Genomic DNA, 127,744 nt, shown 5'->3' with positions numbered 1-127,744 from the left:
TTTCATGGCCCATTTTCATTGTTCAAAAATTCTGTGGCCCAGTAAATGTTTACAAAAAAGAAAGCAGACATACAAAAAAAACTGCAGAACATATTTCAAACAGATTATAAGTTTAAAATAACTTTCATACAAAAAAATCATAAAACAGCACTTTCCCTTCTTTTAATCATGCACTTTCAGTTATGACCGAGTAATTAAACAATGGATATGCTGCTATTATCTGGCTTTATTGTAATCACAAAGTAGTTTATTACATCATAAACACAAGGTGTTGCAGAACTCAAAGTAACTTTATACCGTAAACAGATCAATTCAAATATATTTACATTCCTAAAATTCCTCCCCAAGCCATTATTCTTGTAAAATTGAGTGTAGTGACACAAATGAAAGTAAATCCCTAAAAAAGCTTTCTATTTGATTGGTCTGTGGCCCAATGAAAATGCTTCCATGGCCCACTGGTTGAGAACCGCTGGGTTAGTACCTTGTTTATGACATTAAATACATAATTGTCTGCCAGTGAATGTTTGGCCATTGTTGTCAACTAAAGTTTATTTCAAACATATCGTTTTTTTCGAACATGGGAAGTTTGTTGGGCTTTAAGTTTGGATTTCAGTTCGTGTGGTTGCACGCATAAGTGACGTCATATTTTACGACCGCCACTTTGCATTTGTGTAAAACTCGGCGCTTATGAGTTTTTAAACGCACAAAAAATGGCAGTTGGCACCTCGATATTGATACCTTGTTAGCAATTATACGCTCTCGTTTTTTTTGTCCTAAAATGTCCGATTTTCGGACAAATACTGTCCGAATCCAGCCGACAGTACCTGGCAACCCTGACAAAGTGTGGCAGTTAGAGAGAGAGAGGTGTTGCAGTGTCACTGTTATGACTGTTTTTAAACCTTGTCATCAACTTTTAAGATAGCTTAAATGGAGTCGTCGTTTGCTATACAACAATGGCGAAGAGTGTAGTCTGTAATATTAATGGAATTATTTAGAATCTTCAATCAAAAAACGTATCAGCATAGGTTTGGGAAAGCGTGATGTACATCGTCGTTATAAGTGGTAAGTTCTTGGTTTGTATGTTCAAGTTCCTTTAACTAACTGTGTTGAAACAAAATAGACTCAAATAGTTTTATGTGTGTAATAAGTTGCAGAATTACGGCGTCTACTTTTCAGCAAATCGGTTTAGTCTTTTATTTTTCTCATCACATGTGTAAGTTTCAGAAGTCTGAACTAACTATGCAGTCATTCTCTTTACAGATGTTTTATCACACGGTGAACAAGAGCTGGAGAATAGAATATGGACGTGCACTACGGGCATCACTGGCAGCATTGATTGAAAGCGAAATGTTCTTTTTAATACAAAGTGTACGAAATAAATATGTTGTGTCATTTTTGCGATGCGCCGAGGTAAAGAAGTATGTACTTTTGTCGTGTTTAGGCTTGGGACATGTAAGGGTTATCTTAATTTTAACATATTTATGTTTGGAACACCCAAGTGTTATCGTACTTGCGCAGTGCATAATGCACGTGTGGGCCATCAAACCGCCGATGTCAAATTTCAGGGGTATAAACAAGTGTTTCATACCGGAACGGAACGTTATACCGGAACGAAATAAATGATTTGCTCAGAACGAATAACGTTATTTGGTTTCGTTCCGTTCCGGTATGAAACACTGGTATAAACAAGTGTCTATCCCATTTTTATCCATGGACTATAACAACTGCCCATGTATGACTTATCGATAATTTATGGATAAATCAAACTTGGGGTAGCGATAAATTTCTGATTGGGCTTGTTTGCAAAATACTTAAGCTTAACACAGCTTGTGCATTGAGAAAGGGAATTTGGGGTGTCATATACCATCAGTTCCAATATATCAGTATATCCTTATATCAACCGCAGGGCCGTATCCCAACTAGTTATTTTGCGGCTCGCACCAGACCTCAGAAAACGACAAAGATTGCTATTCTAGTTTTCAAGGTAATAATCTGCAGTGATTTTTCTGAGGTCTCGAGTTTTTTGCGGCTCCCTATGCACTTAAAAAAACTACCATTTGGCCCGGACAATAAAAAAAAAGATAAGAACCACTGCTTTATATCAACAATGCAGGGTTTTAGTTAAAAACACCAATCAGAAAGGGGATTTTAGATTCGGCCTAGTTCGGTCGAAATAATTTGGCCTGATGGCCGAATACTCGGTTTCGGCCCGAACCTTTTGGGGCGGGTTCGGTGCATCACTGGTTCAAAGCACACAGTTTTAGGCATATTTATGTCCAGCCTTGACTTAAACAACTTATTTACTTACTTCCAAACTTTTTGTGCAGGTCACAGCAGCACGCGTTTTTTCTACAAATGCATTTACTCGTATTGCAGTAGGGAATGGATTGAAACTGGTTGGAATTGTCAATACGCAAGTCGTAAGTTTTTGTACAAAAACACGAACTATACCTCACACGGCAGGTTATATCCCATCGATTACTACTGTTAATTTAAGTTGAGAAAACAATACGTTTTGTTTTGGGTGACCATTAAACAAAATGGTTGCAATTGATACATTTTTTGTGACCCTATGCCTCACACTAAATTATCATCGCTATACAATATCACTTAAAAATAGCACTGTAGCTGATAAGTTGTATTATCTGTTGCATACACCTAGCATTCGCACACTAGTTTTTCCGATCAGGAAAAAATAGAAATACTGTAGTTATATTGTTTTATTGATTTTTATAAAACATTAAATGTATTTTTTTTCTTCAAAAGATTTTTACTTTATTTTTGATTTTTATTGACTTATCTAAAAACAACAACAACTGTGAATTGCGTCAATGAAAAATGTGAAAACAACATAAAAGTAAAAAAATGCATACAATTTCCCACGCCACTGGAGTTAATTGATGCTTGCAATACGAATGGAATCCTCCATTTTGGTAGAAAACATAATCTGTGGTTTATTCTATAGGCCAATAAAAGCCAAATGTTTAAAACCTGTCCACGAACTTAACCGTATATTATGTTTTTGAAAATTCTGAAGTGGTGAATCATTAAGTGCACACATGCGGCAATTAGAAAGACTATCCATTCCTTTGTGGGAATATCTATCACCTGTTGTTTTATACGCTTGTCGAATGCGATAAACCACTTAAGTTTGTTTTACAGATTTCATTCCCTGTCTGCGTTGTCAAATGCACGTATGTCGCCACACAAGCACCTGCTACTCCATTTTTGGCAGCGGTTGCTAAAGATTAAGGATCCGATCATGGCATTTCCATCGTCTGCGCACCTATATCAGTCATATTTTGTATAAACGTTATTTAATATTTTTGACACCTTAACGTACGTGTTTTCTAATGTCAAACGATAAGTCTAGCACTTCACTCTTTGAAATAACATTCGTTTAATGATTTTTCGGCATTTATGTACAAATCAGGTGAAAACAATCATGCAAAATAAATTTATTAATAGTAGCACTTAATCCTATGAGGTACGCTTTTACGTAGATTTCTAAATTTCTAAATTAAAAACTTTTGTTTATTGCCTCTTTCGATATGAAGTTTACGACAAACATTGGACGTTTACAAAAACGGTTAAAAACCACCTAATGTCGTATTACATAACACGCAAGTCAACTGCTCTTTGCAATTACCGCAATAGAAACATATGGCCAAGTGGCATTTACATGCGACCTGCGATTTGCGGGTTCTAATCCGTTTCGAACGCTTAGATTTGTCTGAGTTAGAAACCAAAGATAAAAAAGTCGAAGGGTTCAATGAAGTACAGGCAATGTTTTCAAGAGTTGTAAAAGTTCAGGTTCGATTCAGGATTAAGTTCAAGTAAATCAGTTTCAACCGGGCCTGAATTCACACTCCGTCGCGTTGCTGTTGTAACTTAACATAGGTAAAACTAATGTTCGGGCCTAATTCTGGTTTAATGTTTTCTGAAAAAAACAACTGCTTGGGCCCATCTTGCAAGTTTAGTTACAATTACACTTGACCAGGTCAAAACTATGCTCTATTCAATTGTGGGCATAAAAAAACAAAAAAAAAAAAACATCCAAAACATAATTTAGGTATAAGTTAAGTTAAATAAGATTTTGTCATGTTCTAAAAAGCGTCCAGTGGTACTTATCCTTATACTGATGGCGTAGCACCTGACGACTTTATCTATTGCTGCGCATACCGCCTTAACCCTGTTTGAATGCGTAGACCAAGAAGTAGGCCTGTAGTTTTGACTAGGGCAGTATATTTCCAAAACCAACAAGGTTGGCCGTCCCAAACGAATGTCCAAGACACAAGTTTTGCCACAAACCAGGGCTGATCAGTTGGGTCAGAAAGTTCAATTTCATGATGTTACTTGAATTAGGTATATCAGAAATAGCGAACCATTTTAAAAGATCCGGCGTAACACTAGTGGTACGTGTACCAAAGGTTGAGAACGACTGGACTAATCGAACAGCAACTAGGTTATCTCTTATTTTCCATTCCCTTGCGACGCTTGGTGTTCTAACACATGTTTAATATTTGTCACTTGATGGCAATAAAGCGCAATTAACTGAGCAACACAAAACAAAGCAGGATGTCTGACATTCAGTGCTGGATTAAGGGTCTGCTGGCCTGTAGACACATGTTACAAGTGGCCCGAAAATCAGGGTTGCCAGCTAAAAAATTAGAATAATCAGTGTTGCCAAATCATTGTCACAAAGTCTACTGATTTTCAAGAGGCCTGGATTTTTGACTGGCCTGTAGGCACGTGCCTACTTTGCCTAATGGTTAATCCGGCACTGCTGACATTGAAATTATTTACGCGTGGGATTCAACCTCCATTACGTTGTTAATGGCTATGATTATTTGAAACTAGTTGCAAAATATGTAATATTTCCGATTCATTAAAAACAGCGGTTGTATCTTATCTAATACACGAAGGACACCAAGTTTGTACATGTCCTAATTTAACGCATAAGTATGCCGCTGGGCGTCCTTAACCCTTATCGCTTATCAAGGTCTGCTTATGTAATTACTTGCTTTATTTTTAACAACGTGGTTATGAATAGTTTAATAGTTGTTAATGGTGTGAATTATGTTGTTTGTAACGGTTTGTAGTAAGTTATTAGCAAACCACGTATAATTTAGCATTCAAATTTTAAGCAAAATACCTTGTTACTATAGGTTACCCAATTTAATGTGAAACAAACCCTAATTTTACAAGGTTCAAATTCCGTTTATGCCAAACCACTTTTATAAGTTACTACAGCTACTGCACGAACCAAAATGCGTAAGGAACTTAAATTGGCATATTTTTTATTGAAAACTCTTGATATTAAACACACCAAGCCAGGGTGATCAAATAAAACACCATAAATTCAACTGAGGCGCTTTGTGGATATACCTCACTTTATTTGTCTTGGTCTGTATGAAACAGTCTACCCAGTGCACATTTGGTACATAACCCTCTGTAAACAATAGCGCAGGGACAAATGAGGCATAGAATCACAGGTTATAAAACACACGATTTTAACCAAAATACACGTCTTTAATGTAAAAAACATTCACGTAAAATTCGTCGAAGTTGAAACATCTCAACAGCAATTTTCACATATCTAGGCCGTTGGTGCGAATGAATTAAATGTTTTTAATTCTGGTAAACTCTGCTGCTATAGCGTTATTTCAGGTTTAGGTTAGAGATTTAAACACAAGGTGTGAAAATGGCAAGCACTTTAGCTAGATGCAGATAAAACATTAAATAACGTTTTGTTTTTTACTGACTTTCAAAGTTATCTATACAAACTTCTGTGTGTAATACATATACATATGAAGGAATTTGGGAATACAAGTCAGATTAGCGGCATGGGAAAAAAATACTATATTAAGAAACAGATCAATGCTTGTTTACTAACATGCATTGCCAAAATAAACAATGTTCGAATCTATTCACAGGCTAGATTATTCTAGCCTACGCCTTGCCATATGGTGGTGAATGCTTGGTGACCGGCTGATTAGGTGTGGCGCCCTCAATGGGAGACCAGGCTATACTCTTTTTCAGGTTAAATTATTCGAAACATGATGCCTAAGTGAGAGCGTCTCGTTGCGGCAAAACAAGTTTGAGGTTCTCATTGAATCAAAATCGTGATGACTTACATGATCTGAAATAAATTTTAATTGCGGATCATTTTTTGTTTCTTTAAAGGCCGGTTCGCGATAAAATTTTAGTTTTAAACCGTCCTTCAGAAAAGGTTGCCGACCCTTGATGTCATATAGGCCAGTGGTCGGCAACCGCTGGTCCGCGGCCCGGTACCGGTCCGCGAGGAGTTCGTTACCGGGCCGCATGATCTTCCAGGATAAATGCTATGAAGCATTTTGCCCATATATCCCGGGGATGATAAACTAATTTAGGCTTTTCATTGCTAAATATTTGTAATTTTTTGAAGATTGGTCCGCGATAAAATTTTACTTTCAAAACCGGTCCGCAGTGCAAAAAAGGTTGCCGACCCCTGATATAGGCTATCATAAACAGTCTCACCAATCACATTAACATTGCACAAGTTTGCTAAACTCAGTGAGGAAAATAACGGCCCAAACAGACATAATGAGCCACCTGCTTTATTATTCATACGCGTTTGCACCTTTTTATTAATCTTTTAGCTATGTGACTATCACTTGTAATGGCATTAGCATTGGCCGAAACGTTTCAATAATAAAGCATGTCGCTTTTACGTCTATTTTGACCGGTATTTTTCTCATTACACTTTGGTACTGATCTGTATATAGTTTTCTAGACTTCTTTTATATTAAAAAATAATGTGTTGGTGCACCAAAATTGCACCCGAAAAGGTGGTCAAAATGCTATAAAACCACCTTTTTGATTTACAGTGTGTGCTGCCTACTTTTGTTAAATCTTAAATTATTTAATTTTAATGGTAGTTCCCACAACAAAAGACTTTACGCCCCGGAGTTGTAAGTCGGGCCGGGCTTTTAGAGCCAGGTTCGGGCTTAGGTCTTTTTTCCAAAAAAACGACTTGATATATCGCCTGACTTCACACTCCGTCTCAGTATTGTAAAAAAAATACATTTAACTAGCTAGTTGCTGTACCTGACCTAATATCAAACAGCCCTAAAACACATTTTTTAAGATGAATTGTCGTTTGCGTTTGTTGTCTTGGTCTTAAAAACACTCCCTTTTCTGATAACACCTCTAACTTCAGTATAACATGTTAAGATTAACACTGTTGCACATGATGTGGGCCAAATTTGTGCACAGATTTAAATATATTAGGTACACAGAACACGAAGAAAGAGTAGCTTAACCAAGAATAAAGATGACCATTAAAGTTGCTTATAATAAGTTTTTTAAGTTGCTTATAATACTCGATGCCCCATCAATTAGACTTAACATACAGTACTTTGCTGATGAAGGCAATAGTTTAGTTCAGTTGTGGGTTACAAGCAACCGTTTTTAGTGTGGGGCCAATTACAATTGTAAAAATTGGATCGCGGACCGCAGCTGTGTATAACACAAGGTGATTTTACTTTGTTGCTTACCAAATATCCCCAAATACCATCATAATTCGCAGTTGATTCTAGCCTTATTTTGTCAGGTCGCAGAAAACTAGCATCAAGGCGCATTAATTTGCTCAAAAATATATAGTAGTTGGACTCGTTTGCAAGTACATTCAAAATCCAAGCGTCTCTGCGGGCCCCACAACCTTTATTGAAGGGCCGCATTTGGCCCAACGGGCCGCAGGTTGCCCACCCCTGGTTTAGTTGAATCGTTTGAGCTACAAAGTTACAATATTTCATGTTGTTCCGGTGGCATTTAGTTTTTAGGAAAAAAACATTTAGACTACGCTAAAAAGAATACACACAATTAAACTATTCTAGTTCAGGTGGCATAAAAAAGTGAAAATATACCCAAATAAAAAACAAAACATTTGATTTGTATTTTGCAGATTTTTGTACTAAAATAGCACTCAAATGTTTAGCGATAGGTTTAAGGTATTTTTTTCTTATTTCTTTTTACATTTGTTTATTCGGAACACGAAGTAAGCTTAAATATTTTTTTTTAGAAAACATAACCAATTTGGAAAAGCCCAACATTGTTTAGTGATTGCACAAAACACAACATGCTGAAAAAACAGCGTTTTGCGTTTAAAATCCGGCCCCATTTTCTACCTTTTTTGTGTCGCAAATTTTTTAAAAACCGACTCAGTCTTGAATTTCGCAGGTGTCTTTAGATTTTTTGGTGCAGGTGTGAAGCTTTCTTAGAACGTAGACGATTTTCGACATATTTTTTTAAACTAGGATTTGCCATTGCAGGAGTACAAGAAATAACTATATCAAAACAAAATTGCTTATAGGCCTAATTGTGCAAATGCAAATTTTTGTAAGGATTAAAACACAATCTAATCTTGTTAATAATTGGATATGACCTATATAGGAAAAATAATAAATATTTATTATGAACATTTTTAGTTTCATGTTACTGCATTTGCTTTACGTAAGTCAGTATAGAATTTAATGAAAGAATGATTAAGAGTCCCTATTTGTTAAAACAAACGAGCATCTGCTTTTTTGATTCATTTTAGTTACTTTTTTCTTTTAAAATAAATAAGTTTGCGTTTAAATTCGCATGCGTACGTTTGCTAAATCGTTGCTAAAAAATTCCAGAAGTTGCCGCATCGAAAAAACGTACTCATAGAAAAAACATTAGAAAAATATCAAGACACTTTTATCATTCGTTATTTTTTTACACTTTGTCGCGTGAAAGAAAAAGCTTTCGCGCATGTTAGCAAACATATAAAAGTTCAAATACTGTTTAAACCGAAAATATTTCCATGCGTTTCAGTTTTGTTTTCAACACGTTAACAAAATCTGCCTTGAACCAACCATGAAAATGTGTACTTTGAATACCATTGCGATGGTCATGACGCGTTTTGTTATTATCACCAGCGAAAAGGGTAAGAAATTTATTGAAACCTGTATTTTCCTCCATAACTTACTTCCCGTAGTCTGCCATAACTTGTATTTCGCGTATTTATTTTCCCAGCAAATCAAATTGTTTTGTGTAACGCAAAAGGTATTGGTGGGGCTAAATCGAATTGGTTTAAATTGATTGATTGATTGATTGATTGATTGTCTTAAAGTAGTGATGCACCGAAGTTTCGGTTGGCCGAAACATTTCGGCCGAACATGCCGTTTTTTTAATATGCCGGACTTTTTAATTGTATGAAATTAATGCCAAAACTTTCAAAATCGCGAATATAAAAATCATGAATTACCTGATTACTGCATCTAAAAAATACAAGTCACCTTGTCTGCAAAATATTAGCAGCTTAGCAAAGCTTGTGTGAGCGACTTTGGGATGTCATAAACCAGTTCCTTTATGTCAACAACACAGGGTTTAATTGAAAACATCAATCAAAAGGGGGATGTTTGATGCGGCCTTATTTGGCCAAAATTATTCGCCCGAACCTTTTGAGGTGGGTTCGGTGCATCACTAGTTTAAAGCACAAAGTTTTAGGCATGTTTTCATGTCGAATTACCAGCTTTGGCTTCAATTACTTATTTAAAAACCATTCAAAATGTTCATAAACATTTACTTCCAAACTTTTTGTGCAGGCCTCAGCAGCACGCGCTTTTTCCGAAAATGCATTTACTCGTATTGCAGTAAGGAGTGGATTGAAACTGGTTGGAATTGCCAACACGCAAGGCGTAAGTTTTTTTCAAAAAAAAAGCACGCACTATCTACTGTTAATTTAAGTTGAGAAAACAATACGTTTTGTATGGGGGGACCATTATCAAAGTGGGTGTCATTGATATTAGGCACATTTTTTTGACCCTATGTCTCACACTAATTCGTCATCGCTACAAATGATCAAATGTATTATCTATAGCATACACCCAGCATTCGCGCACAAGTGTTTTACCAATTTGTTGAAATCGATGGTTTAAAACTTTTTTTTCCTTTTTTTTAACTTGTACACTCTTTTTTAGGACTTTTTATTTACAAATGTCAAAAGTTAAAGTTTTTGTTATGCCTGTTTTTAGCTTATGATACTCATTCCAAACCAGCACACTTATAAACACTTGATTCAATGGCTTGGAGACTATTTGTGTGTATTATGTGAAAGCGTTAAGTGGCAACACTTCTTTTATGAAAAAACGTCTTTTTTTAGCAAAGGAAATTTGAGACCAACTATATGTGTACCTTGTTCAAATGCAATTAAAAAATATGTGAATTGCTTCAATGTAAAATGAGTAAACGACATAAATGTACAAAAATTACCTACAATTCCCTGTGGATTGGACGCCACTCGATTTAATTAATGCTTGCGAATCGTGCGTAAAGGTAGAAAATATACTCTGTGGTTTGTTCTAAGTCAGCTATGGCTAAATGTTCTATGAACTGTCCGCGGAATTTTAACCGTATATATTCTGTTTTCAAATATTCTGCGGTGGTGGTCTGTGGTTCAAATGCAGACATGCGGCAATTAGAAAGTCTATCCCTCCATTTATGGGAAATTCTATCACCTGTTGCTTGTCAATTCCGTGAAACCACTTAAGTTTGTTTTACAGATTTCATTCCTTGCCTGCGTTGTCAAATGCATGTATGTCGCCACACAAGCAGCTGTTACTCTATTTTTGGCGGCGGTTGTTAAAGTTTAAGGATCCGATCATGGCATTTCCATCGACTACTAACCTTTACCAGTCATATTTTGTAACGTTATTACATATTTTTGAACAGCTTAACGTAAGTGTTTTCTAATGTTAAGCGAAATAACAATTGTTTAATGATTTTTCGGCATTTATGTACAAATCAGGTGAAACAAATATACAAAATAAATTTATTAATGGTAGCACTTAAATCTGTACACCAGTGGATTCTTTGAGGTACGCTTTTAGGTAGATTTCAGCTAAATTCAGAAAACTAAAAACTTTTGTTTTATTGCCTCTTTCGATATGAAGTGTACGACAAACATTGGGCGTTTACAAAAAGGTTAAAAAACCACCAAATTCAAAAGTTGGCAATAGTGTGTCGCAAATTTTTTAAAAACCGACTCAGTCTTGAATTTCGCAGGTGTCTTTAGATTTTTTGGTGCAGGTGTGAAGCTTTCTTAGAACGTAGACGATTTTCGACATATTTTTTTAAACTAGGATTTGCCATTGCAGGAGTACAAGAAATAACTATATCAAAACAAAATTGCTTATAGGCCTAATTGTGCAAATGCAAATTTTTGTAAGGATTAAAACACAATCTAATCTTGTTAATAATTGGATATGACCTATATAGGAAAAATAATAAATATTTATTATGAACATTTTTAGTTTCATGTTACTGCATTTGCTTTACGTAAGTCAGTATAGAATTTAATGAAAGAATGATTAAGAGTCCCTATTTGTTAAAACAAACGAGCATCTGCTTTTTTGATTCATTTTAGTTACTTTTTTCTTTTAAAATAAATAAGTTTGCGTTTAAATTCGCATGCGTACGTTTGCTAAATCGTTGCTAAAAAATTCCAGAAGTTGCCGCATCGAAAAAACGTACTCATAGAAAAAACATTAGAAAAATATCAAGACACTTTTATCATTCGTTATTTTTTTACACTTTGTCGCGTGAAAGAAAAAGCTTTCGCGCATGTTAGCAAACATATAAAAGTTCAAATACTGTTTAAACCGAAAATATTTCCATGCGTTTCAGTTTTGTTTTCAACACGTTAACAAAATCTGCCTTGAACCAACCATGAAAATGTGTACTTTGAATACCATTGCGATGGTCATGACGCGTTTTGTTATTATCACCAGCGAAAAGGGTAAGAAATTTATTGAAACCTGTATTTTCCTCCATAACTTACTTCCCGTAGTCTGCCATAACTTGTATTTCGCGTATTTATTTTCCCAGCAAATCAAATTGTTTTGTGTAACGCAAAAGGTATTGGTGGGGCTAAATCGAATTGGTTTAAATTGATTGATTGATTGATTGATTGATTGATTGTCTTAAAGTAGTGATGCACCGAAGTTTCGGTTGGCCGAAACATTTCGGCCGAACATGCCGTTTTTTTAATATGCCGGACTTTTTAATTGTATGAAATTAATGCCAAAACTTTCAAAATCGCGAATATAAAAATCATGAATTACCTGATTACTGCATCTAAAAAATACAAGTCACCTTGTCTGCAAAATATTAGCAGCTTAGCAAAGCTTGTGTGAGCGACTTTGGGATGTCATAAACCAGTTCCTTTATGTCAACAACACAGGGTTTAATTGAAAACATCAATCAAAAGGGGGGTGTTTGATGCGGCCTTATTTGGCCAAAATTATTCGCCCGAACCTTTTGAGGTGGGTTCGGTGCATCACTAGTTTAAAGCACAAAGTTTTAGGCATGTTTTCATGTCGAATTACCAGCTTTGGCTTCAATTACTTATTTAAAAACCATTCAAAATGTTCATAAACATTTACTTCCAAACTTTTTGTGCAGGCCTCAGCAGCACGCGCTTTTTCCGAAAATGCATTTACTCGTATTGCAGTAAGGAGTGGATTGAAACTGGTTGGAATTGCCAACACGCAAGGCGTAAGTTTTTTTCAAAAAAAAAGCACGCACTATCTACTGTTAATTTAAGTTGAGAAAACAATACGTTTTGTATGGGGGGACCATTATCAAAGTGGGTGTCATTGATATTAGGCACATTTTTTTGACCCTATGTCTCACACTAATTCGTCATCGCTACAAATGATCAAATGTATTATCTATAGCATACACCCAGCATTCGCGCACAAGTGTTTTACCAATTTGTTGAAATCGATGGTTTAAAACTTTTTTTTCCTTTTTTTTAACTTGTACACTCTTTTTTAGGACTTTTTATTTACAAATGTCAAAAGTTAAAGTTTTTGTTATGCCTGTTTTTAGCTTATGATACTCATTCCAAACCAGCACACTTATAAACACTTGATTCAATGGCTTGGAGACTATTTGTGTGTATTATGTGAAAGCGTTAAGTGGCAACACTTCTTTTATGAAAAAACGTCTTTTTTTAGCAAAGGAAATTTGAGACCAACTATATGTGTACCTTGTTCAAATGCAATTAAAAAATATGTGAATTGCTTCAATGTAAAATGAGTAAACGACATAAATGTACAAAAATTACCTACAATTCCCTGTGGATTGGACGCCACTCGATTTAATTAATGCTTGCGAATCGTGCGTAAAGGTAGAAAATATACTCTGTGGTTTGTTCTAAGTCAGCTATGGCTAAATGTTCTATGAACTGTCCGCGGAATTTTAACCGTATATATTCTGTTTTCAAATATTCTGCGGTGGTGGTCTGTGGTTCAAATGCAGACATGCGGCAATTAGAAAGTCTATCCCTCCATTTATGGGAAATTCTATCACCTGTTGCTTGTCAATTCCGTGAAACCACTTAAGTTTGTTTTACAGATTTCATTCCTTGCCTGCGTTGTCAAATGCATGTATGTCGCCACACAAGCAGCTGTTACTCTATTTTTGGCGGCGGTTGTTAAAGTTTAAGGATCCGATCATGGCATTTCCATCGACTACTAACCTTTACCAGTCATATTTTGTAACGTTATTACATATTTTTGAACAGCTTAACGTAAGTGTTTTCTAATGTTAAGCGAAATAACAATTGTTTAATGATTTTTCGGCATTTATGTACAAATCAGGTGAAACAAATATACAAAATAAATTTATTAATGGTAGCACTTAAATCTGTACACCAGTGGATTCTTTGAGGTACGCTTTTAGGTAGATTTCAGCTAAATTCAGAAAACTAAAAACTTTTGTTTTATTGCCTCTTTCGATATGAAGTGTACGACAAACATTGGGCGTTTACAAAAAGGTTAAAAAACCACCAAATTCAAAAGTTGGCAATAGTGTCGTATTACATAACACGCAAGTCGAAACTGATCTTGCAGCTATACTACAAGGCAATGGAAACATATGGCCAAGTGGTAATTACGTAAACGTGCAACCTGCGGGTTGCGGGTTCTAATCCGTATTCAATCAAGTACATGTTTTCAAGTGTTGTGGGTGTTGCCGAGTTTTACGGGTCGGGTTCAGGTTCGATTTAGGTTTAAGTTTAAGTAAAACGGTTTCAATTGCGCCTGACTTCACACTCGGTCACGTTGCTGTTGTAACTTTACCTGGGTAAAACTATTGCTCGCGCCTAATTCGAATTTAATTTTTTTCTGTACAAAAAATGCAGTATGGGCAACTTTTGCAACTTTAGTTACAACCACACTTAACAAGGTCAAAACTACGCACTATCCTATTTGGGCAGCAAAACAATAAAAAACAAAAACATAAATTAGGTACAAGTCAAGTGAAAGAATATTGTGTCATGTTCTTCAAAGCGTCCAGTGGTACTTAACCTTCTACTGATGGCGTACCACCTAACGACCTTTATCTATTGCTGCGTATAGCACCTTAACCATGATTAAATGGGTAAACCAAGAAATAAGCCTGCATTTTTGACTTCGACAGTGTATTTGTAAAACCAGCAAGATTAGCAAATTCCAAAAAGAAGTTTTGCCCCAAACTAGCGCTGATCAGTTAGGAGAGTAAAGTTCCATTTTATAATGGTACTTGAATTAGGTATAGCAGAAACCTACTCGCGTACCAATTTAAAAGTTCCGGCCTGCCACTAGTGGTACACGTACCCCAGGTTGAGAACTACTGGACTAGTAGATCAGCAACTGGGTCATCACTTACGTTTCGCTTGCGACACTTGGCGTTCTAACACATGTTTAGTATTTGTCACTTGATGGCAATAAAGCGCAATTAACTGAGCAACACAAAACAAGGCGACAGGTCTGTCATTATCATAATTTACCTCGTGGGATTCAACCTACTTTACGATGTTAACCGCTATGATTTAATGGGAACTGATTATTTGAAACTAGTTGCAAAATATGTAATATTTCCGATTCTTAAAAAACAGCCGTTGTCTCTAATACCTAATGCACAAAAGACCCCAAGTTTGTACATGTCCTAATTTAACGCATAAGTATGCCGCTGGGCGTGCTTAATCGCTTATCAAGGTCTGCTTATGTAATTACTTGCTTTATTTTTAACAACGTGGTTATGAATAGTTTAATAGTTGTTAATGGTGTGAATTATGTTGTTTGTAACGGTTTGTAGTAAGTTATTAGCAAACCATGTATAATTTAGCATTCAAACTTTAAGAAAATTACCTTGTTACTAGGTTACCCAATTTAATGTGAAACAAACCCTAAGGGTTTAAATTCCGTTTAGGCAAACCACTTTCATACTACAGCTACTGCACAAACAAAAATACGCAAAGAATTTAAATTGGCATATTTTTTAATGAAAACTCTGGATGTTAAACACACCAAGCCAGGGTGAATAAATAACACCATAAATTCAACTGAGCCGCTTTGTGGATATACCTCACTTTATTTATCTTGGTCTGTATGAAACAGTCTACCCAGTGCACATTGGTACATAACCCTCTGTAAACAGTAGCGGGGGGACAAACGAGGTGCAGAAACACAGGTTATAAAACACACGATTTTAACCAAAATACACGTCTTTAATGTAAAAAACATTCGCGTAAAGTTCGTCGAAGTTGAAACATCTCAAAAGTAAATTTTCACACATCTAGGCCGTTGGTGCGAATGAATTAAACGTTTTTAATTCTGGGAAACTCTATATAAACGTTGGAAGCTGCTCTATATAAACTCTGGAAGCTGCTATAGCGTTATTTCTGGTTTAGGTTGGAGATTTAAACACAAGGTGTCAAATTGGCAAATACATTAGCTTCGTGCAAATAACACTTCAAATAAAGTTTCGGTTTTAGCTACTTTTCAACGTTATCTATAGAAACTACATGTGTGTAATACATATACATATGAAGGAATTTGGGAATACAAATCAGATAACTTAGCGGCGTTGGAAATAATACTATAGTAAGAAACAGATCAACCCTTGTTTACCAACATGCATTGCCAAAATAAACAATGTTTCTAAAAACATGGTCCCGCTGTGCAAGGGTAAAGAACACATGTGGGTCGAATAGAAACCTGCGGTACAAGTGCTTTGCTTTCCCGAAACGCCCAGCAGTGTTTTCATTGCGGGCGCCTGGTTTCATAGCGACCTGTACAGTTTATCCCCCAATCGTGCAAGTCAGGCAGTTACATGGCGCGCGGCGTAATGGCCAATCCCTCACGACGGCTTTTTGTGACATCATTTGCTTCGAGATTCACGAGGTCGACTTTTCGGTTTGCTTTCATCACACCAACGCTGCGTGATCACGAGCGAACGGGCGACGAGGCAAGGCAAAGCGGTCTGTCATTCAGCAACAGCATCATCGCCCCGGCGAGCGAGAGAAAGAAATACATTGCACCTCGACAATTCGACAACGTCACGCACACGGTGCCATCTGTCTCGAGACAAGCCGCAGCCTAAAAGCGCGACTTTACCTCGCTTCAAGGGAATCCACTGCTACCGCCGTGCTATCGAGGAAACAAAAAGCCCTACGGTTGCCTATCTTTTACCTTAATCGCTGTATAACCTGTAACGAAAGCAATCGGTCTTAATGCCCCCAAAACCAACAGCTACAATGCCTGTGTATGGCCAACACGTCACACCATGCAGGGTGGGCCTGCACCAACCCGCTAGATACCCTTCCGACTGAAGCAATGGCCCGGTTTGTTCCTGGTGTAATAAGCGTATCTTTGACAAGTCGCTGGCCCTAGCTGTCTATCCCTTTTGCCTCTTTAATTGATCACGGTGGCAATACCGCGTTTCCTCCTTTCTCTGTGCACCGACTTGGTTCGGCAAAGTGGGCGAGCGGTCGCTCCCTTTGTTTCTGTTATTCCTAAATAGTCACGGGCGCTCGCATTGCCAAACACACACAAAAACAGGCGCGCGCGTCGGTCAGACTCACACGTGCCTTGGTTTGTTTTCTTTCGCATGCGCGCTAAGTGCGCGGTACATCGAGCCACTACTACATACTTACTACTCATTTTCTGTCTCGTCGTAACGCTCGATTATTTTTCGGTGTTGTTAAAAGCGCCCGCTCTTTCTCTCCGCGCCAGCGCAATCGTTTCCCTTCTTGCCACGCAGCGGGCTGGCCCTGATATCATCTGGAGAACAGCAAATGTAACCACTTTTTGTGCAGGAAAACGAAAGCAAAATATGACAAACATCCGGCGGAAGTTTACTTACATCGACAGGCGATAGCGGGCAGGTGTTATGAAAAGGGCATTTGACAGTTTAGCCCGTTTGTTTAGATGTGGTTTGAGGTTAGGTTTGGCATACTGGTGAAGGGCTTTCAGACCGATTCAGTCGGTATCACGCGCTAGGTTGTCCGAATGTCGAGACCGATTTCTTTGTCTGTTTAACTGCGCATGAGAGAGAGAGAAGCGTCTTGTTTTATGATAGTTATTGCTGCGTCTGTTTTATCACGTTCGCCGTCAGCCATTACTGCCAGCAACAGCGCCTGCCCTACCTGCAGCTAGGGTTCCTTTCGTTTGGATATAGAAAGCAAAGCAGCTATATAACAGCGTGGGAACTAAACGCAGGGTGAAACTAACATACTTCACACCTTTTAATTAGTAATTAGGGCAGGTGTTTGTTTTTGTGTTGACACTAATTTAGGTATACTTTGAAGAAGGTGTGGTAAACGCAAGTTGCCGTGTTTATTTAAGTTAAACAACGTGTTTATACACACATGTGCGTTCTAAATACAGTTGGGAGAAATATTTAGTAGCTAAAAATACCGTTAAAGGTCGACAGGCGTCTTGATTTTATATCCAGAACAATGTGATTTTGTGTGGTAATTAAATGTATCAAGTATTATTTTTGTTCATATCACCAGCATGAATATAATCTGCGCATTAAGGTGGTACAGATTGTTTTAATTTTACAATACAAGCATTAGACATAAAACGCCGGAACAGTTGTAAGGGCGAAAGGGCAAGCCTTCCCTTCGTTTTTCAGCAATCTAACAATTGGTGTCGCAATGCGCTGGGCAAGAATGGCAGCCTACATGTTTGTTGTCGTCAGCACCCTTCTAAATGACGGTCACAATCAGTTGGAGGCGTCATCTTTTCCGGGTAACACTGTTACGCACGTGCAATGTAAATAGCAAACAGTCTCTCGCTATAGAAGTATCACACTATTAAAGCAGTTGAAAAGCTTAGTTTGTTTTGGACAGTTGCTAATTATGTACATACCTTACAGCTAGGGCAACTGCGCATAGTCTACCACTGGGTGTTTCAATAAATAGAACACATGTTGCCGGCCACAGTGCAAGGAATGGGAAGTGTCGACGAATAAAGGCCTCATGCGCTGAAGCGGCTTCCGGCATGCAGCCTATGCAGCTTGTAGGATCGCCTGTAAACGTACACGGCTTATGGCTTGAGGACTAATCAAGGAATTTTATCGTTTCTGACCCTGCGCGACTACCAAAATCGATTTCCTTACCGTTGATGAGACTGCCAGAACAAGTTTGAGCAGCGCTCTACTATTGTGTCTCTCTTGTATGGTTGTGCAATATGCAGTTGGTTTCCCTTAGTTATTATGTAGCCTACGAGTCGTTTTGATATTGTCCTATAACTGCATCTGGGCGGCTATATTGAAGGACAAACCAGCAAATATGAGACGTAGACTGCAAGTTACGCCACCGGCAACTATTACCGGAATATGTATTGGAAAGGCATCCGTCAGCTGTAGTTACTTTTGTCGCAAGACTTTTCCAGGAAAGTTTTGTAAAACATACTGTTTATCCAGCTTTTATGCTCGAACCGGAAAGTATGTGTTGCTTATTGTATGGGTGAATGAGACGAACTGTTACGTTATGCTTTGCTGTACTGCTCAACGACGACATCTCGCGTGAACCTGTGTCAACAAATAATACATTGTTAAAGGTCGTATTCCACTCATGTGGGCGGTCGCAGGTCGTAGGTCGCCGGCGTGCTACATACTCCGCTTTTTCTGTGTTTTGCTACATAATAGGGTCACAATTTTGCTTTTAACAACCAACAAATAATGTAAAAAATATACATTTATTCGCACACATTTTAAAGCAGTACAACCTATTGACATTTGACAGTCATTATAAGTGTTTTTAAACTCCATAAGGTTAATTAGGTTATAGCAGGAGTGACAAACTCAAACAACTTTAAGGGCCAAAAACGAACTTTTAAGTAAGTTGAGGGCCACACAATCGAAACATTTGTTACAGTATAATATGACAAAAAAAATGCATGATTAAAAAGTTTGCTATTTTTCTTTAAGTCACTGTTTTAGGTGAAAGTACATCTGTATATTTGTACACTGGTATTGTAATAATGAAACAATTGCTGATGCCAAATATGCCATGGATATGAAAAAGGGTAGAGGCAAGAATAGTCAAGGAAATGGGGGCCAAAGAGCACCAAGTGCTCAAGATTTACTTGCATCCCAACTTGGCATGGCTGGTCTTTTTGATCCTACATTAATGGGAGGTATGGGTTTTGTGTGTAATATTTAATAAATATATGTTTAAAACAGATTTTGCTGTAAGTGTATACAGCTACAAAGTTTTGTTGCAAACCAGGTTTGAAATTATTCCAAAGGTAATTTTGTTGAAGTGTGAATCAATGGGATTTAATTATATTTAGCTGCTGGAATGATGCACGGTGGTTTTGATGCTCAGCAGCTGTTAGCAGGAGCAGGAGGTATGCCTTTAATGGATCCAACTACACTGGCAGCATTGGGTGCAATGGGGGGTTTACCACCTGGTGGTTTCCCTCCTGGCTTTCTTCCTGGAAATGCAGCAGCAGCAGGTAAGCAAAAATAAAAAATAAACTAAGCCCTAAGAAACTGGAAAAATGTTTTAAACTGTAGAGAAATTTTAAGTAAGGCTGTACACTGATAAAAATATCCTTTTGGGTGGTTTGCATTTTGACAGGACAACCTTTGTTTTCTACTACTAAACCAAACACTTACGATAGGTGCAGATTGGGTTGCAATGGCACAACAAGCACAACTGCTAGCTGCAATGGGAGGGTCGGTTCCACCCCAATTTTTGACGCAAATGAATGCAGCCAATCCATTTGGAAACTTTGTTGACCAGAATAGTGCTTCTTCAAATAAGCAATCATCTTCAAGTTCAAGTAAAAGAAATGCCACCAGTTCATCAGGCAACAGAAAATCACCGGTTCCATCTTCTGTACAAGGTATTTATGGGTCCCCTTCCCTGACATTAGGGACACATGTTGTTTTTGCTTGTATTTTGTTTTGTCTAACGCTGGTATGTTCCAAACAGTTGGTCAAAAAAGCTCTAACTATTGAAATTTACGCACATGTTATTTGTTATCCTAAACCAGGGGTTCCCAAACTTTTTTGGTCTGTGGCCCAAGTGTCTATTTAATAGCGATTCGTGGCTCACCATGTACTGTAAATTTGGGCACAAACAAAAAAATAACTTAAAAACAGGCAAAATTTTCTAGCAATTTATTTTTAATGAGATGCACTCCTGAAATTTGGCTACAAGATTCGGAATTCTTTGCAAATATTATGTTTTTCAAAACAAAGCGCTTAATATCTACAGTGTAACAAAACAGTAGAATCTGTTCAAATGGCTCTGTGGCCCATTGAAAATGTCTTGGTGGCCTTGTACTGGGCCATGGCCCACAGTTTGGGAACCACTGTCCTAAACTATGGGTAAATGGGTTATATAATAAATAAAATGAAAAAAACACCCGTCTAGTTGTATTTGTAGAAAATATATTTATGTGTATTTTTGGAAAGTAATCAATTAGCAATGTTAAATCTACAGATGTTCAATTGTTTTTTTGTGAAACTTTTATCTTGTGCAAGATTGTAGTGGTTTAAATAAAATATGATTCCCTTTGAAATGGTTATGAACATGCCTATAATTTCTTTACTACAACAAGTTGATCAATTATGTTGTGTTTTAACAAAGGATCCAAAAATTCATGGCCTGGTAGCAATGCAACTTCCTCAAGAATGACGCCCAACCACAGCTCACCTCGGCCGAGCACTCCATCTCGACAGTCGAGAAAGATTAAGAGTCCTCAGATGACAGCTTCTGAAACAGTTTCAAAAGTGATTTCAAACGTGAGCATACAAAATAATGAGTTTAATGGTGAAAATAATGGCCCAAATAGACGTAAAAAGTGACATTTTTTAAATGTTTCTGCAAAATAAATCTGAAATAAATGTTCGTCAATCGTCACCATTAAACTTACAAACGGATCAGTATATAGTGTTCCAAAATATCAAGTGATTTATGTAACTTGAATTATTCATTTGCATTAACAGCAATATGAAGCATTGGCACAAAAGCAGGCCCAAACTGAACAGATCATGCAGGTGAATATTTAAAACAGTTTGCTTGCATTTCATTTTGTATGTATTTAATTTTGTACTCAAATTTTACATTGTTGGAATCTTATTTTTTAATGCTTATGCCAGTATTAAAGGATATCAACCAAAGATTATATTTTACAAAATAATAGATACCTGTTGTAAACCTTCCTTAACCAGCAAATATATACAAATCTTCCAAAATTTTAACACCTCTTTTTGGGGTTTTTCATAAAGTCTTCTACCCAACCTAGTATAGGAAGATTTGTTTATATTTGATGGTTGAGCTAAAAGTAAAGTTTGTGAAATATGCCTGGCAAAAACACTATATTCAGTTATATAACTGTTATGATAGCAATTTTTTAGTTATGTTTACTGTTTGTGTATTATTGTGCGCAACTCATTACTCTTTGTTTCAGGCTGAATTAATGAGACAGTTTGAACAGCAGTTCATTCTGCATCAAATGCAGTTGCAGCAACAGCAGGAACAGATACAGGCAGCATTACAGGTTCTGAACAAGAAAGAAGCCAAATCATCCCAATCTTCACAAAGGGTGTGTTTACCAGGCGATCCTATGTAGAATTTACAGTTTGTGTTAGTCTTCCATTAAGGAGAAAAAACGCCTAAAATGTTCTGTGAAAAAAATAGATATTGAAGTTATAAATTAAATGTTTTTGTTTACTTTTATTTTTTTGAACGGAAGATATAAATATTTGCTGACACAATTTTAACATTTGTTTTACTAAAATTTTTAGTCATCATCAGCACAGCAGCTTAACTCCTCTTTACCAAATGTTGGCCTTCCCCCAGAGTTCTTTTCTCCAAATTCCTCTTTAAAAGCTTCCCAGCCAAGTATAGAAGCTCTTTTAGCATTAGGCCAGGTAAAAACGTTGTCTGTGCATTTTTGTTACATTGACAGGGGATTTTTTTACATTTTGTATTTGCTTTCTTTTGGTATATCTGTTTGTGTGCTCTTACTATTTGAACCCATTTTTGGTTTTACCTTCCTATTTTGTGGGGATGGTGCTTGGTTTTGCATTGCAGCTAATGCCTTGTGCATACTATAGCATTTGATAATAATTGGCTAACTCATGATGTTTAAGTAATATGTTAGACTGTTGCATTGATGATAGCAACATTGATGATTTTTTTAAACAAAACAGTATGAAAAATGCCAATTAAACTATTGTTCTGTAGCCTCAGTCCATCTGTTAATGGCTAAAATATATAACAAGACTTACAGAATAAGTTGGGTTTAAAAAATAAAAAGTGCAGTGAAGTTTTAAAAAATATTTTGCCTTTCCAGATGCCTCAATCAAGTGGACAACAGTCAGGCAGCAACAGATCCAGATCTTCCTCAAAAGCTTCCTCCTCACATGGTGCAACATCCAGTGGGAGATCGAGCAGTCGCAGTCGAGATCAACCCCAAGACTTTAAATCTCCTAGTCGAGGAAATGATCACACTTTAGCTAATGCACTTGGTATGTAAAAATCATGCCACTAACTAACAAAACTACTTTGTCAGTTTCACAGTAAAAAAAAAACGTAAAAAAGTTACGATGAGATAATATTGAAAAAAATTAACTGTGCTGTAACAATACTTATTGAAAAAATTAACTGTAAAAAGTGATTAAATAATTTTCTGGCTTGCTTCATTGCGTATTCTCTGCAATTTGTAAATTTTGCATTAGGTTAAAATAACTCGCAAACAACGTTTAGAATAAGTGTATTTAATCTCGTTTTTTATAGTACTTTATAAAATTGCATTTTCTAACAGGAAAATCTAAAATGTAACTTACATGATAAAGTTATTTTTAGATTCCAATTTTATGGCTGCACTGTACTCGCAAATGCAGCAGCCAGATCATCCTCCAGGTGGCAGTCTCCCATCATTTCTAAATCCACCAAGTGATAGAAAATCCTCTCCGAAGCCCAATGAGATCAGGAGCCGCCGAAAACAGGCAAACCCAACATCAGTAGCTAACTCGCTACAGCGACAAACTACCCCATCGCCGCTCGGCGGGAATTCAAACCGAGACGCCTCGCAGACTTCGCCGTTGCCCCTGGTCAAAGCTAAAGCGACCCCAGAGGCAGCGAGGAGTAGCTCTTCGCCAGTGCGACTTGTAAAGCAATTTCCGCAACGCAAATCACAGAGTCCAAGTTTCAACACGGCTTCCTCAAAGTCTCAGCACTCAGTACCTAGTTTCAGTGAAAAAGACTTCTTAGCGGCCCTACAAGGTCAAGGACAGGGCACCAACCAACCAACGCAGGAAGATTTGAACAAACTAATGATAGCAGCTTACAGTGAAATGATTTCGGGCGGTGGAAAATCCGGCGATCTCAATAAAATCAATGAACTCCTGACAGCAACGGTCGCGGCTGAAATGCATCGTTTGCAAATGGAACAATTGAACCTGACCCGAGAACTGGAGAATTTGAGCAACGGCAAGCCTGGAAGTAAGCGCAAGGATTCTGCCAGTTCAGAGAGAGGAAATCGTGTGTCTGTTATACACAAAGTAAGTTTTTTGGATGTGATTTAGTAACATGTTTTTGTAGATTTAAGTACACGGCAACAATAAGTCAGACGAATCCGGTTAAACGCAAAATCAGTTTAATTGCATAGAACCCAACGATTATTAAGAAAACACACAGATTATCACAAAATGCGGAACAAATTACGTATGCGTATTGGTATAAGTATTTCGCTTCAACAGCATCGTCAATATTTCATCCAAATAGATTGATGCTATTTTTGAAATGAACAAAAATGTGCAAAAGCCTTAATATCACTGTTAATGGCTTTAGCATTTGCCGAAAATTTCGAATAATAAAGCATTTTTTTACATCTATTTGGACCGTTATATTTCCTAACAAAAGAATGCCTCAATGTTCTTTTTTAAACTAAAAACTACTGCTATAAGCTTCATGATAATCTTCATCTACCAAGCAATGGGTGGAAGTTGATTTCTGTATTTTTATCATGAGTATTTTTAGTAACTTTTCATTTTTTCTTTAAGGCGCAACCGACACACTCAGGTGATGAGTTTCGCGACAGAGAGCACGATAAAGGTATGAAACTTTGTATTTTCATTAACTGAAAACACACCATTTTCTAAGTTTTTGTATCAAACCAAACAAAAGAATACAAATTAAAACAGGTGCTCATCGAGGTTCCTCGTCTTTTGTGGATCGACAGTCGTTTTTAACTTTTCTAATTAGCCTAGAAGGGCCCCGTAACATTCAGAATAGGTTTAATCATTGTCAGTTACAAGTAAATCACTTTAAATGAAAAAAAAAACACAGATAAAAAACAGGACAAAACTCAAGCTAGAGACGTTTAAACAACACCGGTATCACTCTTAAGCTTGAGTAAAGCCGTTTGAAACGAAAATAAAAGCAGAAGCTGAAGTAGGAAAAGAGGGGACAATTATTCAAAGAAGCGTTGCGAAAAAACAAGTTTTATCTAAAATCAGCATTCCATCAAAGAAACTGGCTAAAGCTTTTGTGTATTAAGGGTGGTTGACTTATTACCTACAATATATGGTCCTTTTGCCATCCGCCAGTTGCTTAGACAATGTATTACATTTGTATGATATAATCGCTTACGCAATTGCAAACGAAAAAATATATTAAGGCAATCGTGTCTTCCACTCATTTGCATAACACCTCCCTTTCCTGTTTCAGGTAACAAGACGTCGAATGATCGATCGAATTTTGGCCGCAGTTCTTCAGATGGGGAGGCGGTGCGTACGGACGACATAGCTTCATGTAAGTAATACCTGCTCGTTGCAATGGTGTCGAATTCGTCGCCTATAAATAATGCATGAAATTGGTAAGGGCCATCGCCTAGCCTGAACTTTTGGCATTGTTCGGCGCCCAAGGGACTGCAGTCCTAAAACCGATAAATCATACACTTTCACATGTGATCTTGCACAGTCGCTCACTGCTCTATAATGGGCTTTCTTTCTTGACTGGTGACAAATGTAATGTAGGGCCGCCCTTTGAAAGACTTCCAGATGTAACTGTAAGTGCTAGTGGGATTTGGTCCTAATTACGCAGCCACCGCACGAAACACTTTAATGAAAAAGACCCATAATGTTGTGACGATAAAAGTGAGATTAATCACGTCTCGTTTTTTGGTTTTTTTGTTCAATCAACTTGTAATATTAAATCCCACGGACTGCTATTATTTTGCTTTATGAAATCTTAAAAAGCAAACGCACCAACGTAAGTTTTTTTAAAATTAAATTTTTAAAAACCAACGTAATTTTTAAAAAAAGGAATTTTCTTTAATAATCTTAGTTGTATTAACTGAAAAATGCATTTCGGGCAAATGTACTTCTTTAACCGACATTCTATGCAACACTTCAAAGGAAAAAACCGCAAAACAAAAATGAACAAAACAACAAGGGGCGTAAACGCCAACAACGACACAACAAACGCACAGATAAGAAGCACAAAGACGTCTAATCAAAAGTATTTGAGCAACAGCCTGTAGCAATCAGAGATCAGCACATCCGTTTATATATAGCCTTAATTGTTTCAAAACTTTTCATGCGATCTTAAAATTAAATTTAAAGTTATGGTCACTTGTAGGGATGTGCCAAAACTGCAAATGTTCTGTTTGGTCGAGCACCGAGCCTCTCACTTTAATGCTCGGTACTCGGCCGAGCACGCTCGGTCCATTATGACGTCACAAAAAAATCCCCTTTCTACGTTTTAGCCCTACAAGGTCTCTTACGTCACCGGCGGTGTTTTATTGAGCTGTACATGCCCATAAAGAACGCGTTTTTCCACCATCTAATACATTTGAAAAATCATTCATTTTTTTCTTGAATACCCTTAAAACACTAGTTACCTATGTTAGCAGGGCATGAATATGCAAATTTAACGCTCGGGTCAGTTTGTGCAACTGCTCGGCCGAGCACCGAGCATCAAAAACAGCGATGCTCGGTACCGAGCACTCGGGTTCTGGCTCGGCTCGGCGCATCCCTAGTCACTTGCCACTTCATCACTCGACGCAGCTCTAAACAGTTTGATCGAGACAAAACTATCAGAGAATTTGTAGTTAGTAAATGCATTTTATTTCAGATAAACCACAACGTAAACGAAGACGTCTTCTCTCAAACGAAGTTGAACTAAAGGAACCTTTGCAGCTTGGATGGACTCGAGAGGTAACTTTATATCAACAGAAAAAACTTGTGCTGTTTATCTTGAGTTTAAATTTTTTGTAGGTCCGTTTTACTGGCACGGAAGGTAACTTGACCAGTGAAGTTATGTACATATCTCCTGGTGGGAATGAGCTTTCTTCTATGAAAGACGTTATTCAGGTGTTGTATTTGTTGCTATGTCCACTATATATATAAGGAAGTTTGAATTAATTAAGATGAACATAATTTCATAGGCGACGCTTAAGGTCTGATCCCAGTTATGAATTTATGTTCATCTTAACTGATACTGGTCAATCTGGCGACCCCTATAGTACGAAGCTGACATGTGCAGCATACGAGGCAAGCAACGTTGCTTGTGATTCGACTTTCGGTGGGTTTGTCACTGAGCCTGCGTAGCTCAGTGGGTAGAGAGCGAGTCCCAGAAAGACTCCCGTCGTGGGTTCGAATCCCACCGCAGGCTAGTTTTTTCTAGCCTACACCTTGTCACATTGGAATGCTCGGTGACCGACTGATTCAGTTTAACGCCTTCTAAGGGCCTAACGTACTTATACCTTTTACAGCTGTTCAATATTTAAAATATTTGGTATACATATTCCTTGCAGCTCTTGAGCGATGGCAACGAGTCGAAATTTGGCCAGCATCACTTCAGTTTCGCTGCTAACGTACGAATCGGATCGTTTTATCACAGACCTTCACCCGGGGAAGACGAACAGGTGCTTAATATTATACCAGAGTCATTTAACCCATTTCATACGTCTAATTGAAAAAAGTATTTGAGTTGCTGGACTTCTTTCTGAAAAACTAATGTTTAAACGTTAAATTCTGTTTTTATTTGATGTTGTATGTGCGTTGAGTAACATAAGACGTATTATAAGCAGTAACACAATACGGAAGCCCAAATAGAAGGGTTGTACTTAAATTAATTTCGGGAAAACTGGGTAAATGTATTGTTTGTGCCATTTATATGTGTTTTTTTTTCAAGTGGAAAAAATTGAACCCGCCAGACGCTGAAAAGTATTTTGCCAAACTCGATGAAAGTTTGGGTGTTTACGAATCAGAAGATTCTGAAACCGATGATAGACACGACAGGTAATATTGTATTACGTACTTTTATAATTTTTTTCTTTGAATAAGTTAGCAGGCCTAAGCGCGTCATAGAGGGTTTAACGACACCTTCGTCTTATTGGTTATATATAATCTATAGATCGTCGTTAAGTCAGAATGCACAGAAGCTGCTGGAAGACCATTGCTTTCGAGAAGCTGGGCAGAAGGCCATGAAGCAAGCTGGTAGGCATTGGGATTAAAATTAAGGGATGTGCTCAAGTGTATTTTGTTTTACTGTTTTCTGTTTGGTGTTTGGCCAAATATGATTTTGATGTCACATATCCGGGTGTTACACATGTAAAAGCTATAACCTTTTAAAATTGAACTTTCGTTAAGTTTGTTTGAAACGCTGCGTGAAGTTACCGCAAAAGGCACTTGCTTTAGCTTTTCAAGTTTAAATTTGTGCCATTAGGATGCGTTGTTTAGCAAGGGGTTGTAGGCCGGTTCGAAATTCGAGTTCGAACCCGAAAGAATAAGCCCGACCCGAACCCGAGACGTTTTTGAGGAGCTCGTTAGGGCCCTGATTGACTGGCCTATTATAAACAAGACCTACACAATGGACAATAATAGACAATAATGACGTGTTAAGGATGTTGGGTATTACGTTATATCCAGAAACTAGCTGCAGTAATTTGTATTTGAAACAATTACTGACACATAATGTGAAATCAAGCCCGAATCATACATGTTTGTAAAAATACAAAGCCCGAACCCGACCCGACTTATAACTCTGGTTAATCCGCAGATTTTTTGTTTCAAAGCATCCAACTTGAGTGTTTGCTCTGATTTTTTTATTTAGGTGCAGTTGCATTAAAGGTAGGTGTAGTTGTCACAAGTAACCGTCTTCTAATCCTAGGCATACAAACGGTGCAACACTTAAATATTTTGCTTTTGTGCAACTAACGCCATTTACATGTGTTGGGTGCAGCCGAGTTAAAGCTGCAACAGAAGAACGAACAGCGAAGATTGGCGAAGCTTCTGCGGCAAAAGGAACGACAACAGAGACTTGAACAACAAAAGGCGGAGAGAGAACTACGGGAAAGACAGTTACTTGAGGTTAGTTCGTTCAAAGGTGTTTCTACCTGGGTATTAGGGCCTGCCCAAGAATTTGTGAAAATATACCATGTACGTATTTGCATTTGGTGATGCAATCAAGTATGTTTGCGAACGTATCTCAAATATGTAAACGGTATAGTATGCTGGTAAAGTCCAAAGGCTTTAATTTCGGGTGAAATCCTCTACGCATTCGATTATGCACCAGAATCGGACAAATGTTTATTATAAAAATTGAATGTAACAGGGTTAAAATGGTTTGTTTCCATTTTTACTAGATCCATAATTGATAAAGTTTTGATAGTAAACACACGTCGTTTGTGTTAAAGGAAAGGCAAAAACTAGAAGCGGCGAGGCAGATGAAATACCAGGAGGCATTGCGGAAAGCTAAGGTATGTTCTCGCTTTCCTTTAAACTTCTTCATACGAAATTTCAAAATTTGAACGAAGCTCAAAGTTTCAAAACTTCTTGAGACAATTAAATAGGCTTTTGCTGAATTTTACAGGAACGTGAGATGCAAAGACAGCAAGCTCTCATGTTTAAGCAACAGGTATATATAAGTTTTTAAATTTCAAGACCCCAAGGTATTTAACTTGTTCTATTAGTCTTAAAGAACATGTTAAACTTGAAAAAATCTAATGACGAAAATAACAGCCCAAATGACGAATAAAACAGCAGAATTTAAAAACGACATGCTTTGTTGTTCAAACATATCACACCTTTAATGATGGCATTAGGCATTTGCCGAACGTTTGAACAATAAAGCAGATTGCTTTTTACGTCTATTCGTGCTGTTATATTCGTCATTAAACTTATAAACAGATCCGTGTAGCCCAGGTGTGGGCAACCTCCGGCCCTTGATTCAAGGTTGTGCGACCCGCCGAGACGCTTAGATTTCAAATGTACCGGCAAACGAGACGAACTATTATATATTTTTAAGCAGATTAATGCGCCTGATGCCAGTTTTCTGCGACCTGGCAAAATGTGGCTAGAATCAAATGCGAATTATACTTATATTTGAGCATATTTGTAAGCAACGAAGTAAAATCACCTTGTGTTATAACAGGTGCGGCCCGCGATCTATTTTTGACAATTGTAATTGGCCCCACAGTAAAAAAGGTTGCCCACCCCTGGTGTAGCCTATAGTGTTTTACAAAAAAGTCAGTTTTAAATAAGATAATGTTGCAGTGGATTCCTATACGTACCGTTTAAGGTATTATTTTTAATCCAGCCACATTGCAAGTCGGTATTAAGAGCCTCATTTACTTTTGTTTTGTCCTTATTTAATTTTCAACCGGTGTTTCATTAAATATCGTCAGGAGGTTTTCCGCCAAAAATGCCCGCTGTTACCAGTTTAAATGATTTGTTGTCCAAAAGCAAGAATAACTGCATATGCTTGTTACGACTTAAGTACAATACAGTAGTGTAGTGTGTTGTTTAATCGCATCATTGTAACATTTCGTTTGGTGTTCCGCAAGATTTTATTGCAAGTCTTCGGCGGCTCAAACAAGGTTAAAATACACTGAGCTAGTCTCTTGGGTAGCATGTAATCCCGTACTTAAAATATTTCAGTCAGATACCATTTTTAGTCAACTTCCCGAGACCCGTACATTGTTGCCAGGAATATTATAAACTTTTCTTCCTGCTCAGCCCCTAATTGTATAAACTTGTCCGACGTTTTTACCATCACTTATCCCCAAACAAACTTCTGATGTGGCTTGCATGCAATTCGGCACCCACAGATTTCATTACGCTTCCGTTTGTAGTCAACATCTCCAAACAAATATATTGCTGCCAGGCATATTTCATAAACTTTCCTTTTCGCCTCCAAAATTCATAAACTCTTCCGACCTTTGTACGTATTACTAACCCCCAAACAAACTTATGTGTCCTCTCCCAAATCCCCCCGTTTAAACCACCAGCGCTTGTATCTCTTGCTAAGGCTGAACAGTTGACGGCGATGTACTTTTCATCTCCATCCCAGGAGCGAGAACGCCGTCGCCAACATCTTATCCTCCTGAAGAACATCGAGACGAAGAGAAGAGCGGAGGAGAGGGACAGGAGGAGGGAGGAGCTCCGCAATGAAAAGATCTACATTCGTGAGAGGAAGTTGGAGCAACGGAGAAGAGCGATGAAACTTGCCAGGGAGCTGAAGATGCCAGTGGAGGACATGAAACTGAAGAGCCACCAGCCGCTTCCACATTTGGGGAACTTGCAAGGTAACATGGTGATACAATGGCGGATTAATCTTAGGGGTCGGGAATAGAAAATGTACTAAATTGTTACACCGCATTTTGGCGATCAGGGGATCGGCAACCTTTGAAGCGACGCGTGCCAATTTACTTGTTATTCCATGAGGTAATGACTTCGCGTGCCAACATTTTTCTGAGTAATAGTTGTTTATGCCAGCTGCATGATGTCCACAGTAAACAGAAAGCAAATAGATTTGTGCGTGTAGATTGGATTTTAAGACAATTGAATGATAAACAACTGAAAACAAGCGATGTGACTGTTTAAATTAGTACTTCAGAATAAACACACAAATCGATTAAAGTGCCATGAAAAAATCACCTGGAGTGCAAACCTATGCACGCGTGCTAGGGTTTGCCATACTTTGTGAGCAACACTCATACCTATTGATTAGTATGGGTGAAAATACAAACTCTTTAAACATATAGGGCTTAACTTAAACTTAACGCAGTAAGTCTCGGTTAACCCGGATTCGGTTAATTCAGATCTTCGTCTAATTCGGACAAGCTCGAGGTACAAATGATTTGTAATGTGCTAAGGCTTGAACTAATCGACATCATTTAATTGGATCTTCGCCTTATCAATTGTTTTTGGTCTAAACGGGTCCGGATGGACCGAGATTATTGTGTTATTATGCACGTGATACGTGTACGTAGTTTACTTGAAAGTCAGTGATACAAACATAAAGGAAACTCCAATTTGGTTAGTCAGGCCCATTTCCCATAGCTTGCCTCCTATGGGATATGGCAATCACATTGCAAAACAGAGATTTAAACAAACACCGACACCAATGTTAGAAGTCATTGCGCAACGGCAAATACTAGTATTGCAATCCCAACTAACAATTTACATTTGTTGGGAATTCAGGTACGATCGACGAACAAAAGAACTCGGGCAGATGGACACAGCTGAGTGGAAACGCAACTGCCGATGTGCTTATGGTCCTGGAGTTTCTTATTACTTTCAAAGATGCCATACTGCTAGGTAGGGAAACTGATGTGTTCACAATGAACTGCCTACCGTAGTTCGAGTTATAAATATCAATAAAGTCGAACTGGCGATCCCCTACTACAACATGTGCGCATACAAGGCATGCAACGGTGCTTGTGATTCCACTTTTCGGCGGGTTCACCACTAAGCCTGTGTAGCTCAGTTGGTAAAGCGCCGGCCCCGGAAAACTCTTGTTAGTTATGAATGTTTATCCTATCTGAATGTACCACCTATTGTTTATCCATAAGCACGTACTCGAAAGCGTATATTTTGTGTCTATTATCCACTATTTCACCACCACAGACGAGTCAGTGATCCCAACATTTGAGCAACTTCAGCGGGGACTTCTCAATGATCCTGAACACACCGGATCTCTTGTACAACTAACCATGGCCTTGCTACATCAGTGTCTGTGTGACCCTGGTGTCCCAGCACCTGGACCTTGGGTAAGTGTTTGGTCAAAGTGAAATATCTTGTTGATGTTGATAACAAGGCTATAGGAGCTAAAAAATATAAGCCACAGTACCAAATTTTTTAGTCTTCAGAATCTTACATTTCGATGTATAGTTTGGCGAGGCCTTAAGAGACTAAAAGAGGCTAAAGCGTCGTGTGAAGTAACGACAAAGGTTCAGTCAAAATCCACGTTTTAAATGAAGAATCATACAACGCTTTCTCTCTATAACCGTTCATATTTGGCATGCCCATGCATGTTAATTTACCAGAAAACAAAATCTGCCTAATCAATAAACACATATGTGTAGTTAATAAAACTGTGCATATAGAAAGCGTCCTAAACCACGTGCATTCAATACTGAATGTGTTGTTATAAGCTGTATTAAAGCGTCTCAGAAAAGTCACGTTGCGAATGCAAAACCGGAGTGACCCCAAAACTATCAAAAAAGGTCAATGTTTTTGCCCGAAAACTTTGCTTGGCTTTATGCTAACTGGGCAAGCGCACAAGTAAAAAGTATTTTTGGCATCTGTGTTTACTACAATGTATTTTCATCTTCAGCTTCATTGTGCAACTGGTGTGAAAGTGACTGATGTTGATGTGAGCAAAAGCAATTACTCTGAAATTTTGCGGCTTTTCTTATGGGCTCGAAACGGACATAAGACCGAGGTTTGTTGCCATCCGACCTTTTTACCTGCTGTCAAATCCAACCAAGCGTTTTGAATACAACATTTCTGAAAAATCACACTTAACCTAAAAACTGTTGTTAAATGGCGATACGCGAATTATCATTTGTACCCTGCAAATTACTCACAGCTATACTTCTTAATTTGGTAACTAACATGTGTGTAACCCCTAAGAAACGCTTGGTACCCATACCAATACACCCCTGTGACTGTTGTAGTACACCCTTGGGTCTACTGTACGCCAGGTTGAGTAGCGTTGATATAGACATCGTATGTATAACACGTATATAGTGTTACAGCGCACTTAAAGTGAATTAGCCAAAGTCACGGCCTCATAAAATAGTAAAACAAAACCGGGGTTTTAATTTTGGCATTTTTTCAGCTTGCCCTCTGCTTGGAGACCAGACCCTTCCCTTCACTTAGCGGGGATCAGAAGGCTGAAATCCTGGCGTTTCTGGTTAATGAACTCGTGTGTAGCCAACCGGTTTGTGCTGATATCGACCGACATCTTGAAAAACTAGCTTCACTACGCAGAGACAAATGGGTGGTGGAAGGAAAAATTCGCCAGTAAGTTTCCTTTTTCAAGGGGATTTTTTAGGATAAAAATATTTTATAGAGCAAAAATATCTCTGTAATTTGTTGTTTCTGATGGTTTACAAAAGTCCTGTAAATGTGTTCTGTTTTTTCAGGGTTGGTAAAAAAACATTTAACCAGTTTTGGTGACAAAAAGTATTTTAAATATCTGTAAAAACTAAAAACGACTTAAAGTTTAAAACACGTTTTACCTAAAGAATTTTAAATTGTAATAAATTGATTTATTATGGGTCCCCTTCCCTGAAGGGGACACATATTGTTTTTGTCCGTATTTTTTTTTTCTTTTTTTCTTTTTTCTTTTTTCTTTTTTCTTTTTTCTTTTTTCTTTTTTCTTTTTTCTGTCTAACGCTGGTTTGTAACGCTCGTTTGGTCAAGAAAGAGTGCTTCAAATTTATTCAAATTTGGACATATGTTAGATATTAATCCAAACTTGGTCCACCTGAAGTTTGACCCCAAATTACCCAGCGGTTCACCCACAGGCCCCCGAAACGTAAAATTTTTAACGCTGGTCTGTAACGCTCGTTTAGTGAAGAAAGCGTGCTTTAAATTTATTGAAATTTGGACATATGTTAGATATTAATTCAAACTTGGTCCACCAGAAGTTTGACCCCAAATTACCCAGCGGTTCACCCACAGGCCCCCGAGACGTAAAATTTTTAACGCTGGTTTGTAACGCTTGTTTAGTAAAGAAAGAGTGCTTCAAATTTATTGAAATTTGGACATATGTTACATATTAATCTGAACTTGGTCCACCTGAAGTTTGACCCCGAATGACCCAGCGACACACCCACAGGCCCCCGAAACGTAAATGTGTCTAACGCTCGTTTGGTCAAGAAAGACACTGTAGGCAGAAGTCCCAAGAGAGTACGTTTACGAATAATAGGGCAGAGCGGGAGGGCTCAGCTTGACGTCGGACAGACGTTTTACGAGACGTCGTTTCGGTGATTAGAAATCAGCTGTTTTGCACAGCAATGCTATGTCGTTTTATTAAGTTATCACTCACATTTTCAGTTTTGGCAAAGGTTTCACACATATGACGCGATTTAAACCTAATAAGCGTGCTTCGGTTTCGTATAATGTCAAGCAAAACTTTGTTAAACAAACTAAATATGAAAAAATAAACTTGACTTTTTTGCAAGATAAAAGTTTTTTAAATGCTCGTTGTCAGGTTGGCCGCGGGTTACTTAAGGTCAATTAGTAGGTATTACTAACACAGTTCAGAACTTTCTTTCGCCATCACGTAGCGTTTTTTTTTGTTTTTTTTTAATCAAATACTCAAGGCATGTATAAATTAGGTCAAACGGTGTTGTTGAACACCAAGGACGGCGTGCTATTGAAAACGGTGTCAAAAGGTCAAACAGTCGTTTGGTGTGTGCACCCTAAAGGTTCCTACAGGTCAATGGTACTCATTTTGCGAAACAAAGTTAAATGAAAAACTCGTTTTGCGAAACAAAGTTAAATGATGTATACACTTGCGGCAAATCGCTTTTTAATTGTCTGTAACACAACTGTTACAGCTTTCTAGAAAAAATTGTGTTTAAAACCCGACCTTGGACGACAATATCTGGGTCAAAGCAAGAGATTAAATTGAAAGTATTTGTTTCGTTCTTTTTTAATGTTTTTGTAATTATACGACAATAATAGTGCCAAAAAATACAACAAAATTTTTCATTGTTTTGTTAACGCTTTCTAAAAATTTGTTCTTAAGAATTTAAAAATCACCGCAACATTTGTTTACCGTAACTCCGCACAAACACGCATGTGGGGACCCATTAGTTTTTGTTTACAAAAACAATCATATGTGTAGATCAAATGATGTGTATAGTAAATTGGTAAATATCGTATAAAAGATATAAAATGGAAGTATATCAGAAAGCCACCATTCTAGTTTTCAATCATTTTGCTGTAACGATATCCAACTGTCATATTATACAATTACCACAAGTTTGGAAACGTTTAATTCCAGGTTAAAATTTGTTAGCTTTCTTATAAAAGACAAACATATATTTTAATATTTGCCCTTTATTTTTGAGAAATGCTCTTGGACTTGCCTTACAAAAATACCCGTTGATATTTGGAATACGTTACGTAAATTTCACTTCAATGTAATTAGGCAATAAAATATGCAACTGATGACACGTACGACCTTCCTGTGTCATTAGCTAAATGAGACTGTTGAATAATCATCACAATCGATTCTAATCTCGTTGCTACAGAGCCCGGGTGGAACATGCCAACGACGGAAGCGATGCGTCTTCTAATTCGCCGCTTAAGTCACGTGTCAAGCTACGTCAGCCAATCAGCGGCGAGACAGAAGACAGAGACGAAAAGGATTCGGCCAAGGCCACCGACGACGATTCTGTAAGCAATCTTTTTTACCCGTTTTTTCCATGAATTCCTCCTTTGACAACTCAAAACATTTGTATTCCCCCCATCACAGCGGAAACTTAATCAGTCTGTAACTATCCTATAACTAAACAATTAGTTGATATCGATTTTGCCATAAACAACATGGCATCATCAGTCCTGAAAATTCTAAGATATTAAAAAGAACATTAAAGTCTACCAGCACATGGTTATTTAGTATTTTACGTATTTAGTACCAGCCTATAGTATTTTTCAATTTATACAATCCTTATGTGACCAGTGACGCTTGGCCCGACCAAAAATTTCCAAAACTTGCAAACATCCGCCAATGTTTTTTTAAAATTAATACAGCTTTAAAAACAATTCTTGTGTTTGTAAACAGAACCAAAGTTCATCCGAAAGCAAATGCATTAAAACCGAAACACCGATGGAGAAAAAAATGAAAAAACTCACTAAGGTTTGGAACTGCACGGTTGTTTCCTATTCACCTCAGTGCTTCTTTCTTATATCCGACTTCTTATTGTATTGTAGGAGCATCAAGCCTTTAATGAGAAGATGTTTGTAAGTTCCAAGCCACTGAGAGCTTTAGACCTTGGCCAGGACCGATATAAGCGAAGATATTGGGTACTTTCTAACGTCGGTGGGGTAAGACCAATATACTTTTATTTTCGTGTCCATTCCAATATTAGGTGGTTAAAGCGCTTGTGCTTTTTAACATTGCGAATTTTTGAGCTTAATAAAGCAAAACGTTAGTGAGATTTGTAATACTTATTCCGATGCACCCACTCTTTACCTTAAACTTTCGCTTTTAGGTGTTTTCGGCTTTAGTTCTTCAAGAGTTTGCGTGAAAGTTGTCGTCCCAGACAAATCTGTAGTATTTAATTTGTATTATTTTAAATTAAAGTTGAGGTTTTAAGTGTTTGTGAATTTTCAATAAATGGCGGAGAGTAAAACGATGGTACCAAGTACAGTAAAACGTTGAAGAGAATTAAAATACTTGTTCTTTTCATAAAATACCTTTTCCTGCTCGGAAATAGTTCGCGTATTTTTCAGTATGAAATACATACTTGATTGGCCACAATGGTAATAATTATGTGAAACAAAATAAGGATGTCTGCTGAAACTTCGGGCCAACATCTAATAAACAAATCAGTATGTATTTTTATTTGAGATTTTACAAAAAATGTTTCTATTCTGCAGGTTTACGTTGAAGGGCTCGAAAGTGGAGGATGGATTGATGACGAGGGAGAAATGAGCGATGAAGAACCTGAAGAAAAACCTACAGACGTCAAAAGTGAAGTAAAAACTGAAATCGAACAAGAAGTAGAAAAACCTGAACCTGACCAAGCTCCGGTAGAGAAAATGAAAGTTGAAACCACGGACCGAATTCTCACACCCACTGAGGACCTTGCCCAAGTGGAAAATGAAACCCCAAATACTGAAGACAAAGCCAATGTTTCAGATAATGTTTCTCCCGCTGAAGAAAACACTGAACCTTCTCTTCCATTGCCTGATGCCGTTCAACCTGCAAACGACGCTGCTCCGCCCACAAACGAGCAACACGCGCTTGCCAACGGCCCCGTAAAAATAACAGAAGGTGCCGCACCGGACGGGGAATCCCCTAGCGTACAGAATTTATCAATGGACTGCTCCGTGCCCGAAGACAAGGACACAAAAACAGTTCAAGATTTAAGCGAAAATTTTCGGGCCACGACGTCACCTCTTGTTGACGTAAACGGTATAGCGCCCTCCAACGGAAATGACCTTTCACGTGCGTCACATGACGTCATCGGTCGACGGTATGAGGAAGAAGATAGTGTGGTCGCAGCGGCAAAGGCGATTGCGGCCAAAGCTGTGGCTTCGTCATCGCATATTTTGTATCCAAGTAGGTTTGAGTTACAGAAACTGTTCCTAACAATCTCGGTGTGTATATTGTAATATGTTTAGTGTACTACTGTAGGGTATTATCTGTAATACAATTAGATTACAGTTCTTTTTTGCTCACTGGCGCTGTTTTGAAAAAAATTGAATGGTATATATTTTGGACTGAAGAGCATTTTGGGTTTAGCTCTGCAACTAATCAGTGACTATCATGTCTTCAAACCGAAAAAACATCTTGGTAAAATGTTATGATATGATTTCTAATTCACTTTTTAAAGATCAAAACAAGACCATCGTGCATTCGCCTGATCTTCGTCAGACTGTCAATCAAGACCAAAATCAAACTGTCAATCAAGACCAAAATCCTGTGAAATCCCATCTACCCTCGCCCGGACCTTTGTCTCTCGTCTCATCCAAACAAGTGCAACGTGAACACACCTCATCCACCGAAGGCACAGGTAACGTAATGATTCGTTAAGAATTTTCCCGTCTCCCCGCTGGGTGTAGGAGCTGGACATTACAATGTGTTTAATTTTTGGTTGTAGGACGTACTATTAGCCACACTTCGTACATTCTGGATTTTTTAATTAAGTTTCCTAAAACACATGCAGAACTTGCTGTGCACATAGGTAACCAATTTTTGTAGTCTGTACCCTATTTTCTCGTCTATGTTTATTGTCCGCAATGTATGGATACAGAACAAATTTTATTTGCCTTAATATAACTAAACTTGCATTGATAAATACAAGCTCTGCCAGTGCAGTTAAACAGGCCTACCAAGTAATTACCTAGTTCCTACACATATTAAAACCTTATGTTCTTTAGATGTGGCTGAATCTTTGGCTAAAGAGATTGACAATAAGACAGAACTTGGCAAACTGACTGCTCTCACTTTACAAAGTATTGGTGTTGATCCGTCCAAGCTGAGTCATGCACAGATCGAGGTACGGTAAAAATTGACGAGTCACAGTTTATTGTGGGGCTAAGTTATATCAGGCTTTTAGCACCAATGATCAAAATTGTAGAGTCTTACTGTGAAATCGCGCTTAAAAAATGAAGACTGGTGCTTCTTCTCCAAATTCAGCTGAACAAAGGATTAGAAAAGAAACGTTACAACAAAAAACAAAATCATGCATTTAGCTTTAAATTCTGTCATATACACATACCGGTTTCAAAGACCAAATTTTGAACGTACTATGTTAATTATGGGTCCCCTTCCCTGAAGGGGACACATATTGTTTTTGTCTATATTTTTTTTTCTTTTTTCTTTTTTTCTTTTTTCTTTTTTCTTTTTTTCTTTCTAACGCAGATTTGTTCCCACGTTTTGGTCAAGAAAGAATGGTTCAAACTTTTTCAAATTTACACATATTACAGATATTGGTCTAAAGATGGTCCATGTGAATTTTGACCCCGTTTGAACCCTCGGTTCACCCACAGCCCCCCAAAACGTGAAATATTTAGCGCGGATTTGTTCCCACGTTTTGGTCAAGAAAGAATGGTTCAAACTTTTTCAAATTGACACACATAATAGGTATTGGTCTAAAGATGGTCCATGTGAATTTTGACCCCGTTTGATCCCTCGGTTCACCCACAGCACCCCAAAACGTGAAATTTTTAGCACGGCTATTGTTCCCACGTTTTGGTCAAGAAAGAATGGTTCAAACTTTTTCAATTTTATACACATTACAGATATTGGTCTAAAGATGGTCCATGTGAATTTTGACCCCGTATGACCCAGAGATTCACCCGCAGGCCCCCGAAACGTAAATGTGTCTAACGCTCGTTTGGTCAAGAAAGACACTGTAGGCAGAAGTACCAAGAGAGTAACTCACTGGTTTACGATAGCGGGAGGGCTCAGCTTGACGTCGGACAGACGTTTTACGAGACATCGTTTCAGTGATTAGAAATCAGCTGTTTTGCACAGCAATGCTATGTCGTTTTATTAAGTTATCACTCACATTTTTAGTTTTGGCGAAGGTTTTACACCTATGACGTGATTTAAGCCTAATAACCGTGCTTCGGTTTTGTATATGTCAAGAAAAACTTTGTTAATAAAAGTTAAGATGAAAAAATTAACTTGACTTTTTTGCCAAATAAATGTTTTTTTAAATGCTCGCTGTCAGGTTGGCCGCCGCATGATCACGGGTTACTTAAGGTCAACTAGTCGGTATTACAAACACAGCTCAGAACTTTCTTCATAACGTAGCGTTTTTTTAACAATCAATTTAGGAGTCAATACTCAAGGCATGTATAAATTAGGCTTAACAGTATTGTTGCACACGAATGACGGCGTGCTATTGAAAACGGTGTCAAAAGGTCAAACAGTCGTTTGGCGTGTGCACCCTGAGAGGTTACTACAGGTCAATGGTACTCATTTTGCGAAACAAAGTTAAATGAAAAACAATTTGTTATGTATACACTTGTAGCAAATCGCTTTTTAATTTAAAGTGTCTGTAACACAACTGTTACAGCTTTCTAAAAAAAATTGCCCGACCTTGGAGGACTATATCTGGGTTAAAGCAAGAGATTAGATTTAAGTCTTTGTTACGTTTTTTTAATGTTTTTGTAATTACATGAATAGTGCAAAAAGAATACGAACAATTTTTTTTATTGTTGGGTTAATGCTTTCTAAAAATTTGTCCTTAAGAATGTAAAAATCACCGCAACATTTGTTTACCGTAAATCCGCACAAACATGCGTGTGGGGACCCATTAGTTTTTGTTTACAAAAACAATCATATGTGTAGATCAAATGATGTGTATAGTAAATTGGTAAATATCGTATAGAATATATAAAATGGAAGTATATCAGAAAGCCACTCTTCTAGTTATACAAAGATTAATTTTGTTACATCACGTATGTGTTACATCATGATTAGCACCGTCCACTATCTACACAATAACACAATAAAAGTAATGCTAGGCTAAACAAATGATTATCAGAAATGACCCACGCTATAACCATTCTTTCTCTCATCTGTCATGTATAACTGATGCTGCGATCTTATGAATTCTGACTGTTTTGGTGTGCCCTTGGGTTCACTGTTTATTTAGGTTGAAGAGCAACGCGCTATGTCACAAGTCCGACAACCATATATTGTGTTTTTTCTAGGCTTTGACTCGCATTTCTGCCCCAAACGCCGACGGTCAGCTTGATGCTGTATTTAACTTCACCAGGCCCAACGCAGTGGACTCGCCTCAACTGCTAAACGCCGATCGCACCGAAAAAACAACTGTAAGTATTGTAACATCCTGAAGTTTCGAGTTCTATATGTTAGTTGATATGAGGGAAAACTATTTTGGGTATAGTTGATGGGTTTTTATTGTAGACTTTTCAACAACCACTGTGGTTCTCATCAAAACTCTGCTTACATCTGCGATAAAATGTGTTCACTGTTCACAAGCATTCTGGCAGTTTTATTTAGATCAATTTGAAACTATTGTTGATAATTAATATGGGATAGTATCTGTTTGGTATCAACCTTGCATGCATGGGTGAAAAGTTGTCTCAATTCTTTTGTGGTTTGTCACCATTTTTTTCGCACTAGAAGTTGTAATCGACAACGTTTTGTCACAATTTACTTTTTAATCCATCAGCAAAGGCCCCTGATGTGCAAATTTAAAATTCTACTAACAAATTTCTACCTTTATTTGTCCCAGACGGAAAACATCGACGAAAACCTTCAAAACGCCCCAATTGACCTTTCCCGGCCCTCAGCTCCTCAACGGTCCGAAACAGCTTCACCGGCGTCTGTAACCAGTGGCCACATCAGTTCCATTCACCCTGCGCAAGCCGCTCTCGCTTTTGGGGGTTTACCGCCCGGTGTTTTTGACAACTTTATGATTTACAAGGGCGATGTCGCTAACTCAGAACTAATGGCGGCTGTAAAGCAAGAGTTTGGAAGCGAGGAAAACTTTGAGATGGGACTTAGGTGGAAGACAGAGGATCAATACGACGTTGCCAAGCCTATTCCAAGAGGTTTGTGGCGACTTTGATCGTGACCTTGTTTAGGAAAATATATTGGAATGGTTAAAGCCCCACATAGGCGTTTCCACACATTTTTCCTTTTATAAATTATTATACAATAGATTGTTTAATGAAGACGTGTTCTTTACCTTTTTAATATTGTTTTTCCATGAAAGCAACCAGATATACATTACCCTTAAAAAAACTATAATAATCAGCACTGAGAGTGATTATACTGTACAGTGTACAGTATCAGATCCTCCAACATAGAGCATGGTCAATAGGGATGGGCCAAAACTGCATACTTTCTGTTCACCTTAATCTCACCTTAATGCTCGATACCGAGTACTCGGATTCTGACTCGACTCGGCCAATCCCTCCCAAAAATGGTCATTGACGATCACTGTTTATGAAAATAAATAACTGAAAATGGAAAATATTTTCAAAGTAACAGAATCAGTTAGTGAATTATCAGCAATGACGTTACAAAATAATGATGTCACGAGATTAAAAAAATTCATTTAAAAAATGTCATATTACTCCGTTGAAGGTAATTGCTCACAAGTTAAGAACCACTGCTTTAGTCTTAATAGGGTTTTAAATCACTAAAACAGCTTTTCAATCTTTCAGAAACAAAGTACGGGTGGTGGAAGATACGAGACGAAAAACTTCTCGACAATTTAACAGAGAATTTGCACTCGCGAGGAATACGTGAAAAACATTTGAGCCGTTCCATCGCAAAACACCGTAGTTTTTGTACTGATGCAATGTTGGTGGCTAAAAGACCCGGTAATTTTTTCTGTCTGTTAAACTTTTTCTTAAACTTTTTTTCACATCCAAATAGAGCATTTGATGAGCAGCCGGTGGGTACTGCAACTTTTCGGCAGCGAGGTTTTTTCCCCTTTGTTTATCGTACACTGTACTATTCGCATTTGATGTTATTAGGGCGAAATGTATCGGACCCTGATTAGGGCGAAATGTATCGGACGTCGAAACGTTGGTACAAAAATATAATTGTCAGAAAAGCTCTACAAAGTTGTTGTAAATCAAAAAACGTAAACGTATGATTTAAAATGATTAACCTCTATATTAAAAAAAATGATCGGGATTTTTTGTTTGGTAGAGTCCAAATTCGTGAAAAAAGTCCCAATAGTTTTTACAACACTGGAGAGGACAATGATTTGTTAACCGTGCCATCTTAAACTTGTTTTTTGTTGTAAAATCCTTCTGCCTTTCCCTATGTAATGTAAAATTGTTTTCCTTTCGCAAACGTACATTGCTTTTTGGAACACTGTAAACGGACTTAAAAAGTAGTTTAATCAAAGACAGAAATCTATATAGAGTACATCGTAGTGAACACGTTTCAATAATTGCTCTTTATTCTATAGAATACCAATTCGCCAATGGGCCTGAACCTGAACCTCCAGTAAAAGATGAGATTGGCTCGGGCGAGGAAAAGGAAACAGCCATGGAAACTGACCAACCTAAGTCGGTTAACAAAAAAGGTCAGTATTTACTTCAACGGGCCTCTCCTTTTAGTAATTTCGTAGCATGGAAAGGTTTGAGTTTCTGAATCAAACCTTATTGCTGCCTTTCTTTCCTTGGGACCAAAATTCCTAAGTGCGTTCCATATGCGTTAACCAAGTATTAGCACACACTTGATTAGATGAATATAATTTATCAATTTGTGTTCCTTTTAGGCGAAATAGCCATGGAACCGGAAGACGTTCTTGAAGTTCCCGAGGAAACCGCGTTTCAAATTGAGATGGAAACACTAAAGCAAGTCGAGGAGCTTTCTGACAGATGTGTTGCTGTTGGAATTTTGAACAAGGTCGCTAACGTTCAATATGACTACATTGTGTATAATCGTGTCGCACTGGGGTTAAGCATATCTTTGGTCGCATTTTGTTTTCAAAAAGATCTATCAGTTGGTAAAAATGCCCGCCCTGTTTATGATTTCGCCAATACCTTTTGCATTGATGATAACCACAGTTGATTTAGTTTGAAATAGATAGGCCAGACCCCATTCTGAAACTGTTCCTAACGTTTACTTTTGTTAGTTTTTAACGACCAAGTCTAAAGGCAAAATCAAACATCGATCACTTATGTCTAAGTTAGTTTGTTTAAATTTATCATGTTTAATTATCTTAAAGGCTTGGAGCACGACCCCAAAGGCCAGCACGAATCGAATGGATCTTGCGCATATTCCATTCAGCCACGATGACGATCCGAACGTCAAGCATGACTGCTCAAACCCGGTCAATCATGACCCACGATCAGTGATGCATGCAGCGGTGGAACTTGTGCGAAAACTTGAGTTAGCACTTTCAAGGTTGTACTTGAAGCCACCATTGATACGGAAAGGTGGCGCTACAGAGTTCAGCAATTTGCCGTCCCTTTCAGAATCCGGGTAGGTTGGCTTTGGAAGTGTGAAGTGGTTACTCAAGCATTTGAGCATGTGGGTGTCGAGTCGGCTCGGTAGTACTTGTATAAGTTGTTGTTTTGCATTCAGCTTTCGGCTATGTATATCACCAAAGCCTTATATCCCAGTTAGAAAAGCGCTCTCTTGGTTGGATTTCTGTCATGCAGGTTCAACCGTTTTTGGCCAGTTTTTTCAAGATGGCCTTTGTTTCGATAGAATGTGTCTACCGGGCCTAAAGTGTGTAAAAATACCTAATGTAAAAGCAGTAAGACTTGGAAAAAATAGTGGAGGTTTGGTGTGTAAGTTTAGTATGATATGATTGAAATGTCATACATTAAAGAGAATGCACACTGTGGTAAACAATTCGTTTTCTGCAAAGCGTTTCCTATACCATATGAAAACACAAATTATTGTTACTGAATAAATCTTTCCTTCTCTAACTACAAAAACTTGTAACAGGGTCAACGACGTTGCGGCAGGTTTAAGAACTTGGAGAAACGCTGTATCAGCTGCCACAAGTGCTGCCCAACTATCCATGTGTGTTACCATGCTCGAATCATGTATTGCATGGGAAAAAACACCGATGGTAAGTTACTGTAAATACAAAAGTTTGATTACAAAACACTCTCTAGGTCCTTATGTCTCTAGTAGGTATTTAAGTTATTAGTTCTTTTAGCTAGAATTAGACGCAATATTGGAGAAAGCACTTATGCAGTTAAAACACCAATGATATAAATATTTGACTGGTAGACTTTTTTTGGAAAGTAACTTAATAAAATTGAGCCTAAGAGTTCACAGTTTGTAAACACAGGTTTTTGCAGGGATAATAAAAACGGCACTGGTTAAACAGTTACGAAGTATATTTTTCCGGCGTCTTTAGTTTACTTGTAAGTGCGAAAAAAACAAAAATCGTTTTAACACTTCTAATACAATGTCACAAAAAACACAAAATAATATTGCGTCGTGAATATAACATTGCAGTCATCCACCCGTTCCGATGCCAGTCCGCGAACCAAGAAGCGCCGCCCGGCTTCTAAATCCACGACCACTTCGTCAAGTGGAGCCAGTTTGCCGAAAAAGAAGAAGTCCTCATCCAAAATAGTGGACTCACCTACGCCTGATCCACTTTACATAGACGAGAGTTCCCATATGAGTGCACGAATGCCAATTGACACTGCCGATATATTTAAGCCTGGCGACAAATTAAGGTAGAGTGTGCTACATAACAACTTCATTGGCCAAAACTGGTATGTGTAACGGCGTATTGCTTCCTTTACTAAAAACAAAATTGCCAGCAATGTGGAATAAAACGAAGATTTCCGCTTGTGCATTATTCATTTTTCACTGATGATGGCGGCAATTGTTTTTGTCGAAATGTTTGTTCAATAAAATCTACGTTTATTTGTACGTTTTAATCTACATCGCTGGCAATTTCCTTTAGTGTCTTGTGTACCTAAGTATTGCTTCTTTACCCCAAAGTTTTTATATAAATAACCTTTCATTTGCATTTAAATGTGAGTTACAAAGTAGTATGATTATCAAGTGTGGTTCTATACTCCTCATAACTTTCAATTCACGCACACACTATCTTTTTTTCGAAGATTTTTTGTCATACTGTAGTTTCAGGCCATAAAAAAAGAGCTTTGTAAATTTGAATTAAAAATTTAAATAACAACCAACAAACACTTTTCTAGGGATGAATGCGACTCGTCGACTCTCAATGACGTCACGCGATCTGATGACGACCACGATGACGTAGGATCGACGTTGCCGTTCGGCAGCGAAGTCTACGCTGACGAAACGAGTCGCACGAGTGACGTCAGCGGACACGGGTCACGTGACGCAGGGGTCGAGACCAAGAAGAAGAAAAAGAAGAGCAAGAAAAAGAAGGACAAAGACAAGGAGAAAGATAAGGTAGAAACATGCTGGAAACTTTAAGTCTGAAGTCATTCACCGTTTTTTGAAGATATATATGTATATATTACCTAAGTCAGGGGTCGGTAAACTTTTTTTCACTGTGCACCGTTTCTAAAAATGAAATTTTATCACACACCGGCCTTCAATAAACAGCAAATATTTAGCAAAAAAAGCCTAAATCAGTTTATCATCCCCGGGATGCACGAGGAAAATGAAGCATTTACCCTGAAAATGATACGGCCCGGTAACGAACTCCTCGCGGACCGGCGGTTGCCGACCACTGACCTAAGTAACAGGCATCAGTATCTGAAAACACAATTTGAAAAATAAATATAATAAAGAGCTGTAAAACATCAGAAACAATGGATACTCAGAAAAGAGATCAATTTACTGTTTAAACATTGAATTTATGTTTTTAGGGTGACAAGGCCGCAAAACGGAAGAAGTCTCACACTACTTTCTGTCGGTAAGCTCCTAAGTGCCACTAAATGATTACGCGTGCAGTAAATAATATAACTTAAAATAGATGATTATTATAATAAATGCAATTTACCAAAATCTTGCAATAAAGTAATGTTAAAAAAAACCCTATAAATTTTAAGATTTTTTTTACAAATTCGACATCGAACGTCTGATTTTAACGCCTTAATCACATTTAGATCGTTTGAAGTGCTAAAACAAATAATACCTCCAATATCAACATTGTTAAATCTGAAAAAGAGTACACCTACCTGTACGTAATATAAAAAGTCTGATTTTTGTCCTGGTTTTCAGGTAACAAATGTCATTTTCTTTATCTAAGACTTTGTTACTTTCGTAAAGTCCAAATTACAGCTGCATTTTTGATTTGCTTGCTATTGTGTAAAAAATGACCATTCTGCTTATGGATAACACACATTGACGATTGTAGCGAAATGTTGCGGGAACTTCAGTCGCACGACTCCGCCAACTGGTTTCTTTATCCTGTTGATTTAAACGAGGTTCCTGACTACAAGAAAATAATTAAGAAGCCAATTGACTTCAGCACTATAGGAAATCGCCTAAAAAAGGGAAGGTAAGAAACCAAAACCAATATACTACAAGTTTTGAAAATTGTTATCGTATATAACAACTAAACAATGTTACACCAACGCTAAATTGTACGGATCAAGAAATGAACTGAAACCCAAATAGTATAGCCTTTGATTAGTTACAAAAACGTGTGGCAAAAAAAATCTCAACCAGCATCGTAAGTGGTAGTTATCGGTCGTGCTAAGACTGTGCAGCCCAACACCTTTTTATCACTTATGTTGAACCTTCGATGTACTGTATGGTTTATATCGAAACCCGACTAAGGCCATTTTCATGCAAACTTAAATATCGATTATATGTAAAAGGTACAAAAACCATGAGATGTTTTCGGCCGAGGTGCGCACCGTTTTTGACAACTGTCGAACATACAACGAGGATGAATCAGCGATCGGGAGAGCTGGGCACGATCTGCGGGAATTCTTCGAGCGTCGCTGGGGGGAAGTTCTTGATGCCAACCGGGACCTAATCGAGGCTTCGTCGATGGACTTTGAAGATGGAGAATTAGTACAATAAAATATTCAGATTATAAGCGTTTTAGGGCGGAGATTTTCAGAAGTCATGTCTGAACGCCACGTGGCGAAATTGGATTGGATGACTATTTTAAAGGCTTGTGGGGCCAAACAAGCACACAGGAGCTTTTCTATCATGAATTTGTTGTTCTTGATGAAATTGTCTTTAAATTTAAAACATCACTATAGATCATTGATGAAGGTTACTCGAAAGCCAACTATTGATAAAAGATTGGCTAATCTTGATAAACAGTTGATTATATCTGCACTGTGTAGCAGTCTTTATTATGTGAGTTCTTCCCGTATCTCTGCCACTACGCTCGTTGGTTCTCTTCATTCGTAGCTAAACTAGTTTTCACACATGGCGCAACATCCAAAATGTCATCAAGCGTTTTGTTCTGTATTTTTTGTCGACTGTATTTTCTCGTATAGTGCTATTGTGAAAAGCGTAGCAATCATGTTTTTGCGTAAAATGCAGTGACGAAAATTTTAGGCCAATCATTACCGCGGCCGAAACTTTCTTTATGATCTAGTACACTTTGAAATGACCTTTTTTTAAAGCAGGCGACTCCCGACCGGTGAAACAAAATTTAAGTGAGCAAAGCAAGCCAAATTGGTTTTGTCTGATCTATATTGTGTACAGTACGATCGTTTTGTGGATCAGATATGTGTGACTGAATGTTACTTCTCAATTTTAGATTGACAGTGGTAAAGTCACAAAGCCCGTACTTCCAGCCATAACGTGTTTCCAACAACAATTTGACTTGATGCGCTTTTGAACTATTTGACTATGAGAAGCGATCTGAAATGTTACCTCACACAAACAAATGAAATGTAAACCGTAAACAATCTACCGCCAATAACAGCGAAAAGGTTTAATCCAGCTGTTACAACTTACCATATTGTCACATTGTACCTTCTTTATTGTTGAGTTTCGCCTTTGTTGCATTGTTTCCTAATTTTGGCGTCAATTCGCTGTTAGATGCGGAATCCCACCGTTTCAAAGCGACTTTTCATAATTGAACTTTAACTGTTATGAATGGACCATGCTCACATACTTCGCTTATGCAATATGTTGTTTCTTTTTCCCGTAATAATATGTGCATGACAGTTGCGAAATTACGCCCAATTTAGCCCCTTCCATATAAGGCTCTCCGACAGCATTTGCAGTAGAAGTGATGCCATTCAAGTTTTGGTGTAGGAAATTTTCGCGCAATCGAAAATGTCGTCATTGAGTATTGGCGCGTTGGTTTTTACAACACTGAACCAAGAACGTTTAAATGTGGTTCTTTTTTGCAAGTGTTAAGTTATTTGGCCAAACACCATACTGCGATAGGAGTTGTGTTTAACAAACACATTCGTTACAGACCTTTTAAATATGCCTTTTATTTTTGAGTTCGTATTCTTAAGTCATCTGGATTATTTACGTTCAAAACAGGTTCCTTTTTCAGTTTTGTCGAAGCTTCTTAAACCAATGTTAATTTTTTTGATCTGGTTTCGAACCAATGGCCCTTTGTAATACGAACCCTGATCACATTTAGATCTTATCATAATGGTCAATTGCCTCAGGCATAGGGTCAAAGTACTCACCAAATATGTTTTGGCAAACACATTTGTGTGATTAGCACAATTTTGTTTAGTACTATCCTGATTTGACCCATACACAAATGTATACGTTAGTCTTATTCATCGAACTGAAAGCAACGCCTTATGCCTAAAATAAGTTGATGTCAATTATTTTATACCACGTAGTAAACCTCGGTTAGTCTGGACCCGTTTGGACCAAAAAGTTTGTCCCGATTAGGCAAAGATCTGGATAAACCAATGTCGATCAAGCCTTACCACATAACAAATTATTTGTAGGCCTATCTGGAGTTTTGTCCGATTTATGCGAAGATCTGGATTAAACGAATTCGGTTTAACCGAGGTTTACTGCATACACTTAGCAATTCTTGTCGCTTTAAATAACTTGTTTAACCACGTCGCATACCAGGGCTTCCGGTGTTGCTGATGATATTCTTGTTAGTCTATTGTTGAGCAATCAATGGAGATACAAAAGAATTGTTTGGCAATCTGCGCAAACCAGGTGCAGAGAATAATAACTGCTTGCATTTCGAAACTAAATTGGTTTGTTTGAAGGGAATTCTGGATGTTTTTTTAATGTTTCAGGTGTTGCAAGTTGGCAAGTCAACTCCAACATTTCCTGAATTAGAAGACTTGAAAATCATGTATTCTTTTGCATGGTGGAAATGGTACAGCAAACAAGTTTCCATCAGGCTGCATCAAAATATTACGTAATTTGGGTTCAAGCGTATAAAAGCAGTTTTTAACTCCATTGAAGTCATTAAGTTATCAGAAGTTTGGATACAAATTTGAAAATGAGGCGCCTTATTTGTGTTGTTGTTCTGACTTTGTGCTTCACAGCACTGACTGATGCTTGGGGTTTTAAAAAGTAAGTGGGTGTCTTTTGTTTTGGTTTTATTTCACTAACTTACGACTCTTTTGCTTTGATTGTGGTTCTTCTGCCTGTAGACTCCGTTAAAAAATGAATTGTTTGCAATTTAGTCTGTTATTTATTTCACTACTTATCAGTTAGGCCTATATGATATTCAGTTGTAGAATTTGGTAGGACCTATTGTAAAATCTGTATTTGATCTGGTACTTACCAAATGTTTATTTTTGCAGATTGAAGCTTCCTCGGATTCGATTGCCAAAGTTTAAACTGCCTCGTTTTAAACTACCTAAGCCAAAGATCATCATGCCGAACCTTTTGCCACCTGTCTTTACATTGCCCCCGATAAAATGGCCCAAACTTAAACGCTTGGAAATACCTGATTTAGCACTGGCTGGATGGCCTCCTTCTATTTTAAGGCAAGTACAAGCCTACACTAAATGCTTGATGATCCGGTTCGCACCGATTCTATAGAACCGTCTTACAAAATTTTATGTGATCAGCGAACCGGTTAGCATTCCTGGTTACTGTCAATGGACTTTTTGTAACAGAAACGGCTGAAAAATATGACTTTTGTGATAGAATCGGTTGACAAAAATTTGAATCCCACTCTGGATATAGGCAAAGGCCTTCCATGGGTTTGGCGTGCTATGATTTATATATGAGTTTGCCGTGATTGATGGTCTGCATCGACGCTTCAGGGCTGACCCCAGTTGTAAATTTATGTTCACCCCAACTGGCTAATGCAAACGTTTGAGCTGGCAGATGGTTTTGAAAAATCTTTTTGTAACTTAAATATTCTAATCAATACTATGTATAACCTTGCAGACCGTGCGACTCTTCACCCTGTCAATGGGAATGGGGTGATTGCTCTCAGGCTTGTGGTGAAGGGTATCAGTCCCCCTATGTCACTGTGCAGGAGGGATCTTGTGGAAGTTGCAACTTACCAGAGGAACGGAACTGCTATCAACGTTGTTGTCCAGGTAATAAAGTCAAGTGTGCTGGAATAGATCGTTACAGAAACAAAACTGCTGGAAGTTGAAGTAAATAGGCTACAACAAAGCAAACCTCCGACCAGATCACTTATGGCAAGCAACAAGAAATAAATGGTTAAACGTTTGTTCAGGTGACGGTCGTTAAATGTATGTAATCACAAATTATTTTGCGTGTTAAAAAGTTTTGTTTATGTAGGTTAGATAGTTATTTTTCAGATTATGTAACGGCAATAGTAGCCTATATCAGAGCATTAAAGCGACAACGTTTGTGTTTTTATGATTCAAATATAAGAATCGGTGTACCCATATTTCTTGTTTCGTACACCGCATATTGTATTGCTCACCAAAGTTTGATAACTCATGGTTTGTCACACTCTCGGTGAAACCAAGCTTGACCGTACCGGAACCAGCAAGTCACCCCGGTGTATAAACATAACTCAAAATGTTTTTTTCAGTTGATTGCTTTTGGGCATCTTGGGGATCTTGGGGAACTTGCTCTGCTTCATGTGGTGTGGGACTTCAAAACAGGACCAGAGGAAACAGACGTGCCTCAAGCTGCGGAGGTTCACCCTGTCACGGTTATAATGTTGCATTTAAAAGATGCCTCGTAAAGCGATGTCCCATAGATTGCGTATGGGGTCATTGGAGCCCCTGGGACCAATGTGACGTCACTTGTGGTGGAGGCATTAGAACCCGACGCAGATATATTGTGGTCCAAAATGGATTTGGAGGAGCAATGTGCCAAGGTTCTGCTATTGAAACACGGCAATTGCACATTAGGCGCTTTAAATTGTCTAGTTAATGCGTTTTATAGTAATACACTGCCCTTGTTGAATTAAACTTGCTGTAGTATAAACATCCCTAAGCAAGTATATTAGCTTGAAGGTGATATTGGCATTTTACACATGAGAATACAGCAAACTGATAAACGGCCAATTGATGTTCTAAGGAGCTGCAATGATATTTGTTGCCCTGTGGATTGCGAGTGGGGAGAATTTGGTGCCTGGTCGGAGTGCACAAAGACATGCGAAGGAGGTAAACTCAGTCACATTTATATTTTTGCCTTTAATCAGAATCGGTACTTTAACATTCTTAACTCGCCTGCATTAGCTATCAGATAACAGTTCATATGCAAGCAAAGGCAATGCCGAGAGTAGTTTTCTTAAATACGCATTTTTCACTTCCTTTTTGCCGACTCTGAAACACTATAGCACAGTGTTTTGTATATTTACGCGCCAGAACGAAACGAACGAAACCAAACTGAAATATAGTTATCAGCCCAAATGGATTTTTAGGTCCAAAACAAAAGCTCTGTCTTGTTTGTATGAGAATTTTCAGAAGTTGTGTGAAATCCATTTCTTAGGCTTTCTTCAAAACCTTTCCATAAAATTTAAACATACCATTTTCAAATTAAGGCACTCAGTTAAGAGAGAGGAGTTTTGAGCGATTTGGATCATGTGGTGGTGCAGTATGCTCAGGTGAAGCGACAGAGGAACGGGTTTGCAATGACTTCTGCTGTCCGACTGATTGCGCTTGGACACCGTGGACTGCTTGGGGAAAGTAAGTAGAAATCATAAATATGTCAGTCAAGTGCATCAAAATTGTTTTACAACCAAAAAGGGCTCTTTGAACCATGTCTGATTTGCCAATAAATATGGCTAGTGGCCATTGCAGTTTCCATTATCTTGGCTTCAATCCAATACAGTTTCGTTTATACTCTCGGTCGTATTCCACTTTTGGCTTGAATGTTAACAATGCAGAAACAACGATTACGAAAGCGAGCAATTGATTGTGTGTACGTTGGGGCTGATTTGCTTTCATTGGCACAATGTTAGGAACGTACAGCTGCATAATTAGCAATCGAAGCAAGTACAGTTTCTATTTATTAACTGCTTATTGGCTTGAGTCATCGCTGAGGCACTTGTAATGGTTTCTCTCCGAAAACAACAGCACCGGAAGGTTATTTCTGCTTGTTCAAATCATAACCACACCCTAAATCAATAAATTCAAGTTTGCAAATATAAAACATAATGTTTGTAAGGTAGAACAACTTAGCATTCTATCTGGATTAGTGTGAAAAAAAGACTCTCATCTTGTAATACAAGTAGTCATAGTACATCCTGTCACCCACCACGACGTTTCACAACAAATTAACTGTTAACAAGCTTAACTTGAAAAGGTCTAAATCAGAGATGCAAGCGAGCCCGAAGCCCGGTCCGGCCGGATCCCGACTCATTTATCAGGAGCGTGTTTAGGTCCCAAAAGTTTGATTGACAGGCCTATACTTAAAGACGACATTGGAAAATAAGAAAAATGGCTCCAACACCCCTTTATAGGTTTTGGCATAAGGTACGGACACAGAATGTTAAGTCGGGCCCGAACTAAGCCAATTAGTTAAGAAAAACAAGCCCGAACCCGGCCCGAAATACAATTCTTATAGTCCGAACAAACTCTTATTTCAAATCAATTCAGTTGCGACTTGGCTTGTGGAAACGGAACGCAAGAAAGATCTAGAACAATATCAGAAGAGAGTACGTGCGGGGGAGCTGATTGCCAAGGACCGAGTGTCGAAAATCGAGTGTGCAATACCAACTGTTGCCCCGGTATGTAGAGCCAAGTATATGTTGCTTAATTGCTTGCTGGGCGTGCCCCCTGAGCTAACATCATATGGTCTCGACTCGCATAGGAAACATATAGTCAAATTAAGTGTCTACCATATGAAAGCAATTTTTATGCCATGTCACTGCTGTTACTAAAATTGTTTCTATCTGGTGTATCCAATATGACATTGTGGCACCAGTTTCGGTTAATAGAGCAAATGTCAGCGGACTCACTTTAAACACAACTGAAACATTATAGGTTTTAACTTTACTTGATGAATTGAAGCAATAAAACATCGTGCTAGATTACTTCAAGCAAACATACAATTACTGTTGCTTTCCTAAAAATTATGATTATTGTAATGGCGCAAATTGAACTACTCCTGTTATATGAACTGTCTTCTTAGTTGACTGTGCGATGACAAGCTGGAGCGAATGGAGCTCTTGTCCGCCAACTTGTGGAGTGCTGACGTTTTCGAAAAGGAACCGTGAAGTCATTACTCCATCTGCTTGTGGTGGGCAAAGTTGTCCTGCCTTGGAAGAACTCAAACCATGTGAATTGATTTGTTTCAACTCAGCCAACACATCGAATAACGTGTGTGAATGTCTTCCAGGTTGGACTGGCGATTGTTGTGATACAGGTTAGTTAATTTGGTTGAAAATAAACAGTAATGCACTTTTATGAATAGGACGGAAACAATAAACAGTAAATGCAATTTTATGAATAAAACGATTCCTAAATAGGCGAAATTAATATTTTTTAAAAATAAAACATTACAGTGACGCTGATCGTCATTACACTGACGCTGATTTAAGTATATTTTGCATGCACTTATATGAGAAATATAATGCCCGAATGGATGCAAAAAGCGACGTGATTTCTTTTGCAAACATTTTGGCATGTGCTCACCTTGCGGGTATTTAGATATTGATGAGTGTATCGGACCTGAACCGGTGTGTACGGATTCATACACGTCGTGTGAAAACACAATGGGCAGTTTCAGTTGCGTTTGTCCCAAATACATGACGCTGATTGGCTCAGAATGTCAGGGTAAGTAATCACAGCAACCACCACGTGATATATGTAACCAAAGCTGTAAGGGACTTTATTGGCAAAGCGTGTTTTAATCGGTCACCAGCGGAGTAGCTTTGTATGTTAAAAACAAGTGCGTTTTCAAAATAAAGGCGAAAACAAATATTGATTTATATGACTTTCATATAACTTACATGAACAATGAGGTTTTCCAATATTAGGCTCATTACTCCGCTAATATTTCATTGTTGTCACCTTTCATAAAATACAGACGATCATACCAGTGTAATTTTTATTTTTCGAAACAGAGAAATTGTGCTTATTTAAAAGGCACAGTCAATTTCTGTCCTGTTTAAATTATATTTACTTTTGTATTTTGCATCCACAATGGCTAAAAACGGATAAAAACTAAATGTTTGCAGAAATTCCTCCGAAATGATCTGAATTAGAGAACGAAGCAACTCCAATCAACAACGATGTCATACCTTCCATTTAATTGTATATCAAAGCATTTTGATCCGTTTGTGTAATTCCACATTTTCTTTATAATAAACAACTTTCACTACAATTTACCAACGCTTTTGATATTAATTATTTTGGGCTTCGCAGTTGCTAAACATTATAGACCTAACGCATTAATGGTGCTTAGTCGCGCCCCACGTATGTCTAGATTCTAGAAACCAAAAAGAGTTGCTTTCTGAGGCAAAACGCGCTCGTCCGAAGACACGACTGCTTAGGGCATTGCAGGCGAGAATGCGTGGGAAAAAACAGGCTAATGTTGTATCGCATGTGTTGCAAGGTAGAGCTTGCATACAGGACTAACACCCAATGTAACTTTACAGTAGTAACACTTTATGCTGTTTGGAAGTTGCAGGGTGTCAGTGCTATGTTTTGTTTACTATAAAACAGTTCGAACAAAAGCAGTTAGTTGTGGCAAACTTGCCGTTTCTATATCAATGGCACTGATAATGTCAACTGTTTTCGATTTGCTGTTGATGTTCGGAGTCGACCTCTGCAATATTCAATTAAAAACGGAAAGGTTTGGCTTATGCATTGTTGATTGTTTTTTTTTTTCATAATAACATGCGCATGACTTTGCAAAAGTACGCGCAATTTGGCCCCTTACATCCATATCAAGCGACTTGATCTTCGACAGCATCTGCTGTAGAAATAATGTCAATCAAGTTTTGGAGTAGGAAATGTTTTAGGCAATCGAAAATGTCGTCATTGAACCTAGGCCCGTTGGTTTTTACAACACTGAGCCAAAAACTTGTACGTTTGTTCCTTTTTGCAAGTTTTAAATTATTTGATCAAAAGCAAACTACGAGAGACTTTGTACGTAATCTTTAGGGACGTTTTAACAATCGCTGTACGCCTTACTTCAAAAACTGACGTTTAAAACATTTGTTTGGAGTTTTGTTAAAGTTTCTTTAATCAATGGTTGATATGTATTTTTTGACTGGTTTTTACCCTAAGACGCTACATCTCTTGAGCTCGCAACATCATTATGAAGATTTAACCCACCCACGAATTATTTAGGATTTTTTATACAGCAGGTTTCGTATCCTATCAAGCAACTATTGACGCTTGCAAATTAATTCGGTGCTGCTAACAACATAACTTACCAGGATCGCACCAAGGTGACGTAGATGTATTGCTGAACGATCACTGGAGTTTTCGGGTCGGGCTTGTTTGGCAACCTGTGCAAACGATCAGGTGCATAACGTGGCATTAATTGCTTGTGCTTTCGAAAATGAATTGTTTTGTTTGAAGGTAATTTTGTTTTGAATTACAAGGCTATGAGATTGTTTATTACTTTAAATGGCAGTAACTTTGCAGTAAACAAGTTTCTATTAAGCTACAACAAAACATTATATGTTGCAATTACCGGAAGTCTCTATTTCAAGGCTATAAAAGCAGGTTTGAATTCCTTTGAAGTCATGTAACGAGTTGATACAAAATGAGGCGTCTGATTTGTCTTATTGTGCTGACTTTGAGCTTTTCAGCCCTAACTAACGCTTGGGGTACTGGCGGGTATGTATTTTGTGCTTATTTTTTACTAAAATTTGCGATTATTTTTGCTTTGATTTGCTGCATATATGCCTGTGAACGTGTGATCAATTTGTGTACTAACTGTTCTGTTGTATCAGCTTTTTAGGTAACGCTCCAAGACCGTTTAGGTATAAAATTATAAAAAAAGATATTCGTTTTCATTGTTCTGCCTATATTCTTAGACTAAAATCTGCATTTCAGCTAGGACTAGTACTTTGGACATGATGAGTGTTTATCGTTACAGAATAAGAATCCGGCGTCCCCGTATAAGATTGCCGAAGATCAAACTGCCACGTATTCCAAAACCAAAGATCCACCTGCCGAACATTCAGTTGCCCCATATCGAGCTGCCAAACATTCAGCTGCCCCATATCGAATTGCCTGAACTTCCCCACATTGATCTGCCCCAACTACTACCAAACATTGAACTGCCTGATATACAACTGCCAGAATTTCCATCTCTTATCCCATCAAAGTAAGTACCGCTGAGTCTTGTGTCGGTACGGGTTCAGGCATTGGTGTCTTAAAATGGGTTTAATTTAGGCCTGACACCCTATTTTGAAAGAAAATTAACCAGCTAAGTAGCTAGGTACAGGACCTGAGCTACTGCCGAACAGCCCTAAAACGCCTTGCTTAATCCCATTGTCTATTGTGTTTGTTTTCTTTGTCTTTCCAGAGGCTTCAATGTAGCTCCACAGGCCTGAAAAGAAAACTTTCGGGTTTTAACAAGGTACTCAAAACCGATTTGCATTCGGGTCGGGTTTCGGGCTTTTAGTTTTGTGTTCGGGCTGCATTTTCAGGCTCGTTTACAACTCTGAAGTGCAGTTGCCTACTACAGATGGGGTGGTCAGCGTTCGTCAGGGCATTTATTTTAGAACAAGAGCTGTAATTAAGCGTTGGAAAATTTAGGCTGGGCTCAGGTACAAGCTCAAAACTTACTTAGTCCCCGAAAAGTTTTTAAACCCGACGTGATGAAGCCCAAGGATTTGTGGTAGGCTATACGAGAAGCCCAAAGATTGATGGTAAAACATAAGCCGGTTACTACATAACTTACGTTGTCATTGTATGGCAACCAACGGCTGCGTAGCCTAAACTAATTAAGATGTTAGTCTGTTAGAACATATTATGCTATACTCTTACTTTAAAAAAAACATTATTTGCAACCTTGCAGACCATGCGACTCTTCACCCTGTCAATGGGAGTGGGGTTATTGTTCTCAGGCTTGTGGTGAAGGGGTTCAGTATCCCTACGTCATTGTGGCAGAGGGGCCTTGTGGAAGTTGCAATTTACCAGAAGAACAAACTTGCGATCAAGGCTGTTGCCCAGGTAACAAAAGTAAGGCATTGATCGTTACAGGAACAGAAATGATTAAAGGTGACAATGGAATTTGCGTCTCTACATTATAAAAGTCATGATTATTTTCTTCTTACCATTGCCCAACGTTTCACCAGCATGTAAATTAATGTGGTGCCACAGACCTACCCAGAAAGTAAATAAATCCAAAATGTTTTTTCAGTTGATTGTACTTGGGGATCTTGGGAGCCTTGGGGAAGTTGCTCTGCTTCCTGTGGTGTAGGACTTCAAAACAGGACCAGAGGATACAATCATACTTCAAGCTGTGGAGGTTCAGCCTGTTACGGTTATAGCGTTGCATGGAAAAGATGCCTCGTTAAGCGATGCCCCATTGATTGCGTATGGGGACATTGGAGCCCCTGGGACCAATGTGACGTTTCCTGTGGTGGCGGCACCAGAACCCGACGCCGAGATATAGCGGTAAAAAATCCGTTTGAAGGAGCAATGTGCCAAGGTTCTGCCAATGAAACACAGTGAGTTTCAAACTATCAAGCAATGCGTTTTGTAGTAATGCTTGTCTGTGTTGATTTCACCATGCTATACTTTACAAACCTTCAAGCGAGCTAACGTATTAGTTTAGAAATTGTGTTAAAACCATTTAACATCGATCAATTTTATTTGTTGTCTTAATATAACTAACTTACTGATAAGGCAATTTCGAATCACAAGAGAATAACGCGTGTTGTTTTCTACCCCTGTTACTGTCAGTATTTACCTCATTAAACTGACAAAAAGTTTCGCTCAGATTGTTCTGAAATTTCTATCCAGAAACCAGAATAATCAGTTGCTGTTTTTGAAGGAGTTGCAACGATATATGTTGTCCTGTTGATTGTAAGTGGAGGGAATTCGGGAATTGGTCGGAGTGCACAAAGACATGCGGAGGAGGTAACTCTGTTACAACATTTTTATTAATCTTTTTGAAATCTACAGAATGGGTGTTTAACATTCTTGAACGGCCTACATTAGCTAGCAGTTCATACGCAAGCATGCTTTGCAAAGGCAGTATTAATAGTAGTTTAGGCATTTTTTTTGATTTGGCAGTCGTTTTTCGACTGACGTTTAGACATTAGCAGACTAAAACCCAGTTTGCATGGTGGGTTGGTTTGTTTTAGCAATGAAACTGTCTGTTTTGTGCCACTGCGCGTCATCTTTATGAGTGCAACCTAACCGAAATACAGTTAAGTGCCTAAATGGTTTTATGGTTTCAAAAACCTCTGCTGTGTCTTGTTGCATGAGCATTTTGAGAGGTTGTGAAATACATTCCTAAGGCCTTCTTTAGGTCGCCCAATTTAAAACCTAAACCATGTTCTAAATAAAGGTACTCAGTTAAGAGAGAGGAGTTTTGAGCGATTTGGATCATGCGGCGGTGCAGTATGTTCGGGTGAAGCGACAGAGGAACGACTTTGTAACGATTTGTGCTGTCCGACTGATTGCGCTTGGACACCGTGGACTGCTTGGGGAAAGTAATTAGAAATCATAAACATGTCCGAAAAAAAATGCTCGCACAAGTCTATGTTTGGATTAAGTCCGAATTTTTAAATTGTCGCCCAGTTCTGACTTTAATGCCAACAATATAAAATTATTTTATCGAAAAGAGGCAATTGATTGCGTTTGGACATGGGACTGGCTTGCGTTCTTGGCCCAATGTTGAATAATTAGCAATCGAAACGATGCTGTTTCTATTAATAAACATTTATTGATTTGAGTCATCACCGGTTTTATTGGTATCTTTTCGAAAACAAATGCATTCTAATTCTGTATCAATCATGGATTTTGTCGTCGATTGGTTTTACTGTTTTATAGTAGAAAAGGGCAAACAGTGATTGTCAGTTTAAGCTTTGCTGTTTATGGTTATGATCTATTACTGAACCTGAGATTTTGATCCATTAGGAAATACATAAGACTTAAAAATATCCTTTTGCTGTTTCTGCAATTATGTTTCTTCAAAGTCAAGTTTAAGGCCGTAGAATTTCTTGTCAAACTTTCCTTTTTGCTGCATGGTATACTTCATCAACTTACGTTTTTTGAAATAAGCAGAATTAAAATTGCACACTGTCTATAACTTTCTTTTCCCATAACTTGACGTAAAACCTACTAAAAAGAATCTGTAACAAACGGATTCTGTGTCAATGAAATTTTTGTATTAATTCAGCTGCGACTTGACTTGCGGAAACGGAACCCAAGAAAGATCTAGAACAATATCCGAAGAGACTACGTGCGGAGGAGCTGATTGTCAAGGACCGAGTGTCGAAAATCGAGTGTGCAATATCAACTGTTGCCCCGGTATGAATGCGTCGTTTTTGTTATAAGATCATGTGTCTTGAACTTCGCATATGAAACATACTAGTACAGTTGAAAGCAATGTGTGTTGTGTCACAGTGTAACTCATATTTGTAAGCAGACCCGCAATTGGAGAATCAAATAAGACCCAAATCGAAATATTTTTTGAGCAAAGCCCCAATGACATCTGAATGAAAGATTTACCAAAGTAACAATAAGACACAAATGTGGCCAAATGTAAAGCAGAGTTGTATACGGGCACTAAATTTGAGCCCGAACACGGCCCGAGCCCTGATAAAAAAAACGGAGACAAAATTTAAGGTCAGGCCCGAATCAAGCCCGTATATTTTACGAAACTTCAGCCCAAACCTGAACCTGACCCGAACCCGACCCAAGCCTGGCTTGAATCCGACCTGAAACACCCAACTCGACTTACAAAGTGATGTAAAGTAAGGTTATGCCTCAAGTTTAGTTCTAAACCCGACGTGTCCAAAGAATCTTTTACATACGTTAATTCATAAAACAAAACAAAGAACTGTCTTCTTAGTTGACTGTGCGGTGACAAACTGGAGCGAATGGAGCTCTTGTCCGCCAACTTGTGGAGTGCTGACGTTTTCCAAAAGGAACCGTGAAGTCATTACTCCATCCGCTTGTGAAGGTCAAAATTGTCCTGCCTTGGAAGAACTAAAACCATGTGAATTGATTTGTTTCAACTCAGCCAACACATCGAATAGTGCGTGTGAGTGTCTTCCAGGTTGGACTGGCGATTGTTGTGATACAGGTAAGTTTGGTTGGTCCATTTTTTTCTGGTTGCGCTACAACTAACTTAGTGCAAATTCGGAATACTGCACACGGATCTGTTGATATGGATTTTTTTCTTGCAAAATATAATAATGAAATTAACGAGGAATATTATGGCCCTAAAATATGTAAAAAACGACTTTATTGTACCAAATTTCGAGAAATACTTGCTTTACTGATGATGGCATTAGCGTTTGCCGAACCTTTAGAAATAAAGAATGTCGGCATTGCGTTTTTTAGTTGTGCAATATCACAGCAGCAAAGAAAACACTCCATATAAGCAATATGCCTATGGCCTTAATGACATGGAGCTAAGATTAACGCTTGACCAATTTTTTCAGATATTGATGAGTGCATTGAACCCGCACCAGTGTGTACTGGTTTAAACATGGCGTGTGAAAACACAATGGGTGTTTGCAGTGAAATGTGTAAACACATTAGGCGGATATTTAAAACATTTAAATAAGTTAGTTTTTCATGCAAACCTGTTTAACTCGACAAAAATGAATACCAATTGATATCATATATTTCATTGTTTTTCGAAATTGAGATAATAAATTCGCTTATGCAAAGTCAATTTCTGTCCTCTTTCAATTATAGTCACTTATGCACTTTGCTTTTACAATCGCAAGAAAAACGGATTAAACTAAATGTTTGCAGAAATTCCTCCAAAATGATCCGAATTAAAGAACGAAGCGACTCCAATCAACAACGATGTCATACCTTACTTTTAATTTTGTATCAAAGCATTTTGATTCGTTTGTGTAGTTCCACATTTTCATTATTAATAAACAATTTTCACTGCAATTCCAAACGCTTTTAATTTTTATTATTTTGGGCTTAAGTTGCTAAACATCAGGCCAAATTCATTAATGGTGCTTAGTTAGACTCCAAGTTTATCTAGAGACCGTAAAAAGTTGCTTTCAGAGGCAAAATGCTTTCCACCAAACACAAGACTGCTTTGGGCATTGCAAGCGAGAATGCGCGGAAAACGGGCTGAGGTTGTCTCGTAAGTGGTGTAAGGTAAAGCTTGCCTACATAACACCCAGTGTGACTTTACAGTTGTAAGACTTTATGCTATTTGATAGTTACAGAGCGTCAGTGCTTTGCTTGATTTATCATACTATTAATTTAGCTTAACTTGGTGCAGCCTACACCTTATCAGGATTGTATTGAAACGAGGTAGTTGTGTTGCTGGGCAGTCGCTGGAGTTTCCTGGTTAGGCTAGTTTGGCAACCTGTCAAAACCTGGTGCATAACATGGCAAAATAGCTTGGATTTTGAGGATGGTTTGTTTTGTTTGACGGTAATTTTGTTTCAAATTGCAAGGCTATACGATGGTCAATTACTTTACACGATCGTCAACTACTTCACAGGAACTTTGCGGTAAACACGTTTCTGCTGAGCTGCATCAAAACACTATTTGCAGCAATTGCCGGAAGTCGCTATTTGAGTTCAAACCTATTTCAGGCTATAAAAGCAGGTTTCAATTCCATCGAAGTCATGTGAGGAGTTGATCCAAAATGAGGCGTCTGATTTGTGTTGTTGTGCTGACTTTGAGCTTTTTAGCCCTAACTAACGCTTGGGTTGCTGGCGGGTATGTATCTAGTGTTTATTTTTAACTAAAATGTGCGATTACTTATGCTTTGATTTCTGCCTGTATGACTGTGTAATCAATGATTAATTTATATTACGAAATTAAATGTTCTGTTGTATTATAGTAAGTTATTTTTTGGTAAAGCTTCAAAACCGTTTTGATGTAAATCCAAATATGTTTGTTTTTATCTTTTTCATTTATTATCAGACCAAAATCTGGATTTGAGGTGCATGATGGCAACTATGACTGTATGGCAACCAATGGCTACGTAACCTAAACTAATTAAGCTGTTAGAACATATTGTTCCATACTCTTACTTTAAAAAACATTTTTGCAACCTTGCAGACCATGCGACTCTTCACCCTGTCAATGGGAGTGGGGCGAATGCTCTCAGGCTTGTGGTGAAGGGGTTCAGTATCCCTACGTCACTGTGCCAGAAGGGCCTTGTGGAAGTTGCAAATTACCAGAAGAACAAACTTGTAATCAACGATGTTGCCCAGGTAACTAAAATAAAAGGCACGAGCGTTACAGGAAAAAAAATGCATAACGGTCATTATTCGACCACAATGCTTTTTTTAGAAGTCAGATACACGTTAAAAGTGTTGTGCAGGTAAAAATCGTTAAATGTAGATAGGCCTATAAACAACAGGTTTTGCTTCCCTACTTCTTAAAAGGATTAACTATTTTTCTTTCTAAAAGTTTTAATATTTACTGCTACATAAATACGAAACACTAAAAATAGACAAATCGATTTTCTTGTTTTTAGGTACTAAAGTTAAAGCAGTTTGTTTACGGACTTGACACATTCTGTTTGCACTAATCGGTTGACTTATATCTTCTGTTTTTTGGTACATACCATATTTTGTTAGTTACACACAGCACCTTGAAACTTCCTAACTATTCAAAGTTGTATAAATCATAGTTTTTTAAACGTCAACCAAAACGAAATGAGCATTGTCCAACGTTTCACCAGCATGTAAATTAATGTAGTGCCACAGACAATAAAAAAACCGAGAATGTTTTTTTCAGTTGATTGCACTTGGGGATCTTGGGAGCCTTGGGGTACTTGCTCTGCTTTCTGTAGTGTAGGACTTCAAAAGAGGACCAGAGGATACAATCGTACTTCAAGCTGTGGAGGTTCAGCTTGTTACGGTTATAGCGTTGCTTGGAAAAGATGCCTCGTAAAGCGATGCCCCATAGATTGCGTATGGAGTCATTGGAGCCCCTGGGACCAATGTGACGTAACCTGTGGTGGGGGCATTAAAACCCGACGCCGAGATATAGAGGTTAAAAACATGTTTAAAGGAGCGATGTGCCAAGGTTCTGCCAATGAAACTCAGTGAGTGCATATTTCGAATTGGCAAGTAGTGCGTTTTATAGTAATACTTGTCCTTGTTGATTTAACACGCTGTACTTCAAGCGAGCAAACGTATTAGTTTGGAAATGTTGTAAAACCAATTACCATCAATCTATTTTATTTGTTGTTTTAATCTAACTATTGGAGCAATTTGCTGAATCACAAGAAAATGACGCGTGTTGTTTTTACGCCTGTTATTGTCAGTATTTACCTCATTAATCTGATAAACAGTTTCGATTTTATTATTCTGAAATTTCTATCCAGAAACCAGAATAATCAGTTTCTGTTTTTGAAGGAGTTGCAACGATATATGTTGTCCTGTGGATTGTAAGTGGAGGGAATTCGGGAATTGGTCAGAGTGCACGAAGACATGCGGTGGAGGTAACTCTGTTACAATTTTATTTATGTCTTTGAAATCTAAAGAATTGGTGTTTAACATTCTTAACCGGCCTGCGTTAGCTTATAGCTAACAGTTCATACGCAAGCAAAGGCACTATCGATAACAGTTCATACGCAAGCAAAGGCACTATCGATAGTGGACTTTTAGATATTGCACACTGTCTGTTTTGTACCACTACGCGTCGTTTTTGTGCATGCGATATCATTAAAAATACTGAACAGGCTTTTCGTCCACCAGGTTGCATATTTAACAAATTTTTTGTTCAACTGGTGTAATGCTAAACAAAATACTAGTTGCTGTTTCGAGAACTTGTATTTTTGCTATATTATTCAATGCTGTGATGAAGCCCTACCGTTCTGGTGGGCGAAACATTAGCAAAAATACAAGTTTTTGAAACATCAACTAGTATTTTGTTTAGCATTACACAAGTTGAACGAAAAATTTGTTAAATATGCAACCTGGTGGACGAAAAGCCTGTTCAGTATTTTTAATGATATCGCATGCACAAAAACGACGCGTAGTGGTACAAAACAGACAGTGTGCAATATCTAAAAGTCCACTATCGATAGTGCCTTTGCTTGCGTATGAACTGTTAGCTATAAGCTAATTGTTAAAAGGGATCTCATTGCAAGGCAGCGGTGTGCCTAAATGGCTTATGGTTTCAAAACCTTGACTGTGTCTTGCTTCTATGAGAATTTTAAGAGTTGTGTGAAATACAGTTCTAAGGTTTTGGGTTGCATAGTTTAAAACCTCAATCATCCTTTATATTTAGGCACTCAGTTAAGAGAGAGGAGTTTTGAGCGATTTGAATCATGCGGTGGTGCAGTATGTTCAGGTGAAGCGACAGAGGAAAGAGTTTGCAACGATTTCTGCTGTACGACTGATTGCGCTTGGACACCGTGGACTGCTTGGGGAAAGTAAGTAGAAATGAATAAGTGCATCAAAGTTATTTTAAAACCGAAACAATCTTTCGCTCAAGACAGAGTAAAGTTTTGTTTGGATTGCTTAGATTGTCGTCCGCTTCTGGCTTAAATACTAACGATATAGAAATATTGGAACAAACAGTATGCAATTTAGGTAATTAATTAATTTTTTTGGAAAAAATACAAAGTAAACGATTGATTGCGTTTGGGGACGGGACTGACTTTCGTTCATTGGCGCAATGTGGAGGACGTATAGCTGTATAATTAGCAATCGAACCGAGGCAGTTTTTATTAAGAAACATATATTGATTTCGGTCATCGCAGGGTCATTTCATAACTTTTTTTACTGCTATTTCCTGCAAAGGCTGCTGACTCATGGATTATTTAATTATGGTTTGAAAAAATAATCGCAAGGGTATCTTTCCGGAAGCCAATGGACTGCAAGGCAGTAATACTTCGATGCTTGTTTGGTCTAGAGCCCTTACCTGTAAATGGATAAATTTCGCCATACCTCAATCTAAGAAGTTTGCATCAGCTGAACAGAATGTAAACCAGATTAAATGTAAAACAGATTTGAAGTCAAGTTCAGGCCTGTGGCATTTCTTTTTTTCATTTTCTATTACTTTGTTTTCCGTTAAAAAGTGAAACCTACGAAAAAAAAATCAGTAATTAACGAATTAAATCCTTGTATTAATTCAGTTGCGACTTGACTTGCGGAAACGGAACGCAAGAAAGATCTAGAACAATATCAGAAGAGAGTACGTGCGGAGGAGCTGATTGTCAAGGACTGAGTGTCGAAAATCGAGTGTGCAATTCCAACTCTTGCCCTGGTATGGATACTCCTTCGTTGCTATAAGATGTGTCTTTAGTCTTACATAGGAAACATACTGGTACAGTTTTTGGCAACGTGTCTATCATGTAAAAGCAAAGTTTGTGCCACAATGTAACTCATATTTGTTAGTAGACCTGAAACGAGTAACAAGACCTAAATCCGAATGTCTTTTAAATAAATGTCCAAGTGTATTAGAATTAGAAAAATAGATTTACCAAAGTAAAAATAAGACACAGATGTGGCCTAGTGTGAAGTAAGGTCATACCTCGTTTATTCCAGTTAATATACACCCGACCAGAAATGCCCAACCTGGGTGTAGAAGATCGCACGCCAGTTTCAGTTAACGAAGAGCACGGGCACATTTAAACTGAATCTTTATCTGCAAACACTTTCTAGAAACTTCGAGCGAAAGAATCTTTTACAGCTAGAAAACTTTTAACATATAAATAATGCAACTGCTATATAAATGTTAGTAAATTTGGAAAACTGCATACACTGATCTGTTAAATCATAGTGCGCCAGGCCCATTGAACTGGTCCGCATAGACGCTTCAGGGCTGATCTCAGTTGTGAATTTATGTTCATCTTAACGGATCTGTTAATATACATTTTTTTCCTTGTAAGTAATAATAGCGCACTTTATGAGGAATATAATGGTCCTAAAAGATGCAAGAAACGACAAGCTTTATGACACAACATTTGGCAAGATAAACATAAATTTTTTATAGCCTATACGCCTTGTCATATGGTGGTGAATGCTTGGTGACCGGCTGATTCGGTATGGCGCCTCCAATCGGCCTGGCGTACTGTGATTTGTGGTTTGGAAAACATTTGGCAAATACATCTTAAGGGTGAAGATATGAGCGCTTGTCAAAACGTTGGAAAAAAGTGTTGCCTTAGTATTCCTTCCAAGATTTGTGCAATATTCCAGCAGACACAAGCGTCCATATAAGCAACATAGCATTGTTGCTGAAGTTTTTAATGATATGGAACTAAAATGTATATTGATGTCACCTACAAAAAATATTTTATAGAGCGACAAACGATCAGAGCTTGTGATCTTTAATTGTCGGAACAGAAATATTATTTTATATTTAAAAGGCACAGTCAAAACAGGCCTTTTAGTTTGTTTGATTTTGTACCACCACAAGAAAAACTAATTAATTCAATACGTTTGCAGAACTTCCTCCAAAATGATATTAGTTACACAACGAAGCAACTCCCCACAACAACATATCTTTGATTTAATTGTATATTGAAGCATTTTGACTCGTTTTAGCAGTTTGACATTTTCATTTTTAATAAATAATTTTCACTTCATTCTTAAATGCTATTGATATTTATTATTTTGGGGATTCAATTGCTAAACATAATACATAAAGCATAATTGGTGCTTAGTTACATCCAAAGAATGTGTAAACACCAAGAGGTCGGCTCCCTGAGGCAAAACGCGCCCCTTCGAACACGCGCCTGCTTTAGGCAATGCAGGCGAGAAAGCGTGGAAAAACAGGCAAAGGTTGGCTAGCAGGTGTTACAAGGTAGAGCTTGCTTATAGTAGCAGCACACAGTGTAATCTTACAGAAGGTAATTTTTACAGTATGTAGACTTAATGCGTTGAAACTGCAGAGCAAGTGCTTTAATGTTGTGCATAAATTGAAATAGTTTCCGATCTTACAATTAGTTTTAATTAAAAACACAAGTTGCCGCAAAATAAGGTATGAGGTGGCTTTTTAAAGCTTGGATAGGTCTGAATCTTATAGTGGGCAATTCAATTCAACAAATAGCAATTCAAACCATTTCAAGTAAAATGTACTTTTTAGCTTGTCTGGAAAACTGTTCGTTATTGTCAAAAAGAGTGTTTCCAAGTGATATTCATTGTGTCAAACTCGTGTTTCTTTCTACAATTTCTCCTCTGCTTGGACCTATTAGTCTGCGAAAAAGATTGCATCAACAACCGGTACGTTTCTGTTTTTAGCTTTTTATGATTGTTGCTTTTGAGGTAATTCAGTGAAATTGTTTTATAATAGCCTACACTAAGTTATTTTTTGTCACCCAAAGTGTTACATGTTGATTGTTTTATGATTGGGCAAGGATAAATAATATGGGCCTAAAAACGTTGACTGGGTATAGCAAAAACTGTAAACGTGACCGTACAAACACTTATGTCTAGTCATACAAACTATATAATGTATAGGACTAACTTGTGAAGCAACTGAAGTTAAACTTCATCGCAAAGCCCATTTAAAGGATAGTAATATCCTATGTATAACATTCGATTTAACGATAACATTTATGGTTGTTCTTACACTGAAGTGCATGCATAACTAGACTAAACTGCGACGAGAACACTTGAAACGATTTGGTTGACTAACATCACTACATTTTTAACCTGTATTAGTACCTACGATATGTCAGTGTATTGGTAAAAATGGCCTAATGCATTCTAGGCCAACAACCATTCGGATTTTGGTCATGCATTTTTTGTTGTGTCGTGATGTTATTATGTTTGGGGCGTTTGCGAAAATATGCTTGTTGCTCATCACAAGAACGCAACAGCTTACGCGCGTAACGCTCTTCAAGTTTCTATAATTAATTAAGGCGCGTTAGCCTACGACTTTCGAACGACAACTTTTAGGCTGCGTGACATCACGAATGTCTCTACGTGATGTGACAGAAATGGAAAGATTTGCGCCCGAGTTGTAGAACATGCTTTGTTTACTATGGAACAGTCTGCACGAAGTAGTTCGTTGTTGTAAACTTACCGTTTCTATCGATGGATCCAATGTTAACTGTTTTCGCTCTACTATTGGTGTTTGGAGTCAACCACTGCTTTGGTCAATGGGGAACAGGAACAAGGTGTGTTTTTATGATGTAGAATTAAATAATGCAAAATTTTACGTGTCCTATTGCATTCAATGTGCTACACAAAAATAGAAACATCTTTCCAAACTTAAAAGTAAATGCTGCCGTAAATTTATCGCAATGGCCAAAAACCGTTGTGTTTTAATATGGGCGGTTGCCATCGAACACTGATTTTCAACCATTTAGTGTATATTTTCTTTCCCAAACCTATTATCAATTCATGCTACTAATCAATAGCTTAATAAAGTGCGATAAATATTACTTAATCATTTCCTACATTTCAGTTCTGAGATTCCGTGCACGATCAAAGTTAACTGCTCTTGGAGTGAATGGGCGCCGTTATCTGGGTTCAGTTGTTCAGCAACCTGTGGGAACGGGACTCTTCTGGAAACTAGAAGACACAAAGTTTTTGCACAATGCGGAGGAGAGCATTGTTCCGGACCGAGCTCAAGAACTGTTACTTGCAACAAACGATGCTGTCTACAAAACTGTGTTTGGGCACCGTGGAGTCCTTACTCTTGCTCAGTTACTTGCGGTGTTGGGAGATCTCACAGATCAAGACAAAAGCTTGTGCTTGAATCATGCGGAGGGAGGTGTATAGGCCCTAGTGAGCAATTTTCGGTGTGTAATAACAAAAGCGCCTGTTGTCCTAAGGATTGCAAGTGGTCCTCGTGGACCCATTATAGTTTGTGCTCGGTTTCTTGCGGCAACGGTACCATGCGTCGAACCAGGTTTAGGCGCAATGAGGCGGTGTGTGGTGGGACAAACTGCACCGGCCCAGAAATTGAAACTGACACATGCAACCACGGCTGTTGCCCTGTAGATTGCCAAACTGGCAGTTGGGGTGAATTTGGCCCGTGTACTCAAACATGCGGTGGGGGATATCAAAGCAGAAACCGGAGCGTAACTGTGAAGGCAAAATGCGGTGGGGATTGCTTGCCAGAGAAATACCAGGCCTGTGCCACTCAGGACTGTCTGCAGAAATGTTTATGGAGCAATTGGAGCAAATGTAGTGTCACTTGTGGCAATGGAACACAGACAAGAAAACAAAGCTCGTACCCGAGTAACTGCACAAAAGCGGAAAAGGCAACAGAAAACAAAGCTTGTTTCACTTCCTGTTGCCCAATCGACTGTCAGTGGGATTCTTGGTCTAAATGGAGCAAGTAAGTTTACAACATTATAAGTTTATGGATACAACTAACTCCAAAAAAAGACAAGCCAATTGCATAAGCAATTTTTTTTGTCGAAAATGCTTGGTTCACTTCTTATTAAAGCTAAAAACAACTGTTAAACAAACACTTCTTTTTTAGCACTGCAAAACCCTTACATATGCACCATTTGTGCAATAAAATAAAAATAGTCACTGTTATAATTTTGTTTTTTGTTTTTAGGTGCAGTACGACTTGTGGCGGTGGATACCAACTGCGCCGTCGAAACATAACTGCGATAGCTTCGTGCAATGGGTCAAGTTGCCATGGAGAAAGCTGGGAAAATCGTACTTGCAATTCTAACCTGTGCAGAGGTAACTGCGTCCAATGTGTCTACCCACTTGGGGCTACTGTGTGTAGAAAGCGTACGAAAATAGTTGTTGTCGAAGTTTGGTTGTATCGCTTGTCTTGCACATGAAAAATGGAATTATCTTTGGCAAGGCATATGATATTACTTCAGTTTGTTGTTTTGGTACGAACGCAGTGCCGGATTAAGGGCCTGCTGGCCTGTAGGCACATTTTATAAGTGGCCCGAAAATCAGGGTTGCCAACTAAAAAATGAGAATCATCAGTGTTGCCAAATCATTTAAAGTTGCCTGGATTTTTGACTGGCCTGTAGGCACGTGCCTACTTTGCCTAATGGTTAATCCAGCACTGTACAAACGTTGTGTTTGCTATTTATGTTGCTTAGATTTAATTGCTTGTCTAAAAGTATCGTTATAAAGGTTACACTACGTTAAAACAAAAATAGTTGCGTAGTTTGAATGTCATCCCAGGATATTCTACAATGTGCCCTTCTTTGATTGTTTAGTTTCTAACGTATTTTGTCTTTTTCAGACCGCAAAGCTAATCCCGAGCTACTCAAATCAAGTGGCAAACCCAACAAGACTGTAGCCGTCATTGTACCTGTTGTTGTCATTGCTGTAGTGGCTTTTGCCTTGTTGGCAGTTCTGGTAAGGGTTCTGTGTTATTGTTAGTCTATTTACGTATGAATGTAAGTGACCAGCGAAGGCCACTTTGTTTTTGTATTATTTTGTATCTCTACAAACAGTGACAAATACCCCGCGCTTATGCCTAATCTTATGTGCCGGACATTTTACTCATTTGTTTCATAATAGTTTGTCAGCCATTGGCGTTGTTGATTCCGTTAAAAGGTGCCCCTGTATGTGCTTTGCGACGTTTTAGGACGGTTGAAGCAGTGTGTTATTAATCAGTTACTTGCAGGCGAAACCTGTATAGGTTTGTAGCTAACAAACCCGAAAGCAACACAAGGTTAAATAGCTAAGAGATAGCAGTACACAGGCCAAAAAGCAAGTCCACGGCTGTTGCTAAGCTTTGTCGTTGACCGTTTTATGCCGTTGGCCGCCCGGTTTTCTCCATAAACATTGCTGAGTTATAATTAAGCGTGACCTCAGCAAGATACTGATGACAGGTTATCCTCCACAAAAAAGTGAATGAAATAATTTTATTCTTGTGTTTGTTTTCAGATTTATAGAAGAAGTCGTAAAAACAAACTTATGGAAATGACGCAAAATCTGGTGACTTACAATGAAAATAATGAAGAAATGGTTGCATTTCGATGAGAGATTACATGTTCGGAATTTTTGTTCCACTATTTCAGAATTTTGTTCCACTTAACAGAAGACTGTTCAAAATATCACAAAATTCATCTGTGCTTTGAGTTTACCAATAAAATGTAAATTATAATAAACACGGGTCGATTGCGTAAATTTTCGAAAAGTTCTGTTTTTGTTCTGCTTTTTTTGTCTTACTTTTTTTATAATGCCGAGAAAAAGATGTTACAGCACATTATGCGCATGCTATGAGTTGCCTTGCGAAAGTAAACAAATTAATTAACTACTTGTTGACAGTTTAAGTGTTGGCGTGCGCCTGTTTGTTGTGACATGACTCATTGACTGGTGTCTGAAAGTTTGGTCATTCTTGAACTGGATTTAATCTTAAAGCTGATTTAATTTCCTTTCTAAAACTTGTGTCGCTTCCAGTTCTTATCTTTTAACTTATCTTTTCAAATGTTGTTAAACTCATTTGGCGCTGTGTCGGAAAATATAATAAGTTAAAGATATCTTGTTCAAATCGATGATTTGCATTCGTGCTTTCGTTTTTATTCTTGCATGCATTGTTAATATTTTAAATCTGCAATCTGTGTTTTATAAATCCTGCCAACAAATTTATGCACATAAACTCACTTTAGGAGAACTTTGCTTGGTAAAATTTAATAGCTATTGTACCCAGTTATAGCTTGACTAGCGCTGTGGCACGCAAGGTTCACCTAACAATGACGAGGTTATAAAATTACTTTAATAGGGAATAAGGGAATTGATACACCACATTAACTGTGAACTTGCTCGAATAACTTGATTCGTTTCATCTTTACCGATGACATGTTTTCAGTCAATCATTAAAATTCTATATTTTTTCCAGTTGTACATGTAATAAAATGTTGTAAAACAGGACCAAAGTGGCAAATTGCCATTTATAAACTTTGTTTTTACCTCATTAACGACACTATCTAAGTCGCTGCTTTATGGTAATAGTTACATTATAGAAACTGATGGTAACTTAAAACAAAGCAGGAATCTAATCCATTTTGGTGTAAGTCCAACCGAAAATGCATTTGGTCACGAATCTAATTAATTTTTTGGGGCACAAATACTATGCCAGTTGCATAAAACAAGGAAGCGAAAGTGTTGGCTCTCAAATTAATTTAATGTCAAAGCAAACAACTTTCTGCCATTTTTTTAAGTTTACAGTATTTTTTGCCAACGTTTAGGGTTTAATCAGTTGTATTAGCCCAGTGGTTCCCAACTTTTTTCGACGAATTCCTCCCTGAATAAACATTTTCATTACTCCTTAATATACTATATAGTAGAGGCTAAACCATACAAAGACCATTTCAAATTGGGTCTTATATCACCTTCACAGGTTAACCACATGGACAAATATGTTTTTTCTTAATTTAAAATCCCCCCCGGTTGGGTAGCACTGTATTAGCCTATAGCAAGTAAATAATCAAATAATCAGTCATAACAGATACCAGTCATATACATATGTTGACTTTGGTATATTCCTTCTATGCACGTTACCAAAATGTTGTAACAGGCGAAACGGGTTGCACCATTTCGAAATTTTTGCAAACAACCGAAAGTCATGTCCTAAATTTTTTGATCCGTTGGAAGAGTCATGACATGTACCTGCCAATGCGTAATATAAGGAAACGAAAAAAAACACACTATTGGTGCAGTATAAAAAGCGAAGCTCGCCACCAAGAAAACAAACGTTTTACAATTTTGACGGAGTTCAATTAGAAATCGTCATGAAAGTATATTTTCTAGCGACGTTGCTCGTTTTAATTTTGTTCCTGGCCGACGGTGGGGCCTGGTTCTGGTACGAATAAGTTTTGTAAACTAATTTGTTTAGCTCTTTGAAAATGTTTTTTTTGTGTTTTATTCAACCCATAATTTTGCATGATCTATTTGTTATCATATTTTCTCACGAACTACGTATTTTTCAGGCGGAGGCGCAGAAGAAGACGTGCACCCAGTAAGATTATTTAATACTTTTTTCATTTTATATTGTTTCGTGATACATTAAAAAATATATTACAGTACGAATATAGACTGTTTCCTTTTTCTAACTTTTAACAGTTTTACAGCACTATAAATGAAAAGATTTCGGTAACGATTAGAATAGGACTCAAGTTTGTTACGTTAAAACGGATCAAAAATACTTAGATTGCTTTTGTTTTGATTCCAGAGAAACAAAAAATGTTGGTCAGCTTGAACACTAAGCCTGGCGTATTGCGATTTATAAATGGCCAGTTATCCTGCCCTGGCATATAATTCATTGTAGTTTATTTTATAGGTGTATTATTTATAGGTGAACCTTTATGCCAGTTACCTTATTCTATATTTAGCACACTGTCGATGGGGTGCTTGGGGTCCGTACGGCCCATGTTCCAGGTCTTGCGGGGGCGGCAGTCAAGTTCGATCCCGTAGCATTGCACAACATGCAGCAAACGGAGGCAGTGGCTGTGTTGGCCCTTCGACTCAATCACGCAGCTGTAACATAGGATGCTGTCCAGTAAGCTGCGTCTGGGGAGCTTGGAGTCCTTTCGGATCATGCTCGGCACCTTGCAACGGCGGAACCCAAACTAGATCCCGAAGTCAACAGCGCACGCCCTCTTGCGGCGGTTCACCCTGCCGCGGCCCAGCAACGGATTCGCAGTCTTGCAATGCGCAATGTTGCCCTGTTGATTGCACGTGGGGAAACTGGGGTGATTTCGGTGATTGCTCCGTGACTTGCGGTAGTGGAATGCAGGTCAGATGTGCTTGATGTTTTTCGATTGAGCTATAGGAGCTTTTTGTTTCACAATTGCTATGCTACAACTACTTCGTAAAGTTGGGAATTTTTTTAGTTTTAACTACAAATAAATGTATGCAGAAAGTAAAGAGAAATGTAAAAAACAACGTCACAATGGACAAACATAGGCATTTTTTTTATTGTCGGCATTATATGTTTTTTATACATCTTTTACCATTTGAAAAGATAAAACAATGACAGAAAAAGGTTTCGTGTGTTTTTACTTCTTACGCTTGTAAACTAAAAAAAATCTTTTCTGAATAATTTAGGTAATTAAAACGTATTTTGGCGTTTGTTATGCTACATTAAGAAAAAAATTTGAACGAGCTACACACCAAACTTCTCAATTTGAAAAAAAAAGTTTATGCTCTGCAGCGTCCACTAAGGGTAATTCATATATATATATATATATGCTTATAATGTAAATTTAGTAAGCAAACAATTTTTCAGATATCCATTCCCTTTGTTGGAAACTTTAATATAAACTATGGTTAAAATAGTGTAAATTTCTCTTTCAAAGGGAGGTAACAAAAGAAAACAGACTTATTACGGACCCCCTACTTTAAACATTTAACTTTGCCCCATAGGAAAGAACAAGAAGTAAATCTGCAGCTTCTTGCGGTGGATCTGAATGCTCTGGATCAGAAAAGGACACCAGGTCTTGCGATGGGCCATGTTGTCCAGTTGATTGCCAGTACAGAGATTGGAATGATTGGTCCATCTGTTCTCACGTATGTGGCGGGGGCACACAGGAAAGGGTCAGGGAGCTCATATTTAGTGCAGAGTGCGGAGGAAACTGTGAATCTTCGGTGGAAAGTCGACCTTGCAATATAGGGTGTTGCCCTGTGAATTGCTTGTGGGATGACTGGTCAGCATACGGGGAATGCAGCGAAACATGCGGTGGAGGAACACAGGTGAGAGTTTAAATTCCAGACTTTCAATCCAGACTAATACGTAAATAAGGCCAAAGACGAACAAATACATGTATAAAACTCATTCAAGTTTTCATTAACAACATATACATGTATAAAACCATAGAATTTTTTGCAGCTGTCGACAAAACCTTTTTTTCGTTGACCGGAATAGCATGCAAGGAATTGCCTTTTCGTCGATTTTATTCTAGTTTAAATGTCAGTTTTTCGATTGCATTTTAACCCATTGAAATCGGTAGGGTGGGGTGGGCGCATTTTGTTTTTTTGTGGTTACTTTTTATAATGTTTGTTTAATTTTGATTCGTGTCATAGGATCGTATCTTACTTCTATCAACAACCATTTTTCTGCTTTAAAGGTCAGAACTAGAGGTAACACACCTGCATCTTGTGGTGGTTCTGACTGTTCTGGTTTAAGTGAAGAGTCAAAGGAATGCAATACCCAATGCTGTCCTGTGGATTGCCAATACGGAGACTGGAACCCATGGTCTGAATGCACATTGGCCTGTGGTGGTGGAACACAAGACAGATTCAGAGAGATTGTGTCTGAAGCAATATGCGGCGGAGAATGTTCATCGTCTGTTGAAAGCCAAAGTTGTAACCCAGAATGCTGCCCTGTCGACTGTGTATGGAGTGATTGGACAGAATGGGATGAGTAAGTTTCCCAAAGCATTCTTATTTGATACATAGCTGCAAGCGGGCCCGAATTTTTTTCCAATGAAGCCTGTAAGAGAAATTTGCCAATACATAAAAAAATAACGACACCAACGCGGTCGAAAGTGAAATCAGTGCTCAAGTCCATTACTTCCCAACCACATTATAATCATAAAGCCCGACCTGATTAAAAATAGTGCTCAAAAATAAACTATTTAATACGATAACGAATTTACCATACGGAGGTGTAACATTACCAATGTATATGTGCTACATCAGATAATGATACAATTGTCAAATCGCTAAGTTTGACCCTCTGGCGACCGAAAATGATTTGCATTAGGCCGAAATTTAAGAACTTTTAACTTAATGTTTGTTGATTTTTAATAATTCTGACTTCCTAAGAACAAAAAAATGGTTTGACAGGATTAAGCAAGTTTTCGTTTTTCCCTAATTTTATCTTAATGTGTCATACAGTTGCAGTGCGACATGTGGAGATGGTACGCAGAGCAGGACCAGATTTGTCGTTTCAGCAAGTGATTGTGGTGGTACGGATTGCACAGGTCCTGACGAACAAACTCAAACATGTAACGATGGATGCTGCCCAGGTAAACGTCTTAAACAGGGACTTTCCTTTTGTTGCTTTTATTTTACTTGACGATGAAAACAGTAACTGTCGAAACAAAATAACACTAACCGTCAGCAATTTACCCGATATTCAAGTCTTGTCGTCTCCCGCGATATTCAGCGTTTTAGTGTTGCCCCTTAGAACCGTGTATAGTATAGCCAAGGTCTCTTTTGAACTTCCAAGTATAAGAGTTTTTAAAGTTGTGGTTCTACCAAAGCTTTCTGAATGAGAGAATTTTATGTTGCGTTTTCACCGTTTTAGGGGTTTTAATAACAATCATATGTGTTGAAAAAGAGTCGTAATGCTAGTATACTAAATTCTAACACTCAAAAACACCTTAAGTCAACTCGAATGGCACAGAATATTATGCAGGAAACGTGGCTGTAGGTTTATATAAAAACGTTTAGTTGATGTTAAGACGTTTTAAATGTCGGCTTGTGAAATCTAGACACTATTATCCCGTTTCCATGGCCGTTGGTCCGATCGGACTTTTCCGCTATTTCAGTCCGCAATAAGGAATGACTCAGCATTTTTTTCAGCGGTTTCGCGGACCTCCTCGCGAGGAGGTCCGATCGGACTTTTGAACGTCCGATCGTACCAACGGTTATGGAAACGGGATATATGTTCACACATGGACAAAAGTTCTGGTGTTGCTCTTATAATCAAAAGTGCTTGTGTACCCCCTTTCGTCATCAAGCTCTATAACACGATATAATTTTTAAAATATACGACAAATATAAAAATACCTAACGACATAATAATACGATGCCGTAGTTCTAAAACACTACTAAATAGATCTTTAAGAAAAAAACACAATGATTTAACATAATGTCACCCAGGGTTTTTTTAAGGTTTGGTTTGGGTGACCGCTAAGTAGTTTTAAGAGACCGCAAGTGTTTCATTTAAATACCAAAAAATAGCCATAACACTGATGTCACCAACAGTGATATACTAACAGTGATAAATAAATTGTTTCAGTCGATTGCGTTGTTTCTGATTGGGGAGAATGGAGTGCATGCGAACTTGGCTGCAATGAAGCTGAGACCTCGACTCGTATGAGAAGTATAATATCAGCAGATGAATGCGGAGGACAGGAATGTCCTGTCGAACTGTCAGAAAATCGTGGATGCAATACTGTTTGTCTCAACGGCGGTTTATATGACGATATGACTTGCCAATGTCCAGAAGGATGGACTGGAGAGTGCTGTGAAGAAGGTAATAATTACAAAAAGTGAAAAATCTTTTAGACATCTTTATCAATTGTGAACATTTTAATTTATAATGTAAATGTCCTGAGATCAGAGTTGGAAACGGGCCTAAAATAGGTGGCGAACCCGGACTGAACCTGACAGTACAAGCCCAAACCCGGCCCAAACACGAATCGATTTTGAGAAACCCGTTTAGGTCCGAAAGTTTCATTGACATGTCTATGCTAAGGTGTCTCAGGAAAGACAAAGACAACAAACACAGTAGACAATAATCAAAAAAAGTCCAACAACCAGCTACTCAGCTAGTATATTTTTTTGAAAAAAAATACTGACACATAGTGTGAAGTCTTATTTTTGAAAGAAACCTAAACCCGACTTACAATTCTCAGAATTCTGTCTGAGATAACCAAAGTACTGGAGTTGTTGATTTAAAACACACCCTTCATGTAAAACTTCCCTAAAAGCACAATTTAACAATTTTAGGGGTAGCCACGTCGGTCTGCATCTAATAACGAATTCTGTTGTAGGTTGTTTTGTTGTAATGGTTTATGGGCAACAAAACTTTTAAGGTTCATAATACGTCATACTTGTATTTTCAATGCAAGATGATTAACGAAGTTGCTATTTAGATGTGGATGAATGCCTTGAGAGAACGGCGGAATGTAACAGACTTGCATATTGTGAAAACACTGTAGGAAGTTACAGTTGCATCTGTATTTCGGGATACACTGGTGACGGTTTTGATTGCACAGGTAAGTGGGTTCTGCAAGGCTTTGAGACTTCTTTAAATGAACGATATACTAAAATTTGTAAAATCGCCTTGGGGAACCCTTGGAAAATACAAATGGCATCGTGTGTTGGCACACTTGGTGTAGAGTCTTGCGCGTAATGAATACCTTGATTTTAGTGTCACTCATCAGTAAGACATGGATATTTAGAATTTACATCGTATAGCATTGTATTAGCCTTGTCTTTCCTGGGTTTATTATAGTTAGTTGTTCTCGAAGTGAAGCATTTTTGTTGTGACTGCAAAAATCTTTTCCTGTCCCCGCTATGTGACATTATGTTAGGGTTTTCTTTTTAGGGTTTTTCGTAAAATATTTTAGTTAATAGTCCTATACCCGAAAAGGTCTCGAAACACATGCTTTGTATGGTTTGACTTGATTGTAACTGCGTAAGGTCTAGCCTGTTGCTAACCGCACGTTAAAAAATCAGAAAAATGACTTATGTTGCGATGAATCTGTGTACTCTTCCAAGATATGACTTATCTCAAAGGTTGCACGCAGTTATGTCAATTAAACTTGTTTTCAGATGTAAATGAATGTGATGAAAATCACAACTGTCCAGAAAACACCAAGTGTGTTGATCACATCGGCGAATATTCTTGCGTCTGTGAAGACGGGTTTGAAGGTTCTAATGCAAACTGTCAAGGTATTTTTTTGAGCTTTAAACGACAGATTGTTATGCCTTAAATGCAAAGTTATTTTATCACTCTACCTAATCCGCAAAAAACGTTTCTTATAAACGAAACAGAAGGAGATAAAAGTTAAGGTCATAAGTCAATTAATATATCAAGAGTATGACAACAAAGGCGCGTGATATAAAGTTTACGACAAAACTTATGTAATTGTTGTGGAGGTGGCACAACTTAATGTGTGTTGCAGACATTGACGAGTGTGCCCGGGGAGTTCACAACTGTCATTCAAACTCGTTGTGCGAAAACACAGATGGTGGGTTTACTTGCACCTGCAACGCAGGATATTCTGGCAACGGAACGCATTGCATCGTTGCACCATAAACCTGATCCGATACCGACCCTGAAATTACAAAAAATTGTTTTACCATTACACATATTGCATAACATTTCACACCACAAAAACCTTAAAAAATCATATCATTTATATATCATATAGCCAGGGTTGCCATACCGTCCTTATTTCTAAGATTTGTTCTTATTTTGACGGTTTTTGTCGTAAAAAAGTATGTTGTCCTTATTTCTAAGAAATGTCCTTATTTTTGACTTACGCCTTCTTTTGTCTTATTTTCAACAATTACAAGTCAAATCCCTGCTATAAGTAAAAGTAAACCTAGACCTGAGCTGTCGTGAGATGCACGAAGTATTTTATATAAACAAGGAGTTGCTGGAACGAAATTGTTTCTGGCCAAAATATTGCATACGATATGTCATGGCTCGTATAAATGCAAAGATTTGTTCAAAAACGTTTGTTTCGTTTCGTATAAAAAGTTAATTTTTTGGTTGTCCTTATTTTTGGTTTTAAGTCGATGGCAACCCTGCATATAGCTGTCATCCAGTCATTGTGTTTGTATTTGTGGCAATAGATATAAGTATAAGTACTATAGGTACCCTAATCTATAATTGTTGACCTAACGATAAATCAGTTTTCCAAGTAGTCACAGTTTCCAAAAATTTTCTGATTATTTCTATAAAACATCATGATCATTCTAATTTGTTCACAACGAAAAAAATTATTCACATCATATAGCACTGAATAAAGTACACATGCAAAGTTTATGACTAATTTTTTTCCAAGCGTACACAATAGACAACAGAATGAATTTTACTCACAATGCAGTATTTTATGTTTTCGACAATGTCTAGGGTAATTTTAATTGAGTATGTTAAATTGGTGAAATATAGCGTAGGCGTAACCTAAACCGGTAAAGAGTTAGGGTGATGCAAGTGTAGTTCACATCGCACCTAAATGATTTAACTTTGGCGTCATACTTGCATTTAACTTTGGCGTCATACTTGCAATGACTTTTTGACAGCTAACGTTTTGATTGATATCCTGTTTAATAGTTGAGAAAATGGTTGTACTTCGATGAGAGCTTTTATGTTCGGAATTTTCTTCCACTATTTCATTTACAGAAGACTATTTACAATCTGCATGCAGCTTATCATTTATTGGCTCATATGCTTTTACTATTTACAATATTATCAAATTCGTCTCTACATTAAGTTTACAAATAAACTGTAAATGATAAAGAACACGAGTCAATTGCATGGATTTTTAAATGGTACTGTTTTTGTTCTGCTTTTAATTTTGTTTTTAACTTTAAGATTGCAAAAAAAGACAGCACATTGAGCTTATGGTATAAGTTGTCTTACGAAAGCAAACAGATTAATTAACAGCTTGTTGACACTGTAAATGTTGGCGTGCGTCTGTTTGTTGTAACATGACTCATTGACTGGTGTCTGAAAGCTTTGGACATTCTTGAACTTGATTTTAATCTTTAAGCTGAGTCAATTTCTATTCTGAAACTTGTGCTCCATCCAGTTCTTTGTGTGTTGCATCTGAAGCTTTGCACAGAATTTTTGTTGTGTAGGAAACTTGTTTATCTTTACAACTGTCTTTAAACTCATATGACGCTGTGTCGGAAAATATAATAAGTCAGAGAATTCTTGTTCAAATCGATGATTTGCATTCGACTTTCGTTTTTGTTCTTGCGTGCATTGTTAATATTTTAAATCTGCGATCTGTGTTTTATAAATCCTGCCAACAAATTTATGCACATAAACTCACTTTAGGAGAACTTTGCTTGTTAAAATTTTAATAGCTATTGTACCCAGTTATAGCTTGACTAGCGCTGTGGCACGCAAGGTTCACCTAACAATGACGAGGTTATAAAATTACTTTAATAGGGAAGAAGGAAATTCATACACCAATTAACTATGCTCAAAAGAAAAAAAATTTGACTGCTTGATTTGTTTCACATTTACTGGTGACATGTTTTCAGTCAATCTTTAAAATTCTATATTTTTTCCAGTTGTACATGTAATAAAATGTTGTAAAACAGGAAAAAAGTGGCAAATTGCCATTTATAAACTTTGTTACCTCATTAACGACACTATCTAAGTCGCTGCTTTATGGTAATAGTTACGTTATAGAAACTGATGGTAACTTAAAACAAAGCAGGAATCTAATCCATTTTGGTGTAAGTCCAACCGAAAATGCATTTGGTCACGAATCTAATTAATTTTTTGGGGCACAAATACTATGCCAGTTGCATAAAACAAGGAAGCGAAAGTGTTGGCTCTCAAATTAATTTAATGTCAAAGCAAACAACTTTCTGCCACTATTTCAAGTTTACAGTATTTTTTGCCAACGTTTGTCAACAAACTTCTATTTTGGTATGATAATAATTTGACAAGTTCCAATGCGTAATAAGGAAACGCAAAAAAAACACTATTGGTGCAGTATAAAAAGCGAAGCTCGCCACCAAGAAAACAAACGTTTTACAATTTCGAGGAAGTTCGATTAGAAATCGTCATGAAAGTATATTTTCTAGCGACATTGGTCGTTTTAACTTTGTTCCTGGCCGACGGTGGGGCCTGGTTCTGGTACGAATAAGCTTTGTAAACTAATTTGTTTAGCTATTTGACATGTTTTTTTTTGTTTTATTCAACCCATAATTTTGCATGATCTATTGGTTATCATATTTTCTCACGAACTTACGTATTTTTCAGGCGGAGGCGCAGAAGAAGACGTGCACCCAGTAAGATTATTTAATACTTTTTTCATTTTATGTTGTTTCGTGATAAATTAAAATATATATTACAGTACGAATATAGACTGTTTGTTTGGTCTAACTTTTAACAGTTTTACAGCACTATAAATGAAAAGATTTCGGTAACGTTTAGAATAGGACTCAAGTTTGTTACGTTAAAACGGATCAAAAATACTTAGATTGCTTTTGTTTTGATTCCAGAGAAACAAAAAATGTTGGTCAGCTTGAACACTAAGCCTGGCGTATTGCGATTTATAAATGGCCAGTTATCCTGCCCTGGCATATAATTCATTGTAGTTTACTTTATAGGTGTATCATTTATAGGTGAACCTTTATGCCAGTTACCTTATTCTATATTTAGCAAACTGTCGATGGGGTGCTTGGGGTCCATACGGCCGATGTTCCAGATCTTGCGGAGGCGGCAGTCAAGTTCGATCTCGTAGCATTGCAGTACATGCTAGGGACGGAGGCAGCAACTGTGTTGGCCCTTCGACTGAATCACGTAGATGTAACATCGGATGCTGTCCAGTAAGCTGCGTCTGGAGAGCTTGGAGTCCTTTTGGATCATGCTCGGCAACTTGCAACGGCGGAACCCAAACTAGATCCCGAAGTCAACAGCGCACGCCCTCGTGCGGCGGTTCACCCTGCCGCGGCTCAGCAACAGATTCGCAGTCTTGCAATGCGCAATGTTGCCCTGTTGATTGCACGTGGGGAAGCTGGAGTGATTATGGTGATTGCTCCGTGACTTGCGGTAGTGGAATTCAGGTCAGATGTTTTTCGATTGTGCCATAGGAGCCTTTTGTTTCACAAATGCTATGCTACAACTACTTTGTAAAGTTGGGAATTTTTACTACAAATAAATGTAAGAAGAAAGTAAAGAGAAAAGTAAAAACAACGTCACGATAGACAAACAAATTTTTTTTCAGCATTATATGTTTCCTTATACATCATTTACAAAGCGAAAGGATGAAACAATGACAGAAAAACTTATCGCGTGTTTTACTTCTTACGCTTGTCAATTAAAAAAATATTTTTATGAACAATTTTGGTAATTAAATCGTTTCTGGTATTTGTTATGTTGTAATTAAGCAAAGAATTTAAAGTAACCACAAACCAAACTTCTCAACTCGGAAAAACAGTGTATACTCTGCGGCGTCGAATAAGGATAAATTATATATGAATATACTGTTGCTGCCAGGCAAAATGTATCAACAAAATTTCAGCTCTTCCGGCAGTTTTTGTTATTCTAATATGCCAACGCTTCGATGTCCCATACAAAACACCTTCATCAGGGTAATGACATAAATTGCAAACACAAATATTTATAAAGCGAAAAGAGCGGCTAAACACACACACAAAAAAGGGGCGGTGGTAAAAAAGGGCCACTCTAAAATACGCAATCTACGCAATCTACGCAAGCTATACGCAATCTACTAACAAAAACTAACTAAGATGTTGACGGTTAGTGCTATTAGGGTCAGGGTGAGGGTTTGTGATACAATTAACTTTATAATTTAATTTCAGATGCCTTTCAGGTCTCATTTTCTCTGCAAGTGTTAACATGCGGTACCATACAGTGTTTAGTACCACTCTCAACACATATGAGAATATTAAGCCGAACCGGACATCTAAAACTAAATTATAGTGTTAATTTTATTATAAACCCTCACCCAGACCCTAAAAGCCCTAACCGTCAACATTTTTCAAAGTTGTATACGTTTTATAAGTAGATTGCGTATTTTAGAGGAGCCCCTCAAAAACGCAGTGCGCACCAATGATCGAGTGATAACACCTATAGGTGAGCTATATAGCTCAATGGTGCAAAAGCGACCGATAAGTTATCGGCATTAGAACGTCCGTTTTAACGGTCATCGTGTTGGTGTGGGAATGTATGTTCCACGACTCCAGGAAACCTCGCTTGTGAAAGTCGGTTTCTCTCGCTAACACTTGGGCGGCAGAAAAGTGTATGGTGTGATTGAGGACAGTAGCATGTTGTGCTAATGCCGACTTTTTGGCATCTTTCTTGGCTTCATCCCTTTCATGTTCTTTACGGCGCGTATTGAAAGACCTTCCCGTTTCGCCAATGTAAATCTCGTTGCACTGTTCACATGGGATCGCGTACACCACATCCCTTGCCGCGTTTGTATCAATGGGGTCTTTGGGGTGCGACAGCATCTGACGTAGGGTGTTGAGTGGCTTTATCCCTACCGAGACCCCAAAATCGATTAACATATGTTCTGTTTTATGGACTATTGGCAGTCCGTACAGCAGTGGGGCAGAACCATCGGTGCTGTGCAACTGATGAAACATTGTATCCGAAATGCATTTTCGTTCTTTATGCAAGATAGCGACAAACTTGTTGAGAACTGGCTCCGTTTTTCGGGTCGGGTCACGTGGCAATTTCCTGTAAGTATCAGAATCGCGCAAAAGCTTATAAATCTTGTCGTCATACTCCTTGCGGTCTAGAATAACAGTACTGTTACCTTTATCCGCCAGTAGAATGGTAATATCTTCGTTAGCTTTGAGGCTCTTTATTGCACGCTGATCGGCTGCTGTAAGGTTGCAGGGACTACTCTTGTGACTCTTCATGCAATTGACAAGCTTGCTCTGTATGAATGTCTTGACGTGCATCGGCAGCGAATTATATATGCTTGGGATGTAAATTTATTAGGCAAACAATTTTTTATATATCCATTCCTTTTATTGGAAACTTAAATATAAACTATCGATAAAATAATATAAATTTATCTTTCAAAGAGAAAAACAGACTAATTAAGGACCCCTATTTTCAACCTTTAACTTTGCCCGATAGGAAAGAACAAGAAGTAAATCTGCAGCTTCTTGCGGTGGATCTGACTGCTCTGGATCTGAGAAGGACACCAGGTCATGCGATGGACCATGCTGTCCAGTTGATTGCAAGTACGGAGAGTGGAGTGACTGGTCGATCTGTTCTCACGTATGTGGCGGGGGTACACAGGAAAGGATCAAGGAGCTTATATCTAGTGCTCAGTGCGGAGGAAGCTGTGAATCTTCTGTGGAAAGTCGACCTTGCAATATAGAATGTTGCCCTATAAATTGTGTGTGGGATGACTGGTCAGCATACGGGGAATGTAGCGAAACATGCGGTGGAGGAACTCAGGTGAACTTTTTTCTACCTCGTGTTTAAATGCCAGACTCTTGTATATATTTTGCATCAACCCATTAAACCGATTTTTTTGGTGTTGCATAACCGATAACGCCAGCAAGCCTTTCCATCGAATTTTCGATTTGAGTTTAAATGTCAATTTTTGATTTAGAAGTAAACTAAAAATACTTACGGTAGAAGGCCACAGACGTCAAGAACGCAATGAATATTTAAAAAAATCGGCCGACTAATATAAACAAATTACCAAATATTTCAATAACCATTTTTTATTTTGTAGATGAGAACCAGAGGTTACATACCTCCATCTTGTGGTGGTTCCGACAGTGAAGAGTCAAAGGAATGCAATACCCAATGCTGTCCTGTGGATTGCCAATACGGAGACTGGAACCCCTGGTCTGAATGTACATTGGCCTGTGGTGGTGGAACACAAGACAGATTAAGAGAGATTGTGTCTGAAGCAATATGCGGCGGAGAATGTTCATCGTCTGTTGAAAGCCAAAGTTGTAACACAGAATGCTGTCCCATCGACTGTGTATGGAGTGATTGGACAGAATGGGATGAGTAAGTTTCCCAAAGCATTCTCATTTGATACATAGCTGCAAGCGGGCCCGAATTTTTTTCCAATGAAACCTGTAAGAGAAATTTGCCAATACATAAATAAATAACGACACCAACGCGGTCGAAAGTGAAATCAGTGCTCAAGTCCATTACTTCCCAATCACATTATAATCATAAAGCCCGACCTGATTATAAATAGTGCTTAAAAATAAACTATTTAATACGATGAAGGATTTACCATACAGAGACGTTAAATTAACAATGTATATGTGTTACATCAGATAATGATACAATTGTCAAATCGCTATAGGTTTGACCCTCTGACGACCGAAAATGATTTGCATTAAACAGAAATTTAAGAACATTTTAACCTAATGTTTGTTGATGTTTATTAATTCTGACTCCTGAGCATAAAAAATTGGTTGACAAGATTAAGCAAGTTTTTATTCTTCCTAATTAATTATGTGTCATACAGTTGCAGTACGACATGCGGAGATGGCACGCAAAGCAGGACCAGATTTATCATTTCAGCAAGTGATTGTGGTGGTACGGATTGCACAGGTTCTGACGACGAAACTCGAATATGCAACGAGGGCTGTTGTCCAGGTAAACATATCTTCCTAAACAGGGACGTCCCTTCTTTTATTTCACCTCACGATAAAAATTTTATTTCACTTTTCTTGTATTTTTGCCGAGAGAGAATATCTACATTGTGTACCCAATATCTCTTTTACTCTAAATTTGCGCGGGCCCAAGAAGCTTTCTAAATATTTTTCTGTGTTGCTTTTTTAACCGGTTTCAAACCAAGAGTTTTCGAAAACGATCATAGGCCTGTGTACAATACGTATTGTTTCGAAAAGTGTCGTAATAATGCAAGTAAACTGACTTATAACACTCAAAAACATCTTTAACAATAAGTAAACCCGAATGACACAAAATATTATACAGGAAACGTGGCTTGGGATTCTTACAGAAACGGTTATTTCATGTCAAGATGTCTCGAATGGTGGCTTGTGAAATTTAGTTCCCCATTTCGCCATCAAGCTCTCGAAAACGATAGGATAGTTTAAACACAAATATTTTGCGACATATCTGAAAACTCCCACACAGTTCTGCGCCTTGGAAAGGTGGTTTCAAAACACTCCTGAACAGTTTCAAGAGTGATTTTAACGATAACTTGTTGATCACTAACAGTGGTAACATTTTTTCAGTTGATTGCGTTGTTTCTGATTGGGGAGAATGGAGTGCATGTAAACTTGGCTGCAATGAAACCGAGACCTCGACTCGTATGAGAATTATAATATCAAAGGATGAATGCGGAGGTCAGGAATGCCCTGTCGAACTGTCAGAAAACCGCGGATGCAATACTTTCTGTCTCAACGGCGGTGTATATGGCGATATGACTTGCCAATGCTCGGAAGGATGGACTGGAGAATGTTGTGAAGAAGGTAATAGTTACAAAACGGGAAAAATATTTTAGACATGTTTTATCAATTGTGAACATTTTAGGTAGTAATCTAGATGTTCTGAGATTAGATTTCTAAAAGGGGCCTGAAATTATAGTGCCCGAACCCGGCCCGAACGCCAATCGTTTTTAAAAAGCCCGTTTATAGCCCTGAAAGTCGTTCCCAAAAAGTGGGTTTATCTTGTTCCCTAAATGCACATTTAAACAATTTTAGGGGTGGCAACGTCGGCTGCATCAAATATTGAATTCTATTGTGGGTTGTTAATGGTTTATGGGCAACATAAACTTTAAGGATCATAATACGTCATACTTATATTTTTCAATGCAAGATGATTAACGTAGTTGCTATTTAGATGTGGATGAATGCCTTGAGAGAACGGCGGAATGTAACAGACTAGCATATTGCGAAAACACAGCAGGAAGCTACAGATGCATTTGTATTTCGGGATACACTGGCGACGGTTTCGAATGTACTGGTAAGTGGGTTCAGCAAGGTTGACTTTAAAAGAGCGATAAATTAATCTTTCCAATTAGCGTGGGGGAACCATGAAAAATAGAAATGGTATCGTGTGTTAGCATATTTGGTGTCAAGTCTTGCGCGTAATGAACACCTTTATTTTACCGTCTCCCATTAGTAAGATATGGATATTTTGTATTTATATCGTATAGCATTGTATTAGCCTTGTCTTTCCTGGGTTTATTATAGTTAGTTGTTCTCGAAATGAAGCATTCTTGTTGTGACTGCAAAAGTCTTTCCCTGCCCCTGCTATGTGACACCATGTTATGGTTTTCTTATTCCAAGCCCGCCATTCTAAATAAATGCATAAAATGTTTCTGTGAATAGTTTTAGACCCGAGAAAGGTCTCAGAAACACATGCTATATTTGCTTTGCCTTGATTGTAACTGCGTCGTTAGGTCTAGCGGCAGTTGCTAACCGAGCGGCAGGTTAGAAAATCAGAAAAACGGCTTATGTTGCGAGGAATCTGTGTACTGTTCCAAGTTATGACTTAGCTTATGGATTGCACTAAGTTATATGTTAATAAAACTTGTATTCAGATGTACATGAATGTGATGAAAATCACAACTGTCCAGAAAACACCAAGTGTGTTGATCACATCGGCGAATATTCTTGCGTCTGTGAAGACGGATTTGAAGGTTCTAGTTCAAACTGCCAAGGTATTTTTTGGAGTTTAAACGACATATTTTTAAGCCTTAAATGCAAAGTTATTTTATCACTCTACCTAATCCGTAAAAAAACGTTTCTTACAAAAGAAACAGAAGGAGATAAAAGTTAAGGTCATAAGTCAATTAATATATCAAGAGTATGACAGGAAAGCCGCATAACACAAAGTTTACGGCAAAACTTATGTAATTTTGGAAGAGGTGGCACAACTTAATGTGTGTTGCAGACATTGACGAGTGTGCACGGGGAGTTCACAACTGTCATTCAAACTCGTTGTGTGAAAACACAATTGGTGGGTTTACTTGCACCTGCAACACCGGATATTCTGACAACGGAACGCATTGCATCGTTGCACCATAAACCTGAACCGATACCGACCCTGAATTTACCAAATTTGTTTACCATTACACATATTGCATCACATTTCACACCACAAAAACTTTAAAAAAATCAAAACTGTCATATATCATACAGCTGTCATCATTTCATTGTATTTGTATTTGTGGCTATAATAAGTTCTAACTTATGGGTTCCCTAATCTATAATTGTGTACCCACCGATAAAACAGTTTTCCAAATAGTTTTTCGGATTATTTCTATAAAACATCATGATCATTCTGATTTGTTCACAACGAAAAAAAATTCTTCACATCATATAGCACTAAATAAAATACACATGCAAAGTGTATGGCTAATTTATCCAAGCGTACGCAATAGGCAACAGAATGAATTTTACTTATAATGCAGTAATTTATATGGTACTTGTTTTCGACAATGCCCAGGGTCACTTTAATTGTGTATGTTAAATTGGTGAAAAATAACTTGAGCGTAACCTAAACCGGTTAAGCATTAGAGTGATGCAAGTATATTTCACGTCACACGTATAGGCGATTTAACTTTGCTCCAGTCTTGGCGTGACGTTTTGACAGCTAACGTTTTGATTGATATCCCGTTTAATTGTGTAACTTATATATGCTTGAAGACAACAGGATTCAAACATATACCATTAGAATCAAAGTAGTGGGTATGGCGTTTAAGCCTTTATAAAGTTAATATGCGTTCAATACATCAGTAGAAATGCCTGAATATGAGGAACTCCTCAGGAAAGTTTTAGCAATAATGTAAGTGTTAAAGCAATAATGTATTGTTAAATTCAAATTCGTGAAAAAAATGTATTAATTTGAATTGTTGTTTTTATTATGAATATGCAAAAAAACGTTACATTAAAGTCCGTAATCCACTGTTATCGGTTGCCAGGGGACATTTTTTAACGAGGTTTGTTAAACACTTGAACACAAACAAATGAAACCATCCAGGTCGCCATGTCCATGGTATATGTCCAAATCAGGGGTCGGCGACTTTAATACCAGATACCTTACACTACTTTCAGTACACTGTAAATGGGACCGATGGACTGAATGGGTGACTGTTCGAAATCATGCGGAGAAGGAACCAAAAGTCGATCTCGTGACATTGCAGTAAAAGCTCAGAACGGAGGCAGACCCTGCCGTGGTCCATCAACCAGATCTCGTGGGTGTAACAGAGGGTGCTGTCCAGTAGACTGCGTCTGGGGAGATTGGGGCCCTTTCGGAACCTGTGAGTCAATTTGCTCCGACTCAGGAACACATTTCGGTTTGGGATCGGATGGTTGCTCAACGGCTTGCAGAAATGGAATACAGATCAGAAGAGTTTGATGTTTGTTGTTTATACTATATGTGCTTTAATTTCGTAACTGGCCAAGTTGCTCTGCAAAGTTGTGTAATTTTACAGTTAGTGTCAGGGACAAATGGTATCGGGCATAGGCTACATATTTAAACGAAGAGTTTTATTTTTATTGTCAACATAAAGTGTCTATTCCGTACCAGCATAAGATTTTAACAATTTTGGTTGTTGTTTCAAATAAGAGGTGTAAACTTTGTTTATATAGCATTTTTAGAGGTAAACAAAATAAAGAAATTGTGACTATCCTCTATATCCTTTTTTATATTTTCCAATCTAGGAACGAACAAGAAGTAAATCACCAGCAGCTTTTTGCGGTGGATCTGACTGCTCTGGATCAGCAACGGACACCCAGCCTTGCGTACCGCCATGCTGTCCAGTTGATTGCCAGTACGGGGAGTGGAGCGACTGGTGGCCCTGTTCTCAAACATGTGGCGGGGGTTACAAGCAAAGGACCAGGGAGCTCTTTTTAATACGATAAAGATTTTACCATACGGCATTGTGTTACATTAACAATGTATATGTGCTACATCAGATAATGATACAATTGTCAAATCGCTAAGTTTGACCCTCTGACAACCGAAAATGAGGAACATTTTTGCATTAAGCCGAAATTCAAGAACATTTTAACCCAGTGGTTCTTAACCTTTTTATAACGGCCGAACCCCTACGATATTCTTCAGCTTTTGGTCGAACCCCAAAGTTACATCCTAGGTTTTTAACCTATTTTGCTTGGTGGGTCAAAATTAGTTTTTGTTCAAACATAGTGTTACTGTTTTTCATTTTGTTAAATTCTGACTAGTACAAGCAACTTTTTTCCAAAATGAAGCATGGTATTTTTAGCATCTGTGCACAAACATGAAAATACTGAAGAAACAAATTTTGCTGCCAACAGTATTTCGTAGTTTTTCCGCTTAAGAACAACGCCCACAATGCTCTTTGTTACGTAAAAAAATAAAATAAAATCTAGTACAGGGGTGCACAACCTTTTTGCTAGGACGACCGCATCGCAGATTCTTATTTCACCGACGGCCCCCAATTACCTGCTGATTTTTGTTTTAAAATACTTAGTTCATATCATATATAAGTTATACCATCTAATAACGCCCAAAAAGCCCAGATTAATTTCCAGCTTGGTGAACAGATTGAGCTGCACATAGCGTGGAGATCAGTAAAGTGTTTATGAAGTCATAATCTATGTTGTGATGCTTGCGGTACCTGTTTTGTTCTGATTGTTTGCACACAATAGGCGTACAAAAAGTCGGAAGCATATGGTTATTACGCTGGTCATCTTTTTAGTACCACAAAAACGGTTTAGAGCAGTTTAAAAATTAAAATTTGACGAAAACGAGTATTTGTATTGCACTTCAAAAAGTCCTTCGTCGAACCCCTGATTCGGCGTTGCCGAACCCCTGGGGTTCGATCGAACCCCGGTTAAGAACCACTGTTTTAACCTAATCTTTGTTGAATTTTATTATTTCTGGCTCCTGAGCATATAAAAAAACTGGTTGACAGGATTAAGCAAGTTTTTATTCTTCCTATGTTAATCTTAATGTGTCATACAGTTGCAGTGCAACTTGTGGAGATGGAACGCAGAGGAGGACCAGGTTCGTCGTTTCAGCAAGTGGTTGTGGTGGTGCGGACTGCACAGGCCCAGACGACCAAACTCAAACATGTAACCAGGGATCCTGTCCAGGTAAACTTCTTGAACAGGGACTTTCCTTCTGTTGCATTTATTTTACTTGTCGATGAAAACAGTAATTGTCGAAACAAATAGCACTTTCTTTAAGCAATTTAACCCGATATTCAACGGTTTCCGCGAAGTCTTGCTTTCTCCAGCGATATTTAAAGTTTTTTGTTGCCTTTTCGAACCGTGTATAGCCAAGAACTCTTTTACTCTTCCAAGTATAAGAGTTTTTAAAGTTGTGGATCTACCCAAGCTTTTTTTATTCGGGATTTTCGCACAAACCTTGGGATTTTTGGCGAGGGAACCTTGGGATATCCTTAAATTCTCAGCGGCAGCCCTGCTCCAAAGACAGAAAAAATGATCTTTAGATTGATTATTTCTAGTGGACCTGGCGTACTACGATTTAAAACTTCCTCACTTTTGTAATATATAATTCATTGTTGTTTGCTGGTAATGTACCTAGAGGTTTTAAGGCCCACAAAATATATTGTTTATTATTGTAAGTTAAAAGTTCTTGTGCACAAAGTTCGGCACCTGTTGGTTCTGTATGTAAGTTTTCAGTTGTCGAAAGTCGACTTTAATACCAGATACCTTACACTACTTTCAGTACACTGTAAATGGGACCGATGGACTGAATGGGGTGACTGTTCGAAATCATGCGGAGGAGGTATCAAAAGTCGATCACGTGACATTGCAGTAGAAGCTGAGAACGGAGGCAGACTCTGCCGTGGTCCATCAATTAGATCTCGTGGGTGTAACAGAGGGTGCTGTCCAGTTGATTGCCAGTACGGAGAGTGGAGAGACTGGTGGCCCTGTTCTCTAACATGTGGAGGGGGGAATAAGCGAAGGACCAGGGAGCTCCTATCAACTGCTCAGTGTGGAGGAAGTTTTGACGATTTGGAGGATTATCAACCTTGCAATGAAGAATGTTGCCCTGAAGATTGTGTTTGGGGTAGCTGGTCACCATACGGGGAATGTAGCGCCTTATGTGGTGGAGGAACACAGGTGAACTTTATTCAACAAGAGTTTAAATGCCAGACTTTTATTTCCAACAAATGCATAAATGTAGCTGAAGGCGACCCAAACCCAATCAGGTTTTCAAATTCCGACTTTTACATGTGTTAAACCATTGGCTTTTAGAACTTATTTAAAGTTAAAAAGATCTTGCAGCAACTTACAAAACAGATTTTTTTTTCAATATCTTAATATTTTAAGAACAAAAACGAAAACAGGGTTTCAAGTTGAATGTCAATTTTCCTATTGCAGTTTAACACATTAGAGATCTGTGGGAGGCTAAAGGAAGAATGTACTTTAAATTAGAATGCTCCGGCAGTAACCCATCCAATGTTGAAACTTTTTTTTGATAGTTTCGTTTGCAACACCGAAGTCGTGTGCAAGGCTTCATCCTGTTCGTCCGTTTTTTTGATTTATGTAAAAATGTTACTTTTACGTTTTTTTATGTCTGGTTGACTTTGTTTCGTGTCATAGGATCATATCTTATTTCTATCACTGACCAAGGTTTCATTTTGAAGGTCAGGACAAGAGATTACTCACCTGCATATTGTGGTGGTTATGAGTGCGATGGATTAAGTGAAGAATCAAAGGAATGCAATACGCAATGCTGCCCTGTCACCTGTGTATTGGAATCCCATTGTACGGAATGGGATTAGTAAGTCTCCAAAAGCGTTCTCATTTCATACAGAGCTGCGAGCGGGCCAGAACGAGAAAGCGACCGGACTATAAATATTGCTTTAAAAATAAGCTTAAATAGCTTACATTAACGAACTGTTGCCACAACCTTACCATACAAAGGCGTTACGTTAAGAATATGAAAATAGTGATGTGTTCTTTAAATCGCTAACTTTGACAATTTAATAACCAAAAATGAAGAATATTAATAGCGATTTTCCATTAAGCAGAAATTCTGGAACATTTTCACCTGAAGTTAATGATTTTTTTAATTCCGACTTCCGCGGATGTGGATAACGAGTTGACAGAATTAAGCAAGCTTTAATTTTCCTTGAAATAATCTTAAAGTGCCATACAGTTGCAGTGCGGAATGTACATATGGATTTCAAAACAGGACCAGATTTGTCGTTTCAGCAAGTGGTTGTGGTCGTACGGATTGCACAGCTCCTTATGATCAAACTCAAACATGTGACGAGGGATGTTGTCCAGGTAAACAGATATTTACATTTTACTTGTCAAAGACAACAGTAATTGTCGAAACCTTGTGATTCTTTACACACAGACATTCGCTTGTATTTTTTGCCGAGAATGTTTTTAACCGTATATTGTTTACCCATTTTTTTCACTCAAAATTTGTGGGTCTATCCAAGCTTTCTGAAAGAGTTTTTTGGTTTTGCTTTTTTAACCCGTTTCAAACCAAGAGTTTTCGAAAAATTTATTTTAAGACATTAAAAATGGCAGCTCGTGATATCTAGGCATTGGTTTTAACGCCAATAGTTCTGATGCAGATCTTATGATATAGCAGTGGTTCTCAAAGTATGGGTCGCGACCCAAACATGGGTCGCGCAGGGTAAAAAAATGGGTCGCGCTATGGTGATCCAATTCTGCCCAAATTCAATTCTATTGCTGCATTAAGTGAACACAAACGAATTTACTTAACGCAGTAATAAAGTCACCTCACTCGACCACGCTGTACAGGAAAATATACCAATCATTACCACATACAGACAATAGCCTTTTACTGTTACTCACACGGCGATTGTAACGTCCTAGCACGGGAAATAATAGGACAAGTTAATCATGCGAAACTGAACGTGGAGATGGAATAGTTAGCGTTGATGAGTAAATATTCGTACAAGGTAACTTTTTTAGATTGGGGATTCACTTCTATCATTGATCACGGTGCTGCAAAGCCACAATGTGTGCTGTGTTATGCCGAATAATTGTCAAACGAATCGAGCTCGTGTGAAGAGCTCGTTCAGCGTGCAGCCATTTTGACATGGTCAGACTCCTATGCGGCGACGATGTAGCCTCGAAATTGCAGTCCGTCTCGTTATCGAACAGCACAGTTAAAAGTCAAATCACAGACCTTTAACTGAATATACAATATCAAGTGGTCTCCCAAATAAAAAATAGAGCCGTGCATTGAAGATATTATGAAGGAAAAAATTCAGTTTCATCAATAACATTAAACAAATAAATCATTTGTTTTGTAGTTGTTTGTGTCTTTTTCTATTCCATGCATTTTAGAAAAAAATACATTTTTTGATGTTTGGGGCTTGGGTCGTGAGATGTTCATTAAACTCAGATTTGGGTCGCGGTAAAAAAAGTTTGAGCACCACTGTGATATAGCGTGCTTATATGCACTTCCTCACATAACGAGCTTCAAAACACGACATAAAATTTTAAATTCCCAAGGACATGCTAATTCGTAGCGAGACGGTGGTTCAAAAACACCACTAAACTATTGACCATGATGGAACACAATTATTTACCGATAGCGTGTTGACTACTTACAGTTGTAAATTTGTTTGTTTCAGCCGTTTGCGATGTCTCTGATTGGGGAGAATGGAGTGCATGTAAACTTGGCTGCAATAAAACCGAGACGTCGACTCGTATAAGGAATGTGACATTATACTATATCTACGGAGGACAGGAATGTCCTTTTGAATTGTCACAAGATCGAGGATGCAATACTTTTTGTCGTAACGACGGTTGGTATGACGACACGACTTCTCGGTCAGTGTTCGAACGGATGGACTGGAAAATGCTGTGAATACGGTAATCATACAACTAGGCAAAAATAAATCTTTTAATTTGATATTCAATACACACTAAGTACAATAAATGAGAGAGAAAAAAGACTGAAGTTTACATTAAATTGCACTGAAGATGTGGTACAACTTGATGTATGTTACAAACATTGACGAGTGTGCCCGTGGAGTCCACAACTGTCATTCAAACTCGTTGTGCGAAAACACAGATGGTGGGTTTACTTGCACCTGCAACGCCGGATATTCTGGCAACGGAACGTACTGCATCGTTGCACCATAAACCTGAACCGATACCGACCCGGAATTTACAAAATTTTGTTTTACCATTACACATATTGCATCACATTTCACACTACAAAAGCCTAAAAAATATTTTTGAAACATTTTAAGCATATAGCATAGCCTGTCATTAATTCATTTTATTTGTATCTGTGGCAAAGGCATAAAGTCAGTGGTGGGATTCAGTCGGTTCGCACCTGTTCTATAGAACCGTCTCACGAAATTTTATGAGATCAGCGAACCGGTCAGCGTGAAAAAAAAAAGTTGAATCCCACCAATGGAAATTAGAATACCACCACTAGTTTTATGAGATCAGTAAACCTGCTGATCAAAAATTTAAATCCCACCACTGCATAAAGTGATAAGTTTCACTGGTACTAAATTGTTTAAATATCGCTTAATTAGTTTCGAAGCTAAAGTTTAGGAATTATTTATACCAAACGCATAATTTCGTCACGGTCATTCTTGTTATAAAGGCAGAAAAAAAACTTGCATCTAATCACATAACATCAAATAAAATCCACAGGCAAAGTTATTGTTGATTTTTCAAAGCGACAATAGGCAACAGTACAAATTTACCTATAAATGCAGTATTTCATATCATAGTTTATTTCTTTTTCGGCAATATCAACGTTAATTTTCATGAGAGATTTTTAATCGGTTAAACACAGCTTAAGCTAAACCGGTCAAGCGTAAGGGTGTTGCAAGCATAATTCACTTCACACATGGGTGGTTAAACGTTTGCGCAATACTTGAGGTCACGTTTTGACAGCTAGCGTTCTGATTGGTCGAACAGAAAAGAAAAAAGGCAACGCACCTTGTGCTGGCAGGTGCGAGGTGTCATTCTTTTCTTAAGGCGCTCGGTGAAGGTTGTTGTCACGAAGTACTTAGCGAGGTTCCTAATGAAGATTAATGTTTACAGGTGGTTAAACTGTGTATTACATCAGTGTCAATAAATGTCGGTGGACCTTTTCTGTCGATACACTGGTAAACTGCAGTGCACACTAATTTACATCTGTCTTGATCCTAAAACATGGTTTATTAGGTTTGTTGGGCTAATAAGTTCGAACGATTCTGCTTTTTGATTTGTTTGTTGCAGGTCCACGTGGTGACCAAAGACATTTGATGACAAAGCATTGTAATTGAAAAGCTTACGGAATACAGGCAAGTTGTTATAAAGCTTTTAAATGACATTTCAATGCAGTAATTTTACTGAATTAATTTTACTGAATTTTACTGAAATAAAGTTTTGAATTAAAGATACATTTTCAAGTTGAAATAATGTTTAATACGGCATTGAAAGGCAGCGTTATTTGCATTTACTCTTTCAACCTTATTTTTAAAATATGTTAATGTATGTTACATCTTACTAGCAAGAAATTGCCGATTTCTATTAGTTCCCGTTTTCCCCTCGTATTTTATTTTTCAAAAACGCAATTTCAACCGGTTGGGGGTCAGTACGAGGCCATTCTCTTTAAAATTCGGATGATCAGAAAGTAACCCACGCAAAATTCAGTTTGAATGTCATTTTTTCAAACGCAATTTTAACCCATTGAGGGGTCGTTAGTAGCCGTTTAGAACCGAAAAAAGTTGAAATTTCCCCACAGTAACCCAACCAAAATTGATCTTTTCTAACATGTTTTGATTTTGCGAAGCAAAAACGGGCTGTAAGTCTATAATCCTATCGTTTATAGTTGAATTAGTTAATAATTATTTTTCAATATGTTTTGACACTAGTTTAAACCACTACTGACATTAGTATTTGGTGACTTTTGTCGAATGATGCGGTGTTAAACGGAGAACAAGATAAGTGTATGTATGTAATGCTATTGTTCCACGTTAACTTATTGACAGCTATGCAGGAGTAGACTGGGGTTTTGTTCTGCATTTAATCCGAGGTGTAATTTTTAAAATGCCAAGTTTCTAAAACTTGGGGGATCGGTAGGAGGCCATGGACGTAAAGCACTTATGCTAATTTGAAATTTAACGCCAAAAATTAAAATTTGCTTTGATATTTTAATTTCTCGAGACAGAAAAGTGTAGTTTGTGAAATGTGTAGCATTCAAGTTTCCGCAACATTTTAAACACATGATACTGATGCTTGATCTTTTGATTTTAGATAATTTAATGATGCTTCCTCTATTCAGTTCAGTTTAATTTCCACCTGAAGAAAGATTTGGGATGATTGGAAACCAGTAATAAGCAAAGTTAAGTTTTTCCTATTATATTTTTGGTGATACATAACATCCAAATTGGGGTAACTCCAGTGACTATTGTTCGTATGTTGGACAACACGTGGTATATAAACAACATAGTAGGATGGTTAATTGTGAAGATAATATGGCTCAATAAGTTGAATTTAAAGTATTTAGCAATCAACAAATCAGCTTAAATCAATATAATACCGAACAGGTCTAGCTTACTTTGATAACTTACCGTTTAAGGTTAAAAATATGCGGCGGTTATATTTACTACATTGTATTGGTTGATTTTGTTTTAAATTGTAATCACAAACCATACGTACATTTCGACATAGATTTAAAAGACAACAAAGTGATCCTGTGTAAAAGGTGCCTTTTTGACTAATTTTTTCTTGCTTTGCAGATCGATACCCTATGCCAATCTCCCTATCATGTTCAAACCAACGAGCATTGGTTAATTTACTGGAACACTTGTCGTGCAAACTGAAAATGGAGACTCCATTAATGTTACTTTGAATGCAACTGCTTGCTCGTTCATCCTTTTCTCGACTACCATTTTGTTTCTTTTCGTGTATTGTTATTTGTCAATAAATTTAACCACTGCATTAAGCTGGCTTGTGAAGATGAAAATACCTTACTCTCTTAAAAGAGAATTGTAAAACTTATTGTTACTTTAATGATGTATTTTTGTGGTGCATCTAGGTTTAATAGTCTTTGATGCCGTCGTTCTAACAGCAGCTTGGTATACCGTATGATAAAAGTCTCAAAACGCCATTTTTATTCGCTACAAACCGTCAGCACCCTTAATAGTGCGCAAAGTCATAATTTTGCATATTTAAGTATATTTATGTCCATTGAAATAGCGTCGATCTTGTAATATGTGATAAAATAAGCTTGGATGCGATAATGCTACCACCGATGCCGGGATTTATATTACATCGCCAATATAAAGCGTTATGTGGATGGGGCATAATTGGGTAAACACTGACTCAATAGAAAAACAACGCATCGAATTCAACTCTACCGAGAGTTTCAAGCGCCGAAAGGGAGAAAAACACGAAAAATTTTAGTACAATAGCACATTTGTTGTCTATTTTCTTTGGGGCATGTTTAGATATTTTACCATGCTAATTTACATTTGCTACTAAGCACAGATTTTGTCTATTAGAGCAGAAACCAATGCTGGTATGAGAAAAGGGAGTGCAGCCAGTGCGCTGTACCAGGACCCACAACAGTCTAAGGGGCCCATAAATATCGAAACTAAAGTGGACAAATAAACTTTTACCGTTTCCATGAAGCTGAAAAGATTTAATGTAGTTGGCCCTTATTAGATTATGCTTTTTAGTCAGGTTTAGCGGCAGTTTTATTACATCGCTAAGGACAGTGTAACTGCAGCCAAAGGGTCTGTGTAACCCTCTTTTTACACAACAATCACGCACGCAACCACAAACTATATAGCAGTGACGTCATCAACGTTTTGACTTCTGGTTTAGTACAAAGGCACCACAATAAGTTAATGTGATAAACAGCTTTAAATGTAAGTTTCGGACAATTTTAACATCTTTTGCAAATAGACACGATCCTTACACGATTTTGCAAACCAGTACGGTGGTTGAGTACGTTCTGGTGGATGAGCGTACCGTGGGTTTAGGTGATCCATTTTGCTGTCGCTAATGTAGTTCTAAAAGGTGTTCAAGTAGGAGCGCAGAAAATGTCTTGCACCAGCACATGTTTCTCCTCTTCATGGCCCTGATATGCGTTTTTTTGTTTAACGTTTAGGCTGTGCTTATTTGCCACGTTAAAAAAGTGGTGTCACGTGATGCCTCTTTGACCAATGAGCGTTCTAACGCTTGGCCTCTAGCATTCAATTACCCTCTTCCCAAACGCAACTCACTAATTGGTGCAATAACGCTTGTCATTGGTTGGTTTCAGACCGCCCCTGAGACGTTTTTTAAAACAAGGACTCTGATTGGTCATGAGGACGAAGAGAAAAAAGGGGATGTCACACTTCTTGCTAGTGTGCGTGTGTTGGCTCATTCTTTTCTGATGTTTCTTGCTGAAGGATGTTGTGCTGAACGGAGAGTGTGCGGGTAATGCTATTGTTTCTAAACTTACTTGCTGGTGTAGGTGTAGCAATAAACTTTAGTGCATAGGTTTAATTCTGCATTGTAACCGATGTGTAATGTTTAAAATGCATTTAGGTTTTCAAAATTTGTTTAATACAAGATAGATCTTTTTGTTTCATTTAAATTATATATGATTCCCTTATCCTATTCAAATTCAGGGTAAAGAAACATTATTTCAAGAAAATAAGAAACAACAGGCCTGGCTTACTATGATAACTTGCCATTTATGATTAAAACATGTGGCGGTTAAAATGCATTGAGCCGTGTTTATTTTTGTTTAGATTCAGAATTTGGTCACAAGGCGCACCTAAGTTTCGACACAGTAATGGAAGGCAGCAATGTGAGTGAACCCGTTTAACAAAAGCCCTTTTGAAGAATTATTTTAAAATAAAATCTTGATAAACTTACCGTACATACTCATAGTGTGACATAAACAGCAAACTAAAGCTAACACTTCTATCATGTTGTTGCGAATAGCTAGCCCGTGCGTGAGCATGTTGCACTTTATTGTTTGCATGAAATGTGTTTCGGGTAACTATTCGTTTGTCGGCATTGGTAGAAGTGTGCTGCAAATTTTGAAACAAATAGATAAATTTGAGTTTACTAATGTGGTCACTCGTCACGCTACAAATTTTCAATTGGCTCAAAAACAAATTGATAACCTATGTTTTGTGACTTAAGCATATTGTTATTATTCAAACTTATCTAAACGTTATTGCGACGTAAATCACATGGATAACGTTGGACTGAGATGTTGTCGTAATGTATACTATGCCCAATAAAATTATCACATTTCTATTGGGAAGACAGTTTACCGTGAACTTATCCTGTCTTCACATGTTGACATATTTTAGCGCATGACAAGTAAGTTAGCTTTTATTTTTCCATACGTTTCTGCCTCTGCTTTTTTTTTCATGCAGTAAACGTGGAAACGCGACCGTCCTTTTTTCGAGAAGGAAGGAGATGTTAAAAAACAAACAAGGCCTTCGAGTTACAGGTGACTAATTTTTAGACGAGTTTTTAACTTTTGAAAATTGCATTTAGGAAAGATCACTTACATGCCTATCGTATAAAACCTAAAAATATACGTAATATACCTTACCTTACATGGCTTACAAAATATACAGCATGTTAGTCCAGCATATTTTACAGAATATATGGTTGGACAATTGATAAAGACTAATCAAGAGCTAAATACTTTTTAATAAAATGCAATACACGTAAATATGCGGTGGGACCATTTGCTAGATTTATTTTTGTATTTTTTGTTCTTTCGGCCTAGTTTTCTACACATCACACTGTTGTTTGTTGTTTCAGATTTCGGTTACCTACCACCCCTACGTTTCGACACGGATACGTGAGGCAGCAATGTAAGTAAATTTAGTTGTCAGAAAATTTAATTTTAAACCAGTAATTTGTTAGAATGTATGGTTAAACATAATTGATTTCCGCATTAAAGTCTCTTTGTCCCACAACGCACAAAGAAAGCATAATGTAACGCCCCATAAGTTTGTTATGAAGCTTTTTAATAGCGGCGGCATGCAAACAGTGTGACATAAACAACGAATTAAACCAACATTTCTACCATGTTGATGCGAATAGCTAGCCCGGTGCTTGAGCATGTTGCACTTCTTTGCACGTCATGTGTTTTGGGTACCTATTCGCTTGTCGTCATTGGTAGAAGTGCACCGCTTGCCGAATTTCCGAAATAAAATAGCATAAAAAAAAGTTTCGGAAATTATTTGACGGTAAATTTCATTTGGCTTTGAAAAAATGCTCTAAAAGATTACTAAAGTCTGTAATTCTTGCAACTTAATCATTGTCGGTAATAGTCAAACATAAGATTTTTGTTCCCGATTAAATTAGTACAATCTTGGTCCAAAAAAGACAGTGCAGCGTGCACTGATAAAGTAGCTTTAATTTTTCAATATATTTTTGCTCTTCCGGTGTTTACTTTCGTACAGGAAAAATGGAAACTCGGTGTTCGTTTTCTGTGCCGAGAAGAGGAACTAAACGATGCTATACCTCTTTTCTTGATCAAAAAAATAATCAAGGTCAATATCCTACAATAAAAAAGTACAGGTTCTGGGGTAAGCTATTTACTCTTTGGTCGAATTTTAGCTTGTACCAACTGAACTGTGTTGAACTATGTTGAGATTTCGGTTACAAACCGCACATACGTTTCGGCAACGGCAAAATCGTCTGCATGCTGATTGGGGGTATGTTGCTGTTTGTGTAAGGCAGAATACAAGTAAACTAGGTTTAGTTCGCAATGTTACGTTTCTTAGTATGAGACAGAAATCGAGTTAAAAACAAATGTTTCTGTACTGGAGTACATCGTTATAAAGAGTCTCTATTTTTGTGTTTTCATTTGTGTTTTATGGATAACGGTTATTAATGTGCACCGACATTTTGCAGCATGTAGCGGCTGGCAGCAGGTAAATTTAGTTAGTTTTTGTTGGATTTTGTCTGTGTTAACACCACAGGTTCGTTTCTACGGTAAAATCCGTTTTTAGCTTCCGGCAAGCACTGCAGTGTCACAAGCGCCAATCGAGTCACGCCCCCGCAAGCTTACTTGAACGAAGTCTTCCTAAGGTTTATGCCTAAAGCAACTAATCAATCAGCTCGAAGTGGAATTGACTAATTGTAGAAAAAAAGCTCCATGGGACGGTAGAAGGGAACCAAATCCAAATTGATTAAAGTTGAGTTACCGTTCAGCTGTAGTATAGTTCAGTTTTCAGTTTTGCATTCTGGTTTGGCATGTTGCACTTGGCGTTTGGCATGTCTCGTGTGTTGCGACTATTAGATTTTTAGATCGGTGTAAACCCAAGATAGCATATAAGTTAGTTCGTTACTGTGTTTTGCGTTTCTTGGTTCTGCTTCTTTTTTTCTATTTTAGGAAGGCAACAAGACAGAGTACTGGAAGAACCAAGATTGACTTTAAACCGAACAAAGTTAAGTTGATAGTTAAGTTATCGATGGCGTCAATGTTTTGCCGCGAAATTCCAGTATGTTGTAGTGGCATGGTGATTTGGCATGTTGCACTTTGTGTTTTGCATGCCACATGTGTTCTGAGCGTATAAGCAAACTTGTATGCGCACTACTTTTTTTCTGCAATACTACCGGTAAGTGTTCTATTAGTTTGCTTAGCTTTCCTAAATGCATGGCACTGCTAATTCATTGTTTTGTTTTAGGTTCTATTTGTCGTTTTGTGCATCGATTGAGGATTAGAGGCAACAACAATCGCTAAGAGCCAAGATGGAGATTGAAGTTGAGTTAACTCGTTTTTTTTTGGTTTTAATGTTCTGTATAGTTGGCCACCTAGTTGTTAAGCTGTTGTATAGTTTTCATATTCGCATGCGGACTTGGCATGTTGCACTTATGTTGGGCATGTCACGTGTGTGCATAGGCCTGAATAAACGATTAGATATGAACTAGGTTTAGTGCTGTATTTTGTATTTTCAGAGCTGTCGACCTGTGTTGTCTTGCAGGACTGCAGTGATCCTTGACTTGACCAACATTAATTACTTTGCAGATAAGTGCAAAATAGCGTCCGTCCGAGTAATACCTTTTTCAGGAAATCTCTAGGAACTTAAATGTGTGTTTTTGGTTAGTTTCCGAAAAAAACAAGCCGTGTGATAGGTCGAAGTTTTGGGCTTGTGCGATCGGTCGTTCTGCTTTTGCTGCTCGCGTTAAAGGTGGATGGTCATCTGGGGTCTATGCAGGTAGTATCGTTGTTACAAAGTAAATTAATTGGTATCCACACAGAAGTAAACGCTGGTGCAAGCGTTCAAAGTTTGCTTAGGTTCCCTAAATGCGTGGTACTGCTAGTGGATTGGTTTTTAGACTTCCAATGATGGTTAGAAATGAAAACAAGAGAACAACAGTCACGTAAATGATTTCATTAATTTGACGTAATATAGCGCCTAAATTTAGCCAACACACTGTAAGGGGGTATATAGAGTGCACGTATCCCATCTTTGCATGTTACTTAAATCGTATATAGTCAATGAAATATATCACTGTCTTCTGTTTCTTGGCACTGCTTTTGCTTTGTTTTTACTGGAAGACAACAACATCGAAGAGTCAAGGTGGAAATTGAAGCCAAACCGATTGAAGTTAAGTTACTGTGTTTTTCGATTTTACATGTCCTAATTAGTTGGTCACATAATTGGAGGTTTATGCTTTTAATATTTGTTAGGTTAATTATTAGTTATAGGCTAGTTATTAAGCTGTAGTATATTCTAGTTTTCAGTTTTGCATTCTGGTTTGGCATGTTGCACTTGGCGTTTGGCATCTCACGTGTGTTGCGACTGTTAGATTTTTAGATGTTAACCAAAGATAACATATAAACCAGTTTGTTACTGTGTTTTGCGTTTCTTGGTTCTGCTTCTGTTTTTCTATTTTAGGAAGGCAACAAGACAGAGAGTACTCGGAGAACCAAGATTGACTTTAAACCGAATAAAGTTAAGTTGATAGTTAAGTTATCCATGGCGTCAATGTTTTGCTGGAAAATTTCAATAAGTTGTAGTGGCATGGTGATTTGGCATGTTGCACTTCGTGTTTTGCATGTCACATGTGTTCTGACTATAAGTAATTGCATAAGCAAACCTGGGTGCAAAATAGTTTTATTCTGCAATAATACCGGATTTAATGTGTTTAGATTCCCTAACTGCATGACAATGCAAATGTATTGCGTTGTTTTAGGTTCATTTTGTACTTTTGTGCATCGATTGAGGATTATAGCGAATAGTGAAAAGATACATGCAACGAGAAAACAGGTACGTAAATATGATAATATAGAGTGCACATATCTTATCTTCCTATTGCCTTGTCTTTCGCAGGTAACAACAGTCGCGTAGAGCCACAATGGAGATTGAAGCCAAATCGACTGAAGTTGAGTTACCTCGTTTTTTGGGTTTTAATGTCCTGTCACCTATTTGCCAACCTCTTGTAGTGTATGGTTTTCGGTTTTGCTTGCGGAATTGGCATGTTGCACTGATGTTGGGCATGTCACGTGCGCTCTGGCCACTATATTGTGAGCATAGGCTGAACCGACCTCAGTAATACCTTTTTGAGGAAATCAAACCTAATGTGTGCTTTTCTTTAGTTCCCGCGGAGGTGATAAAGACCTACTGACCGTACCTCCATGTGACGTGTCAAAAACAAGCCTTGTGATTGACCGAAGGCAAAATAAACAAAGATTGGATCACATTTTTGGGCTTGTGCGATCGGTCCTTCCGCTTTTGCTGCTCGCGTTGAAGGTGGATGGTCATCTGGGGTTTATGTAGGTAATTCTGTTATTATAAAGTAATTAATAGGTGTCCATACAGAAGTAAACGTTGGTGCACACCAGTTTACTTATTGAAAAATTCCGGGGTTAAATGCGTTCAAAGTTTGTTTAGGTTCCCTGGTACTGCTAATGGATTGTTTTTTAGAGTTTAGACTTTTGTGCATCCAATGATGCTTAGAAATGGGAACTAGAGAACAACAGGCACGTAAATGTTTTCATTAATTTGACGTAATATAGCGCCTAAATTTAGCCAATACAATGCAAAGGTGGTATAAAGTGCACATATTCCATCTTTGCACGTTACTTGAAACGTATATTGTCAACAAAATATATCCCTGTGTTGTGTTTCTTGGCACTGCTTTTGCTTTGTTTTTACAGGAAGACAACAACAGTTACGAAGAGCCAAGATGGAAATTGCCGAACCGTTTGAAGTGAAGTTACCTTGTTTTTCGATTTTACATGTCCTAATTGGTTGGTCACATAATAGGAGATTTATGCTTTTAATATTTGCTAGGTTAATGATCAGTTATAGTTACTAAGCTGTAGCATTGTTTAGTTTTCAGTTTTGCATTCTGGTTTGGCATGTCGCACTTGGCGTTTGGCATGTCACGTGTGTTCCGACTACTAAGTTGTCAGCATCGGTGAAAGATTAGATGTGGCTAGGTTTATGACTGTGTCTTGCGCTTCCTGGTTCTGCTTCTGCCTTTCTTTTACAGGAAGACAACAAGACATGAATAAAATATTGTCTTCAAACGATTAAAGTTAAGTTCAATTGATTTTTTAGTTTTCCGTGGGGTAATTGGCATGGCGCACAATTGGTGATTCACATCGGTCGTTAAGTTGCAGTGTAGCGAGAATTTAAGCTTTACATGGCGGTTTGGCATGTTGCACTTCATGTTTTGTATTTAACGTGTGTTCTGAGTAAGTAAGCACTACCTTTGAAGATAACAATATTAAACCAAGTGTAATTTAGTCTTATTAGGTTTGTTGTGCGTCTTGCAGGCTACTTTTCTTCAAAGTTTCTACACAGCATGAAAACCTGCTAAAGCAGCAAAGGAATCTGGTTTATATTCGGAGATGTTACATGTAAGTAAACAAACTTGGAATTACAATAGTCAAAAGGCCTGGGATTGTTGTCGCTAATACTTCCCTTTGGGAGCGTTGATCCTGCTCTGACCACAGAGATTTTTGACCAACAGTTAAATCCTCAAAACGTTAGTGCAATAGCAGTTAACTATTCTGTTCAATATGTCTACAAATCGCTGGTCTTAAGTGAACTTAAATATGAATGCTACGTGCTAAAACAAATACAAAAGGTTAGCTGATGTACGTGTTCGTTTAGGTGGAACAGATAGATTGGGACGGGATGAGGCATCTATTTACCAGACTTCTCTCTATCTCCCTCTCTTCTGCATTACACATCAAAATTGTCCTCGCCAGTAAGTTTTGTTATATTTGTTTTTTTACAAGTCTTGGTAATTTATTGGAAGTTTGTGGTGCTTGGTTCCTTTTCCTGTACCAGGTTTGTTATAGGTCAATCTTGTGGCAGTAACTCGTTGTGAGGAAAGCTTGGGCGATGATAGACTACCAAAGATGACTTCACAACCGAAATGTCCTAGGTCACTTTTTTTGCTAGAAACGTAAACATTAGGTTGACTTTGATACTTTTTTATATTTCATGATATTGGGTCGTTTTCTTACAGGTTTTCTGGCATTTTCTTACGGTGCCACCTGAAAGATTAAACTTGTGAAACATCACCGAATAGTTTGCCGCAAAATCCGCGACCTCAAGTTCAGGAAAGACCCAATAGTTAAGTTGTAGTATAGCAAGTATTCTAATGTTGCATGGTAATATGGCAAATAACACTTCACATTTTGCATGTCACGTGTGTTCTTTTAGTTGGCAGCATGTAAAAATGTAATAAAACTTTTAAATGGTAACTACGTACACCAAATGTTGCTGTAAGTTTTGTTGCAGATGTTTGTCAATCTATGCTTCTACTTTTTGTTCTGAAGCCAGAAAAGAAGTGGAGAAATCCGGTTTATGTGCAAACCTGTTGTGCAAGTAAAGTATAAACAATTTTAAGAGGTTTTGTTAAAAAAACATTGCTATTTTGTGTTTTTGATTCAGATCCTTTGACCTATGGTGTCTTGCAGGCCCGTAAGGATCCAGCAGTTAAATCTTAGAGCCAGGATGGAGACAGCCTGACCAACATTCCAATCTTTCACAGGTTATTACAACTTCAATTTATGAATTCTGTCGTTTTTTCTTACGTAACACATAGCGAAGAAGAGTTGGCGATGAGGGACGACTATACAAAAGCTGAAAAACCATGTCACGTCTTACTTTGCAGTAAGTTTTATTTGAATATTCTGTTTTGTGACAACAAATGTCGTTATAGTAAGTTTATTGCCCATTGGTACATTTGTATTTTTAGGCGTCAGCAATGGGAGACGTCAACAATAACTTACGGCGATAATGTCGCAGGTAATTTAGTTGTTTACAAGCAAACCTATGATTTTAAGCAGGCATTTTCCCGTTGCTGCAATGAATGGCAAACTTCTTGTTGTTCTTAGCATGTTGCCTTGGCGTGTTGCACTTGCGGTTTTATATGTCACTTGTGTTTAGTGGAGTATTCGGTTATCAGCAACGGGAAAAATATATTACCCTTTGTAAAACAACTCGAATGCTGGTGTCAGTTTTGTTACAGATGTTTGTCGGAGCATCAGAAAGCCAGTTGAAAAATCCAGTTTATTTCAACGACGCATGAAACATTGTAAGTTTAGATTACGCTTCTATTTAACTTTACAAAGTTGATGCTTAAACCAAGTGCGAAAACAAAACCTGAAGGAATCCAATTATTTTGTAAAACAGTAACAACACCTTCCCAAATTTAAGTTAACCTCCTCTCAGTCTTATTCGCTAAACTGCATTTTTGTTTTCCGTTTACTATATTTCAAACTGTGTTTCTTATACAATATGCCACTGTTTCTTCATACCCTATCACACACCTGAATGTTATATTTGATACTCTACTTGTTTCCTAGAAATTCTGCACCGGAGCTGCTCACGAGAAACCATAGCTGCATAGAAGACCTCATCAAGTTCATTAAGAAATAGGTAATTTACTTTTTTACATGTACTTCGTAATAATAACTTTTATCGTATTGCACGCTGGTTATCCTTTACCGCTTGCGAGAAAAAAACCTTTATACGCCAAGGATTTTCTCTCGTGAACACCGCGGACTCTGCTGAATTCCGTCAAACTGAAACTAAAGGCAAGTGTTTGTTAACTACACAAAATCGTGTTTTAATAATGCCAACATGGAAGGGCCGTTTAACGTGCACTTAATCCTGTCTTTACATGTTGTAATTTTCAAACGTATTATAATGCAAATTGTAAAATATGTTACAAATTGTTACGTCCTGATGCTGTTTTATTTTTATTGTACAGAGAAAACAATTCAAGGTTTACTAGTTGTTGCAATAAGGCTTTCCACTGGACGGGTAATAAACATCCGTGTGACGTTCCAAATGGCAAGCGTGCTGATTGGTGGACGAAACAGAAAAGAGGAAACCGACATATCTTGAGCGCGTGCTGGCTGTTATTCTTCTCCTGCTCGTGTCGGAGGTGGATGGGCGAATGAGATCTGCAGGTAATTTTTTCTTTTATAAAGTCGATGTAGAGTAAACAAAGTTACACACTTGTTTGCTTCTACAACGATACCGAAAAACAATTTGTTCAATAGATTTTAGTAGCTTTTGTAAACACATGGCATTGTTGCTATGTAGATACATGGTGGATTGTTTTGTTTCAGTCTTCGTTTGGATTTCCAATGATGGTTAAACCGCCGACTGAACAGTTGAATGCGTAAAACGTGGAATTTTCTGTTTTACAACAATCCTGCAGGCATGTACATATTTAAATTCATTGCCTGTAATGTAACGCCTAGATTTTATTGACAAACATGTGAAGATAGCATATCGTGCACTTATCCTATCGGCGCATGTTACTTAAAACGTATAGTGTAAACTTAATTAAATACTACGTTTGGTTTCTTGTTGCTGCTTTATTTGTTTTTTTACAGGAAAGGTCGCGTTGAACCAAGATTAAACTTTTAGCCAAACCGATTGGAGTCAAGTTGCTTTTTTTCACGACCTAATTATTTGGCCATATTATTGGCAAGTATAAAAGGTGTTGTTATATTAAGGATTCCAACTATACATGGTGGTTTGGCATGTTGCACGTCACATACCACTTTTACATGGAGGTTTGGCATGTCACACCGACTATGCGGATGCCATGAGTGTGAGTACACACATAAACATTAGAGTTAAATTAGATTTAGTACTGTGTGGTAAGTCTCTTGTTACTGCTTTTGCTTTTCTTTTTACAGGAAGCCAACAAGACATGGATCGTGTACTCAAGACAATCGGCAATATCTTTGACTTTTCGGATTAAAGTTAAGTGAATCTGATTTAAAGTTTTGTGTCTTAAATGGTTTACCGCATTATAGCAATGCATTTTTAACGACATACCGAATTGTAAGGTTGTTGCATAGTAAGCATTTTAGTTTGCATGGTGACTTGGCGTGCTGCACTTAGTGTTTTGCATGTCACGTGTGTTCCAAATATTAGTAAGCGCGTTTAAACTGAGAATATTAACAACAGTAAATGTATTGTAGTCTCATTCTTTTTTCATGACCTTTTCAGCGAAGCATCAAAGCCTGCAAAAGCAGTGGAGGTTATATGTGAGCCCAAGGGTTTGCTGAATGTCATTCTTGTTGCAGCAATTTGTGATGATAACGACTTCACACTTCTGAAGATGAGAGACGACCAAAAACGACTTTACAACTGAAAAAGTCCAGGTGATTTTGTTTGTCGAAAACGGAAAACGCAAATGTGGATGCAAACTGGCTGATATTTATACTTTTCATAATTCAGAACTCCTCGTATTTTCTTACGTTGCTACCGAAATTCGGGAAAGACACCATAGTTAAGTTAAGTTGTAGTATAGCTAGTATTCTAATTTTGCATGGTGAATTGGCATGTTACCTTTCATATTTTGCATGTCACGTGTGTTTTTTCAGTTGGCAGCATGGGTAACAGTAAATTACTATAATTTCGTCTTAATTCCGTTTTGCACATCAAATTCGGCTGTAATTTTTTTTGCAGATTATTGTCCGTCACCCTTCTACTTGCTGTTCCGAAGCCAGTAAAGCAGGAAATCAAGGTCAGAGGCGACCATGTTGGATGTAAGTAAACAACTTTAGAGGCACGAAACTCTGCCGTATGCGAAGGATAATTATTGCTTATATTTGTTAACTTTGTTATTTTATGTAGTTTTTTTTTTCATTTAGAATCTTCGACCTGTGCTGTCTTGCAGGACCGTAGGGATCCAACAGTTAAATCCTAGGGCCTGTATGTGAGAAAAGATATTGTTTCTGCATTTTATCTGCAGTCTTGTTTTGTAACAGACGTCTTGGAGAATGGATCCTGACGACGCATCTTGTCACTTTTGAATCACATTTGGATCTTGCCTGTAAGTTCTTGAAATTTATGCTTTTGCTACTCGGTATTTTTGTTTATTAGTTAGGTTTCTTCTGCTGTCCATTATTAGTAACACGCAGTGAAGAAGATCTGGCGATAAGGGAAGACCATTTAAAAACTGCAAACCCAAATCACCTCCTACTACGCCAGTGAGTTTTGCTTGAAATAATTCATGACAAAAGTTAATGACCTTGATTTGTTTTGAAGTGTGCTTACGCTGTGTTTCTTTATAGGTCCAAAGGTTTGATGAATGTTATTCTTTTTGCAGTAACTTGTGATGAGAGACGACCAAAGATCACTTTACAACCACAAAGTCCAGGTGATTTTGTATGTTGAAAACAGAACACGATAATGTGGGTGCGAACTGGTTGACTTTCTGCTTTTATATTTCAGGACTCCTGGCATTCTTACGTTACCACCGATTCGAAGTTCGAGAAAGACACAATAGTTAAGTTAAGTTCAGTTGTAGTATAGCTAGTATTCTAGTTTTGCATGGCGAATTGGCATGTCACTTCATATTTTGCATGTCACGTGTGCTCTTTGAGTTGGCAGCATGGATAACAGTAAATCACCATAATTTTGTCTTAATTCGGTTAGTGCATCAAATTCTGCAGCAGATGTTTTGTTGCAGATGTTTGTCAGTCACCCATCTACTTGCTGAAGCCAATAAAGCAGGAAATCTGGGTCAGAGCCTCAGAGGCGACCATGTTGGATGTAAGTAAACAACTTTAGAGGCACGACACTTTGCCGCATATGTAGGATAATTGTTACCGATATTTGATAACGTTGTTATTTTATGTATTTTGTCATTTAGATGCTTCGACCTGTGCTGTTTTGCAGGACCGTAGAGATCCTCTGCCAACAGTTGAATTCTGGAGCCAAGACGGTGAATCCCTGACCAACAGTTATTTCACAGGTTAGTGCAACGGAATGTGTATGAGTCAAATAAGCAATGTGTATGTGAGATAAAGATATTGTTTCTGCATTTTATCTGTAATCTTGTTTTGTAACAGGTGTCTTGGAGAATGGATCCTGACGAGGCATCTTTTCACTTGTAAATCGCATTTGGATCGTGTCTGTAAGTTGTTGTAATTTATGCCTTTGCTACTCGGTCTTTTGTGTAATAGTTAAGTTTCTTCTGTTGTCCTTTCTTAGTGACTCCCAGTGAAAAGAGTTGTTGCGTTTTTTTATAGTAACTCTTTCAAAAGAATAGTCAGCGACGGGATTCGGCAACAATGACTTGCAACGAAAATATAGAAATAACGGTAATTGTCTTGTTTACAGGCGAACTTTTAAACTGGTTGACTTTCTGCTTTTATATTTCAGGTCTCCTGGTATCTTCTTACGTTACCACCGATTCGAAGTTTGAGAAAGAAACAATAGTTAAGTTAAGTCGTAGTATAGCTAGTATTCCTATTTTGCATGGTGAATTGGCATGTTACACTTTGTTTTGCATTTTACGTGTGATTTTACAGTTGGCAGCATGGGTAACAATAAATTACTATAATTTCGTCTTAATTCCGTTTTGCACATCAAATTCGGCTGTAATTTTTTTTGCAGATTATTGTCCGTCGCCCTTCTACTTGCTGTTCCGAAGCCAGTGAAGCAGGAAATCAAGGTCAGAGGCGACCATGTTGGATGTAAGTAAACAACTTTAGAGGCACGAAACTCTGCAGTATGCGAAGGATAATTATTGCTTATATTTGTTAACTTTGTTATATTATGTAGTTTTTTTTCATTTAGATCCTTCGACCTGTGCTGTCTTGCAGGACCGTAGGGATCCAACAGTTAAATCCTAGGGCCTGTATGTGATAAAACATATTGTTTCTGCATTTTATCTGCAGTCTTGTTTTGTAACAGACGTCTTGGAGAATGGATCCTGACGACGCATCTTGTCACTTTTGAATCACATTCGGATCTTGCCTGTAAGTTCTTGAAATTTATGCTTTTGCTACTCGGTATTTTTGTTTATTAGTAAAGTTTCTTCTGTTGTCCATTATTAGTAACACGCAGTGAAGAAGAGCTGGCGATAAGGGAAGGCCATTTAAAAACTGCAAACCCAAATCACGTCTTACTACGCCAGTGAGTTTTGTTTGAAATAATTCATGACAAAAGTTCGTGACGCTTTATTTGTTTTGAAGTGTGCTTACGCTGTGTTTCTTTATGGGTCCAAAGGTTTGATGAATGTTATTCTTTTTGCAGTAACTTGTGATGAGAGACGACCAAAGATCACTTTACAACCAAAAAGTCCAGGTGATTTTGTATGTTGAAAACAGAACACCTTAATGTGGGTGCGAACTGGTTGACTTTCTGCTTTTATATTTCAGGACTCCTGGTATTCTTACGTTACCACCGATTCGAAGTTCGGGAAAGACACAATAGTTAAGTTAAGTTAAGTTCAGTTGTAGTATAGCTAGTATTCTAGTTTTGTATGGCGAATTGGCATGTCACTTCATATTTTGCATGTCACGTGTGTTCTTTCAGTTGGCAGCATGGATAACAGTAAATCACCATAATTTTGTCTTAATTCGGTTAGTGCATCAAATTCTGCAGCAGATGTTTTGTTCCAAATGTTTGTCCGTCACCCCTCTACTTGCTGAAGCCAATAAAGCAGGAAATCTGGGTCAGAGCCTCAGAGGCGACCATGTTGGATGTAAGTAAACAACTTTAGAGGCACGACACTTTGCCGCATATGTAGGATAATTGTTACAGATATTTGATAACATTGTTATTTTGTGTATTTTGTCATTTAGATCCTTCGACCTGTGCTGTTTTGCAGGACCGTAGAGATCCTTCTGCCAACAGTTGAATCCTGGAGCCAAGACGGTGAATCCCTGACCAACAGTTATTTCACAGGTTAGTGCAACGGAATGTGTATGAATCAAATAAGCAATGTGTATGTGAGATAAAGATATTGTTTCTGCATTTTATCTGTAATCTTGTTTTGTAACAGGTGTCTTGGAGAATGGATCTTGACGAGGCATCTTTTCACTTGTGCTTGTAAGTTGTTGTAATTTATGCCTTTGCTACTCGGTCTTTTGTGTAACAGTTAAGTTTCTTCTGTTGTCCTTTCTTAGTGACTCCCGGTGAAAAGAGTTGTTGCGTTTTTTTATAGTAACTCTTTCAAAAGAATAGTCAGCGACGGGATTCGGCAACAATGACTTGCAACGAAAATGTAGAAATAACGGTAATTGTCTTGTTTACAGGCAAACTTTTAAACTGGTTGACTTTCTGCTTTTATATTTCAGGACTCCTGGTATCCTCTTACGTTACCACCGATTCGAAGTTTGAGAAATAAATAATAGTTAAGTTAAGTCGTAGTATAGCTAGTATTATTATTTTGCATGGTGAATTGGCATGTTACACTTTGTTTTGCATTTTACGTGTGATTTTACAGTTGGCAGCATGGGTAACAGTAAATTACTATAATTTCGTCTTAATTCTGTTTTGCACATCAAATTCGGCTGTAATTTTTTTTGCAGATTATTGTCCGTCACCCTTCTACTTGCTGATCCGAAGCCAGTAAAGTAAGAAATCTTGGTCAGAGGCGACCATGTTCGATGTAAGTAAACAACTTTAGAGGCACGAAACTCTGCCGTATGCGAAGGATAATTATTGCTTATATTTGTTAACTTTGTTATATTATGTAGTTTTTTTTTTCCATTTAGATCCTTCGACCTGTGCTGTCATGCAGGACCGTAGGGATCCAACAGTTAAATCCTAGGGCCTGTATGTGAGAAAAGATATTGTTTCTGCATTTTATCTGCAGTCTTGTTTTGTAACAGACGTCTTGGAGAATGGATCCTGACGACGGATCTTGTCACTTATGAATCACATTTGGATCTTGCCTGTAAGTTCTTGAAATTTATGCTTTTGCTACTCGGTATTTTTGTTTATTAGTAAAGTTTCTTCTGTTGTCCATTATTAGTAACACGCAGTGAAGAAGAGCTGGCGATAAGGGAAGGCCATTTAAAAACTGCAAACCCAAATCACGTCTTACTACGCCAGTGAGTTTTGTTTGAAATAATTCATGACAAAAGTTCATGACGCTTTATTTGTTTTGAAGTGTGCTTACGCTGTGTTTCTTTATGGGTCCAAAAGTTTGATGAATGTTATTCTTTTTGCAGTAACTTGTGATGAGAGACGACCAAAGATCACTTTACAACCAAAAAGTCCAGGTGATTTTGTATGTTGAAAACAGAACACCATAATGTGGGTGCGAACTGGTTGACTTTCTGCTTTTATATTTCAGGACTCCTGGTATTCTTACGTTACCACCGATTCGAAGTTCGAGAAAGATACAATAGTTAAGTTAAGTTAAGTTCAGTTGTAGTATAGCTAGTATTCTAGTTTTGCATGACGAATTGGCATGTCACTTCATATTTTACATGTCACGTGTGCTCTTTGAGTTGGCAGCATGGATAACAGTAAATCACCATAATTTTGTCTTAATTCGGTTAGTGCATCAAATTCTGCAGCAGATGTTTTGTTGCAGATGTTTGACCGTCACCCCTCTACTTGCTGAAGCCAATGAAGCAGGAAATCTGGGTCAGAGGCGACCATGATGGATGTAAGTAGACAACTTTAGAGGCACGACACTTTGCCGCATATGTAGGATAATTGTTACAGATATTTGATAACATTGTTATTTTATGTATTTTGTCATATAGATCCTTCGACCTGTGCTGTTTTGCAGGACCGTAGAGATCCTCTGCCAACAGTTGAATCCTGGAGCCAAGACGGTGAATCCCTGACCAACAGTTCTTTCACAGGTTAGTGCAACGGAATGTGTATGAGTCAAATAAGCAATGTGTATGTGAGATAAAGATATTGTTTCTGCATTTTATCTGTAATCTTGTTTTGTAACAGGTGTCTTGGAGAATGGATCCTGACGAGGCATCTTTTCACTTGTAAACCGCATTTGGATCGTGTCTGTAAGTTGTTGTAATTTATGCCTTTGCTACTCGGTCTTTTGTGTAACAGTTAAGTTTCTTCTGTTGTCCTTTCTTAGTGACTCCCGGTGAAAAGAGTTGGCAGTGAGAGAAGACCATTTCAAAGCTACAAACCCAAATCACGTTTTACTACGCCAGCGAGTTTTGTTTGAATTTGTTTTTAAGTGTCTTACGCTATGTTTCTTTGCTGATTTTTTTTTATAGTAACTCTTTCAAAAGAATAGTCAGCGACGGGATTCGGCAACAATGACTTGCAACGAAAATGTAGAAAAAAACGGTAATTGTCTTGTTTACAGGCAAACTTTTAAACTGGTTGACTTACTGCTTTTATATTTCAGGTCTCCTGGTATCTTCTTACGTTACCACCGATTCGAAGTTTGATAAATAAATAATAGTTAAGTTAAGTCGTAGTATAGCTAGTATTCCTATTTTGCATGGTGAATTGGCATGTTACACTTTAATTTTTGCATTTTACGTGTGATCTTTCAGTTGTCAGCATGGGTAACAGTAAATTACTATAATTTCGTCTTAATTCCGGTTTGCACATCAAATTCGGCTGTAATTTTTTTTGCAGATTATTGTCCGTCGCAGGAAATCTTGGTCAGAGGCGACCATGTTCGATGTAAGTAAACAACTTTAGAGGCACGAAACTCTGCCGTATGCGAAGGATAATTATTGTTGATATTTTTTAACTTTGTTTTTTTATGTAGTTTTTTTTCATTTGGAATCTTCGACCTGTGCTGTCATGCAGGACCGTAGGGATCCAACAGTTAAATCCTAGGGCCTGTATGTGAGAAAAGATATTGTTTCTGCATTTTATGTGCAGTCTTGTTTTGTAACAGACGTCTTGGAGAATGGATCCTGACGACGCATCTTGTCACTTATGAATCACATTTGGATCTTGCCTGTAAGTTCTTGAAATTTATGCTTTTGCCACTCGGTATTTTTGTTTATTAGTAAAGTTTCTTCTGTTGTCCATTATTAGTAACACGCAGTGAAGAAGATCTGGCGATAAGGGAAGGCCATTTAAAAACTGCAAACCCAAATCACGTCTTACTACGCCAGTGAGTTTTGTTTGAAATAATTCATGACAAAAGTCCATGACGCTTTATTTGTTTTGAAGTGTGCTTACGCTGTGTTTCTTTATGGGTCCAAAGGTTTGATGAATGTTATTCTTTTTGCAGTAACTTGTGATGAGAGACGACCAAAGATCACTTTACAACCAAAAAGTCCAGGTGATTTTGTATGTTGAAAACAGAACACCATAATGTGGGTGCGAACTGGTTGACTTTCTGCTTTTATATTTCAGGACTCCTGGTATTCTTACGTTACCACCGATTCGAAGTTCGAGAAAGATACAATAGTTAAGTTAAGTTGTAGTATAGCTAGTATTCTAGTTTTGCATGACGAATTGGCATGTCACTTCATATTTTGCATGTCACGTGTGCTCTTTGAGTTGGCAGCATGGATAACAGTAAATCACCATAATTTTGTCTTAATTCGGTTAGTGCATCAAATTCTGCAGCAGATGTTTTGTTGCAGATGTTTGACCGTCACCCCTCTACTTGCTGAAGCCAATGAAGCAGGAAATCTGGGTCAGAGGCGACCATGATGGATGTAAGTAGACAACTTTAGAGGCACGACACTTTGCCGCATATGTAGGATAATTGTTACAGATATTTGATAACATTGTTATTTTATGTATTTTGTCATATAGATCCTTCGACCTGTGCTGTTTTGCAGGACCGTAGAGATCCTCTGCCAACAGTTGAATCCTGGAGCCAAGACGGTGAATCCCTGACCAACAGTTCTTTCACAGGTTAGTGCAACGGAATGTGTATGAGTCAAATAAGCAATGTGTATGTGAGATAAAGATATTGTTTCTGCATTTTATCTGTAATCTTGTTTTGTAACAGGTGTCTTGTAGAATGGATCCTGACGAGGCATCTTTTCACTTGTAAACCGCATTTGGACCGTGTCTGTAAGTTGTTGTAATTTATGCCTTTGCTACTCGGTCTTTTGTGTAACAGTTAAGTTTCTTCTGTTGTCCTTTCTTAGTGACTCCCGGTGAAAAGAGTTGGCAGTGAGAGAAGACCATTTCAAAGCTACAAACCCAAATCACGTTTTACTACGCCAGCGAGTTTTGTTTGAATTTGTTTTTAAGTGTCTTACGCTATGTTTCTTTGCTGATTTTTTTTTATAGTAACTCTTTCAAAAGAATAGTCAGCGACGGGATTCGGCAACAATGACTTGCAACGAAAATGTAGAAAAAAACGGTAATTGTCTTGTTTACAGGCAAACTTTTAAACTGGTTGACTTACTGCTTTTATATTTCAGGTCTCCTGGTATCTTCTTACGTTACCACCGATTCGAAGTTTGATAAATAAATAATAGTTAAGTTAAGTCGTAGTATAGCTAGTATTCCTATTTTGCATGGTGAATTGGCATGTTACACTTTAATTTTTGCATTTTACGTGTGATCTTTCAGTTGTCAGCATGGGTAACAGTAAATTACTATAATTTCGTCTTAATTCCGGTTTGCACATCAAATTCGGCTGTAATTTTTTTTGCAGATTATTGTCCGTCGCAGGAAATCTTGGTCAGAGGCGACCATGTTCGATGTAAGTAAACAACTTTAGAGGCACGAAACTCTGCCGTATGCGAAGGATAATTATTGTTGATATTTTTTAACTTTGTTTTTTTATGTAGTTTTTTTTCATTTGGAATCTTCGACCTGTGCTGTCATGCAGGACCGTAGGGATCCAACAGTTAAATCCTAGGGCCTGTATGTGAGAAAAGATATTGTTTCTGCATTTTATGTGCAGTCTTGTTTTGTAACAGACGTCTTGGAGAATGGATCCTGACGACGCATCTTGTCACTTATGAATCACATTTGGATCTTGCCTGTAAGTTCTTGAAATTTATGCTTTTGCCACTCGGTATTTTTGTTTATTAGTAAAGTTTCTTCTGTTGTCCATTATTAGTAACACGCAGTGAAGAAGATCTGGCGATAAGGGAAGGCCATTTAAAAACTGCAAACCCAAATCACGTCTTACTACGCCAGTGAGTTTTGTTTGAAATAATTCATGACAAAAGTCCATGACGCTTTATTTGTTTTGAAGTGTGCTTACGCTGTGTTTCTTTATGGGTCCAAAGGTTTGATGAATGTTATTCTTTTTGCAGTAACTTGTGATGAGAGACGACCAAAGATCACTTTACAACCAAAAAGTCCAGGTGATTTTGTATGTTGAAAACAGAACACCATAATGTGGGTGCGAACTGGTTGACTTTCTGCTTTTATATTTCAGGACTCCTGGTATTCTTACGTTACCACCGATTCGAAGTTCGAGAAAGATACAATAGTTAAGTTAAGTTGTAGTATAGCTAGTATTCTAGTTTTGCATGACGAATTGGCATGTCACTTCATATTTTGCATGTCACGTGTGCTCTTTGAGTTGGCAGCATGGATAACAGTAAATCACCATAATTTTGTCTTAATTCGGTTAGTGCATCAAATTCTGCAGCAGATGTTTTGTTGCAGATGTTTGACCGTCACCCCTCTACTTGCTGAAGCCAATGAAGCAGGAAATCTGGGTCAGAGGCGACCATGATGGATGTAAGTAGACAACTTTAGAGGCACGACACTTTGCCGCATATGTAGGATAATTGTTACAGATATTTGATAACATTGTTATTTTATGTATTTTGTCATATAGATCCTTCGACCTGTGCTGTTTTGCAGGACCGTAGAGATCCTCTGCCAACAGTTGAATCCTGGAGCCAAGACGGTGAATCCCTGACCAACAGTTCTTTCACAGGTTAGTGCAACGGAATGTGTATGAGTCAAATAAGCAATGTGTATGTGAGATAAAGATATTGTTTCTGCATTTTATCTGTAATCTTGTTTTGTAACAGGTGTCTTGTAGAATGGATCCTGACGAGGCATCTTTTCACTTGTAAACCGCATTTGGACCGTGTCTGTAAGTTGTTGTAATTTATGCCTTTGCTACTCGGTCTTTTGTGTAACAGTTAAGTTTCTTCTGTTGTCCTTTCTTAGTGACTCCCGGTGAAAAGAGTTGGCAGTGAGAGAAGACCATTTCAAAGCTACAAACCCAAATCACGTTTTACTACGCCAGCGAGTTTTGTTTGAATTTGTTTTTAAGTGTCTTACGCTATGTTTCTTTGCTGATTTTTTTTTATAGTAACTCTTTCAAAAGAATAGTCAGCGACGGGATTCGGCAACAATGACTTGCAACGAAAATGTAGAAAAAAACGGTAATTGTCTTGTTTACAGGCAAACTTTTAAACTGGTTGACTTACTGCTTTTATATTTCAGGTCTCCTGGTATCTTCTTACGTTACCACCGATTCGAAGTTTGATAAATAAATAATAGTTAAGTTAAGTCGTAGTATAGCTAGTATTCCTATTTTGCATGGTGAATTGGCATGTTACACTTTAATTTTTGCATTTTACGTGTGATTTTGCAGTTGGCAGCATGGGTAACAGTAAATTACTATAATTTCGTCTTAATTCCGTTTTGCACATCAAATTCGGCTGTAATTTTTTTTGCAGATTATTGTCCGTCGCCCTTCTACTTGCTGTTCCGAAGCCAGTAAAGCAGGAAATCTGGGTCAGAGGCGACCATGTTGGATGTAAGTAAACAACTTTAGAGGCACGACACTTGCCGCATATGTAGGATAATTGTTACAGATATTTGATAACATTGTTATGTTATGTATTTTGTCATTTAGATCCTTCGACCTGTGCTGTTTTGCAGGACCGTAGAGATCCTCTGCCAACAGTTGAATCCTGGAGCCAAGACGGTGAATCCCTGACCAACAGTTATTTCACAGGTTAGTACAACGGAATGTGTATGAGTCAAATAAGCAATGGAGTACAGTTTTTTTGATGTATGTGAGAAAAAGATATTATTTCTCCATTTTATCTGTAATCTTGTTTTGCAACAGGTTTCTTGGAGAATGGATCCTGACGAGGCATCTTTTCACTTGTGCTTGTAAGTTGTTGCAATTTATGCCTTTGCTACTCGGTCTTTTATGTAATAGTTAAGTTTCTTCTGTTGTCCTTTCTTAGTGACTCCCGGTGAAAAGAGTTGGCAGTGAGAGAAGACCATTTCAAAGCTACAAACCCAAATCACGTCTTACTACGCCAGCGAGTTTTGTTTGAATTTGTTTTAATGTGTTTTACGCTATGTTTCTTTGCTGATTGTTCCGTTTGTTGTTTTTATAGTAACTCTTTCAAAAGAATAGTCAGCGACAGGATTCGTCAACAATGACTTGCAGCGAAAAAGTAGAAAACAGGTAATTGTCTTGTTTACAGGCGAACTTGTTTGGTGCCTATGTAGGCATTTTCCCGTAGCTGCAATTCTCGGATGTTGTTTGGTATGTCGCACTTATGGCTTTGCATGTCACTTTGTGCTTGGTTGACTATTCAGTTGTCAGCAACGGTTGAAGTATAACCTTTTGTGAAACTATATTTATCGTGAACTCGAATGCTGCTGTAAGTTTTGTTGCAGATGTTTGTCAGAGCATTAGACAGGCATCAAACGACTTAATGGGAAAGCCATGGACAATGTCGTTTTTTTAAACGACACATGAAACATTACTTATCGAATGTAAGTTTATGTTACGCTTGTAACATTTCAATAAACTTTAGTTTTGTTTCAGACCTTCGTCAAACCGGCACCAGAGAAGCATCAAAATTAACTGAAAAAATAAACCTGAAAGAATTCAGTTTATATTCTACATCACAATCATCCCAAATGTAAGAATACAGTCGTAATCGATAAACTTTATTGTCGTTTTGTAGCAAATTGACTGTTTTTTTCATACTCTGTTTTTTCATAAGTTATGTATTTTTTCATTCAGATCCTTATTTGTGCTGTCTTGCTGGACCGTAAGGATCCTTCAACAGTTAAATTGTCGAGCCAAGACGGCGAAGCAGCTCTTTCACAGGTTAGTACAACTTCAAATACCATTGGAGTGCAGTTTTTTTTTACACGGCGAAGACTTGAGCGATGAGAGGCACGTTTCCTTTAGTGGTGGTAAACTAAAAGTGTCGACGGTAAAACGTCTTCATAGTAACAAGTTTAGGTGCGATCTGGTGGACTTTTTGCTTTCGTATTTCAGGACTACTGGTATCTTCTCCGTTGCCGTCGATTCGAAATTGGGGAAAGAAACAATAGTTAAGTTAAGTTGTAGTATAGCTAGTATTATTATTTTGCATGGTGAATTGGCATATTTAAATTTTGCATGGTTAATTGGCATGTTACACTTCATTTTTTGCTTGTAACGTGTGTTCTTTCGTTTGGCAGCATGGATAACAGTAAATTACCATTATTTCATCATGGATAACAGTAAATTACCATTCGGTTTTGCATGTCAAATTCTGCCGTAAGTTTCGTTGCAGATTATTGTCCGTCACACTGCTACTTTCTGACCCAAAACAGTAAAGCAGCGGAGAAATCCGGTTCATAAGCAGCTTTTATGTATGTTACATGTACGTAAACAACCTGAGAGGCACGGCACATTCCGTACAATGAATCGCCTAGATTTAGTTACGACGATGTGAAGACACTGTATTGTGTTATTTAAAACGTATAATGTGTGAAGATAATTAAATACTTTGTTACGTTTTCTGTTGCTGCCTTAGTTTGTTTTCTTTCAGGAAAGAGTCGCGTTGAGCCAAGATGGAAGTTATGACCAAACCGATTGAAGTTAAGTTATCTTTTTAACACGGCTAATTACTTGGCCTCATATACAGTTGTTAAGTTGTAATGTAGTGAGGATTCCAACACACCAACATTGCATGGGAGTTTGGCACGTTGCATGTCACGCGTTTTCTGATTATTAGAACTAAACTGAACTTAGCATTTTGTGCTGCGTTTCTTGGTACTGCGTTTGCTTTCTATTTTGCAGAAACACAACAAGACGTGGATAAGTCTTTCTTCAGTAATTCGTGGCGACCGAAGAGTTGGCGATGATAAGCAACCGAACATAAATACAGAGGAAAGATACAGGTAACTTGTTTATTTTTGAACTAGCTGGTCTAATGTGGGCCTTAATACATACGTGCCAAAAACAAATACGAAACGTTAACTAGACCGGTTTGTTTTCGTGGAACAAAATTTGGGACCGGATGAAGGAGGCATCCATTTACCAGACCACTCTTTTTTGAATTACACTTCAAATTCGCCCTCGCCTGTAAGTTTTGTCTTTTCGTTTATTATAAATGTTGGATATTTTTTATTGTATATTTGAAGTTCCTTTGTGTACCAGGTTTGTTATATGTCAATCTTGTTGCAGTAACTCGTGGCGAGGAAAGTTTGGCCGATGAGAGACTACCAAAGACGACTTCACAACCGAAATGTTCCAGGTGATTTTTTTACTAAAAAGGCATCCGGTTAACTGCAATACGTTCTTATATTTCATGACGTTGGGTCGTTTTGCTTCAGGTTTTCTGGCATTTTCTTACGTTGCCACCTGTATTATTGGATTTGGGAAACATCATTAAATAGTTTACCGCATAATCTGCGACCTCAAGTTCAGTGAAGATCCAATAATTAAGGTGTAGCTTAGCAAGTAATCAAATTTTGCACGTTACACTTAAAATTGTGCATGTCACGTGTGTTCTTTCATTTGACAGTATGGGTAAAAATGTTAACAATAGAACTTTTAATAATAAGATAACAATAGTAACTACATCAAATGTTGCTGTAAGTTTTGTTGCAGATGTTTGTCCATCTACGCTTCTCAATCCTGTTCCGAAGCCAGCAAAGAGAAGTGGAGGAATCCGGTTCATATGCGAACATTTTAAATGTAAGTATTAACAAGCCTAAGAGGATTTGTTTAAAAAAACATTGTTATTTTTTATGTTTTTGATTCAGATCCTTAATTCGACCAATGCTGTCTTGCAGACCCGTATGGATCCAACAGTTAAATCTTAGAGTCAAGATGGGGACAGCCTGACCAACATTCCAATCATTCACAGGTTAGTACATCTTCAATTTATGAATCAAATAAGCATTGGAGTGCTAAATATTTAGTTTTTTTGTATGTCACAAAAATATTGTTTTCTCTATGATGTTACACTAAATGCGCATTTCTGCATCTTCTACGAAATAAAGTTTTATTGTTGTTGTTGCAGATTGGAAACTACTGAATTGGAGACCACTGAAACGGAGAGTTGGGACCCAAGTTTCCGTGTTGTTGTGTTTTATGTTGTTTATGTTTCGTGTTTTTCAATGCTGTGTATGTTGTGTGCTCTCCATGAATGTTTTCTATTTGGTCTACGTTGCGTGTTTTCCTATGTTGTCTATATTGTTGCTTGTTTTTATGTTGCGTGACTTTCTCTGTTGTAGATGTTGGATGCATGTTTGTCGATGTTGTTGCGTGTTTTTCTATGTTGTCTGTCTTGTTACATCTATGTTGTTGCGTGTTTTTTATGTTATCTATGTTGTTGCGTGTTTGTCTATAATGTTGTCGATGTTGTTGCGTGGTTTGTCGATGTTCTCGCTTGTTTTTCTATGATGTTGCGTGGTTTGTCTTCGTTGTCGATGTTGTTGCGTGTTTGTCTATGTTGTTGCGTGGTGTGTCTATGTTGTCGATTATGTTGCGTGGTTTGTCGATTATGTTGCGTGGTTTGTCAATGTTGTTGCTTGTTTTTCTATGATGTTGCTTGGTTTGTCTTCGTTGTCGATGTTGTTGGGTGTTTTTCTATGATGTTGCGTGGTTTGTCTATAATGTTGCTTGGTTTGTCTTCGTTGTCGATGTTGTTGCGTGTTTTTCTATGATGTTGCGTGGTTTGTCTATGTAGTCGATGTTGTTGCGTGTTTTTCTATGATGTTGCTTGGTTTGTCTTAGTTGTTGCGTGTTTTTCTATGATGTTGCTTGTTGAGTGTTTGTCGATGTTGTCGATGATGTTGCGTGGTTTGTCTATGTTGTCGATGTTGTTGCTTGTTTTGATATGATGATGCTTGGTTTGTCTATACTGTTGCTTGGTTTGTCTTCGTTGACGATGTTGTTGAGTGTTTTTCTGTGATGTTGCGTGGTATGTCTATGTTGTTGCTTGTTTTTCTATGATGTTGCTTGTTTTTCTATGATGTTGCTTGGTGTGTCTATTTGTCGATGTTGTTGCGTGTTTTTCTGCGATGTTGCTTGGTTTGTCTATGTTGTTGCGTGTTTTTTCTATGATGTTGCTTGATTTGTCTTCGTTGTCGATGAGTGTTTTTCTATGATGTTGCTTGGTTTGTCTATGTTGTTGCGTGTTTTTTTATGATGTTGCGTGGTGTGTCTATGTTGTCGATGGTGTTGCGTGTTTTTCTATGATGTTGCTTGGTTTGTCTTCGTTGTCCATGTTGTTCAGTGTTTTTCTGTGATGTTGCTTGGTTTGTCTATGTTGTTGCGTGTTTTTCTATGATGTTGCTTGGTTTGTCTTCGTTGTCGATGAGTGTTTTTCTTTGGTTTGTCTATGTTGTTGCGTGTTTTTTTTATGATGTTGCGTGGTTTGTCTATGTTGTTGCTTGTTTTTCTATGATGTTGCTTGGTGTGTCTATGTTGTCGATGTTGTTGCGTGTTTTTCTATGATGTTGCTTGGTTTGTCTTCGTTGTCCATGTTGTTCAGTGTTTTTCTGTGATGTTGCTTGGTTTGTCTATGTTGTCCATGTTGTTCAGTGTTTTTCTGTGATGTTGCTTGGTTTGTCTATGTTGTTGCGTGTTTTTCTATGATGTTGCTTGGTTTGTCGATGTTGTTGCGTGTTTTTCTATGATGTTGCTTGGTTTGTCGATGTTGTTGAGTGTTTTTCTGTGATGTTGCTTGGTTTGTCTTCGTTGTCGATGTTGTTGCGTTTTTTTCTGTGATGTTGCTTAGTTTGTCGATGTTGTTGCTTGATGTTGCTTGGTTTGTCGATGTTGTTGCTTGTTTTTCTGTGATGTTGCGTGGTTTGTATTCGTTGTCGATGTTGTTGCGTGTTTTTCTGTGATGTTGCGTGGTTTGTCTTCTTTGTTGCGTGTTTTTCTATGTTGTTGCGTAGTTTGTCCATGTTGTCGTCGGCGTTTTCGTAAAATATGATTTGTGCATTTTGTTGCTTATTTGAGAAGGGGAGAAGTTTCAGCGCGGTGACAGGGGCGGGTTTGCATCAGGGTGAGGGAGACATTTTACAGGCGTGGGAGGGAGACTTGTGTGCGCAGGTTTGCATCAGGGTGAGAGAGGAATTTTGTTACAGGCGTGGGTTTGCATCAGAGGGGAGACCTGTGACAGGCGCGTGGGGAACCCGCATTAGGGGGAGGGAGCCTGTAATTTGAACAATGTAGTTTTTGCTGTGCTTTCTGATCCTGCAAAATTTTATTCCGTTTTCCGTTCTGGACCGATATTTTCATAGTATTTTTCGTTATTTTGAATATTTTTTACTTCGAATCAGAAAAAAGATCAGAAAATTTTATTCACATTAAACACAAAACAGAATCAAAAAACAAAACACACGTGACACGCAAAAAAAAACACCACACACGTGACTCACACACACCACACACACACACACGAAACACACGTGACACACACAAAAAACACTACACAACACACACAACAGACGCGACACACACAAAACACACAAAACACATCACACAAAACACACCACACAACACACGTGACACACACAAAAAAAACACAACACACGTGACACACACACAAAACACACGTGACACACACACACACAAAACACACGTGACACACAAAAAAACACACAAAAAAACACACCACACAACACACGAAAAAATAAATGTCCGCCAGATGGATGGATGATGAATTCTGAAACAAGAAAACAAGTGATTAAAACGATAAACAAAACACACATCAACGATAAAAAACAAAACACAGAAAAATAAAATGTCCGGTGGATGGATGGATGATGAAATCTGAAACCAGAAAACAAGTGATTAAAACGATAAACAAAACACACATCAACGATAAAAACAAA

General features: G+C 37.9%; 8 protein-coding genes and 12 long non-coding RNA genes across 23 annotated transcripts; all 20 read left to right on the top strand.

The window, feature by feature from the left end:
• Positions 1-17,865: 17,865 nt before the first annotated feature.
• Positions 17,866-49,062, top strand: LOC145218932 (bromodomain adjacent to zinc finger domain protein 2A-like). 2 transcript variants are annotated; one of them, XM_080086342.1, is made up of 42 exons: positions 17,866-19,481; positions 19,638-19,802; positions 19,971-20,195; positions 20,945-21,099; positions 21,304-21,354; positions 21,768-21,902; positions 22,105-22,230; positions 22,656-22,830; positions 23,168-23,865; positions 24,367-24,418; positions 25,034-25,117; positions 26,441-26,523; positions 26,584-26,679; positions 27,123-27,233; positions 27,503-27,609; positions 27,725-27,807; positions 28,553-28,680; positions 29,007-29,069; positions 29,183-29,227; positions 30,620-30,896; positions 31,795-31,911; positions 32,221-32,363; positions 32,930-33,037; positions 33,437-33,621; positions 35,865-36,009; positions 36,398-36,472; positions 36,547-36,660; positions 37,216-37,900; positions 38,175-38,354; positions 38,722-38,840; positions 41,008-41,130; positions 41,556-41,874; positions 42,493-42,651; positions 43,251-43,367; positions 43,563-43,693; positions 44,016-44,272; positions 44,744-44,870; positions 45,266-45,492; positions 45,979-46,198; positions 46,621-46,667; positions 47,112-47,255; positions 47,578-49,062. In XM_080086342.1, exons 1-42 carry the CDS (start codon positions 19,355-19,357, stop codon positions 47,783-47,785), a joined length of 6,936 nt encoding a protein of 2,311 aa, XP_079942468.1. In that variant the 5' UTR covers positions 17,866-19,354; the 3' UTR covers positions 47,786-49,062. The 2 variants fall into 2 exon arrangements, with proteins under 2 accessions (XP_079942468.1, XP_079942469.1); XM_080086343.1 differs by having other exon boundaries at positions 17,897-19,481; positions 30,662-30,896.
• A 1,983-nt stretch (positions 49,063-51,045) lies between these two features.
• Positions 51,046-51,994, top strand: LOC145219890 (uncharacterized). Its single transcript, XM_080087193.1, has 2 exons — positions 51,046-51,216; positions 51,684-51,994. The coding sequence occupies exons 1-2, from the start codon at positions 51,046-51,048 to the stop codon at positions 51,837-51,839; spliced, it is 327 nt and encodes a 108-aa protein (XP_079943319.1). The 3' UTR covers positions 51,840-51,994.
• A 109-nt stretch (positions 51,995-52,103) lies between these two features.
• On the top strand, positions 52,104-55,417 carry LOC145218940 (spondin-1-like). The gene is made up of 6 exons (XM_080086361.1): positions 52,104-52,263; positions 52,644-52,788; positions 53,701-53,831; positions 54,236-54,469; positions 54,754-54,879; positions 55,284-55,417. Exons 1-6 carry the CDS (start codon positions 52,134-52,136, stop codon positions 55,298-55,300), a joined length of 783 nt encoding a protein of 260 aa, XP_079942487.1. The 5' UTR covers positions 52,104-52,133; the 3' UTR covers positions 55,301-55,417.
• A 1,720-nt stretch (positions 55,418-57,137) lies between these two features.
• Positions 57,138-61,813, top strand: LOC145219889 (coadhesin-like). The gene is made up of 8 exons (XM_080087192.1): positions 57,138-57,388; positions 58,085-58,239; positions 58,430-58,739; positions 59,066-59,151; positions 59,585-59,729; positions 60,419-60,549; positions 61,094-61,327; positions 61,689-61,813. Exons 1-8 carry the CDS (start codon positions 57,138-57,140, stop codon positions 61,811-61,813), a joined length of 1,437 nt encoding a protein of 478 aa, XP_079943318.1.
• A 998-nt stretch (positions 61,814-62,811) lies between these two features.
• LOC145218937 (spondin-1-like) lies at positions 62,812-67,737 on the top strand. Its single transcript, XM_080086359.1, has 7 exons — positions 62,812-62,943; positions 63,289-63,443; positions 63,973-64,282; positions 64,596-64,681; positions 65,473-65,617; positions 66,323-66,453; positions 67,635-67,737. Exons 1-7 carry the CDS (start codon positions 62,870-62,872, stop codon positions 67,649-67,651), a joined length of 918 nt encoding a protein of 305 aa, XP_079942485.1. The 5' UTR covers positions 62,812-62,869; the 3' UTR covers positions 67,652-67,737.
• A 199-nt stretch (positions 67,738-67,936) lies between these two features.
• On the top strand, positions 67,937-72,961 carry LOC145219888 (semaphorin-5A-like). Its single transcript, XM_080087190.1, has 7 exons — positions 67,937-67,942; positions 67,997-68,038; positions 68,275-68,411; positions 69,601-70,479; positions 70,708-70,838; positions 71,362-71,477; positions 72,012-72,961. The coding sequence occupies exons 1-7, from the start codon at positions 67,937-67,939 to the stop codon at positions 72,105-72,107; spliced, it is 1,407 nt and encodes a 468-aa protein (XP_079943316.1). The 3' UTR covers positions 72,108-72,961.
• An 897-nt stretch (positions 72,962-73,858) lies between these two features.
• Positions 73,859-89,564, top strand: LOC145219887 (SCO-spondin-like). The gene is made up of 17 exons (XM_080087189.1): positions 73,859-73,864; positions 74,422-74,862; positions 75,492-75,818; positions 76,193-76,488; positions 76,965-77,095; positions 78,094-78,330; positions 78,953-79,075; positions 79,635-79,754; positions 82,813-82,841; positions 83,178-83,618; positions 85,666-85,992; positions 86,276-86,559; positions 87,032-87,162; positions 87,768-88,004; positions 88,375-88,497; positions 89,078-89,197; positions 89,431-89,564. The coding sequence occupies exons 1-17, from the start codon at positions 73,859-73,861 to the stop codon at positions 89,562-89,564; spliced, it is 3,507 nt and encodes a 1,168-aa protein (XP_079943315.1).
• A 1,057-nt stretch (positions 89,565-90,621) lies between these two features.
• On the top strand, positions 90,622-96,354 carry LOC145219886 (coadhesin-like). The gene is made up of 7 exons (XM_080087188.1): positions 90,622-90,891; positions 91,203-91,333; positions 92,488-92,618; positions 93,217-93,614; positions 94,142-94,278; positions 94,657-94,787; positions 96,119-96,354. Exons 1-7 carry the CDS (start codon positions 90,622-90,624, stop codon positions 96,352-96,354), a joined length of 1,434 nt encoding a protein of 477 aa, XP_079943314.1.
• Positions 96,355-97,458: 1,104 nt separating this feature from the next.
• LOC145218597 (uncharacterized) lies at positions 97,459-99,437 on the top strand. Its single transcript, XR_013857666.1, has 4 exons — positions 97,459-97,553; positions 97,731-97,795; positions 98,751-98,838; positions 99,236-99,437. It is a non-coding gene; the product is annotated as an uncharacterized LOC145218597 (long non-coding RNA).
• Positions 99,438-100,883: 1,446 nt separating this feature from the next.
• LOC145218831 (uncharacterized) lies at positions 100,884-102,867 on the top strand. Its single transcript, XR_013857752.1, has 3 exons — positions 100,884-100,922; positions 101,240-101,955; positions 102,276-102,867. It is a non-coding gene; the product is annotated as an uncharacterized LOC145218831 (long non-coding RNA).
• Positions 102,868-110,738: 7,871 nt separating this feature from the next.
• Positions 110,739-112,494, top strand: LOC145218889 (uncharacterized). Its single transcript, XR_013857775.1, has 4 exons — positions 110,739-111,120; positions 111,197-111,507; positions 111,730-111,794; positions 112,071-112,494. It is a non-coding gene; the product is annotated as an uncharacterized LOC145218889 (long non-coding RNA).
• A 1,317-nt stretch (positions 112,495-113,811) lies between these two features.
• Positions 113,812-114,439, top strand: LOC145220247 (uncharacterized). Its single transcript, XR_013858047.1, has 3 exons — positions 113,812-113,884; positions 114,005-114,055; positions 114,130-114,439. It is a non-coding gene; the product is annotated as an uncharacterized LOC145220247 (long non-coding RNA).
• A 122-nt stretch (positions 114,440-114,561) lies between these two features.
• On the top strand, positions 114,562-114,983 carry LOC145217531 (uncharacterized). The gene is made up of 3 exons (XR_013857426.1): positions 114,562-114,658; positions 114,756-114,802; positions 114,880-114,983. It is a non-coding gene; the product is annotated as an uncharacterized LOC145217531 (long non-coding RNA).
• Positions 114,984-115,164: 181 nt separating this feature from the next.
• On the top strand, positions 115,165-117,307 carry LOC145218855 (uncharacterized). Of its 2 annotated transcripts, XR_013857760.1 has the most exons (7): positions 115,165-115,364; positions 115,588-115,652; positions 115,731-115,809; positions 115,930-116,372; positions 116,473-116,574; positions 116,672-116,736; positions 116,814-117,307. It is a non-coding gene; the product is annotated as an uncharacterized LOC145218855 (long non-coding RNA). The 2 variants fall into 2 exon arrangements; XR_013857761.1 differs by lacking the exons at positions 115,165-115,364; positions 115,731-115,809 and having other exon boundaries at positions 115,623-115,652.
• A 7-nt stretch (positions 117,308-117,314) lies between these two features.
• On the top strand, positions 117,315-118,122 carry LOC145218860 (uncharacterized). The gene is made up of 3 exons (XR_013857767.1): positions 117,315-117,376; positions 117,597-117,661; positions 117,939-118,122. It is a non-coding gene; the product is annotated as an uncharacterized LOC145218860 (long non-coding RNA).
• A 1-nt stretch (position 118,123) lies between these two features.
• Positions 118,124-119,306, top strand: LOC145218859 (uncharacterized). The gene is made up of 4 exons (XR_013857766.1): positions 118,124-118,371; positions 118,472-118,573; positions 118,671-118,735; positions 118,813-119,306. It is a non-coding gene; the product is annotated as an uncharacterized LOC145218859 (long non-coding RNA).
• A 7-nt stretch (positions 119,307-119,313) lies between these two features.
• On the top strand, positions 119,314-120,121 carry LOC145218861 (uncharacterized). Its single transcript, XR_013857768.1, has 3 exons — positions 119,314-119,375; positions 119,596-119,660; positions 119,938-120,121. It is a non-coding gene; the product is annotated as an uncharacterized LOC145218861 (long non-coding RNA).
• Position 120,122: 1 nt separating this feature from the next.
• LOC145218858 (uncharacterized) lies at positions 120,123-120,926 on the top strand. The gene is made up of 4 exons (XR_013857765.1): positions 120,123-120,370; positions 120,471-120,572; positions 120,670-120,734; positions 120,812-120,926. It is a non-coding gene; the product is annotated as an uncharacterized LOC145218858 (long non-coding RNA).
• A 433-nt stretch (positions 120,927-121,359) lies between these two features.
• LOC145218856 (uncharacterized) lies at positions 121,360-123,375 on the top strand. 2 transcript variants are annotated; one of them, XR_013857763.1, is made up of 7 exons: positions 121,360-121,406; positions 121,506-121,607; positions 121,722-121,768; positions 121,846-122,072; positions 122,439-122,535; positions 122,640-122,726; positions 122,901-123,375. It is a non-coding gene; the product is annotated as an uncharacterized LOC145218856 (long non-coding RNA). The 2 variants fall into 2 exon arrangements; XR_013857762.1 differs by having other exon boundaries at positions 121,846-122,535.
• A 7-nt stretch (positions 123,376-123,382) lies between these two features.
• LOC145218857 (uncharacterized) lies at positions 123,383-126,848 on the top strand. Its single transcript, XR_013857764.1, has 6 exons — positions 123,383-123,790; positions 123,874-123,974; positions 124,077-124,146; positions 124,226-124,589; positions 124,658-124,761; positions 124,918-126,848. It is a non-coding gene; the product is annotated as an uncharacterized LOC145218857 (long non-coding RNA).
• Positions 126,849-127,744: the final 896 nt, after the last annotated feature.

The sequence above is a fragment of the Phallusia mammillata genome, chromosome 3, assembly GCF_965637545.1.
Source record: "Phallusia mammillata chromosome 3, kaPhaMamm4.hap1.1, whole genome shotgun sequence".
Taxonomy (NCBI): Eukaryota; Metazoa; Chordata; class Ascidiacea; order Phlebobranchia; family Ascidiidae; genus Phallusia; species Phallusia mammillata.
Note: the sequence above shows the minus strand (reverse complement) of the source record. Positions and strands in the feature narration are given on the sequence as shown.

Excerpts from the sequence above, each read along its gene's own strand:
- LOC145219888 (XM_080087190.1), top strand. Across the intron at positions 68,039-68,274 it reads ACAGTGTAATCTTACAGAAG|CTTGTCTGGAAAACTGTTCG; the intron begins GTAATTTTTACA and ends TGTACTTTTTAG. Across the intron at positions 70,480-70,707 it reads TCTTGGTCTAAATGGAGCAA|GTGCAGTACGACTTGTGGCG; the intron begins GTAAGTTTACAA and ends TTTTGTTTTTAG.
- LOC145219886 (XM_080087188.1), top strand. The coding sequence starts at position 90,622 with ATGGGTGACTGTTCGAAATCATGCGGAGAAGGAACCAAAAGTCGATCT. Across the intron at positions 91,334-92,487 it reads TACGGGGAGTGGAGCGACTG|TTGCAGTGCAACTTGTGGAG; the intron begins GTGGCCCTGTTC and ends TGTGTCATACAG. Across the intron at positions 94,279-94,656 it reads CATTGTACGGAATGGGATTA|TTGCAGTGCGGAATGTACAT; the intron begins GTAAGTCTCCAA and ends AGTGCCATACAG.
- LOC145218940 (XM_080086361.1), top strand. The coding sequence starts at position 52,134 with ATGAGAATACAGCAAACTGATAAACGGCCAATTGATGTTCTAAGGAGC. Across the intron at positions 52,264-52,643 it reads CACAAAGACATGCGAAGGAG|GCACTCAGTTAAGAGAGAGG; the intron begins GTAAACTCAGTC and ends TTTCAAATTAAG. Across the intron at positions 54,470-54,753 it reads TGGCGATTGTTGTGATACAG|ATATTGATGAGTGTATCGGA; the intron begins GTTAGTTAATTT and ends GCGGGTATTTAG.
- LOC145219890 (XM_080087193.1), top strand. The coding sequence starts at position 51,046 with ATGTATAACCTTGCAGACCGTGCGACTCTTCACCCTGTCAATGGGAAT. Across the intron at positions 51,217-51,683 it reads CTATCAACGTTGTTGTCCAG|TTGATTGCTTTTGGGCATCT; the intron begins GTAATAAAGTCA and ends TGTTTTTTTCAG.
- LOC145218937 (XM_080086359.1), top strand. The coding sequence starts at position 62,870 with ATGAGGCGTCTGATTTGTGTTGTTGTGCTGACTTTGAGCTTTTTAGCC. Across the intron at positions 62,944-63,288 it reads AACGCTTGGGTTGCTGGCGG|ACCATGCGACTCTTCACCCT; the intron begins GTATGTATCTAG and ends GCAACCTTGCAG. Across the intron at positions 63,444-63,972 it reads TAATCAACGATGTTGCCCAG|TTGATTGCACTTGGGGATCT; the intron begins GTAACTAAAATA and ends TGTTTTTTTCAG.
- LOC145219887 (XM_080087189.1), top strand. Across the intron at positions 74,863-75,491 it reads CTTGCGGTAGTGGAATGCAG|GAAAGAACAAGAAGTAAATC; the intron begins GTCAGATGTGCT and ends TTTGCCCCATAG. Across the intron at positions 85,993-86,275 it reads CATGCGGTGGAGGAACTCAG|ATGAGAACCAGAGGTTACAT; the intron begins GTGAACTTTTTT and ends TTTATTTTGTAG.
- LOC145218932 (XM_080086342.1), top strand. The coding sequence starts at position 19,355 with ATGGATATGAAAAAGGGTAGAGGCAAGAATAGTCAAGGAAATGGGGGC. Across the intron at positions 20,196-20,944 it reads GGTTCCATCTTCTGTACAAG|GATCCAAAAATTCATGGCCT; the intron begins GTATTTATGGGT and ends GTTTTAACAAAG. Across the intron at positions 32,364-32,929 it reads TCCCAGCACCTGGACCTTGG|CTTCATTGTGCAACTGGTGT; the intron begins GTAAGTGTTTGG and ends TTTCATCTTCAG.
- LOC145219889 (XM_080087192.1), top strand. The coding sequence starts at position 57,138 with ATGAGTGTTTATCGTTACAGAATAAGAATCCGGCGTCCCCGTATAAGA. Across the intron at positions 58,240-58,429 it reads CGATCAAGGCTGTTGCCCAG|TTGATTGTACTTGGGGATCT; the intron begins GTAACAAAAGTA and ends ATGTTTTTTCAG. Across the intron at positions 58,740-59,065 it reads GGTTCTGCCAATGAAACACA|GAGTTGCAACGATATATGTT; the intron begins GTGAGTTTCAAA and ends CTGTTTTTGAAG.